We start from the raw sequence: 115,066 nt of genomic DNA, 5'->3' as shown, positions 1-115,066 counted from the left end.
ACAAACTGGCTGCCCCAGGAGCCACAAAATCAAACTGAACCCGCCCCTCTGTCTGTACTCCGAACCAAATAAAGCTCTGAGCCCTACATTCAAAGGGCGATGATGATTGCCGAACGGGAAGCATTGCTCACTGCTCTGTGTAAATAAGTGAAAGTGCTAAATGCCACCTGGTGCCGAGCAGGATCCCACAGACACGGCTTACTTACCTGCTTACAAACGCAGGTGTAACACAGCGCACACGCAAACCCCTGAATTTAAAAATGATCCGTAAGCTAATGCCATTTCATTATTATTCTTAGCAGATTAATTTTTCTCCAGCATCCTTATGTAAGAAGCAGAGTGTATTGGGGAAGTACTCACTTCTATTCTCCGTTTTCACAAAACTGTCCAAAAAGTGAATATTTATCTAGTGATTGGGCTAGTTGAAACAAGGCAGCTGGATCAGAATGAAAATAGTGTTTCGCAGTCTTAATTTAGTAACATGATTTTCCTAAAATACCCCTGGATAATTATAACCGAAGTAACAAATAACATTAAACATTTAATGTAGGAAAGCTTTTTAATGAGGCTAACTGGTGGCACGGTGGTTGGCACCGTCACCTCACCCATCTAGGGCCTGGGTTTGAGTCTCTACCAGGGTTCTAGGTGTCTGGAGTTTGCATTGATGGGCTGAATGGCCTCCTCTCATTTGTAAATTTCTCATGTTCCCCCTCTGTCATTGTGGGCTTTTCTCTGGGTGCTCGGCTTTTGCCCCGCAGTCCAAAAACTTGCTGTGGTTCATTTTGAGTTACCCAGTTGCCCGTAGATGTGAATGGGCTGTGAATGTGCCCTGCAACGGATTGGCACCCCATCCAATGCCTTGCACCTGTAGGGTCCTGACTCCCTGAACAGGAAAAGACATTATAGAAGATAGATGAACGGAAACTTTTAATAGGAGATCCTTAAGCCTTTCTGTTAGAAATTCTGCCGCGAGACACTATATATGTCATTTATATATATATATATATGGCTCATGTTATAACAATGTTCAGCTCTTGGGAAATAAATTCATAGGCACATTGTTTCTTTTTAATTAGATTTAGCAGAAGTTCTTTTTATTTGGCCAAATCAAAAAGTCACAAGTTTGAAATATAAAAACATACAGTAATCTTTTAATGGTCAAACTACAGAGGCAGGCCAGCTGTTGTGTGTGACAGGAGGCCCAGTTGGTGAAAACAGCCTGCAGCCAGGGAGGGTCGAGCAACGGTTTGGCGAAGGTGGGGGGAGACAATGTGATCAGTAGCCCGATTTCTTCAGGTGCTGCACCATATCGAAAGCTTTAGGGTTCAGTTTCCCTCCGTGGGCATCCTTGTTTCCTTTCACGAGGACTAGAGCTGAAAGATGCAACAGAAAAAAACGCACATTAATATTTACAGCAGAATCTCTGCATTCGACGTCAGCGCACAGGCAGACTTTCATATGACACCACAAGTTCTTCCACACTCTCTAGTGCAGGTGTTGCTTTGGGGCCGAAGCGAAGGTGGATAACGGGAGGGACACAGGAGCAGGAGTCAGAGTGAAGATATGACAGAATTTGCAAAGAGTGTTTGAAAATCTTGATGTCTTGGTCCTGCCTTCTCTAGTTGCTTGGACCCACCTCCTCTACAATCTGATTGGTCATCTCTCTGAACCAATCATTTTTCGTTCTGCCCTCAGAACATTTTTGTCCTACATGTACAGTAGGAGTGAAGGAGTGGAATAGAGGACTTGGGAGTGGGGGTGGGTGCAGAGCGGAGGGTGTCACCTTTGACTGATTTGCCTATGGAGATGTTAAAGGTGTCTGGATTTTGATCTGAGGCCTTGGTGCGCACGTCCATGGTGTTCTGCCCGTCAGTATGAAGGGCGTCTCTCAGAACGGTGCATTTGGTGTTTGCGATTGTCACCCCGGTGCTGAACAGGGAGCTGCGGTCAGTGTTGACCAGCTGGCGGATTTCTGCAGCCTGTGGAAACGGGGGAAGGGAAACAATATGCTTCTCTGTGAGTGTTTCACTATGATAGCGAATCTCTAGGGACTTTCACATGGGAGCAATTTACAAACCCAGAAGTCCTTAATTACTTAATAAACACGAGGGACATACAAGCCAGTAATAAAGAACCTTACACTCTTACGAACAACAAAATTTATTAATGCATAACTTTTCTGATATTTTAGCTAGCTCTTTGGGTCAGTGGGTGGGTGATTGGAAAGCGGCTCATTCAAATCGGCTTTACTGTTGGGCCCTTGAGCGAGGCCCTTAACCCCAGTTGCTCCAGGGAATGGCTGACCTTGTGTATGTTTGGATAAAAGCATCCACTAAATAAATGAATGAATGAGTAAATACATTTAAATGTCATTCATTGGTGACCATATCCGATATCCGACTGTGGGCTGTTTGCTTGGGGGTGTACCATCTAACTCACGCTACGGGTCATCTGTCTGTGGTGGCCAGGAGTTAATCATTAAGAAAAGAATAACTGGTTTTGTTTTGGAAGCTTTTCAGCAGCATCTGACTTGACTATCTCATTAGTGCCTCCTACAGGCCCCAAGGACACATTACTATTGATTGTTTTCCAGCATCTCCTCTGTGCACCTTGGAATAGGGGGCGGATGCTATGCTATGAGGTGAGATGCTGAATTAGGAACTATTAAATGGGACGATCCTAGGAAAAAATATCAAGGCTGGACAATGTCTGACTGTTGAACGTAAAGTTTCGCTAATAAACAAGCAGGTGGACGAGGCCTACTTGGTACAGAATAGGCAGCAGGTTCAGGAATGTGCTTAAGCAGCTGCAGACCAGACTGAACATGCACACCAGTGCATCCCACTGCGCAGCATGCATCTTAGGCTGCGTGCAGGTGCCGACATGCAGGGACGGCTTGGAGAGAGTTAGGCATAACCCAAGGCGAAGGGTAAGTATGCCCAAAACAAATTCCTTGGGAAATCCTGTCCTGTCCTGTCTGAGACTTTCTTGGAAGTACGTATAAAGACAGCGCTATCGCCATCTGAATTCCTCACCTGCCATGTTGAATTTCTGCCTTCAGGTTATCAGGTTATAGCGCATGTGAGGGGTGTGGTTTTACATGTGGCACTATTGCCCCAGAATCTGCAAATATTTTTATCCCAGGGAGACGTGAATGCAGTTCCTAAATGAGGCCAATTAGCCCAAAAGGACCCGAGAAATAATAGGCGCTATCTGATCTTTGCATTGGCTGGAACACTGTAGAGGGGCATTCTGTGCAAACTCAACATGCTTCTCTGCAACAACAGCAGAACCCAACAGTGCATCTCTGACAAAATAAATATCTCCTGTCTCCCTCAATAACACCTCCACGTGCCAACGTCCAACAGCATTTCAAAGACTGACTGCAATCAAGTTGCATGTTAGTGGTAGAAGTCTTGTTTTTTTTTTTTGCCTAAACACCTGATTGCACGGAAGTAACGGAAACAGGAAGGGCTGTGCATGTTTGTAGGCCATGACTTCCTCTCCCTCACCGCCATCGTTCAGCTGTTGTCATGCAAAACTGAAAAAATCTTCCTTTTCCCCGTGACCGTTGGTTGTGGGTTTATACACTCAAATGACATTAAGGAGAAAAAAATGATGTCAAAAAGGGCGCAAAATTCAGGCAGGCTAATCCACAGATATAGTGTTTATATAATAAATGAGTATCACAGATGAAAGTTATGGCTGCAAAATCAAACCAATAAAATCAATGCGCAAAAAAGTACAGTGACAATTGCACTGACATCTACAATAAGAAGATAAAATTCCTTTCTGCATGTGGGTGTCGAAATGGACGCTAACTTGGTCAACTGGCCCAACAAAGATAAAATTCTTACCAGGATCAGTTTTATCTAATCAACTGCATGACATGCATAGACTGACACTCGCCACAGCTCCTGACTTATGACAGAGGGAAGAAATCATGATAAATAAATGCAGATCTGTTTTAAAAGTGTAACTGTCTCCATGCAACACTGCACTCTACTGCAGGGGACAAGTGCGGCCTTGAAACTGACAGTGGGTGAAATTACTGGGTGCTGTCAATCACTGACTGACTTAACCTTTCAGGTTAACTGACAGGAAGTGACTTTGACCAATCACAGACTGACAGCGCCTAGTAATTCCACCAATTGTGTTTCTCCCATCTGCCACGTGGAATTCAAACAGCAGATGGTCAGAATGGCTTTAAAATCCCCCACTGTGGATTAAACAATCGTAATCGTAATGCATAAAAGGATCTCAGAACCATTTAATACGTCATGAATGCCGAATACCCTGGCAATGCAGCACAGCTGTACGGATAACGGATAACATGCCCCCCCTCCTACTGTGAGTCCAAGCCCCTCCCTACTACTTCCTGTTGAGTCTGAGGTCACTGGGTGTCACAGTTTTTGAAGGTAAAGGGCACACCCCTGATGGCATTCTCTGACCTCACAACCAACCAACCATCTTAGACTATAAATATGTCTACTCTTGGTCACGTGACACTAGGGATCCTCTGTAGCCTAAATCAAGCACAAAGCCAGGGCTCAGAGTAAATTACCCCCATTAGTCTCGGCTTAGTTGCACGGTACCTGCTCATAATCCCACAAGCATTAAAATGTCCACCTTTGGATGTATAGGAGGCTTAAAGGTACAACAGCAAGTCCAGTTCATTTCCCAATGGACTGCCCTTCCCTGTACCAACAGATCCACAAGCTACAGGTCTATACTTGAATGTGGGAGGTGGGGCTGATCCTGGGTGGTACTGTAGGTGGAACCAAATTTATTAAAGAGATTGAAGGGACTTTTAAAAAGGTCCAGTCAAGATCCTAACAAGGTTCTTCACTGAGCCTATAGGGTAGAATTTGTCAGTATACACCCTGTCAGAAAAAAGGTACAGCCCTGACGAGGTTTGTTACCCATGGTACAAGCACCATTAATATACCCCGGGTGGTACAAAAATGTTCTTCAGAGTCAATTTCTGTACCTTAAAATTTACCTACCGCTAGGACAGGTAGAGATGAATGGATAGGGGGGCTGAGTCTTTACTGGGGGAGCCAATGGCTAAAGCCTCCCTAAAATATGCCTAAGGACAGCCCCGGCGATAGGGTACAACTGGCGGAGCCTTGGGATACAACTCCAGTGATAAGTAATTGTACCCTGAATGTAACTTATCTGAAAAACATATTCAGATTGTAATGAAACCCAGAGTCATACAACTTCAAGGCTAAATACAGTTGTCAAATATATTATTTGGCAGTTTAGGTATATGTTGAATTACTACACTACATTTATCCTGCTAAAATGAGTTTTAATTATAAAATGAAGATTAAAATAGTAATTTATAGTTGTGGATCTGTGGCAGGTTGATAGATATTTGGTAAAGTTGGTCTAAGGAAGTGACTTGCATCGGGGCTCTCTTCACTTCCTACATCTCTTCAGCAGTTTTGCAAACCATATGACCAAATAAGGAATGACTCGGGACGTTCACTGTGATGAACCCAGCGGCTCACAGCACAATTCAGCTGAAATGTAAATAATGCACCGTTATTTCTGTATTGAGTTTAAATCGCCGCACACGTAGGCCCACTGGTCCATTGTCTGAATGCAGCAATCGAGATTTGGATGTTCAAGTAACCGACGGGTGTTTGACAATCTATTTAAACGGTTTTATACATCCATCTCATCGCAAAGTAGGTCTATATGTTCGTATCAAAATGCGGCAATTGAAGTTAATGTACAATGATATTCATTCTAATATTCATTAGAATATCGGTCTAGGGCATAATAATGAACTAATGAATGAATGAATATAATGATGATGATAATAATAATAATAATAATAAAGATTATCAAAGTTACTCAGATTAAAGTAAAAACTGGAGAACATAAAAAGTTTCTCACTGGAATTTTCATAAAATTCCCATAGACATTTACATAACAGTACCATCCAGTGCCTTTGGGGTGGAAATGAGCAAAGCGACTTCCTGATAACGCAAGGCACACATGTTAATGGAACTGGTGAGAACTGTACAGTATTAAAAAAAACTAAAATAAAAATAAGGGAAATAACTGCATATCTGCAGAGAACACATTGTAACAGAAAGCCAGTATGAGAAGCATTATCTCTCGAAGCAATTAGGGAAAAATCCAAGGAAGACAAACTAGACATCCGGTTCCTCTCGAACGCACCCTTTTGATACCCCGGCCTGCAATAAGCATTACTCAACTAACCGATCACACATCTCCTAAAACTAAAACGTCCTTATTGAAAATTGTCTACATATAACCAAATGCATGATGATAAACGTTAAAATTCTGCTCAATTACTTAATTCTGTACCGCGCCAATAACTAGGGCAAAATCGACGGGTAAAAAAAAATGTACAAATAAGTGAAAATTTTTCAGCCTGTATAACTGAAATTAATCAACGAAATCCAAACTGCAATGCTTGGCAGTGCCGTACTAATTGGACTTGAGGAGTTAACTGTCACACTGAGAGGGGCGGGCTGACACGCAGCGGTCCTGAGTGGAGACAAGCAACATTTATATTTTACCTATTTAGATTTATACAGCCATCGTAAAGCATATTTTAGAATGCATATAACATAATGCATTATTAAAATATTTATTACTATCTAATAAAACCGGTATGTAAAATAGTGGCACTTGACACTTTACCGAGATTCTTGCGAAGTCCCCACCCTTGTGCGCCGCCCATACGGACTCTTGGCCCTTTTCGTAGCCGACGATCGCCGCGTCCATCATGAAAGAACCATCCATCAAATTCGTGATATACCCGTCCCAAGACATCTTCAATTTGCTCTCTCGATCGGCCTACTGGAAAGATAAAAAAAAAGGCTGTGAAAGACACAAATTGAAATATTATAGAAATATGCAAATGCACATTAGAAGTAACTACCTGTTGAGCGGTCCTTGTGACTTTAGCAAAGTTGCGAAGTGAAATAGAGGAAGTTTCCTCAAATTTATATGCAGCCTTGACTGAGCGGCCGTCCCACCGGGTACTTCCTCAAAGTGCTTGAAACGGGGCGGGGTGCGAGCTGGACTGCAACCTGCGCGCATCGCTCTTCAGATCAAGGGGGGGTCTAAATTCCTTATTTTAAACTAAGACATTTTTATGTTTTCCATTGGAATATAAATGACAGTCCTGCGTCTGTTAAACGTGACTGCTCAGCTGATTAAAGTTTGAGACCTTGTCCGATGAGCGGCTCATTGATTTTACGATTGATACAATCCTCTGAACAAACCACCTTCTCACTTAATTGGCAGGATGAATGGTGCTTATTATTAATGAAACATGGTATGGCATGTTTCGGCCATATTTAGCCAAGGTCTAATAGAGAGTTTTCCTGTATGTAGGTTTATTTAAGCCAACTAGCTGCAGCGCTGACTTTACAGACGCGTGGTTTAAGCAATCAGACGATCCAAGCTGCAGGAAACGACACGCCGTTTTTCTGTGTCGGGCAAAAAAAAACACAGCGTGTGATGACAAGCCTTTCAGGAGGCGCTCATTCCTAAGCTGTGGAAGAAGCGGGTCCGCCGGCCGGGATGCTGAGGAACATCTCCAGAGATGGACATTGTCACTGTTAGCAGCTCGTCTTTAGTGCTTTCCCTCGGAAGTTACCTATGACAGTTTAACATGAAAGAAGATACCACGTGCGTTTAAGCATTCTTGATTTAGCGATTTATATTTAGTTAATGTCGTGGCTGTATGTTAATGTAGAACGTCAGCGTGGTTCTGTAGCTTCAGTTCGAAGGAGATGGACAGTAAGATAGTGCGCCTCAGAGAGACTTAAGAACAACCACATCCTGTTTGTCTTGCCGGGGACTACATCAGCTCCACGATTCTGCAGAAATACAGTTGCCTTTTTTTTCTTTTCCAACATCAGGTCACTTATGCACCCTGGAATCATAGCAGTGGTTTCAAGCTTTGTGAATGTGATTATCTGGTAAATCTGGTAGAAAATAGCAACTCCAGTAATTAGAGAATTTTATTTCTTTTAGTATAAACCGTACAGGTCTAAACAATAAAAGGATCGTGTGTAAAAATAAAATCCCCCTCCACAACTGGCATCCCAGTCAGGTCGTGCTCCAGCCGTGTGCTTGTGCTGCCTGGATCAAGCTTCACACCCAGGCATGTAGCTCAAGTAAAATAATGGGTTTGAAGCCCCCCCCTTCTGAAGATGTTCTCTCACTGATCAGCCACGTAGCCAGATGAATAACGAGTCTGAACCCCCACCTTGGAATTTGCTTCAACCCACTGCACCGATTGGTGAAATCTACAGGGGGAACCCCCCCTGATTTACGAAATCTACCGAGGGGGGGGGGCAATCTCCCACGCCTCTTGTTGGCAAAATCTACAGAGAGGAATCTGGCAGACCCTCCACAAATTTTTTTTCTGGCTACGATCCCAGCCCCATCCCCCACCTCTGATCACGATAAGCGCTTAGAAAATGGCTGACTGACTGGCTGGTTGGATGGATGGATGGATGGATGGATGGATAGCTCTTTTATTTTGAGAGGGTGTTGGTCTCTGTATTGGTACAGAGGTGATTGGTGTATGATGTGACTCTGTAACACCGAAAATAAAACTTTATCCTGTTTCTTCACATTTTTTGCCACCTAGAGCAGGCGTGTCGCGATTCACGATTGCAAACCAACGGCAGTTGTTTTCAGCCTGCAGAGCTCTGCCCTGAGGTGGAGCGTGCTTTGCTTGTCACTCCTCTATCATAAATATGACCCTCTGCTTTCACCCATCTTGACATACTATCTAAAGCCCTATTCACATCGATATCCTCTAACTTCTGTTAAACCGTGTTCAAGAATGGGTCACAACACAAAACTATCTAAAAATATTGAGCAGACTAGTCGATTACCTTTTCTCTGCTGATATGTTATACATTTTTAAGCTATTTCCTGTATTGTGTGTTCAGAGTCTCTTCTCATTTTCATCATTTCTGATGCGTAATATTTGCTCAACATTCCAGTCAGGCTGTAACTCATTGCTTCACGTTTCGGCAATATCGCAACCTGCTCTTAGCAGACTTTTTGGGATTGTTAGACTGTCGTTCCTGTTTGTTGGGTTCAGATGCATAATAACCACATGAAGAAGCGCAGGATGGCATCTGCAATATGTAACAGAAGAAGCTCCAATGGGGAATGTGGACATTTCGCTCGGATCCTGTGCGCTGCATTGGTGCAGTAGAAGGCCGTGTTATTCGGGTTGTGGACATGCGGGAGCAGGTCACTGTCGTGCGCACATGTGGTTTGATGCATTTATTTCATCTGTTTATTAGCTTCTCAGCATTATATGCGCAGTACATGGTGATGATGATAAAAAGGGAAACACTATTAACAAATATTAAAATGGCACCTAACAGCCTTAAGTGTCAATCTGCCTTAAACAGGATTAAAATCGGCCCGCGTTCTTTTGGTTCCTGTGAGATGTGTTTCACTCGCTGAAGCCATCAGCAAATGTCCACAGAGGCAAGGAGAGGCAGAGAAAGCAGCAGACGGGAGATAAACTGCATTCCTCTTCAGCAGAAGATCTCCCTGCTGGTTTGTGTGTATTGCACAAGCTTGCGGTGTGATGAAAAAAACAACGATTTAAAAGCACGGGGAACCTGAAAGCTGTAATCCCATGAAAAATAATGACAAAACATTAGCTTAAAAGTGTGATGAAAGCATGTGGCCTCATCGGCAGGGCACTGCCCAGAAGGAGATAGGTGTTGGTGTATCTTCCCAGCACAACCATAAGAGATGGACCGTGAAGAACCAGAACCCAGAATGAGAGGATGAGAGCAGCCTCCATCGTTTTTATGGAGCAGGTGTGTTTGTGCTCACAGAGGACAGACAGTGTCTATAAAGCTGGGACGCAGATGCTCCTGGTCGGGCGGCATAGGAGGCTCTCTTGGGTGCTGTCTTCTGAGGAAGTGCCAACCAGACACCAGTGGTGAAGCTTATCTGGAGCCTGGAGCCTCACATGGGATCCAAGCAGCACTGACTTCTGGCTGATACTGTAAGATCTGGAATGCGAGGGGCCAAGGCCAGACTTATACAGGGCCAACCAGCGCTGTGCCCAGGGCCCCGAGTTGTAGGGGCCCCAAAATTATTTTCCGGTTTTTACAGCAGCATTTTATGTTGTAGGTAGGGCCCCAACAATGACTTTAGCCCAGAGAGCCCCCACCCCCTTAAATTTGGCCCTGAGAGGGACCATTGTAACTCTGTGGGCCACACGCTCATTGGCAAGTACGGAGGCCTAGGCGGGGGGTGGGGGGGCGTGTCTGTCGAAGCAGTCCTGCACAGACACGACAGTCAGGCTAATTGGTAAACGCAGCCTGAAGCGATAGATTTTTAACAACCAAGAGAGAAAAATATTAGTGTGAAATCCTCAGCTCCACTGCATTCCTCCCCTGGGGGGGGCAGTTGAGATTGTAACAATGATGTCCAGGCAGCTTGACACATGCCGAGAGGGAAAGGGCAGGTAACGGCGCGTGCATGTGGGGGGGGCGGAAACACTGCAGCTCCCGCTGTTTCAAACAGCTCCTCCAGCCCCCCCCCCAGCCCGTTATGCATGCGGAGCAGAATGTAGAAAAGCTGACGGCTCCCCAGGTGCCCCCCAGACCCACACTGACCCCCCACATACTAGTTATGTAAAGCAGCGCACACACATGCGGGCACGTGTCTCTTCCACGCGCATCCTCCTCCTTCAACTTCCTCTCGTCCACGGAGCTCGTGGTCATCTCAGTTACTCTCGGACACTGACCTCTTTTCATAGGTTTGTTAGCATGCAGCCACGTGTTGCCGATTTTAGCGATAGCCACTGAGGAGGGAGACCATATGTTACTGTATTGAGAGAAATTGTACGGGTCAGTAGGTAGTCTCCTGGCCTGAGCACGCGTGTGCAAACTTTGGCGGTGAAGGTCTCAGACGTGAAGTATGAAGAATGCATGCTCAATGCTGAGGAGGAAAGGAAGGAAGGGAATCAGACAAAGTTTCAAAAAAATCTCGTCGAGTGATTAAGTTTCGATGCACAGTCAGAACAGTACATCTCCTTCGTTCCATTTCTGAGCAACAGGCTCACGTTCTCATGAATGATCTTAGTAACCGTCGAAAATCTGGAACACGTCCGCCATAAGGCAGGGGATCAGTCCTGTGCAGGTAATAACACAAATGCTCATTCATAAGTGAAGCTTCCTGTTGTTAGTTCTCACTACTATCCGACGTATGAGCATCCTGTTGGCGTGATGTGTGCTTCAGCGTGTTTTGTGCACCTCTAAAAAAAATGGTTGAGGTTCTGAACCTTCAATATTATGTAAAAGACCGAGTGCTTCTTAGTTAAAGATCTTCACAAAAGCTTCACATTTGTATCTCTGCTGTAAGAAATAGGACTTCGGGCGCTTAAAACGCACGTTAAATGTAAGTAGTTCTAACCACATGAGTAGGAGGGCAACCAAGTGTTGCCCAAAAGTGTGAATGCTTTTTCTCCGCTCAAAAACGAGCATGGCCTGCAGACGAAGGGGAACGCACCCCAGCAAGCGTGACACATGCCCTGCCCTGGGACCCATGCGCCGCTCACTCTGGTGGGGAGACACGGGAGCTGCAGTCATATCTTACACCATGTTTTATGGCTCCTGCCCCAGCTACATGCATCGTTCCTGGTACCCCCCCCCCCCCCCCCCATTAATTTAGTTATCTATATCTTTCATTACAGAGGAATGACATGAAGTCTTCACAACTTCCCCTCCAAGTAAAACACTGATTAATCCGAAAAGCAAACACGATCACTCGACTGAGCCCTGGGATGCTTGCAGAAATCCTCTTACTCCCTTTATTTTATTTACAAAGGTTTGAGAATGATTACTGGGATAATCATGTGACTTCTTTACAAGACCAGTTCATTTAAAGTTACAAAATGGGATTTATCATTAGCTGGGGTGGTGTGTGGCCTGGGGTGGTGGTTAGAATCAGATCTGTGCTTGCGATCAGAAGGTTGCTGGTTTGAATCCCATGCCTGAAGATTGATACCACCATTGGGCCCTTGTGGAAGGCCCTTAACCCCTAATTGCTCCAGGGCTATTTGGATGCTGGCTAGATCCCTCAAGCTTGCTGTCACCTGTATGTGCATCTCATGGAGAGCAGGATGGGATCGGCATGAAGACGACTGGCCCCACAGGGATGGATACAGTATCACTGTTCTCACTGGAAGCTCTCTTGTCTTTATGAGTTTAGCCTGTCGATATCCAGGCCTCATCACTGGCTCCAACAGCCGGTCTGGGCCTCCGGTGCGTACAAACTGCACCGTTACAGAACATGCCTCAGCATTACCCAGAAGGCCCTTCTACAGACAGCTATAGCTCTGTAATAGGAATTGGCTCAGTGCTGCCTGAATCAGCACACTCTTCTGACACTGTTTTCACATGTTCCTTTCCACAGCAGCTGACATGGCGGCTATTTTAGGCCACTTACTATTGGGTGAACATTTGCATTTATTTGCTTTGCTGACACATGTATTTAAACTGGCTTAATTTGTGTGGATATTTCACTGCAGACCGTCTCCTAGACTCCATCCTGCTCCGTCGGGTGACAAAACGAGCCCCATTATCCACTACGCTCCGCCTTTACGTTTTACTTTGTATTCTTCGAGAGTCCTCAGATGTCCAAATAAGCCTTGCAGAAGCATCTCTGTCGGCTAGCTTCAGTACAGAGAGGCAGGATTAAAAAATTAGGGCCCCATCCCTGAAAAGTCATCTTCTGAAGAGGTTTTGAAGCTCCTGGTTCAACTTATCAGGGGCTGAATGGTGAAGTGTGTGTGTGGGAGGGGGGGTTGTTAATAGGAACATCAGCAACCATAGAGCCTGTGACAATGGGGGGGGGGGGGGGTGAGTAGGACCATTTGAAGGAGGTGGGGCCTAAAGGAACAGGAAGTAGTGTCTCTGCAGCCATCTTATACATAGAGGAACGTTGTCATTTCAAAAACTCTCGCCCACATCCCTCTGCACCTTATCAGCAATGGGATTTCAGGGTCCTGATGGTCAGTGACCGTGCAGTAAAACATACAACTCTGCTCTGTCAATGGATAGAGCCTCAAGTAACTGACAACAAAACAGCTACCCACCAGTAACTGAGCAATGGTTCCTTCACTGCCATTTGACATTAAAAGAGAGTATTTACTAGGAAGAAAGATGTGCTTATAGTTAATAAGGAGAAACACAAGCTTTGTCGTCTGTCATCTAGAAGGGGAAACAACAAGCAATATATCTCATGCCACACTTGATGAGGAACTACAATTTATAGGGGTCATGTGGCTGGAAAAAATAGCAGTACTGAAGATGGGTTTTGAATTTAGATCAGTGGAGTTTGAACGTGTGATGCAGTATTTGTACACGGGTTAATCTGTCCTTGTTTGGACCATCTGGGACAGGCTGGGGGAAAAGAGATAGCATTAATTCATATATAAGCCGCAACATAAGCCATACTGGCACTATTTTCATTAATGATTTAGTTGGTGCTTCCAGCATTTGTGAAAATTTTTTTTAAATACCCAGAATCCCGGGGGGGCAGTCACCTATCTCATGCACACAACAAGTATATAGATGATTTTCTGGACAATAATGCATGATTGTGGTTTTGGGTAAGTGCAAATAGTGTTAAAGATATTTCACTAGACTAAATTGTTTTTGTGAATTTTTAGTATGGTGCAGGGTTCTCTGGACATTACCGCTGCAGGGTACATGTGGGGTACAGGTGTAACCCCAATCTGAAGCAGGCATCACCTTTGTGGTACATACACCTTACAGTATATGTGCATCCATCTCCCCTAACTAAGATTTGAAAGGCTAAATGAAGGTCACTGTGTGATCATTGTGAAATTCCGCATTTGTCACACACACCCATCAAACTCCTTATAGGCAGAGATATGATACCTGACAGGGATGAACGTCACCCAGCCAGTCATTATTGGGGCCACTCACCACAGCAAGCATTTCCTGTTGATGACTTAGAGATCTAGATAATGTCACTTTAAGATATAAAAAAAAATGCCCAATCATAACATTCTGTACCTCCAAAATTCAAGAACAATTAAATTAAGAACAATGGCTCAGAACAAAAGTGATTTTGATTTTGAGGGCGGTGATTACAGAATCTGTAGAATTTTTATGCCTCTGTTAAATTTGCACTCGGTTCCCATAAAGAAGAACTCGAAGCCACTCGTTGAGTTTTTGACTAATTTTGAAAGTTTAAGAGCAGCTAAGTGATAGAGGAAGTGGTCAGACGGCAGGATCCCGCCACCCGAGCCGCTTTTCTCTCCGCTTTTTTTCACGCACTTTTAAGTTTTGGTTTGCAGGATGTTCACTGGCTGATTTCACCAGATGGCGCAGAACAATCCAAGGCGGCCCGTGTCCTTATTCAGTGAAGGAGAGACACACGATGGATGGAGAAAGAGAAAATGGCCAGAGGTGACTGAGCGTGTGAGCAGAGGGAATGAGCAAAGTTCACTCAGCAGCTAATGAGTTGTGTGAGTGGTAAAACAAAGGAAGAGGCGATATATATATATATATATATATATATATTAGTTTCTTCCATCTATATATTTTTGATTGATCCATTTATAAAGCCTCTAAACAAGGTGTAGAGCTACACTATACAGTCCATGTTCACTTTTGCGACACTTCCTGGTACGACAGCTACTCAGAGGGTGGTGAACATACTGTAGCTCCCAGCTGTCCAGCATATTCCCATGAGATGCTACCTTAGAAAGGCTGACAGCATGATTTGGAAACCAGTCACCCAGCATGGCTGCCTCTCTCGCTCCTCCCTGCTGGCAGATGGTACCAGACAACATAAGTTACAAGACTCTAGGGATGCTTTCACACCACAGGAACTTTTTTCAGGAACCAGAACCTTTTTCCAGAACCAGAAACTTTTGTCACATTCACACTGCAGGAACTCAGCCTCATTGTAGTTCATGAGAGGTAATTCCATAACCCTTTTTTAAACACTGCTCCAAACTAGGTGCTTTTTGTTCAAAGAACTACTTTGGAGGTCTTTACAATGATAAACTTGCTGATTGGTTGACCACAAGCATTGCCTCTAACATGGAAGTTAATGTTTCCACATTGAGCCTAGGCTGTGACCTGCATCGTGACCTGCACTTGTGAGCAATTACACTTGTGTACTGGTCTGTCTGTATTACTCAGCAATTACACTGCCAAAACACTAGATGATACATAGCTCGAGATGTTGCATTTATTATCTTCCCAACCTGCAACATATTCAATTGTTGAGTCATGCAGTTGTAACAGAAAAAAATAAACATTTAACAAAGTATCCATTTATCAAGTTCTGGTTACATTTGTTCTGCTCCGAAGTTCCCGTAGGCAAACTTGGGAAAATGTCAAACTGCTACAAAGTCACTGTTTATGCATCCTCTAAAGTTAGTGACTATATTACTTTTTAGTTTCTTTTGTCTTGTAATGTACGAAAAAACTTAATGGAGGTAAGTGAAACTGGGGCTGTCATCCTGAGTGTTTTGTAAATCTGTTGCTACAATGCCTAGGGTTGGTTATTTAATGCTAGATGTAAATACCGCTTCAGTTTCCACCATTGATATAAGTACACATGGGATGTACACTGTCTTCGCTTCCTTTAAAAAAAAAAAAAGATACTATCAAACAAACTGATCTCAGTTATTTCTCCTGCTACAATTAGACTCTCTGACACATTATTGCCAGATCGTACCCATCCCTTTTCTATAACTGTTTATCCTATTTAGGGTCACAGGGGATCCAGAGCCTGTCCTGGAAACTATGGGTGCAAGGCAGGGAACAGCCCAGGATGGGGCACCAACCCATCACAGGACACACTCACACATGTTCCTCCGGAATACCCAGAGGAAATCCCACAACGACATGGGGAGAACATACAAACTCCACACGCGTGGTGAAGATTTGAACCCAGACCGGTGAGGCAACAGTGCTAACCACTGCATCACCACGCCACCCTCAGATTCTACATGCATGGAGTACTTCAATTTAAGCACCAGATTCCTAGTAAGAATAAAAAGACCCACCCAGGTATGAACAGATGTCCTACATATTATAAATTCATGTACTAATATATTACTTGTGGTGCAATCCAAGAGTTAGAGTTTGGAACATCCTTTAAGTAAAAAACTCTGCTTTGGGTGACTGGAACAATGATTGATTTTTGGATTTCTAGAAATGTTTTGGTACGATACAGCCGACCCATAAGTTTATGTAACGTAGTTCTCTCGTTTGTTATTGTTGTATGAGAAAGGATAAAGCTCAGAATTTTGCTCTGAGCTTAATCACGGCATGATCTAAGAAAATATGACTTGATGATCAACGCTTCTGATAATCATGACTTCCCATAATCTTGAATTCCCGTAATAGAGAGCGGATATTGGGAGGTATGCTTCAGAGAGGAAGGAGAAATGGGACTTTTATTTTGTAAAAGGCAAATGAGAAACAGTGTTTCTTCTGCATTTCTCATGCAAGTTCATATGAGAAGTTTGGCAAATGGGGAAAATGTCCTTTTCAGGTTCCTCCTCAACACAATCTTAACGTGGAGCTAAATGCCTAAATGAACTCTTACAAAAAAATCACAGTCTCTGATGATGCCTGTTGAGCACAAATTTCCATCACCATGGAGAGCCATGGCAATTCCCATTTTTGGAATTCAGATGGGATGGCTGAAGCAAATCTATCTACCACTCAGATTCACTGCTAGCAGCCACCTAGTGAATCTGTAGCATAAAGCATATTTATGCAGAAGAGGAAGTAGCTTTGATGGAAAGCAAAAAATGTCAAACTGAGCAGAACGGAATGTATTCCGCTGGCCTGTGTGCAGCCAAGCGAGGCATCACAGGCTGATGCTGAGCCAATGGGAGAGCTCAGGGCGAGCAGCCAGTGCGGGTGCGAGATAGGCAGGGCTTCCGCTGCTCAGGCAGAAGGAGGAAGTGGTTTTTTTATCAGGTGGTGCCTCTTGTCGCTTGCCGGCCCATTGCTGACTTCGATGCCCAGGCTCCTCTGCCACCTTCCTGCACTGAGCGGGTGCTGACATCACAGGAATGTCGCTGATGAAAGTGTGAGGCTGCAGAGACCCACTTCACTGGTCCCCGTTCAAACCCGGAAAGGGAGTTTTTTAAATTCTGAGAACAGGGCTATCTGGAGCTGGTGTGGCATAGTGCTGTTCTGCAACGTCGCTCCCTGACGCCCCATCGCCTGGTGTCCTGAATTTCTAAACCTGCACACCTTCCCCATATCTGGAAGGTCACCTTTGCTCAGCCCATGGCAGCATTTTACAGACTGTATAAGCACACACTCTTACCCAAGACAGCACAACTTCAACTCAACTACCCTACGCAATCAAGGCTGAGAGATAACAAGGTGCCAGTTTTATTTCAATTACTTGCATATTTTGTCATTTGCATTTAAATGATTGGAACAGTTTCATTGATAAAGTATTAAGCCATTAAGGTATATTAATATATTCATCATTGATTTGAAGGCAAATATAATTTCCTTTGACTGCCCAAGACATTTACACTGTACTGTAAGTGTATGGAAATGTGAACATGCGCACATTTGCGATCTTTGGCGAATTCAGAGACACCGATCAGCCCTGACACATGTGTTTGAAATACAGTTGGAAACCGGAACAGCTGGAGGAAGTCTGCATGACACAGGCAGAACATGCAAAATGCACAGGCGAAGCAAGTGTGATCTGAAACTCTGCCAGCCAATGAGCCACATATCACCCTAACATAATATTTAGCTGAACATGCATCACAGCACCAACATAAATATATATATATACACACATATATATACACATATATATACATATATACACATACACACATACATATATTCCACAGGGGTATTGCAGTGAATGTAAAATTAGAGAAGTTGTTGGCTGTATCCTTTCCTTTAAGTCAACCACAAGATACTTACTGAGGCTTAAAATTGTAATATTTTACTCAGCTGCTTTAAGTGGAGATGGAAGGTCTGACTCTGCACTCGCCTCACTTGCATACTGATGGGCTACAGTATCTGCATTGAGAATAAATGTCTCAGTTGAACCTCGCAGAGTACAGCTGCATTCTCACAAAAAGGAAAAGATCAGCATGGGAGATGGAGCATGCCGCATGTGTATCTGCGCAGACGCATGCACACGCGTGGCCCCTGCGCAGGGGGGGCGAATGGGTATGGATACCATGGCAGATTCCACCCCCCCCCCAGTCAGAAAAATCTGCAGAGGATTCCATATTTCCCAAGCAGGGGGCCCAAAGGGACATTTTGTTAGGGGGGGCAGAATATTTTGCTATGGTCAGAACCATGAAACGCAGGCCGTGTGCGCAGGAGGGGTGCAGAAACCTAATGCAAGGCATCACAAACTGGCTAAAGTGTAGCGCCTTGCAGAGACCTGCTCCTATCGCCATGGTAACCCATGAGGCCCTGTACCTGCCCTTTCGTTTCTCATTCTGCTTGCCACCTCACTCTCCAGAGCGGGATTTGGAGCCATTATGTAACACAGAGAGCTCACTCCTCTTCAGTTTTCTCCACTAATCCCGAAGACATCATGGAGGCTCACGCAGTCCTGACGCGAAAGGTCTTAGCAGGCCTCGTCGCCGCAGAGGAGGGCGACCCAGCTGGCAGCAGCTTAGTCTGAACAAGATGGCACATTTTCTGTAGAATCACTGTGAAACCAAGGGAGGAAATCCACAGGAAATACGTGTGCGAAGGGGTTGGTGCCCACAGGTCTGCTGCTCTGTATACCTGGATTCAAATATTTAGGACCAGTCGAAAAACAAAAACATCAGCTGAATAGTGTTGGGGGGTTAGAAATTCTGTGACTCGCTCACGGTCAGTTTGTCTGGGTGAAGTGGGGATCCAAATGTCACAGGCATGAATACTGCCCTCTGGTGGAGATTAGGAAAAACAACAGAAAGTTTGATTATGGGATTAAGGGGATAGACAGAGAGCAACTGAAAGGAAATTATGTGGTCTATCAATCCATACCAAACCATATGAACGGGGATTATTTCTTTATTTATGTATTTTTGTTGCTGCTTATTCAAACTGTCTTCCCTCATTCTCCTGAATACTGTACTGGACACAGCATGCAGTCTAAACCAAATAACACCTGATTAAAACTAATCAAAACAAGATGAGAAGAAAAGGTACCACTGTGGTCTAGCACTTTCAAGCTTGCAATTCTGTAATCTGTAAACACGTGTTTGTGTGGATCGGTCGTCAATGGATCCCGGGGGCTGCCAACACTCACGCTTCCAGAAATCTTATGTCAAACCTGTATTATTCCATTATAAACCTAAAATTTGCTACAACAGAAGCGGTGGGGCAGTTTGTAAACCCTACAGCCGTGTTTCTCAACCCAGTCCTCAGCGAACCCCAGCCAGTCCACGTTTTTGCTCCCTCCCAGCTCCCAGTGCACCTGTACCAGCTATTCGGTGTTCCTGATTGGCTGGGAGCTGGGAGGGAGCAAAAACGTGGACTGGCTGGGGTTCGCTGAGGACTGGGTTGAGAAACACTGCCCTACAGGCTATTTACAAGGTAATAAAACCATTACATACAAATGTGTGTGAGGACTCGTCTCAAACTGAGAATCTCACACCAGCCAGCAGACAAAAGTTGGCAGCCCTGACTCCTATTCCATCCAGGGAGTCCTCCTTGGGTGGTGGGGGGGGTGGAAGATGTGGATGCATCAACAGTGCGGAAACACTGTGAGGCAAAAGGTTCCCTTTGCAGCAGAATGGGAAGTTGTTTAACATGAGCCGAGGTCGCCAGCGACGTCCACTGCGGCCCCGATGATGAAGGCCCCTTCCGCAGTAAAGGGGATGTATTATTATGAAGGCATCAGGGAGAACTTCCATCTAGGTGTTAAGCAGGGCTCCGTACCACAGAGCGTCATAAGCTGGACCACAGAATTCATGCAGGAGAACCAGAATGACGGACAGCCGCTAATGCTAATGTTAATGCTAATGCTAATGCAAGCAGTTTGAAATGAGCCTGAGAAGGAAAGTACAGAGTGACAATGAGATATTCGGATGTGGTTGAGGCTGGAAAGGTGGTACATTTGTAATGGAAAATAGAGGCATGCGATGACCAATGTTTCCACCATTGCAGTTGTGACTGGGCTGCCGCGAAGCTCTTGCCACGTTTCAGATTGAAAATTTGTGGTTGCGCATTTATTTCTTCTCAGCACCATAGTTACTTGGGGTCGTCATTTCTGCTCCACATCCGGTTTGTCACTTTCAGCTCCGCCATGCACCGTTATTACAATAACAACACCACAACTTTGTATTTAAATAAAAATAGTATGATGCAAAAGTTGGGCCGGCATGGTGGTGCAGAGGATAGCACTGTTAACTTACACCTCTGGGATCTGGGTTTGAGTCTCTGCCATGGCTCCATGGGTGGAGTTCATATATTCTTCCCGTGTCATTGTGGGGTTTCCTTGGGGTACTTGGGTTTCCCCCCACAGTCCAAAAACATGCCAATGCTGATTGGAGCTGCCAAATTATGTGTGTGAATGTGCCCTGTGATGGGTTGGTGTCCCGCCCTGGGTTGTTCCCTGCCTTGTGCCTTTAGCCTCTGGGATAGAATAGGGTAAGAAGGTTCAGAAAATGGATGGATGATGTGATAGTTGACCTCACAAAGTCTGATGAGTATATCAGCTTTTGTGAGGCTAAACACATCAGATAGGGGAGTGGCTGTCTTAGGGAAAAGTCTTCAGGTGGCTGAAACTCAACTCAAACCTGGAACAACTGAGGCTCAAGGGCTTTTCTTAAAGGCCCAAGAGCAAAATCACTCTGCCAGCCGTGCAATTTGAACCGGTGACCTTCAGGTGAGAGCAAATTTATAGCCACATGATACTCCTGGAGGACTTAATGACCAGGGCCCATCAGTGGTATGATCACCACAGGATTCAAATCCCTGCTTTCATATGGCTGCCTTAAATTCATAAACTCAATATTTAAGCAGAGCTCTAACAAACTCACACCTCTCACTATAGAACCAATTAAAAGTATGACAATGAAAAACTTAGCTAACATTAATTAGCAGTTTCCTGCAGATTGGATGATATGATATTTTTATCTTTGTAACACAATCAATACATTAGTTTTTCCTGCTTTTCACCACCTAGATAAGTTGCACAAAAAAAAAAGACAATTTCTAGTTAAATGATTGGGTTTAAGAGTGCACGTTAGATCCATTTTAGCCAATAAGCATCAATCAGAATCAGAATCAGAATCAGAATTACTTTATTAATCCCCGTGGGGAAATTCTCTTACATTACAAAAACAAACCCCTGATGAAAATAAAGATTTAGGAAAGTTATGTACAGGTGATGGAAGAGATTTTAGATAGAACTATAGAACAATAAAGTAGTTAAAATAAAATAATAAATAAAAATAATACATAACCAATAAAAATAAAACCTGTAGCAGCAATAATATTAAGTACCTGGGTTTTTACAGCAAATGTATACACCGTATACATGGTTATTTAAGGTGATTGTGCTTATGTTTGTGGTTTGAGTGATCAGATATGTGAGTTAAACAGTTTTATTGCGACCAGCAGGAATGATTTCCTGTGTCTCTCAGTTATTCAGCGTGGAAGTTCTAACCTGTTGCTCATCGAGCTCCTGTCGCTGCTCAGCATATAGTGGAGCGGGTGTGAAGGAAAGTCCAGTATTGGACAATGTTCTCCTCTCCAACACCTTATTGAAAGAGTCCAGTTCCACTCCCACAACTTACCTGACCTTCTTAATGATCTTGTTGAGTCTGTTGGTGTCCATGACCCTCAGGCCGCTGCCCCAGCAGACAGCAGCATACATAATGGCACTGGCCACCACAGACTCGTAGAACATCCGCAGCATCGTCCAGCAGATGTTGAAGGACCTTAGCCGTCTCAGAAAATAGAGACGGCTCTGGCCCTTCCTGTAAACGATGTCCACATGTTTAGACCAGTCCAGTTTTTTGTCCAAGTACACTCCCAGGTATTTGTAATCCTCCACCATGTCCACACTGACGCCCTGTATGTTAACCAAATTAAAAAAAAAAAACAAACAAACTGCACAGTTGAAAGCACAACATAAAATGAAGCCAATCTAATCTGCAATGAAATTTGTCCGAAATCCTTCCTTGGCTAATGAATGGTGACCTGAGGCTCAGTTGATATCCTGGGAGGCCTAAACCAAATTAATGCTGCCCACTGTCACCTACTGTCTCTGTACCAACAAGTACACAGTACAGCAATTCAATACACTGAGCTACCAAATGAAGTCATGAAATTATATATAAATACATCAATAATCAGTAGATGCTTCCATGGTCCAGTCTGAAATTCAGGAGTGAAGTGCAGAATAGATGAGTCCTAACTAACCAGATGGCTTCTGGAGTCCTAAAGCTGAAGTTTGTTCTTCCACATGTGGGCCAAGATGGAGAGTGGATGAGGTCATGAGTCTCTTACCTTCCACACTTTGGTTTGCTTGCAATTTACTGACATGATTATTACCTGAGATAAAGCAAAAACTGTACAACAATGGCTACTGAGTCACCGATTTTATTACCGGCGCAGTGGTGAGCCTGCGATGACCTGATTGACTGAGATAAAATATAGGTATGATTGTTGCATGTATCATACATACATCATACACCTGAAGATTCCCCGAAAAGTCTGCAATAAAGAACCTCATCAGACTCAAATTTAATATATAGCAAATTTAAAAAACCTGTGAGGGTGTCTTCCAAGTAAAGCCCAGACAACAAAATATTTATGAAATGAGCCCAGCTATGTTTAAGGTACAAATACAATATGATTTAGTGCAACATATCAATATATACTGCATATCGACAGTATATCTAAAAGGAGAGATCCATCCCCAACTCTGAATGTGTGAGGCTGAAGTGCTACTGGCAGAGACACTGTGCTGACTGAACACACAAAACCAACACAAGCAAATTATCGTACAGCAAAAACAATTCAAAAAAGCAAAGAAATCAGTATTATAGTTGACAATACTACCATCTACTACAAAAGTGCTACTGTATATTCTCATATATTTGGAATATTACATATATAACATCACGAGCTTAAGTGTCAAACCTGCCCAGCCTGCATACTGTATGATATGACTCATCTACTTCAGCTGCCTAAATGACAGAGTGGAGCTACAGAGTTACAGCTGCTTTCAGCAACTAATTATACAGAGGAGGCTTAAAAGAAAGATTGGCAGATTAATTTACATTACAGTGTAGTAATGTGAAAGTTTGTGTGTGTATGTGTGTGTGAGAGAGAGAGAGAGAGAGAGGGCAAGAGAGAGGGAGATCGAGCGAGAGAGAGTGTGTGCAAGTAAAATAGTTTGTCAGAGATGGTGGCATTATAATCAAACTCAATTTAACATGTATTTGATTTTTGCTTTATCTCAGGTAATAATCACGGCAATAATAATTGGGTATTACATACTTCTTGCCTGTTCATTAGCAATAGTACCCAAAATGACAGTTATAGAGTTATACAACATAACATCATCCTGTCTAAAGTGTCCAAAGCCTCAGGTAACCTTGACCAGGATCAGCATTTAGAACAGACCGGGGCAACCTTATGCAGAAAGGCCTGTTCGGTATGTGGGTTTTCAGTGCAACTCTCTAATTAGATCACTAATTAGAGGACTGACTGGCTGAAGAGTCCTCACACCTGGATTTGAACAGCTGACCAAAAGGTTATCCCAAAAACCTGCATAGACACTGGCCTTTGTGGATAAGACTGCCCACCCCTGATTTAGAACATGGATGAATGGAAGAAATATTTCAAATTTTATTGCCCATCCTATGGCTGGAGTCATCCAGGATGTCCTGTAATTATCATCCTCATGATTTTCCCTTCGCCAATCATCACCGAGAATGGTGGTTGAGGTGCCCGCCCATTATCAAGAACGTAAACACGGAAGTCCAAGCGGTCTGGAGGCATTGATGACGACAGGGGTGACGTAACAGAGAGCACCTTCGCCGATTGGTTAGTTTGCTCGGAGGGGCGGGCAGCAAGCAGCCGGAGCGAAGCCGCGGAGCGCTACCGTGCGGAGTTTGGGCTCCAACGGTAACTTTTAAAGTACGGCGAAAGCGGACGCGGCTTGTCATATCGGACTGTGTTGTCAGTACGCGTTTGGTCGGCTCATCGCAGGCTTATGTTTCAAACGGCATCTTTCGATTCTGACGTGGCGAATGTTCAAAGCACCGCGGCGCAGGATGCCTGTGTAGCGTCTCGTTAGCCGCCTAGCCTGCTGTGTACGTGCGTAACCCGCAGATTTAATCATGCGACGCGCCTGTTATGTTATAACACAAATCACAATATTTATGTTCTTCTGTGCCTCATGTAATAACTTAAAAAAGCGTATTGCGCATCACAGACAGGTTTCCCAAGTGACACACGGAAGCGGAAGCAAACTTTAATAGCTAGCACGGTTATGATTAACAGTTTATCGAGGCAAACGTATTTTAAATAATGTCCCTTAGGTGTATTGCCTAAATTAATTTTTAGATGCACGCTATTGCACTATTCTTATTGCTATTTTTAAATGTTAGAGAATAAACATATAGAAATTTATAAACAGAGTTGCACACTTTTTCTGATTTATAGCAAGGGTTCACGTTTTGATTAAGTTCTGGTTGATTTATATGTAAATGTTTATCTTAAGTCAAATTACATAATTAAACTAGATGAAATAATGAGTGAGACAACGCAGCGTTTTGTCCACTAATATACTACCATACTTGGTCGTGCTGTCATCTGACAGTTGTAGAGCTTAACTTAAAAAAATGTGTGTTAACATACCTTCCACTAGATGGGGTAATTGGAAGCATCACCTTAAAGCCCAGTCAGTTGGCCTGCTGCTGTGAAGATGGGTGTCCTAAGAAGCCCCCAATGAAGAACCAAGACCAGTCCAGCTGGGTCAGAACCCAGGACAAGGGCAGCACAAGGAGCAGGGACCGGGATGCCCCAAAGTCCCCTGCGGCCCTGGTCGGGCCCACTGGACCACGGGACAGCCTCCCAGTTTTTCTGTTTCCCACAGAGCTGCTGTTCTTCTCCCAGCAGAGCAGCTCTCACAGGAGGGTCCTGACCTTCTACAACCCTTACAGCTTCCCTCTGCGCTTCAAGAGTAAGTCCTTAAGGGGGCGCCGCTTGGAACCGGGTGCATAGAGAATAGAGTGAATAGAGAAGAGGCCTTTTAGAGATGGTCATGTGACCAAGATGGTCATGTGACCTATTGCACTCGAATTGCATGGCCAAAACATTTACCTGTAAACTGACATTCCAATATAACTGCACACAAAACTGGCCAGTGTGAGTATTTAAAGATCAAGCAGTCAACTTATAAACTTAAGCAAATTATAAAGACTTTGCACATTCAATTTAATTTATTTTTTATAGCACCTTTCATAACATATTCACCCTACGGCGCTTGATATGGGTGTGCTGTACTATATTACTATATCATTTGGACATAATAATACATAAAACAGGGAAAAGGAAGTTAATATCTAAGCATTTCCTCTGTCCCACACTTTCCTTTGATTTAGTGCTCTGCACAGCACCCTCTCTCTACACCGTGGTGGATGCAGAGGGAAGCGTCCGGGCCAGGTCTTGTGTGGATATGTGAGTCTCCTTCCCATAATGCATTTGTGGTGCACCTATTTATTTAATTAAATTGAATGGGGGTTGTATGGGAGCAGCAAAGAACTAGCCTGTCCCTACTCTCTCCCAGTGTAGTGCGTCACCAGGACGTGAGCTCCAGGAACTGGGGGCGCCGGGATCGTTTCCGCCTGGAGGTGTGGGGGGGTGGACAGGGGGGCAGCCGGGAGATCTGGGCTGAGCTGCGGGGGGGCCAAGAAGGCGACCGGTCCCAGGGGACCCATCAGAGAAGGGCTGCATCCCCCAGGAGGTCTGTGCCCGCTTTGCCGGAGGGGTACTGGAACCATGATGGAGGTGAGATGGAGATGGAGAGGATGAGAAGGAGGGAATAGAGAAGATGTTGGGGGGGGGGGGGGGTATTTGGAAGCTGGGGCTGCAGTTGAGTCAGCAGTGAGGGCCCTAAGGGCCATTTTCACCCCTTTTTGCATGGCATGGATTCTTGTGCTAAAGATAGATACAAACAGCAGTGCTCGAAGGCACAGGGGCCAGTTTGTGTGGAGTGGGAAGTAAAAGTGTTTTACAACAGCACATCATTAACTGACTAACTGTGGTATAATCCGGAATGTTCTTTTTATAGCGGGTCGATTGAATGCTGGAAGGAAATATTCTGTCAGGTCTCTCCAATGCAGAGCTAACTCACACTCCTAATGGCGCGTGTCACCATTCTGCGTTTGATGGAGCTGCCCCTCTTTCAGGTCGAAACGCTTCTCTTTTCGCTCTCTACGTGGTGATCAGCCTGGTGTGCCTCGCATTCCTAATGCTTCCACTGCACAATGAGTCCAGCACTTTGGTTCCCACTGTCATGCACGTCACTGTCATGCAGAAGCTTGTTTGTGCCTACGTACTCGGTAAGATGCTTGTTTTTTGGTCTTTAATGTATGCTTAAGAACGCTGTGTGCCAGTGAAACTCAGTGGTGAATTAGCGTGTTTAAAGAGAGCTGTAATTTTCTCAGGTGCCTAAGGGCAAGTGTCTGACTATCGAAAAACAGCAGAGTCTGCTTTATAAAACTTCTGAGTTGCGTGGCGCTGAGTGGTCCCTCTGAGTGACAGCGGCCGCTCTGTCACCTCACGCTGTAGGTCTGCTTACCATGGTGTTCCTGCGGTGAAGAATGCCTGAGGAGCAGTTGGCAGCACGCAAGCTGTGGTTACAGGCCAACACCGAGCAGCTACATTGTTAAAAGGAGAGACATCGCACCACTTGAATGCTCATGCCTGTGGTGTTCTCTTCTTGGGGGGTGAGGGGTGAGCAAGTGTTTTGCAAGACCTGCTGAAATAATAGCATGTATAATACAGAGTCGAAGCTTATATCTATAACCAGGTGGTGCTCACGTGACTGGTTTGGTTACGGGGATGATCTGGGTCGACCAGTCATTTTGGTTGACTGGAATGGGATCCAAGAGTTGGGTTGGGTTCCTGGTTGTAGTACAGTGCGCTCTGCTGGGAGAATGGACACCTGCAAAACACCTGCCAGTAGTGTAATAATGGCCAATAATGTCAACTCATTGACATCTTGCTAAGAGTAGACTGGAAGTAGCCTCATTTGAAACGTCTCGCAGTGTTGGGTCCACGTCTGCTTGTCGGTGCCAAATGACCAAACCCTTTTTAGTACAGCACCCCCCACTGGTTATTTTTGTAACTGCAGCGGCGCTTTGAAGTAGTTTTAGTGGGCATCAATATTGCTCTCTATAGTCCATAGAAATGCTGCTCTCATTTTATATCATTTATGGTTGCTGGCTCAAGTGTTGTTCAGAAGTATGAGATGGACCAAATCTGATCAGTGTGAGAAGTGCATGTACTCCTGCCAATGTCCACAGTTTGAATGAATAAAGAATAAAGAGTATTTTAATGATGTCTTGTTCACATGCTACAGAGGTCTCTTCAGTTTTAACGCTAATGTGAAACGTAGCTGGCCGTGGTGGACAGCAGAATGTTATGAATGCAAACTCAGGTCATGGCTTTAATTGGTCCTGTGTTGTTGTTCCATGCAAATATTTGACCAATAAATCCACTTATATGAACTTATTGGTGTCTGGTTTATAAACAGTATTTTTCACATTGTGTGCCTATACAAAAATAGCAACTGTGAGTTGCAAAATGTAAAAATACAGAATCTCCACTCGTTCCGGGAGCCATAATTATGAGTTGATGTGTAATAGGCATGGATTTGCTGGGAATGCACATTGTGGAACACAGAGCTGGCAGGCAGGCAGGCAGGCGGGGGGGGGGGGGGGCTCAGCCTCTGCCTCTACAGCCAGATTGTACTGCTGACAGCAGCATTGCTGTTTGCTCCTAAAATGGAAGCCACATCCCCCAAAATGTCTTGTGCACCCAGTTCTAATAGCCCTGAAGGGGACAGACTATGCAGTTCACAGCTGTCTGTAGTACATTCAATTATTGAACAATAAAAACAACCTGGTCATTGTTATTACTGCTACTTTTATCTACGCATCCAGTTTTCATAACTGCTTATTCAATATAGGCTGACTATAAATATTGCTGGTGACACCCCCAGGCTGCTATCTAGCATTGCTTCCAGTGGATTGGCCACATCTCCCAGTTTCCTTGGCACAGGAGTGCTTTTTTTTTTTTACCCAGTACACCATTCTCCGGAGATCCATGAGTAGGGGAAGTTTAATTATGACAGGCGTCTACATTCTTGTAAAACAGGGAAGTTTCAGCAGCAACCATACCATTTTGCAACATATGGGTTTAGTTGCCCTTTCGTACTTGTGGATGAATCGATGATTTTTGAGGCTTAGGATCAGTGACATTTCTCTACTGCAAAATAGCAGTAGTTAGTAATCAACTTAGTTGTTAATTGAAGGCACTACTTATCGATGTGTTTTTCTGCGGAATAAATGGAAGAAGTATTTAGACTTTTAATTTTTTTTATTTCCAGCATAACTGCACTTACAGCTGCACAACACCCATGCTGTATTCTAAGCAATGCTTTATGCGTTGGGACTTGGTGGAACTCTTGAATCTCATTGGTCAATGGGCAGAAATGGCATTGAGTTCATGCCGCCTGCAGAGTGTTTGTATCCTTTTGGAATTACCAACGGGCTCTTGCAGGAGTTCCCAACCAGATCCGTCCCAGCAAACTCACAGGCCACGCGTGATGGTAGCCCATTATTTGGAAAACAAGTAACTGTCAAACATCTTGACAAGTTTTAAAGGCTCACTGGAAAGGGACCTCTATAATTGTGCTGTCATCTTTCTCTGACATACGATTACATTTAGACGCTCAATATGTTTAATCTGAAGCACTTCAATTTTCCCTGCCCATTTTATACAGCTGGATATCTTCTGGCCCAATGCACATGCCCCATCTGAAGGTAATACAGCAAGACCCCTTCTGGAATCAGACACCTTGGGGCTACAAGGCCCATTCCCCAATCACTGCATTGCCACTGGCTCCTGACCACCCAGGGAACGGAGTCGTTTGCAGACTTTGGATGATGGTTACTGTCGATGCCCACAGGGCAAAACAGAGACTGTGCCAGGGAGGAAAATGAGTTCAGGAAGACTTTATTGAATCTTTAGTGTTATTCTATAAGATCCTACCACACAGTGCCCGATTGCGCAGGCCTTGGCGATTTACCTGCCAGTCACGCAGACTGAGATGCACCTGTACACACATCACGCTCACATCTCATGCAAAATGTGTAGCAATCTTCCAAGTCATCTGCGACTTCGCAGCTAGAAAAAGGAAAGAGTATAATATCTATACAATTTAAATAAACTTTAAACTACTTATTAATAAATAGTCTGAAATGTTCTAATGTTGCACAGATCTCTAAATCCTGTTTCTTCGTACCATGACGGGGGTGATGATGGTTTTGACGAGACAGGTGCAGCAGGTGGGTAGGTTAAATGGAACGTAAGTCGGGGGGGGGGGGGGGGACTTTGAGTTGACGTTGACATAACCTGCAGTACAACTGTCACACGCTACCCGTAGCGGAACCTGCTGCCTCAGATTTCAGATGGATGCTCTCTTGGGTCATTAAATTCTTCCTGGACATGTGTGCTTGTGAAATTGAGTAGCTGTGTGTGCTGCGTTTCGCATGAAGGGGCGGGTGGGGGGGTGAATTTGTGGTCCCTGTCTTGGGAGTACGCTGAGCCAAACCGATACCTGTCAGCTCTCTAATAATGGAGCCTAAGGAGAAGGTAGAGCATATTTTGAAGGTGCAAAAAAAAAAAAAATGAATGTAAAGCGACATTCCAGGAGCGGGGGCTGCATTCCACCTCATTTTCACTGCTTTTTCCATTGCAAGTTCGCCTGTCATTATTTCTGCAGCTACCTATATAAAAACTAGGGATTATGTCATTCTATAAAGAGAACATTTTCTTCCTCTTAAAAGGCAAGCAAGGTACATTCATTACAGGATTTTTTTTTTCTTTTGCAAGACAGTATTTTCAGTTTTACAAGCAATATTAATTATGCAGTGCAATACCAGTTTATGTATATACAAAAACCTTTAGAAGGATTCTCATTTCCCCAGATCTCTTCCTGTTGTTTACTCTCAAAGAAATAACTTTGATTAAATAAATATCTCTTAATTTCCTCAAACTCCAAACTCTTCCAAAGAGCAAACTGACAAGCAAGATAGGTGTTGATCATAATGTAGGTGGGCATTGGGTCACAGATTAAAATTAAACATCCACTGTTCTGCTCCCCGTTTCATCTTTGTTTTACTACGGAAAGAATAGTTACCCTTTCATCGGCGCATTTCTATTCTCAGTGAAAAGCTTCACTTAAAAGTGAAGTGACACAATTTTTTTTGTTAACTTATTAAATGTAAATTGCCACATGCCCTTACTTTAAGCAGCCGTTTTTTTGTTTTTTTTTGCAGATAAATGACGGTCGACGTCAGAACTGGTGCAAAACACCACTCTTCCTTGAAGCAAAGCAGCACGATCTAGAACAATTTGTTACACCCAGAGCAGCCACTATTAACAGTATCCTCTCTTTATTCTTAAAAGGAGAGTTCTACCGTCTTGGAGTGTGGCTTGTTCCCATGAATACTGACCTGTGACACGCTACCTCACACATCAGGAGTTCCCATTAAAATGTGAGGAAACCTGAACCTCCAAAAGGTGTCCCTTCATGAAAGTTAGTGACATTGGCTGGCTGCATGATGAGGGTGCATTTACACAGATGGGCAGCAGGGGGAGCCCTGTTCCACCCTCCTCTCAGAATGCACCACCTCTCTTCCACATGCACAGCTCAGATAAGGCATAACTATGGATAACACGGATGGATTGGGGACACCTATAAATGCGGTCAGGATTAGCAGGGTGGGGGCTCCAGAGGCAGGGCGCTGTGGGGAGGCCAGCTGGACCACGGTGCCCGTCAGACCAGTCTGATGGCCATCAGTCTTGAGCTCAAGGTCTGTGACCAGGCAGCCAGCTAACTGGTTATCCTGGGCTCTTCGTCTATCCATCTAACATCGATTCATGTGGCATAATCCTCTGTCACCCCTGCCTCGCAAAGCTTTTAGTTACTAAAGGGACATGCGCTCCTTTAATGAGGGTCAAGCTGTAGACATCAGGGTCGGAAATGGTCTGGTCTCGCATTTACAAGTGGTCTCTGTTGTCCTTATGAAGCACGTTTAGAATCAGAACCAGGCCACTCAGAGTCCTTTAGCAGCATTGATTTCCCTGCGATATCTAAGCTTTGTGTTTCATAACCTTGTGATGTGCTTTTACGTTTCATTTATAGAATGCATTAGCTTATTGGGAATACCTGTTGGGTTTAAATACATATATTTCATACGTTTCTAAGTAAATGTGCAGTAATAATATTGGAAGCGCAGCACTGGATAGACATGCGGTTGGTTATACTGGAGAGCAGGCCCGTCGTCCACGTATCTCCTGCATCTCCTGTGGATTTAGCACCTCCTCTTCTTCCTCCTCCTCACTCCCTCTGGTTCTCCAGACCTGCCCACATCATGCTCGGGACTCCTTCTTGGAGTGTGGCTTGTTCCCAAGCAGGGAGTCGATCTCGCTCACCGTCTGCGGCGTCATCTGGGACAAGACCTGTGACACAGGGTGCGAGCAAGAGAGAGTGACGGGGTTACGCCGTAAGTCCATCAGCTCAATCAATGCACTGGTCATACTACCGGACCCTGACCTGCCAAGGAACCACACGCAGAGCTAAAAACTTGGCTCAGCTTCTTATAGCCTGGGCTTTAATCAACTCCAAATCCAATTTAGATAATGATTTTCCACGCAACTGCAGTAAATGCATTAAATGACTAAGCCAAAAGATCTTTTTATGGTATAAATAGAAATGTAATGTTGGCCACCTATCAGAAATAAAGCTTCTAAGCCCTAGATCGTAGACAATGTACAATCATGGACTATATAAAATATTCAGCTGTATCAAAGGGGAGAAATTGACCCACCTGTAACTGACATATACAGTGAAACCCGCCTGTCGCGGAAGATACGTTCCAGACCCATCAGCGATAGGTGAAAATCCGCGATATAGAAAGACTATATAAATAAACATTTTTTAATATAGTTTAAGCCTTAAAATAGCCCTCCCACACACTTTAAACACATGTGGATGTTGGGGAAAGGATCTGAGTAACACAATAATAATAAAATAATTATATATATATATATATATATATATATATATATATATATATATATATATATATACACACACACACACACATCTCTCTGTATACGTAATGGAATATATAAAAATAAAAACATATATGGCTCATATATTCTTTTCATCCTTCTCGATGTAGCGTACCGTCGAGTCATTCAAGCCATAATGGCGAGTGACGTCGAAGCATATCCAGGGGTTTTACCTTCTAAGCTGGCGCTTAGGCTCACAGCTACCAGAAGGCTTAGAAGATGCGGGACGCTTGGGAGCCGTCGTAGGACTTTAAACAGAAGGAAAACAATCGCACCACAAGCAAGGTAGGCGATACGCAGAGAACTGTGACGCGTCGGGAAAAAATCTGTGATGTAGCGGGGGCACGATAGCTGAACCGCGATATAGTGGGGGATCACTGTACATCTGAAGACCATTTAAAGTTTGAGAAACGAAAAGGCAAGCGAATCAGATTCTGTAATAAACCCCCCCAGAGCTATAAGACTCCCCCAGTCTGCTGCACCCAAAGCTGAATAATTAACTCAGTAACTAGCACTAATAATAACTAAAACCAGATTCAGGCTATCACTGCTCCAATTAAGACTGGTCAAATTATAAAATCAATCTCCTGATTTGTCCTTATGTAGAAATGTGGAACAGAGATGTTTCCTTATTGGTTCCTGCAAAGAGGTAAGGAACCTGATGTATCTGTGCTCTCGGTGCTGCCACCGAGTTCCGATCATTTGGCTCCCAGGAATACAGATAATTGGGCTGTTTCTGGGAGGAAGGACAAGTTGAACAAAACTTCATCAAAAATATACTGCTGGAAAGAATCAGTTCCAAATATAGTAACCTATACACGCTCAGCGTTTCAGAACGGAGGGTCTGAGTTGAACACTGCTGAATAGATGTAGATAACATTCACATTTTTGTTGTCGTTGGTCTATTTGCAACAACTCTTGTTTGGGTGATACAGTGTTAATGCATTTCCTTTTAGGGGGTGGGGGCAAATTTTTGTGCCCTTTGTAAATCAACTTTCCTTTTCAAGACAAAATGGAGATCCAGGCGAGGTTCATGTGTCATAAGCAAACCAGGCTCCTGTCACCTCTCTTCTCAAAAATAACCCAACAATTTAATAATCAGAAACCCGTGGAAGAAGATGCAGCAAAACCCTGGGGAAAAGGCCAGAGAAGTGGATGCTGAGACGGCCCTGGAGATGAAAGCTAAAGTAAAACACCTGAAAACTGGTTAAAAATAACATCAGAAAGGGCACTGAAAACACTATGATGCCAAATGCTAACAGGAAGCTATGTAGCATTAGCATGAGGGAACATACAACAACCGGAGCCAATCTGCTGCCGAAAACTATTTGAATGACAATCCCAGCTAGCCAATCAGGAATCAGCTATCTACATGTAGTACTACATAAGCGTAGTACTATGAGAAACCTGAAGACATTGTTACTATTTAAGCCGAAACTGTGAGCTCAGGAATCCCTAGTTTGGCGGGAGTTCATTGAGAGAGCCGACTGGGGTTTAATCCCCATGTTTCATGCACTGCACTTCATGGTCTGGCATCCAGGTACATGTGAAACCCGATCATCTGACCAAAGAAACAGCAGGCAGACAACGATCCACCATGGAAGGAGGCGGGGATAATTATAGAGGCACCATCACAATAGCACAATGATGGTACCAGAATAAAAGCGACGCTTTCAAATGAAAAGTGCTGGCAGGGCTGAAGGGCCCCACAGTGCCACCAGCAAATCTGGGAGGGGAACAGCATCGCTTTCCGGCTGCCCGTCACTCAGGAGCAGTACGGTAGTGCCAGAGCGGTGGACCTGCGGGACTGGGGGATCCAGGTCAACATGGAGATGCCCCCGGCGTGAGGACGAATGGGATCTCCCACAGAGGGGGGGGCTTGCTAGTACTAAGCCATGATAAGTGGAAGTTAAGTAAACGCCAAGCAGTGTTCAGTGATGATCAGAATAATTTAAAAACTTCAAAAACACAAACACAGTTTGCTCCCACCTCCAGGGCTGACATGCTTACACAGCTTGTACTGTGACATACAACAACCGCACACCCCTCCCCCTTAAAGACTGCCACAGACAGGCACCCCTCCCCCTTATAGACTGCCACAGACAGGCACCCCACCCCCTTAAAGACTGCCACAGACAGGCACCCCTCCCCCTTAAAGACTGCCACAGACAGGCACCCCTCCCCCTTATAGACTGCCACAGACAGGCACCCCTCCCCCTTAAAGACTGCCACAGACAGGCACCCCTCCCCCTTATAGACTGCCACAGACAGGCACCCCTCCCCCTTAAAGACTGCCACAGACAGGCACCCCTCCCCCTTAAAGACTGCCACAGACAGGCACCCCTCCCCCTTATAGACTGCCACAGACAGGCACCCCTCCCCCTTAAAGACTGCCACAGACAGGCACCCTCCTGCCAGCACCGACAGCCCCACCTCCTAGCAAGCGGGCAGCAGACAGCCGCCGAAACTGTCATTATTTCCGACTGAACTGGGAGATGTTTGAATTAAATGATCCATCCCAGGAGGGAAAAAACAGTCAGCACTTTGACACATGCTACGCCCAGATCCCAAACACATCCTCACTCAAACAGACTGAGATCTTAAACACATCCACGTTAACACAGCCCAAGAACCCAAACACACCCCCACTGACACTGGATGAGATCCCAAACACATCTTCACTGAAATGGGCTGAGATCCCGCAAACGAAAAAAGGCATAGATTTGTGAGAGTCAGTGATTTGCCCATTCTGTTCGTCACACTCCACAGCCATCCTGAATGCCGTCCCCTCTCTGCTGCACCATCACATCCTATCACATCCTATAACATCCTATCACATCCTATCGGAGTGATACCTACTCAGTCCACACAGCTCCCGAAGCAGCATCAAACTTTGATGCTGCCTTCATCTTGAAAAGTGAACTTAGTTCATTTACCAAACACTCCAAGGTGACTTAGGTTTTATTTCCATAACAAAATCCACACATTTGAAAGGTGACTAATATCAGCCTTGAGTAAATAAGGAAACAGCCGGAGGAAGGGAACCCTGCTGGGCTACAGTCTTCTGGTCACACGTCCTCGACTTTGTCTAAATACTACATACTCCACTTTGCTCCATGATGATCCACACTAGTCTGGTCCAGTCTGTTGCCCTTTAATGCTATGTACTGCTCCACACAGTCCGCTGTATTTTTTAATGCTCTATACTGCTCTACACAGTCCACGGCCACTTAATGTCCTATACTGCTCCACACAGTCCGCTGCTCCATAATGCTCTACATTGTGCCAGACAGTCCACTGCTCCTTAATGCTCTACACTGCACCAAACTTCTCCACCTTTTTCTACATTATTTTTTATGACCACTGATCCGACCCCATTAGCACATCCCAAGATGACAAGACAAGCCTAAAATACTGAATGTGCAATGAAAACATCTGCACCATGGTACGGAGACTGCACTCCTTGTGGGTTACCTGTATGGAGCCCAAATTCTCCAGGAGCTGCTCAGAGTTGGAGACCCCCAGCAGTACAGAGCTGACTCCTTCACTGCGAAGGCACCAGGCTGATGGACACAAGGACACAGAGGTTAGTCACATGACCTGGGTGCGACTCATGGACACACATACTGGTTGAACAGTGAGGACTGTGGCCAATCTGTAGCTGTGGATATTAAATGTGTGGAAATTGATTCACAAAGAGATTACTATGCAGTGACTGAGGCAGAATGCAGAACAGCCTTACTGCAGGATGCACAGACACAGTGCATACACATGCATGCAGTTCATACCGATGGCCATCTGTGCAGCAGTGCAGCCCAGGCGACTGGCCAGCAGGTGCAGTTCTTTGACTTTGGCCAGCTGCCGGCGGCCTTCCTCGCTGTTCACCCGTTCCTTCAGCCACTGGTAGCCCTGGCAGACCACGATGCAAATCAGTCACGGATCAATGCGTGTCAGGCCATGAGTCATACAGCGGTAACAGTCACAGGGCAGTCGCGGTCATCGATCTGTCATGGGCCGGTCGCGGTCATAAACGCATCACAGGCCAGTCGCACACAGATCACTTACAGATGCTGACTCGGGAGCAAAACCACAACACGTTTCTCCAACGGCCATTTTACGGTTCGTTTTTCTCTCATGCTACTGCCATCCTGAATCTGGCTGATGAGAGAACATCTGTCTACAATGAACATAAAAGCTAAAACAAATGACCTGCTTGAAGGAATACAATAATGTTGGATCAATGGATCTCCCATCGGCAGGGGTGTCGGACAGGCATAGATAATCAGCAGATACGGGGGGTGCCCAGCACTTTATTGGCACCCCCAAATAAGGAAAACAATCATTTATAATCTGTTTGTGGAACCTCTGCTTCGCAAGTTCCGGGGACCCTTCAGATTGTAAGTAACAACCCTATCAGGGGGCCCGCAGTGACATTTTGTCCGGGGGCCCAGGATTTTTAGCTATGCCCCTGCTCATCAGTGCATTGTCTATCCAATGGCTTATCCCGTTCATGGTTACTAGAAGCCTGGAGCCTATCCCAAGCCGCCCAGGGAATAAGACAGGGGGACATTCTGGATAATATACTAGTCCAACAAAGGGCTCACTTACACACACACACACACACACACACACACTCTGGGTAATGCATAGGCACACATCCATCTCAACTGCATGCTTTTAGATTGCAAAAGGAGTCACATACCAACTGGGGAAGAACGTGAACAGAGCCAGAGGTGGGAACTGAACCCACATCCTCATGTGAGCCGCTCACCTTCATGGCAGCGCGGGACGAGTCGGGGACGCCCTCGCTGTACTTCCCCGTGATGAGCCCACAGGCCAGGGGAGACCAGGTCATCGCTCCCACACCTGGCCAACATGGGAGGCATTTTCAGCCGCTGGGAAATGTTTGTTACCAGGTGGATGTCTGACTTCCAGCAGCCACTGACCGATTTTGTGGTAGAGCTCGGGCAGCTGAACTTCCACCTTGTCTCTCTGGAAGTAGTGATACTCTGCCTGCTCACACACTGGGGGGATCAGGTTAAACTGACGTGCCACAGAGTACGCCTCCTGGTGGTGGGAGAGACATAGGACATGTTATGTGCTGGGAAAATGAGGGAAAAGTATAAACTGTATTTTTAAACCATGAACCAAAATTAAACATGGCTCAGAGGAAGAGAAAAGAAATATTCCTAGTTCTTAAATATTAAGGGAAAATGAGGCTTAGTGGTCCATTTTTTTGAGAAGTTTTGCTTACGACTCGATGGCGAATGAGAGGAGTCAACTTTTACTGAGAGGGCATATGTGCTCCTCTGTGGAAAATGGGTTAGGGGCATCTTTGCTGGCACACTAAACCTCTGAGTGAGGAAAGACACATTTTCCAGACAGTATTATCATGCAGACAGTCCCTTTTAACCTCATTGTGTTACACATCAGGGATTTTTATGGCCCTTAACAAATTATGTGACAGAATTAAGGCCCTGGGGAAAGAGGGTGACCTTAGAAAACTCCCAATTTGTGGTCACACTGCCACCAAGTGGTGGGAAACAGGTAAGGTGGGGGCAATATTTTCATTTTGAGGAAGTGCTGTTTGGTACAATGTAGAAACTTAAAGCTTTAGGGCCCAGGGAAGGTTGCAGGATCGAAGGAGGAGGATCATGTCTTCTCCTGACCCCCACCCCCCAACACCCCTCTGCTTGACAGATGTGCCCTCAGGTCATATCAGTGAATCAACATCGAGCAAGCTCACCATGATCTCCATGGCGCTCCAGCGAGACGTGCCCCAGTACATGGCCATCCCCTGGTTGATCACGAAGGTCATGGCACGGACCACCTCTGTCACACACACACACACACACACACACACACGCCTGATTACACACACAGCCCGGCATGACCCTTTAAGGCGATTTCCCCGAAGCATCAAACTAATGTGTCCTGATGCCTGGGCATTTTGATTGGCACCTCCGATCTGCTGCAGCTGAGCATATGACTGATCTTGATAGTCGCTGTCCTGCCTGCTGTGCGTTAAGCTCTTCTTAAATGCAACACTGCTCAGTGTCCAACCGCAAAACACAGTTCTTCTGCATGACAAGCTAACGTTTCAAATTCAGAGGTGTACATCATCCATCCTATATCCATCCTACAATGAATACAGCTCTATTTAGCTATAAACAAAAATAGTAAAAACCGCATTCAAAATAAGAGCCCTTACTTTTGACAAGGCACCTTAAAAAATGTGTTGTAATTTGCATTTTACCAGCATGGTCTTGCTTTTATCCATGATATTTATGCCATTTTAAGCTGCTAAGTTTAACAGTTTGCTTCAAACTGAATGTCGTTGTATATTAATAGGCAGTGACAATAAACAATCCATCTAGTTCATCTTGCTTTGATTTATGTGAAATTTATGCAACGCACCATGCAACTGTATTTACTGTATAATTAGTACAGCCCATAAAAAATAAGTATGTTACTGTGTATCGAATAACAAAAAACAACAACAACAAGGCTCCCGGTGTTTATTTCGTTCAGTAAAACAAACAGATGCAGGCAGGGTGAGGCGATGTGCCGCTGCGAGCCGTAGCGCTTGCAGCTCATAAATCAGACGTGAGCGCTCCCAGCCCGGCCCGAGCGCTGAAAGCCGGCCAAACGGCGACATTCGGGTGCTGGGAAGAAGCCTCCGAAAGGATACGGCCAGCCCTGGCGGCCCAGCGATGGCAGGAAGGAGGCGGAGAGGGACACACGGTGCTGTTCTGCCCACGCTAGCCTGGCACATTCAGGCTGCTTCTGCTCCTTAATAAGACTCCTGCGAGTCCTGAGTCGAATGTGCCCAGTCGCATTTAACATATGCAGTTATTCAGCAGCTGACTGGTAACCTGACGCATGTGCATGCGTGTGGGAGTTCACATAATAATATTTCTCTGAACAATTTAACAGATAAAATGGGTTTGAAAGTTTGTCGGTTTGGATGCTATGGAAAAAAAAGAATAACTCAGTATAATGTGTATATATACACTCCCCAGAGTCACTCCAAAGGTTAATGAGAAGCATTTCTGCACATGGCTTTTATTTTGGCACTTGCGGCTTCCTGTTAGATTTAACGAGGCTGGCCGTTTTCCTATGACCTCTCTCATTAACAAGGCATTTTCAGGCACGGAGTAGCCATTAACCAGATGCTGATTTGTTCACCACATCAGTCCTGCAAACCCTACACACTGAAGTGCATGAAAATTCTGGGGAGGCCGTAAGAACCACTTACGGCAATCATAATCACCCACGGCGTCTTAGCCATTCTGATGCTCAGTCCAACAGTAACTGAACCTCTTGACCCAGTCTGCATGCTCTATGTATTCGGCTGCAGCCACATGATGTGTTGTGTGGAGGACCAGGCTGTTCATGAGGTACACCTGCTCGTAAAGGCAGATTGGCCACTGAGTGCATATTCAAGTTTTAATACTCACATTTTGGTGACATCATTAATGATGTTCTGGGTTTCTTGTTTGCCATTTAAAGCACTTAATGTTTCACAAGCTGTATTTATATTAAAGGAAACTGTCAACTGACCATCGGCATTTAACGAACTCGCACAGCCAGACTGACTGATTGACTGACTCATTCATCCAGCCTGACTGACTGACTCGAGGGACTCATTCTACCTGATTGGCTGGCTGGCTGAGTCATGTTGAGTCACACCGACTCTCTGCTTGAACGGCTCACACCAAATGACTGGCAGTTGTGGAGACAGACAAGGGCCCTGGAGGAAGACTCACCTTCCATGGGGCTGTTGACGTCAGTGCGGTTGGCAAAGACTATGTCCACATATTCCAGCTGCAGTCTAGACAAGGAGCCTTTCAGGCCTGGAACAGAAGTCATGTGATCAGTACTAACAATCCCATCAGGGTCAAGGTCCCTGGTGTCGCCATGTAGAGCCTAACCAGTATCTAAACCTCCCACATCATCCCTGAACATTCCATAACCTTTCCATGGTCAACACATGGGAAGATTCAACTTTAACAACATAAAATACATTTCACTCATTTTTTTGTTTCCCAAAATAGTTCCAGAGGTCACCTGTCATACCTGGAATATGGTCCGTGTGAATTTGAGATGATATCGCAATATAACTTCTACAGTTGGAAATGTAACAGCAGCATTGTATGTAATGAAGTGACCAGATTAAGAGAGCCAAGTACTGCTATATAAATAAGCCCAATACAAGTCAATACAGCTTTATGGATATAACCTAGTGAATCCAGTACTGCCTCATGGGTATAAGGTAGTGAATCCAGTCCTGCTTTATGGATATATCCTAGTGAATCCAGTCCTGCCGTATTGATATATCCTAGTGAATCTAGTCTTGCCTTATGGATATATCCTAGTGAATCCAGTCTTGCCTTATTGATATATCCTAGTGAATCTAGTCTTGCCTTATGGATATATCCTAGTGAATCTAGTCTTGCCTTATGGATATATCCTAGTGAATCCAGTCTTGCCTTATTGATATATCCTAGTGAATCTAGTCTTGCCTTATGGATATATCCTAGTGAATCCAGTCTTGCCTTATTGATATATCCTAGTGAATCCAGTCTTGCCTTATGGATATATCCTAGTGAAGCCAGTACTGGCTTATGGATAAACCCTAGTCAACCCAGTTTTGCTTTATGGACATAAGCTTGTCAATCCAGTATTGGTTTTGGGTTATAACCTCATCAATCCAGTACCGCTTTATCACTGTAACCTTGTGAGCATCAATAAGATCGACATGGAGCAGATGCTTGTATGTGTCACATTTGAAGGACAAACCAGCTCTAACAACCATGCTGTAATTAGAGCAGGATTCTAATACTCTTAACTAATTAGGTCACAGTCCTGGGGGCAGGGCGATGCTTTTGTTCCTGCGTGAACAAACAATGAGCCCTTCCGGACTTTTGCCCTTGGAAGTACAGCCTCTGCAAATCTCACCAAACAAAATACGGTGTTAACTCTATAAATGCTCAGAGTGGGCTTTAGTTCCAATGAGTTATTAGTTCCACAATAACTCAACGCGTTGAAAACAGAGGAACAAGCAAGCAGCTTTTGTAGTGTGATGTAATGTATACTGGACAGGGGAACGATTCATGATGTTGATAGGAATGTCTATTCAAATTCCACCTACTGTAGGAATTACTCCTATGGTTTTAACACTAACTGAACTGGATTTCTTGATCAAAAACAAGTCTCAGTTTAACAGGTAACGGGAAAGAGGTCAATAAATCTCCCAATACAGAGTGAATTATAATGAGAATAACTAGAGCTATAGTATAATTAATCAGGACAGCGCCGTACCTTCAATAATGTGCTTCCTGGAAAGACCCCTCTCTGTCTCCGCCCTAAAGGTCAGAACAGTTATTGCCACAGATTGTGATCGCAATGTCATGCAAATTTAGCAAAGAGATATTTATTCTGGCACCAACTTCTGCCTATTTTAAACTGTTCAGACATCTCAGGAGCACCAGTAACATGACACCGGGGCTGTTTTTGGACTCGTGTTTCATAACTGGCTTCTGTGAGTCTGAGTTTGTAGATGACCATGTCATTTAATTATGGTGCTTCATACATTTATTAGAATCATTAATAATACAAAGTATTTTTTTTTATAAAATATCCTCTGGGCAGGCAAGTCTAAGCTAGTGTCAATCAAGTGAAGTTTACTTAAAAAAGTCACTAAACAATCTAAAATATTTGCATATGAGTATATAAATTCCATATAGTGTCGAAATACAACATTTCTGGCTCTTTGCATATTTATACTGACATCTGTAACCTCAATAAAACTCTGTGATTAGTTTAACTGTGAGCTTCTACATAAGAAGTTCTGCTGATTAGAAATAAAAAAGAGAACACACTTACTGTCCTCCCCAGTAGATTTTGGTGGTCACTACAAAACTGGAGCGTCTGGGAGACAGAGAAGAAGCAGCCACGTGAGACATGATTATCACCATAACCACCATTAGTGTTGTAATTGTCATCACTTTTGTCACTTTCACCATAATCACCGTAACCATCATCACTGACAACACCATTAGTGTTGTAATTGTCATCACTTTCATCACTATCACCATAATGACCGTAACCATCATCATTGCAATCACCATCAGCATTGTAACTGTAATCACTTTTGTGATGATCAGCATCAGTTATTTCTGCCTCTCTGTCATTGCTCAAAGCACTATAATTGTCACCACTGCCACTGTTCTCTGACACAATTACTAACACATAACTCGTGCCATGGAAATGCAAACAATACCTCCATCCTTTCTTCTTAATGATGTTCCCTAGAGTGATTTCAGCTCTGTAGGTACAGAGAGAGACAGAAAAGGGTGAAGCGGCTGAGAGAAAAGCTGAGCGATGTGTCCTGATAGAAACGGGCGAGGCCTTTACCTCCCAGATGCATACACCTCCGCCGTGTCGAACAGGTTGATGCCGTTCTCGTACGCGATGGTCATCAGATTTTCTGCCATCTTTGGAGAGACACAGACTGAGACTCAGAGGCACTGAAGCTTACGGCCCCGTGCGTCTGTGAACGGCTGCAGGGCCTCACCTCATCTGAAATCTGGGAGCCGAAGGTCACCCACGTTCCTGAGAAGACAGGATAAAATGCATTGGGCTGTCAGACCTAAGCGTGCAAGTGAAAAACAGACAGCATCACAGGCTCTCTGTATCTGCCGCACGGATTGGTTCTGACAGCCAGCTCAAAACAGGTCATCTGACCTCCTCCATAAGAGATCTGGCAGTCAGTTTGAGATCCTTCCCTTCAGTCAATCAGCTGCACCACTGCGGTGTGTGGCAGGTTAGCATGTGCACCACTCAATGGCAAACGTGACTGGTGGTTTGATCATGAGTCACTCAGCTAGAGCAGTGGCCCTCCAGCCAGGTCCTGGATGGTCTCTGAATACCAGAGCCAGTTCCAACCCACATTTGATGGCCTTGTTGGGCTTTTCCCAAGTAATGAACAAAGTTCATTTGTGTATCCTTTTATGCATATATTTTTTTTGTTATAAATCAATAATTCAGTGACATAACCAAATTCAGGCTTCAGGCTGTTATCCAAAGATACGACTTTACCCTTTCATCCAATCGGGTGGAAGAATTCAGAATTTAACGACCGAGCTGAATCATGATCAGGATTCAGCGAACGGCAACAACAAACCAAAAGTGGCCGATGGTGTCCCTCCCCCACATCCAACCCCCCCTGAGATCAGGGCTTGACACCCACTAGGCTACATCATTGATCTTAGGAAACAAGCTTTCTGGAAGCCCATTTACAGGCTAATGAAGCATCTAGCCGTCTAAGGTACTCCTGTAAAAAAACACCTTAATAATTGGGTTATGGAACAGGTCACCATGCCAATTAGATTATTTGCTTATCAGACATCATTATAAGATACAAATTATACCGCGTATAATTTTCCATCTGACCCATTTATAAAGCTAGATAATGTGAATCCTGAAGCATTACAGGTCAAGTACCTTCTTGGGGCTACAGATTCCACCCCTCCAAGTAATAATCTAATTCATTAAACCTTTCATCACCATCCGCATACCTATGGCATACAGACGTTAGCGATAGCGTTAACCCAACTCATTGATTGATTTTTTCCATTTCATGGTAGTGTTGATATATAGCCAGTATGTCGAGGTCCTTCTAGGAGACATTTACCGTTGCCCGTTACAGTTAGCATTTCCAGTGCCGTTAGCTCTCGTGTGGTAAACTGTGTGAGCAGGGACCACACTCACCTAAACCCAGACAGGAGACTCTCAGTCCAGACTTTCCCAAGTTCCTGAAGAGAGAAATGAAGACAGCAGACATATGAGATACGGATCTTTCTCTTACTGATGTCCATGCTGTGTCTATAGGGTGTCAGCAAACCACTTATCTGCAGGAAAACGTTCTACAGCCATGACCTAATCAATCAACAATGACGTGCATAGGTTAGTTCATGTGGAAAGATTATTAATAAAGAATTTGTCAGTCACATATGCTTACAGTTAGAAGTAGTTGAATTGAAAAATCAGTGCAGAGCATTGTGTAAAGTGTAACGTGGATGATGCCAGATAAAACTGATTGTTTAAAAATTAATTAGTTCCATCGGATATGCAAATAATCACATTAATATTCATGAGCAGGTTGTACTGCATAATCCAGTTAGTATATCGGTACCAACAGAGAATCACCACTACCTGAATCTTATAAAACACACCTTGGTTATCAATCAAAACACCAACAATGATCTTCGATGGCTAATTTCTTTTAAGCTATTTTAATTATCCAGATTAGCTATATGTGGTTGCCGTTATCCTGATTGTTCCTGATTGCTCTCCTGTGTCTCCTGGAACACGAACACTGATATCAGAGGTGCTGGGAGGTATCTTTCAAAGATACTCAAATGGAGAAAACCAAGGCAATGAACACAGCTGAGCTTCTTCCCCGTCGTGTCCTCAGCGTTGAATAACCACGCTCTGTCAGTGACACGTGCTCCTCTTATACACTGAAAATCAGGAGACTCTCCTGAAATGAGCCATGTTACTATCTGAACTCTTAGCAAAGGGGGTGACTTTGACCTCAACATCTGTGACTGGATAGTGGATTTTAGCCTGAGGTTAGAAGTATGCTTGAGTCACCTAAGGATATTTGTCTACACAGTGAATAATTAGGATGTTGTGGATTATACATCCCACATTTCTGTAGGTAAAAGACTTTAATGGAGTGCAATGAATATCTGAAGCAACTTCTGGCCAACAAACTGTCCACAAAACACTCCGCAATGCAGCCAGCTACATTATTTTCCCATGATCCCCGTGGTTGACAATAAGGATGACAGCAATTAAAACAAGGCAAAATTTATGATATTTATCATACTTGCATGTAATCAGTGATCCAAAAATAGCCTTTGGTAAAGCAAGCAGTAAGCTCATTAGCGGCATTTAAAATGTGTGCTATTCTGGCACTGGCAAGGTGATCATACTTCACTTATAGCTTTTTAAAATATTTTACCATTTAACAGGATGACCCATGCATCCATCCATCCATCCATCCATCCATCACAATGAGCCTAAGCCTGAAGTCTATCCCTAGCCGCACAGGGTACAAAGCAGAGGACACCCTGCACAGGACACCAGTCCATCACATGGTATGCACCCTCACAGTGACAGGCATTCGAACCCATCGATTGTCCAGTCGATTGTTTTGTGGGATTTCTTTTGCATGTTTGCACAGAATGCAAATAGCACAAAATATATAGAGTATAAAATAAAAAGCAAATCTAAAACACACAAATTCAAATTAAGCACTTTCAATGCAGTTTGCCCTACATAGTGCACTGAGTACATTGTATATGCTTGTAAGCAAAGCCCAATATATCCACAGAAGGGTCTCGATACAGGTGCACATACGTGTGCTTATGCACATGTATGCTTGTGTGCACATACCAGCTCGCTGACCCCCACATTGTCTTTCCCACATCTGGAACTTCCCATTGACTGAGGGTCTATTTTTACTCTTGCTCCTTCATTCGAATGCATTCCACAGTATTCAGGACAGTATGATAATAATTAGCATTGAGGATTTAAGTTTCAAATAAAACCACACAGTTCAAAGGAAGCCAAGTTTTAAAGCTCAGATTATCTGTGCGGTTTGCCTGGGCGCGTGGCCTGGATGGGCATGAATTCGGCAGTTTAGTAAATTCATAAGCCTGAGCGTGATGCTACGCTTTAAGAGTCAAAATGTACACAAACTGGGTATTATTTCAGAATCGTGACGTTTTGAGCAGGACAGCTGCTGTGACCAGCACTGCCCACACCTCCACACAAACACGGCTTCACTGACATGCATGGGCGCGTGTCCACGCAGGGGTCCGCAAGAGGTCTCTTATCCACACACACACACACACACACACACACTTAGCTGAGAGGGAAGCAGGTGCTGCTAATACAGCTCCACAGAATCTATTTTGGCCGTCCTCTCTCTGCTCTGGCTTCCCACCCACAGCTGATACTGTACCATCATCTCCACGCACACACACAGGTTTGTAATTATATCTTTGTGGGGACTCTCCATTCATTTCTAAGGGGAAAACTCTAATCCCAACATGATGACCTTAACCCCCCCCCCCAGCCCTAACCATAATAATAGTTAATACTTTCTATTAATCCTCACGGGTATATTGTCTTTACACCCCCCTCAACTTGCTGTTTGTAGAGTAAGTTGTACATGAAGGGCAGCCACCCATAGCAGCACCCAGAGAGCTTGGGGTTAAGGGCCTTGCTCAAGGAGCCACAGACATGCTGAGGCTGGGTTTGAACCAGCGACCTTCTAATTACCAGCACACAGGCTTAGCCCACTGTTAAACTGGCATTTTTACTTTTTTGATTGCATTCACTGATCTTTGTGGGAACCTGAAAAATGGTCCCCACAACGTCAAAATAACTTTTTTATTACATCGTGGGGGACATTTGTAATATAATATAAACCTAATCCACACAGACACACACACACACACACAAGCACCGATGCCGAAGCTCACACACACACACAACCTCTTTATGAATCAGGGTGAAGCACATTTTAGTCATACATCTCTGCATATTGTGATTTATTGACTCATCAGTATGTACTACCTAAACGAGGTGTGTTGTTTTTCCTTGTCAGTTCAATCTACGGCACAATGGATGAATTTTTCATGGGATTTTAGGCTGCCTGACAAATAAACCCCTTTCAAAGGTATAAGCATTTTGTGCAGACAGAACACATTGACTTCTATATGTCTTTTACATCCACCTACCCATCGTCCATCCATTCATCCATCCTTCCACCCAGTATCTCCTGTTAAGTATGTGTCTGATACTTTTGTTCAATTTCTCAAGCACATTCTTCCCGAACAGGACTCACTACTCCAAAATGGGGCGACACAAACCCCGCAACACGTATCGCGTCAGACCGAACGCCAGCACGTTACTCCCTCCTCTTTCCCAGAATGCACGGCGCCAGACAGTGATGGAGGCCCCCCACTCAAAACCACGGCCCTCGATTAGTCGAGCCCTCCCAGCAATATGGAATCATTAGCCCACGGCTGATGGCAATCAGTGTCAGGACTGTGAATTTCCGTGGTGCGCGTGCAAAGCCTCGCCAGCGATGCGTGGTGATGCTGTCAATCGCTGTACGATCGCATGATGGAGGTGGCAGGAGGCGGAGGGTGACAGGGTATGGGGATGTGAGAGGAAAGGCAAACGCACGCAGGAGCCTGTAGAAGGAGACTATTTTGGCTGAGCAGACACGCAGCGCCTTGAAAAAGAAGATCTCCTAATGAAATCCACGCTCCGTTAAGTTGTCCGTCTCCCGACCCTTCAGTGAAGGAGGCTGGCCAGCAGATCCGGCCTTGATGAGAATATCCAGCATAGCTAGGTCACTGTTCGAATTTCACTACCACGCGACATACATCAGCGAGCTCGTCCGACCTTCCCACCCGAGAGATTCATAGCTGTTATGCATTTATCGACTTTTACGATGAAGATCTGGTAGCAGAGGGAGAATAGTTGCAATATCGAATATCAACTATACCAACCCGATCACGTCTGAAAACATACTCAATCGGGCAACTAACTGGATTCTGAAAAGAAAATGTAGACAAAGCAGGTGGGTGGGCACCATTAATCAGAAAGAGTAATAACGGAAAGGACAGAAGATGTTAACCCAGCGTCTCCCGACCTGGTCCTCGGGGACCTCCAGACAGTCCGCGGTTTTGCAAAAATGTGGACTGTCTGCCAGGGAGCTGGAGACACCAATAACATGGACCATCTGCAGCTCCCCGAGGACCGAGTTGGAAAACACTGTGACGACCTATGCATTTAACAGCCTGTCTTTTCTTAGACTATAGAAGCAGTATCTCACACTCTCACACTCTCCCTGTGCTGCATGGGAGTCCTTTGGTTGCTCTGGTTTCTTCCTCCAATCCAAAGACATGCAGTCAGGGTAATTGGTGTCACATCGCATGTGCATGTGTCCTGTGCTGTTCTGGCGTCCTGTCCAAGGTGTGACCCAGCCCCCCCCCCCCGACCAAGGTAAGTGGTCGGAAGATAGATGGATAGCATAAAGTTTCACTTGTACTTTTCCCTATCAAAAGTGTAATGTTGGATAAGCAACCTTCAGTGTGTCTAAAGTAAGAGAGAGACCGGAGAATCCTTGACCACAGAAGTCAAAGAGGTTCACGCATCACAGAACCATCTGCAAGACTTTTATTACATTGCACCTCACACTGAAAACCACAGCTGCTCCCTGAGAAGAAAGAGTGCCGATGCAGCCTGACTTGGTTTGGGATCTCCTCACGCTTCTGTGCGATCACTGGCCGCTTTGCAGATGAGCTGTATACGTACCGCCCCTACTCCCTAGTCCTGAGTCAACCCACAGTGACGTCTTCGGCATGGCTGTGGAAGGCTCGCGACTATCCTGGGTGTCACGTGCTTCCTCTTCACAGAATGCACCCTGTAGGTCTGGAAATGGTTGCGCCGGATCGCAAAGCATGGATCTACACCAGCGTCGCAACAAGGAGCTTCATTAGATATGTTAATGAGAACCTTCAGCCTAATAAATAGGAGCTGGAGAGCTTCTATGCATAACTGAATCATTTATTAAATAGTCTTGATGATATTTTTCTGTCTTTGTACTTATTTTGTACTTTGTATTTATTTTGCTTAGGCCTCCAGTGCATGGTCATAAACATTCACCTGCGTTTCATGTGCGTCACGGTCATTATAGCTAAAAGTTCTCTTTAAATAAAAAAAGTGCACACTTTGCAGATTATGTTGTGTTGGTGGATGCATTTTTTTTGTATATCAAAGCAAAGTGTTGCACTCAGTTGATATAGAATGAGTCAATGTGCAATAAATAAAGCATTGTGAAATAATTCATTAGTACTGTATATACTGAAGAAGTATGTAACAGATTGACATTTATAGAGTAATGGTCATAATTAAGGAACTGCATAATGATTTCTATAAAACATGCACGGTGAATTAACTGAATGGATATATACAGGCATTATGTAATGACTGACAAAACAGTATGACATTAGAAGGTTCGTTTTGCTTTGACAGACTTTGTCAATCCTGCTCCATCTCACCAATGAAACGTGTCGCTTTGGAAAAACGTCTCAGCCTCAGGGACTTACTGGTTTTGAATAAGTAAACTGGGTTTGGAGAAACGTGCTGAAGCGAATGAGGGTAAAAACCTGGCGTAAAACAAAGTAGTTTTCATAGCTGGTTTAAAACCAAATCGACTTGCTAATCCTGCTTAAGATGCTACCCATTTTAGCTTCAGCATCCTGACATAGTCGGCCACTGTGAATTGGATGGATGTTTGCTTTAAGTAGGAAGTGCACCATTTGATTGTATTTGTCAATGGATTATGATTTGATTATAGTTGTGATTAGGTTAGGCTTTTACTTTTTTAGTTTTCCGAAAATGTCCTTTACTTTTCATGGTTTTCCATTTTTATTTGGGGTAGGTACATAGAAAGAGGCCGGACTACCATGAGGATTAATGCAGGTTTAACATCACTGAACCTCACGCAGGCCTGACTACCATGAGGATTAACGCAGGTTTAACATCACTGTACCTCACGCAGGCCTGACTACCATGAGGATTAACATAGGTTTAACATCACTGTACCTCACGCAGGCCTGACTACCATGAGGATTAACACAGGTTTAACATCACTGTACCTCACGCAGGCCTGACTACCATGAGGATTAACGCAGGTTTAACATCACTGTACCTCACGCAGGCCTGACTACCATGAGGATTAACGCAGGTTTAACGTGAGTGCATTTCATACACGCCCGGCTGCCACGGGAAGTAGCACCGGTATTAAAAACATTCGACCTACACAGACCTGTGGCCTAATGCCTAGTCCACACCGCGGAGCCTGTCGCTGCGCGCGGTGTGAGGCGTCTGCTCGTTAGTGGGTCTCTTAAGCAGCTTTTCTCTTCTCCGAGCCAAGGGCAGCTGTGAGGCCTCACAGGCACCAGTTAAGGGTGAAAGATGCGGTCGTTCAGCGAAACAAATAGAGCGAGCGGATCATAGAGACAGGCACAATCCACACAGCGCACTCCGCCGGACCCAAGCGGCGGGGCCGATCCAAGCTATCTGTCCCTGTGCCACCGCCAAATTTCCCACAGTCCTCTACTCCGTAACAACTCCCTTGTTAGCTGAATTCCTCTAATTAGTCTGAGGTAGATTCAGGATCTTTGGCCAGAATAAACGATTCGTGGTGACTGTACGAAAAAGAATGCGGACGCCAGAGGCAACATCTCTCACATGCACACCTCTGATGATTGATTGAGGAAACAATATCTGCAATTATATAAGTAATATACTGATCAGCCATAACATTAAAACCACCCGTCTACAATGCTGCATAGGTGCATGTCCTGATTTTCCTGAATTCAACGCGCCCTGGGGTCAACAAGGGTGGGGCTAACGTTTTACTTCTTTAACCAGTCACAGTCTCGCTTCATACGATGTGGGTCCCACAAGATTATAACAGCTGATTATAATAGCTGAAAAATTCCTATCGCCTAGTAACGTCGTAGAGTCGTTATCACGTCATAGTGTAACGCATTACTCACGTATGGATGGTGACGCTGACGTAAACAAACCTACTGTGCTGTCAGTCCGAGAGTATAGCACAAATAATTATGTACAGTATTGATAATAAACAACTATGTTAATGCTTTACTTGTTTACTATACGGTACTTTTTATCGTTATTTATGCTATACTACGTAGTCTAGGTGTGTAGCAGGCTACACCGTCTAGGCTTGTGTAAGAACATTCTACGATGTTCTCACAATGACGAAAACAGCTGACGAGACATTTCTCTGAACGTATCCCTGTTAAGTGATGCATGACTATTTATTCTGGTAAGTGAAACATCCCTATACACTTATAATTCCTACTTTATATAGGCCATGCAATATCATATCATTCCTGCGTTTACTAGGTGTTAGTGTTATTTTAGGTGTTGTGTGTTACTTGGTATGATTTAGGAGGTCATTTTTCGGTCCGGGAACGCTCAAAAATGTTTCCCATATAAATTAATGGTAATTGCTTCTTCGTTTATGCCATTGTAGCTTATGAAAGGTCTCACAGGGACATTCTACTTTCACAAAGTGGGGGATATAAGTATATAACGGCCCCCTAAACAGGTGTGATGAGATAATCAATGTTATTCACTTCACCTGTCAGCGGTTTAATGTTATGGCTGAACTGTGTATACCCTAACCCTAACCCTAACCCTAACCCTAACCCTAACCCTATCCATGCATCAGTCTTTCTTAATTCCAAGTCCAAATCTTAAGACCAAATTTCCAAAAGTAACTAAATTCACTGGATACATTTCCCAGGAAATGTATGTGGCGCTGTGGAAATTTAACGAAAGTTCTGATTTGAGTGAAGTGAGTTTTGGTTTCCGATACTGTAACACGTGATGAGGAAGCCTGACGAGGTAGAGCGCCCCCTGCCTTCTGCCTCCTGCCTTGCGCCCCCAGGACAGGCCACAGAATCAGTGGTCCCACGTTGGGTAAGTGGTTCCAGGGAAATGACCGGACAATGCAGATTAGTGCGACATGCAGATACAGCAATTACAGATGAAGAGAAAGCAAGGAAAACACTTTGTAGACCAGCTTGTCGGGAGGGAATACTGGGCTACTGATCCTCAATCAGCAGATTAAACAGCTCCATCTCAGGGAGGAAGCAGGTCAGCAAGAATCGGAAAAGGCAAAACGGCTGCAAGACTCTCCGAGATAAATCACGAGGACGTGTAACCTGGGGGATGTGGTGTCAAAGCCAAGGCGGGTCCAGCAGAGCGTCCCAGGTGACCGTGGCAAACCCTCTTAGCGCTGGAGTTCAGGGAGATGCCTCCACGGTGATGTCCTCTTGTAAATGCTATCAAGTTGCCTGTCGGGCCGGTCCAAGGGCAATGCCCTCTCCCCCCCACCTCAGCCCTAACAGACAAAGCCAAAAGGGCACCCATGCACCCATCAGGCCTCTGCCGGGCCGCGACCCGCCATCTGTTTTTGACCAGGATGAGCAGCTCCTGACTCCCCCGGGAGGAGCGATCACCGGCACGCCGCTCCAGCCAGCAGGATACGCAGTGACCCATCCCCAGTACCGCGCATCGGGCAACGTACACAGAGGTGAGCGAAAATGTAAATATTTACCCAAATGTCAGGCCGAATTTGCGGCCAAGTGGAAACCCTTGGTTGCATTTCCAGTAAGCGGCGACGGACGGAGCCTTCGGCCCACTAAAGCATTTCAGCAGAAGCCCTTTTTAGATAATTAAGCGCTCGCTGAAGCTTTAAAATGGATCGCGCGTAATGGTCCGGCAACTAACGAGGAGCAGTACAGGGAACTCGGAATATGGAATTTGTTATTTTAAAGCTTTTCTGAATTTTCTTAGAAGCTCAGCTTCTGTCTGTAATACTGTGAGTGCAGAGCCGGGACACTGTCCTGCATGGACGCCAAACACAGACTTCTACATCAAACAAGTCTGTACGGCGAGAAACTCCAGCTCAAACGGCACCTGAACATTAAGGGGATTTGAGTGAAGCCCCCTCCCACACTGGACCACTAATCAGTATGTGAACACAGCCAACAGTCAGTGCCTGGGTACGCAAATGCTAAATGTTTTTAATGGAGGACAACCTGACAGAGATAACAGAAGTAACCACACTGCTGAGTAAAATGTAAAATGTAAATCGTGTTGTTTTAATGCAGTTTCTTTAACTCAATGGTGAATAAAACCCGAAAGCATCTTGCATCACGGGCAAGTGGTCAACCGCACTCAACGGCGGCCTGTTTCAAAAAGGTTAATGGCTCACAGGAGGATGCTGCCCGACTTGGTTTTCTTTAAAAACGGACCGTTGAGCTCAGACACTTAGTGTGCATTAGCGCAAGTCATTAGGGCTGCCTGCACAGACCCTACCATCCCTCCTTTCTTATTCTCTTCTATGCCGGGGGGCACATCTTCTGCTGTGGCCGGAGCCATGACATCAAAATTACTTGAGCGATGACATCACAGCGACCTGAGAGTGACATCACGATGATGGAGAAACCTGGGGAATGACATGGATTTGCTAGCTGTAACCCCAATGGAGTGATCATGAGAAACACGGACACATTAAAATTACTTTTTTCCCTAATTTTGCTATTTTTTGCATAATTATTAATTTGCCTTATGGCAATAAAGGTCCTTTAAAACTCCTCAAAATTAGACTGCATCACAGTTTTCGTCATTCGAATAAGCACAGACTGGTCAATGACACTGAAGGTGACCGAGGCAGCCCGTACTGATCTTCTGAGGTGAACCGCACTTTTGAGAATCACCCCAGGGCGACCTCCTCGTGACATAAATTGCCCCTCATCTCCACGCCCACCCACACCCCACCCTCCATTACTGAGCCTCTACAAACCTTGCCAAAGGGTCAGTAACCCAGGTGGTGCTGTCCCCTGCTCTCTCTGCACCAGGGGCAGAGCGGGCAGCGAATGGCCCATCGCCCTCTCCCCATCGCCCGTCACGCCCACAGCGATCCGTCCAGCGTGGCCGCCAGGTCTAGGCTCTCATGAAACTTTAAACAGCATATGAACAAGCCAGCGCTTGTCTGCAAACCCAGAACCGTATCGGTTACCTGCCGCCCCCCCCATCTCTTGACTTACCCCCCCAACAAGACAGCTGCTCCAATACCCCCGAGAAAACACCCTTCACTTCGGGGCACTTCACTGCGCAGGTTCACCCAGGCTGAAGCCCAGGGGCCTCAAATAACTTGCTTGTAATATTGTAAACCCCCTCCCCCTGGATGACACCTGCACCATCATAGAGAATACTAGGGGGGGGGGGGGGGGTCTCTGACCATGTTAATGTACCTTTGACCAACGGCGTAAGAACAAGCTGGATACTGCAGGGGGCGGGCATACCGTGCCCCTTGGACCACAGTACGCCCCCCCCCCCCCCCCCATACACACACACTCACCTGTACTTCATGCTGCTGTGCCTCCCAATGGCCTCCTTCATGTGGGCGTGCCCGTGGGGGGCGACACGCGAGCCACCCATCGCCCTCGCCTTGGTCTGCCCCTGCGGCAGGTAGTGGGCGTTGGAGCCCTGGCCCCCGCCCCCCGTGCCGGAGCAGCCGGTCGGGGGCCCGGCGCGTACGCCACACAGCCGGTCCTCGCTGCTGCGGCTCTTCAGGTTGTGCTCCGTGCAGGCGATGGACACCTGCATGTTGGTCCCTCCGTCTGCGCGCCTCTCCCCAGGTAATCGGCCGCCGTGCTCCTTCCGAGCCTGGTTGTGCGGTATGCGAGCTCCCCTCCTGTCTGCAGCCTACAGGTGCTGAGCCCTTAACCAGCAGGTCTCCAGATGTCCCAGCAGGTACGCCTGTCTACAGTGGTACAGCACAGGATCTTCCCCCCTCCCCCCCCACACCTTGACACTCGGCTTTAGAGGGGAAGCAGTGGTCTCACAGATAGTCTACCGGGCCCACAGAGCATTGGCACTTCAGCTCAACTGGGACAGATGTCCATAAACCGCTGGATGTCAGCTTGATAGTAGCGTTCACAGACATGCAGGACACACGCACGTACTTATCTGTGCAAACATCGCGTCCATCTGAACGGCACGCAGGATGGCTCAGTACTCTGAGACTCGGCCGACCGAGTCGCGATCTTCCGATTCCCACTTCACGGACCCGGCTACTGCAGCTCTCCCGCGCCTCCGCTCTCTCCCATCTCGGATCGCCGGGTTTTCCCGGCTGCACAAGACGCAGGTCCGGGACTTGCGCTGGCTGCACAGGCGATACGCGCAAAAAGGCGCCCGCAGCCCCGACTACTCAGTCTCGTCCGCTAGAAACGGCGGCTGCCACAGAGGCTCAAGTCATTTTTTTTATTACTCCCATTAATTAGCGGCATCACCCAGTCAGCAATTCGCAGCACTGAGAGAGTTCAATCCATCGCACTCCCCATAGCTCCCAGACACTAAGCAGGACGAGCAAGCTGACTTAACAACAGTCACAGTAAAACTGAATGAATTAATGATTCATGTTGTTGCTCACGCAACCTTAATTGCCTCGGTGTCCCTATTGATTCCCGTTCGTCTCCCCCTTCGCCCATGGAAAGCCTTTTAGTTTTATTGCGCCAGTGAACAGTTGACGCTCTTCATTCGGCAAAAATAAGCTTAGACGCGATCGCGGAAATTGCATTGTCTACAAGGTGGAAAAACAGCCACCAGCGTTGCTTTCCTGCCCCTACTCACGCTTACTGTCTAACGCCTTAAAATCAACACCGACGCGCTACTGTAACGTAAGTTTAAACACACAAAAAAATCAGAGCACCTAGTATCCAGGATGGAGATCAGTGAGATGCTTCCTTCGCTCTGGATGTGCTGGAGGGGGGGAGCTCGCCGCTGCTCCTCCCTTCCACCAAGCGAGCCTCACACATACGCGCAAGCCGCACCGCTCTCAGCAGCGACTTCTCCTGATTAAATTGACCTTTTGCGAGAATGACAACTGCCATTCAGCCATCAATCCAGCATCCACGAATCCTCCCAGCTCACCTTGTCCGGGGCTCACTTTACCTCACCTCTCTCCACCTACGTACCCCTCCACCTCCCATTTTTCCTCTCTCGTTTCCACCACCAATTCGCCTGCATGGAAACGCAAGTATGCGGTAGAGCTCCGTTTATCCCACCTCAGCTGTGAGGGAATGAGCTTATGGAAGCCATGCTTTGTTTTTTTTTCCCTCTGCCCCTAAAAAAGTAAACGCAACACCAACTTTAACTCTCTAACTGTCCATCCCTAATCCAGCAGAGATGTACGGCGCCAGAATATGTGTAATTCAGAGACCCCTGCCAATGTACGCATATCCAGACCGGACAGCCTGCACCTCGCCTCGCCGTTGACCGTGCAAATGGTCCGAATGGTTCGGGGGAAGGAGGACTTAAAGGAAGTTTTCTAAAAAAAAAAAAAAAAACCTCACCACGGTAAGGTAGATCGCCAAACAATTAATCGCACATATTAGGCTACCTGGTAATAACTATATACAAGTTTTATAAAAGATGTACAGGAAAAACTACGTTTTTAAGCTATCCTTATAAAAATGTACCAATTGATACACTTGTAACCTACTACATCGGTATGTTACTGGATTCCCTTCCAGTACTATGAAATCTACAATTAATCCATCATATTATGTAATTATGTAATGTTTAGTATTCTACAAGCAGCAAGACCAGTGTCACTATAGATGAAGACAGATTAAACACACGAAAAAGTCACAATAGACATAATACTGCATTATTATTGCGTACGTTTATTAGTCTCCAATAACATGTACGCATTACAGAGTAAAGGTGATCTTGTCCTGAGAAACTCGGGGCAAAACGGCTGGTGCCAGAACAACACAATCTCTGGGCAATTTAGAAATGCCAAGTGCAGATACCGCTGGCGGGAAACCAGCAAGACGAACACAGTGTGAATATGCAGACAACGCACACGCACTGACTCGCACATAGTCGGGGTATGAATCAAACTCATAACCCCGGAGGTTCGAGATCTTATATATGCATAGCTATGAAATGCATTTAGATTGCGTGTTTAAACCACTCATTAAATCACTGAACACTGGATATGTGTGTGTATGTATACATACATTCAGTGTATACCATCCATAAATTTGTGGTTCGGTGTCATTCCGTCCGCTGTGTTTTGTAATAAATCGCCAAACACTTTTATCTGTAAAATCTATCAGTAACACATGCATTAAAGCCCATGCCAATGCACAGAATGGGACTATGTGTGAAGCCTGTATCCCAGCAGCTTCAGCAAGAGATAAAGGTACAGAATGCATCCTGACGGAGGGTCTCCAGAGGCACCACTGGCCATTTGCATGCATTTGGGAATGATACTCGACAAAGGAGACAGGCTGATGGAGGTCAGGGGCTTGTGGAGAGGTTCCTCTCTATCTGTGGCTGCAGGATGGACACCATTGGGGCTGTTGAGAGGGAAGCAGGGAAAAGGAACTAAAACATTCATGAACAAGTAGCTGGAAAAGTCATTTCAGCCCAAGGACCCTCCTCATGATGTCAGCCACAGAGAACCCCCCACCTGAAACATAAGGAGAAGACATCCGGGAACCTACTGAGGCTGTGTAAGACAACGCTAAGGGAGTGTGTGTGTGTGTGTGTGTGTGTGTGTGTGTGGTCCAGGTATATATTATATCATGGGGAACAAATGTCCCTACAATGTGATAAAAACCTGTTATTTTGACATTGTGGGGACCATTTTTTTCAATCCCCACAGGGAGAAATTCAATTTTATTCAAATCTATGACTGCAGTCAAAAAGTAAAATGTAAAAACTCTTGTATTTTTGTTTGATTATTTACGGTTAAGGTTAGGGCTGGGTAGGGGTTAAGGTTGTCATGTTGGCATTAGAGTTTTTCCCCATAGAAATGAATGGAGAGTCCCCACAATGATATATGTGTGTGTGTGTGTGTGTGTGTGTGCTGATGTTTTATTAAGGCTAAGGGAGATGACGTCCAGCTCACGTCCCACATGAGGTCACCTGTCAAGTGGCTCACTGTCTCCTCCAGTCAGGATCTGATTCTCCCAGACAGCAAGGCACAGACCTCCTACCCCCCCAAGACACACACAGGTACTTTCCAGGTTACATCTGAGAAGATCAGATCACAAGAATAGAGTCACAGAGGAACATGGGGGATCTTGTGCTGGCATGTCAATAGTTGTATTAAATAGTTGTATTTCTTAGACATGCACAGGTTATACAGTGAAATGCAGAATGGATGCGAGGTTCGGCTGTTGGACCATCATTCTTTGTTTGGGAGAGTATTCAGCCACATGCACTAAGCATTTAAGGGTTGGACATGTTAGCAGTGATGTATTCGATGTTGACATAATAGTTTCTGTACTGAATGCAGTTTGGCTGAATCAGGTTTGCAGGAATGACTTGGACATGCAGGGGATCCTGACCATGATGGCCAGACTGAGTGCTCATGGATGATTCTGGGTGTGTGTGTGCGGGAAATAGGGTGGGGAGGTCATATTGGTGGGGTGTGTGTGTACTGTATGTGTGTGTATTTGACTGGGTTTGTGTGACCCTGTGAACAGTACAGCGGTTTTCCCAGTGATGGCATCAGAGGACCAGCAGCCTTACAACTGAATCAAACCAGTAGCCCCTGCAGGCTTGGGCCTAGCCACTGTGCAGTCTGGATGAAAGCTCCAAGACAAGTGTGGTCTCTCTTTACTCCCTCCCTCCTCCCTCCCCCCCACCTTTCTCTCTCTGAGACTCTGTCCTTCCTCCTGAGCACCAAGGCTGAGTCAACACCAGTCCAATATGCCCCCATTCTCTGTATCTGACACACACACACACACACACACACACACACAGCAGAAACTGAACACACACATTTAGGCTCCCTGCTGTTTAAAAGAAAATATTAATTGCAAAATATATAGTACCTTGTATTTTAAATTTGCTTGCAAAAGACCAGTTAAGAGCTTAAAATAATTGCAATTTCAAATAATTAATTATGAATCATTGAATCGAATGAAAGATTTTTTTTAAATCTGTTCCAGAGCATTTTTGAAAAATTATTATGCGTGCGCAGACTGTCATGCACTGCCCTCTGGAGGGGAAACAGTATTACTGCACATCCTGGTCGCAAGTGGAAACCCAGAACGATGAGCAATTCTGCAAATTGGCGTCGCTGCGCACTTGGCTTGTCGGCGTTTAGTGCTGGAGCGGAGCGGAGACACCTAACAGCTGGAGAGCGCAGGAGTGAGACGGAGCTGGCAGCACAACATTTCCCGGCGTTTAAATCCACTGTCCCTCCCCCCAAGACGCAGCGAGTCCCACCAACCGCAACCTTCTCCGACAGCCCGACCCCGCGTGCTTGACACCCGCGTGTTCACGCGCGCACACACGCGCGCGCCCGCGCGGCTTCGCACCAGCACGCGCGCGCGGTGACAGCGGCACTCCTACACACAGCGAAAAACTCGGTTTGACTGTGAATTTTGGACAGATGGTGAGAGTAATAAGGACAACCTGTTCCTTGCTCACACTCTCTCTTTATTTTTTCTCTCCTTTCCACTCCACTTTTTCCATCCATTCCTCTATATTTAGTCTGTCTCAATCTCGGCTCCTGTTCGGCTCATTGCATGTGGTGCCTACTTCTCATGTCCCTATAGAAGCGTGTGTATCATTAGAAAAAAGAACTCATGTATTTCACACCATTAAAAATGACCCACTACTTGTTTGGCTCTGTTCCTTCTCTGCCACTTAGCAATGCAGAAATTGGACCTTCATGGAAGCAAAACAATATGCACATATATACATATAAAAATGCACTAGCTTGGCCCCCATTCACCTCCCCCGCAACAAACAGCATACATGGTCAGAAGACTGTTGGTTATGGATGTAGACTGTACAGTCCACATTGTACATGAAGACAAACACGTAGCAGTCAAGCCAGGACTGTCTGCATAGCCAAAATATCAGGTTTAAAGCCATACGCCATCCTGCAGATGAACATCAAAGCAGGTATTAGGGCATGTGATAGGATGAAAGTCTTTTAGATTAAAATCTCTCATGGAATGACACGGTGGGTACAGACATTGCTTTTTATAACAATAAAAACTTGTACAAACAGTTTTGTTTGCTTTATGGTGTGTTTGTTGTTTACTAACTACTGGGATTTATTTTTTTTCGGTTAATAGTCACAAAATAGATGAGTGGTTAGTTATCCTCTTTATAGCAAATCTGCGATTTCTCAGCCGGTGGATATATATAGAGCAGTGATTCACACTGACAGAGTCGAGAGGCCCAAAGCCACACCAAGCTGTCGGCAGCCCAGGAGCGCAAACGGAGGAGCAAAAGCAAACAACAAACATTCACCGTGACCTCGCGGAGATCAGACGCGCGGCTGAGCGCTGCCGCGGAAGACAGTCGGACGAGATCGCTTGGCCTCGACGGCAGATGGGAAGGAGAATGAGGAGAACAGAAGATGCGGGAGGGGAGATTAGGGGATACGGTGGGAGGGGGCTTTTTGCTAGGGAGCCGACTGATGCGTCAGCCTTGAAGGAGGTCTGTTACGGAACATGGGGGCGCAAAAACACACACACGTGCGTGCGATCGCTCCCCTTAGCATTTAATCGCCTCGCTGCTCATCCCATAATCCGGGGGGGGGGGGGGGGGGGGGGGGGGTGAACTCTGTGATGTCAGCCATGGAAGCAGGAGTTGTGGCTTACAGGTTAAAGGCGGATTTATATTTCTGTGTAGAATCTACGGTGTAGGTAGCTGTGTAGCCCATGCTGTGCGCACCTCCCCAGAAATGTAACTGCAGGCATCAGGGCTTTGTGTAGGGAAGGTAGCTACAGAGCTACCTATGCTGTAGATTCTACACCGCTGTATATGTGAAGTATATGCACTTAGATGTGTGTGCAGAACAAGTAAAATGGTAGGCGTGATGTTTACTGGGCGGTGTCTTTCGGTCGCGGGTCCGAATTTTCACCATGGAGTTCAACCAAATGAGTCATAATGCTACCTTCCAAGTAGACTAAAACAAAATAATAATAATAATAATTATTATTATTATTATAAAACAACAACAATAAATATATTCACAACATGGTGGTGCAGTGGTTAGCACTGTTGCAACAGACTTCTGAGAGCTGGGTTCAGGTCTCCGTGTGTGGAGTTTGCATGTTCACGTTATGTCATTGTGGGGTTTCCTCCGGGTTCTCTGATTTCTCCCCACAGTTCAAAAACATACTAAGGTGAACTGGAGATGCTAAAATGTCCATAGGTGTGAGTGGCCTGCAATGGGCTGGTGTACTGTTGTGTCCATAGCTTCCGCAATAGGCTCTGGACCCCCGCGTGGGAGAAGTGGGAAGGGGGGCTGGATATTCAGAACTTTGATGGTCATGCAACAGCTCAGTGTGTAGCAGCTTGGCCTCACAGTGTCTGGATTGTGGCTCCAATTCCTTCCCTCTGCTTTGTATGTATGGATTTTGCAAGTTCTCCCTGTGTGGTTTCCTCCTACAGTCAAAAAACATGCATTAGGGCCAGCTGGTGCCTCTGAATTGCCCTGATTGTGCATCCTGTGATTACCTAGCTTCCTGTGACTGTACAGGATAAGTGCTTATGGAAAATGGATGGGTGTTATATTTGGAATGACTATAATATTTACTCATAAGTTTCAGAAGCAATATAATCACAGAGAAATTGAGTTCACCAGCTGGAGCAGGATTTAAAAGGGAATTTACACATTCTGCACTGAGTATTAATCGGGACAGTGATATCAGTAAACAAGGACTGATGTAAAACTAATAAAAAATTGCCTTAATTCTCCAAGCTGCTATATGACAGTTAGTATTTCCTACAGCATTCAAGGCCGCCCTTAATCCCCAAAGATTCTCTGCAGTAATACGTGTGTTCTTAAAATAGACACTGTATTTGAAGTTGTTGAAGGGAACAAGGTCCGCTTTCCTGTTAAAAGCTGCAATAGCAGAATTAAAATTCATGCGACCACTGATGAATGAAAATACATACCATCAGATACAAATAAGAGCATTCTGGGGGAAACAGACAACAGAGATACAGGCTGCACATAGAGTTCATGCCTGATGCTGTATGACGGAGGCAGTTGTATCCGCAAAGGGTCAGTGTTAACGCAGGATTTTGGGATAAGCTTTAGGCTGTTCAAACCCAGGTGTGGGGACTCTTCAGCCAATCAGTCATCTAATTAGTGATCTAATGAGGGCAGTGTTTCCCCAACGTGGTCCTCGGGGACCCACAGACGGTCCACATTTTTGCTGCCTCCCAGCACCCTGTCAGAGTCCACATTTTTGCTGCCTCCCAGCACCCTGTCAGACGGTCCACATTTTTGCTGCCTCCCAGCACCCTGTCAGACGGTCCACATTTTTGCTGCCTCCCAGCACCCTGTCAGACGGTCCACATTTTTGCTGCCTCCCAGCACCCTGTCAGACGGTCCACATTTTTGCTGCCTCCCAGCACCCTGTCAGACGGTCCACATTTTTGCTGCCTCCCAGCACCCTGTCAGAGTCCACATTTTTGCTGCCTCCCAGCACCCTGTCAGACAGTCCACATTTTTGCTGGGAGGGAGCAGAAGCATGGACTGTGTGTAGGTCCCTAGGGACTGGATAGGAAACACCAAATTAGGGAGTTGCAGCGATAAACCCGCATACGCAACGGATGAGATTGGCTACCCCGGCTGTATGACATTAATACGCCTTGGCATGAACAATTAAAAAAATTGAATCAAAGTGTCATGGTGGTAGACACTGCCCATGAACAGGGTTTGGGTGTACAATTACATGCAGAAGGGAGTGAGTTACTCATGGTTACCCAAGCTGGAGGAGAAGGGGGTGACTTCAGACCCAGGAAGGGATGAGTCCATCTCGATGGCAGCTCTCAGGGGACTCGGTTGCTGTTATGAGATTAGCAGCTGTGGACTGAAACCAGGAAATCCACAAACCGTTGGAGTATAACAAACCAGCGAGGGCCATCACTGAAGAAAGGAGTGATGAAGAGGCAAAGTCAGAGACAAAAAGGATGAGAGAAGGGGCAGATGGGGCTTAATGAACGAGCAAAGGAGTAATAGTTTTGCCACAATTACTGTACTCATCCCAAATTCCTGTGTTGGGGCAGAGCGGTGAAGACAGCTGATACCAACAGGCTGAACAAGCTGATTAAAAAGGCTGGTTCTGTCCTGGGTGTCGGACTGGAGAACCTGGCGGAGGTGTCTGAGAGGAGAATGCTGAAAAAGCCTCTCAGTATCATGGACGACCCCCTCTCACCCCATGCACGCCTCCATGATGGGTCATCAGAGCACACACAGCAAAAGACTCATTGCCTGCAAATGCAGAACCGAACGCCACAGGAAATCCTCTCTACCTGTGGCAAAAAGAGTGTATAACTCTTCCTCCTTCTGTAGGTGATCTTTTTCACCTTTTTCAGCATTTATGTCATTAGGTTCTCATTCGGATTGTACAATATTACTCATCTGCTTTTTATTTACTCACCAGTATGGTATTGAATGTTTGTTCCATCCCCTCATCAGAAGCTGCTATCTCATTTTATTCATGACACAGACACTAAGTCACTTTTTATAAGCACTTGCACTAATTATCTCTTATTTTATTATATCTGTTATAGTTAATTGTTACTTTGTTAGATTTCTTTTGTTATTCTGTTTTGCACTATTACTACTGTTCTTTTTAAGCTCTTTACTGTCTCATCTTTATTCTTCTTGTTGCACTGAGCATGTTTAAGACAAAATAATTTCCTTTGGGATAAATAAAGTTCTTCTTATCTTATCTTATGCAAGTGCCACTAATAAATACACTAATTATAATCTGGTCCAAAATATTTCATTAACCTAACTGGACCTGCTCTACGTAAGCAAGTCAGTATGACTCCCAAATCCAGGACAAGAGAAAATCTTACATGCAATTTCATCCTTTAGGATTAAAATTGGAAAGCAAAGCAGAATCAGGGACCTGCTCATTCCACTTTGGAGGTGGGATATCACAGGAGGAATTTCGCAGGAGGGATTTCACAGGAGGGATATCACAGGAGGGATTTCACAGGAGGGATATCACAGGAGGGATATCACAGGAGGGATATCACAGGAGGGATTTCACAGGAGGGATTTCACAGGAGGGATATCACAGGTTGAATGCACCTGTAGCCAGAGCCCTCAGATTCACTGCAATACAAATCCAGGAAAACTAAAGATTTCAGTCCAGAAGCGGCTCTCCAGTCAGCTCACGCAGATAACAAGTAATAATGTAACCGGTCTGGCTGATAAAAGAAACCTCAACTCAGGTTAAAAGAGGACAAAAAAAGTCCCATATGAAGGAGATGCATGGCTTGGCATGCAGCACTGAGGGACAGAACCTCCATAGAACCGGGAAGACGCTAACCGACCTGGCTGAACAGAATCAGAATCTTTTTATTTACCAAGTAAAACAAGAACAGGGGGCTTGTTTTGGTGTATGTGCTATACAATGAAACATACAATCAAGGCAGAAATACAAAAGACAATAAATAGAATAAAAAATGATAATAAAAATCTAAATAGAAATGTGTGAAAAATAAACAGGTAGATATGTAAATAATGGTGAGACGGCCAAATGCAGGGTGCAGGAAGCTTTGGGGTCTGTGCAAAATAGCTTTTGAAATATGAATAAATATGAAACAATCCCATTAGTGCCAGTGTGCTCCGCATGGGACCTTCTTCAGGAGGCCGGTGGCCTGTGGAGAAAAGCTGTCTGGTGGGGATCAGCCCTCGTACTCAGCCTGGATAAGGGAGACTCCGGAAGGAGTAATGAGCGATGTTGGTCGGGTGCAGGGAACTCCTCAGAACCGGCTGGCCCGGCTGAAAGGGGACGACCCGCTTCGTGTTCAGCGTGAGCTGGGGGCGGCTGACACGGCCATTTATAATGTGGTGCAAAAAACACCCACAACAAGGCTGAAACCAGCCATCTTTGTATGCGTCTACGTATCAGAAGTTATAGGGAGGGGTATATTAATAGCAAGGGCAGGACCTAGAAATTCTCAGCCCCCTGACAAAATATCACCCTGACCCCCACCCTCGCCGGGGGATCCATACCCCTCCGACACCCCTAATAACCAGAATATTATTTTAACAGAAATTTATTTAACGTTCAGTTCTCTACTGTATTGCTTTTTAACATTGTAAAACTGAGGCAATGCTATTTTTTGTTATGCCAGTAAAGGAAGCCAATTGAAACAGACAGATGTTCAGAGAAGGACTGAGGTATGGCTAGGGTGGGATAGGGGTGCAGGACATGCAGAAGACACAGAGAACCCAGCAGTCAGCAGGTCCAGAACTAGGGCTCAGGACCATGGAGGCTGTTTTCATGTTTGGTATGAACCTGGGAGGTCATGTCCCTGCACAGGAGCAAGAGTGTCAGTACATTACAGAGACAGATTATGACGCATAAAAGGGAATCAGAAAGCCCTCCGCAAACCCTGTTTACATCACCTTTTATATTTTCCCTGCCCACGCCAATCTCACGAATTGCATCCAGTCATTTATGGTAACATAAGCAAGGCATTCTGGGTAAAAACAAAGCACATTTCTGCAATGTAATGATACTAAGTTTTAAAACATGTGTGATTTATTTTAGCTTATATACATATATGTAGTTTGACTTTCCAGAGGTCCATTATTTTGCTGCATAATGCGTTTTTTATATTTATAAAATTTCAGAAATTCTACTGTGCCGGGTGAATGATGAAGCTATTTCTTTAAAATATGCTGGCTTGTGTTGCTGCATTTGGTGAAGTGCGTGGCAATAGCGGAGCATTAATAATAAACAGGAATGCTGCAGTACGTCAGGCCATTAATACTGTACGGAAAATAGCAGCATGGATTATATTCCAATAAAGGGGGCATGAAGGAAAACTCTGTGTAGGTGCAGCGTTAGACTTTAAGCCTCAGCTGTGGACTCATGGTGGAGCAAGCTAGCTAATTAGCGCTCCAAAAGCACGGCGTAGCACAACAAAGGCCGACTTATCATATCCACTGCGGCCTTTGGCTGGCTGCTCCCTGTTCCTTTGTGTATTTTTAGCTGGACCCATTTGGGTCAATGAGCTCTATCCACTGAGAGCCCATGACAGGGCCAATACCCTCTGTGCACCGCGTTCTCCACGGTGGAAACGGGGAGAGGGCTCAGGCGAGAGGGAGTCACTCGTCGTTATCGCTCGTCGGATAGAGCCGAAGAGCGCCACCCGCTGGAAATAGTCGCTTCCTGGTTCAATTTTTCTATTACAGCTGGAACACCCCCCATCTAGAAAACTACGATATATATACCATAGTTTCCCAACCCAGTCCTCGGGGAACCCTGGACAGTCCACGTTTTTGCTTCCTCTCAGCTCCCAGGGCACCTGATTCTGTGTTCCTGATTGGCTGGGAGCTGGGAGGGAGCAAAAACGTGGACTGCTGGGGTTCCCCGAGGACTGGGTTAGGAAACACTGCCATGGGTTGCCTCTACTGACTTAATGCACCAATATAAGATTCAGGAGCCAGATAAAGCAGTTGGTGCTAAAATGGACTTAAAGGTATAAGGAAGAGTGAGGTGGTGAGTGAATAAGTTGTGGTTTGATCAGGCATCTGCAATCGTGCCTCAGGTCAGGAAGCTTGGCTGCCCTGGACTGACTTAATTCAGCTTATTTCTAATAAGCGATGAAGGCAACCGAGCTGGATTTGGAAGATGCGGCTGATCTCACTGATCACAGTTGGTACGCAAAAACATTTACGGAGGTCCTGTTTTCAGTTAGCTGTGCTCATAATCATGTATGCTATGGTAAAAAAAAAAAAGTGCCTTGTATGATTGAACTCCTCCCTGTCCTTTGGCAGAACCGCCCCCATTACAGTTAGTGGGAGAATTGGTAGGACATTGAGGGAATGCAATCGGACTGTGCCAGGAAGTTTACGTCACCACTCAATATGGAGAATGTCAGTCAGGGAGTAATCCAAACACTTGCAGAACAGTCAAGATGTCCCCAATACCAAAAGCACGGGGGTGATTGTCTTCATATGGATAATCTATGATTATCTATGAGTAATGTACTACCACAGAGCACCAAATCTCTGATCTAAAGCTCAGCTCTGAGCTTAGATACAGTCAAGAGGTTTGACATACATCCGACAAATATCAAAATCTCTACGGTACACTTGCCACGTTCCGCTGTAAACTTAGTGAGCACCTTCACCAGTGATTATAACAATCGAACCATCCCTGTTAAACTTTCCAGAGTGCTGATGAGGGCTAACCCCTTGCTGTTTAACCACAATTTAATCTTCTGCTGTTCTAGGTACGCTATCAAGCCTTACTAAGAACGTGACTCCCAATGAAAATGAATGGGCTAATCTTTGCAATAAAACTCACTGCACTGAGTCGCGGCCCGCCGTCTGCTATGGCAGAGGCGGGACTTTAGTGATTTTACACCCACTGCGAAGATGATGTCAGAGATGCTGTTAGGCCATATTTTTATATGTTCACACACACACACACATAAAGAGCTGTACTGCATACAGATGAACCCTAGTCCAATTCATCACTTAACATAATCTGACAGGCCAGAGCTGGAATAGGGTTTAACTAATGGGTGTCACAGTGATAAGTCGCCCGTTTATTTATCGAAGTGCAGTGCTGCAGTGTTATCACCAGCAGTGCAGGGGGAAGCAAAGGAGGAAGGGGAGGCTGCACAGTGAATTGGGAGCCCAAGAAACCAACAATCACTGCAGCCCACCATGAGAAAAACAGCCAACCATTTGGAATTTTTTCACACAGGTATCTAAAAAAAAGAGAGAGCAAGAATCAGCCTGAGGTGTTAAGAGTGTTAAACACAGCACTGTTCCAAAGGGGAGTGTGTCTTCTCTTACCAAGATCTCCATCGTACAACCATGCTCGTTAAACGGCAGAATAAAATGCGTGGAATTTAAGTGAAATACAGTTTGCAGCACTGAATAGTAATGGCAAGATTGTTAGGCATTTTCCGGTTTTCCTTTAATGTATTACATTGTATTTTGTTTCATTTTAATTTTCAGCTGTATCAATTGTCATACAAACATTTCCAAAATGCAGGGATGCAGAACTTGATCGGCCAGTGACCAAGAATAGCCGATTTCCTGCTGATCTGTCTAAATATGGCCAATTTTATGAGGCGATCAAGTAGTTTGCCAGCTAACATTACTTTTTGTCCCTACTTAGATTGCAGCCACAATTGTGTCCCCCGCCCTTCAACTTTTCTCCCCCAGCTGTTGCGTGATGTGAGGCAATTCACTTACAGACAACATGGCAGTATAAAGAATACCCCAAAAGCCACGAAACTGGATTTTAAGAAACGACAGGTGAATTAAGTAAATTAGGAGATGCAGTGTTTATTGAAAGCCGGTCATTTCACACAAGCTCCCTCAGCTGACTGACAAGCAATGAAATGTAAAAAGAAAATGGGGTTGAATTGTCAATTAACAACACACAGAAGTGGTAATGGGAAAGCCAGGTATGAAATGTCTCATGTATGATGGCTGATGAAAGAAAATCACAGACAGAAAGAGTCTCCATGTTTATTGTCGTTTTGAGGGGCAGGTCACAGCGACGGCTGTTTCGGAAATAAACAGAGGACGTCTACTTCTGTACCACCCCCTCCCCCCTCCCCAGGGCCTTGGCTTGGTGAACATACAGTGCATCTCGGTGCATTTTCACGTTGTCTTACTGTCCACATGTTCTTACAACACAAAACCCACATCTCCACGTCCCCAAAACCCTACTGGACACCAGTCAGCTGTTTTCTGACCCCACGTCAGATGCTGCTCTGGATGAAGAGTGTCTCTCTCTCTCTCTCAGCCACACACACACACACAAATATACATCCCATTTTAACCCTTTCCCTCCCCCAGCAGTACCCCAATCCACCCCGCCTCCCCTCAGCCCGCCCTCGCACTGAAGAATGGCAGCGCCTTGATGAAGGAATCCAGCCTGCTGTTGAAGAGCTCACTCCGCAGGCTCTCACCCAGGGGACAGAGGGGGTTCTTCACTATGTACTCCACATACAGCTGCAGACAGATATTGCCCAGCATCAGCACAGTCGTATATGGTACACCCCCCCCCATACAGTAATACAGTGTTAACCTTCTCCTCACCGTACTGTAGATCTGGTGCAGGATGTCCCTACAGTTGGGAACACCCAGGTCAGTGTTCATCACTACCTTCACCCCCGTGGGCGTCTCATAATAGTGAAGCTTGTAGCGACTGGTCTGGAAGGACAAGAAGCCATCCTTCCTGGGAGGCGTGCAGGAGTTAAGGAGCGACACACAGGGAGAGGCACCCCTCTTCCAGGACACAATCGTTACCCAGGTTAACGTCACCCCTCTTCCTACAGCCATTTTGCTCACACTAAAAAGTGCGCACTTTCAGCAGGATACATATCTAAAGGGGACATTTTGCTGACAAAGGAGCGGATGGAGAACAGCATCCCATACATAAGCTTAAATTCCTAAAAACACAGAAAACAGATTAATACTTGTAAAAAATCACAGAGTTAATCACATGATAGGTAGTCGTGTGGATATTTTAAATGCACGCACTGCGTGTGATGTTCACGGTGCAAGTCTTGCACTTTTAACGCCAAGAAGAAAGGAGTTAAAGACAGGGTCGCCAACTTTGGTCAGCTGGCCTGAGTGAGATTCAATTCAAGACAAGTCTGCACATACACGCACATGCATTTACATGTATGTTTATAATGGAATAATATAGATTTGCCGTGAGATTTCTTGCGAGGGTCTGAGTCTGAAAGCGTGAGTGTCACGCCAGATGCGTGAGAGTTGGCAACCCTGTAAAGATTCGTTTTGCTAAGTGTTAAAATGTGGAGAAACGGCAAGCTGCTCGCCTCCTCCTTGGAAATGCCGGCCTGCTTCTTTCGGTTCCACTCGCTGTAGTGCAGGCACGCGCCATTGCGGTCGAATATGTACAGGTTGTGGACCGTCATCTGCTCGGCTCAGAGCTGAAAGGTAAAGCACACCGGCTACCAGCTGTACCGCAGAGGGTTTACCTTTACCGGGAACACGACGCCATGCAACATCGAGTACATATGGATGCCGGTCTAAGCACAACAAAAGAGCTAACTATCGGCGTGACATTATTCAGTCGAAGTTTTACGTTCAAGCAGGTGCACGAATAAGTTTTTTTTTGTGAATTCGCAATACAGCAAAACTAAGCATTCTACGAAAGTAGTAAATATTTAATAAAACACTCCACGTTAGCTACATTTAGCCCGTTAGTGCAATTTCGGCATTTAAAGGAACTAGCTGCTATGAGCTGGATAAAATGTACAAAATGTACCATAATTCAGAAAGTAAACCGTTTCTAAATGTGATATTGGGAGATTAAAATTAAACTTTACACGGAATAAACATACTACTACCAGTTTTATTTAGCTTACCTCAAACAGACAACCGAAACATCAGCCACCAACAAAACTTCCGGTTTAGCCGATGAGTCACGTTTCAAAATAAAAGGCCTAGTTCATATTTTTAAAGTAGTATATGTCATTGCGAGCCAATAGGCAGATAAACTATGAATCATTTTAATCGTCATCAAATGTCAATATTTATTCCGCACAGTTATGTTTTTTTTCCATTGTATGTCGTAAAATACCAGAATAGAATGTTTTAGAGTAAGTAAAATTTATCTATATATTAAAGTATTGGTTCATTATCAGTAATAATTTAACCTGTAATACTTACCATTACTAATCGAAGGGCATGTTTTAAACATGTTTAAGTCACTCAGAGTTTGGGCAGGTACAAAAGCTACGTTTAACTAGTTACTAGTTAACTAGTTTAAGTAGCTAATATGATGAGTTATTATGTTCTCCACTTGGCCAGAGTTGTCTGGATTTGTTAGTGTCTTGAGCAGTTTCTCCCCAAAAAAAATGGAGCTTATATATTCTTAAATTCAGCTCCAGTTAACCTCAAGAATTTTTGGAGGAACTCGTACTGCCAGTTAATAAGTTATTAATAATATTTTATTGAATGATTACATGATAGAACAGTCATAATATATGAATAAAGTCTTAAGCATGTGTATTAGACAGCAATATATATGGAAAGACTGACAATTATTGTAAATTTGCGTTTTTAATAGACTTGATGAAATGAAACAGAGAAATAGCAAATAACAATTAGTCATGTTTATTTACTGTATGTATAATGCTGTTACCTAAAAGACTCTGGTTGATGTATATAATGCAAAGAGCAGTCAAATAAACAAGTAGTGAAATATAAAATACTTCATGTTTGGCAGTTATGAACATGAAAGAAAATTATTAGCTAATAATCCAGTAATAGAGCAGGAGCTTCTTTAATAGGCCTTTCTTGGAATTGGGTGATTAGGGAGCAGCCAGTCTTTGTTTAGACAGATGTTTCTGATGTATCATGGCTGTCGACAGCAGATGTGTCTATGTTTCCTGGTAGAAAGTCCACTCCTGTGGCCATCAGTGGCATCAGCGCCATTGGATCCCCTACATTCATGGACCGTCCCGCTGGTCCACTTTCTCCTGGCTTCCATTCCCACTCCCCCACCACCCACTCATTTCCTGCTGTCACTCCACTCCTCGAGCTCCTCTCCTTACTACCCACTCTGCTCTCCTCCTGCTTCCCATCCACTTGCTCTTCTCTCAGGATCAAGCTGTACCGTGTCATCAGCTCTCTGGACTCTTGCTTCATCTCAGGGTCTCTGTCACTAAGCTCATAGCTTTGCATGTGCCTCCATACTGATGGCTCCCCATCGCGATTCACGACCCTGTACAATGACTTCCTGATAACGTCCTGGTTCTCCCGTCTTTTAATAGACACAGGTCCTGTTTCTCCCTCTTCTCCAGCTGTTGCATCCTCCTGGCCCATCTCCACAGATGTCAGTGCTGCATTTTCTCCCTCAGATTCACCCTCATCACTAACAGATACAAATAGCATTGAGCGGAAAACAGCCTGCACCCCTCCTGTCCCTTCCAATGGCAGCGAGATGTCCTCTGCTCTGTCGGCCGTCTTAATCTTTCTGTTCTCCGCAGACCCTTCCACGCTCTTTAACTCGTGCCTTAGATGCTCTGTTTTTGCCCTCTTCCAACGGGAAAGCGGCAGGTAAACTCGAATGTAAATTCGGAGGATCCAGAAGCAACCAACACAGAGCCACAGGCCTAGCAGGATACAGAGGCATAAGTATCCCACAAACAGCCACCAGCAGTACACCACCACTGGTCCATTCTGCTTGCTCCTCTGCCCCTGTTCCCCAAACATCCTGACTGAAGGACTGAACCCAGTTGGAAGCATGGTCGTGGTCAAAAATGTAGGCTCTACTGTTATTTCTGTACCAGTTCTTGGAAGGAATGTGTTTACTTTCGTTTGTCTTGAGTATGTGGTTGATGTAGGCTGTACGGTTGTGTCTGTACGAATTGTTGGAGGTAATGTGTTTACTTTCGTTTGTCTTGAATATGTGGTTGATATACGCTGTACTATTGCTTCTGTAGCAATTGTTGGAGGTAATGTTCTTGCTTTCGAATGTGTTGAGTGTGTGGTTGATATAGACTGTACGATTGCTTCTATAGCAGTTGTTGGAGGTAAGGTTCTTGATTTTGAATGTGTTGAGTGTGTGGTTAATATAGGCTCTACCATTGTTTGTATATCAGTCATTTGAATTAATGTGTTTGTTGTTTGGGCTAGTGTATGTTCTTCTGAGAGTACCGTTTCTGTGTCATGTATTGCAGTAACTGGCGTAATATCAGTTTGAATTTCAGGTTCAGAACAATATCCGTTTTCCAGATTGATTATAGATCTGTTTTTCAGATGGCTTGGACTGTCACACACTACACTTTCTGGGTCGTTCAAAATGGAATCTGGACCAGTATGGATGTATACATTGAAGCTTTCATCATCCAACCAGCTTTGCAGATACTCCATTTCACAGTTACATACCCATGGGTTCTGGGATAGGTAGACATAAGGAATATTAGGCTTTGAACTGAAGAACTTGTTTGGCAAGCTAGTAAGATAATTGTTCTCTATGTCAAAGGTCTTGAGGACAGTGGATGGGATTACGTATAGCAGGTCCTTAGGCACAGCCCTGATTCGGTTTTGGGAGAGATCCAAAATCTCCAGATATGTCAATCCCCTGAAGGCAGCACTGTTCAGAGTTTGGAGCTGGTTCCCATCCAAGTAGATCTCAACAAGTCTGGCTGCGGCAGCGAAGGCATCTGCTGGTAGCTCCTGGAGCCTGTTGCTGGAGAGCCATAAGATCTTCAGTGTAGGGAGGACCAACTCAGATGTCCTTAGTAGTGCAGACACTTGGTTCTGGGAGAGATCCAACTCATGGAGCTTGGAAAAGTTTGTGTAGGCAGTCCAGGACAAGGACGCAAAACTGTTATTTTTGAAGATTAATACTTCTGTGGTCCATTCTACTGTAGAAGGTATGTCTCTCAGGCCCATATCTATGCAGCTCACCAATGGCTTGTGGTCCGTGTTTGTTCCACTTACACAATTGCTGCTGGCCTGCTGGCAGCACTGGTATAGGAGGAGGAGGAACTGCAGGAAGAAGAGGTTCATTCTGGCCCACGCGACAATCGCAGCCCTTGCAAGAAAAATGAAGCCAATTTAAATACTTGATTAGAAACCTTTTGCTGTAATAACATGGAGGCTAGTACTTTACCAGCACTGACTTTTACAGCATTCACCAATTTGTACTACAAACTCCATATAATCTATCCATGATAGCCTTTAACCTAAGTACATCATCAGATTATAGTGTAGTGTTCAGTAAACATCTTCCAATACTTAACACAATTGAGCATGTCTAGGTTTCGTTCAGGTTTATGTTTTATTAATTAAATCAAGATTAAATCAAGTTATGAATTAAAAACTGACAAATTATGAATACGAAGAAAGTATTTCAAGAAATGAATACCAAAACTCTTCTAAGTTTTTTACAATTAAAATTCGGGTACTGCTAATTAATAAAAAAATTAATTAAAGAAATACATTTTTAAGTACATTGAGTTGAAATAAAGACGAAGGAGATTTTACCTTATTTCTCTTCGGTGTTACTGTTAATAGTGAAGTGCGTTAAATCTTGAGTCATTTAGCCTGTATTGACTTTGACTGAGTCCATGTGTATCCCGTACTGCCTCATAAGATATGTCTGTGGATGTCAGGCACATTATAGACGACAGATCATCCCACAAACATGCTGCCACGTCTCATCTGGAGCGTGACCTGCGCATCCTGAGAAACCCTATCTCGCTTCCTTCTGTCAGTTCGCGTCACTCAGCCCAAACCCCAAAACCTGGGCACCATTTGCAGAAAGCTGACCCTGCGTTTCTGCTTTGCACCAAATCCTATTGTTTGACCATCCGTTTGCTCCACAGCCTCTCTATCAGCGTTGACCACGTTGGCAGGGCCTGAAAACAGGAACCAACTGTTGTACTTTGTGGTCAGGACAACCATATCACTGGTCACAAGCATTAGAACTGGAGGAAGGATGAATACAAAGGCATAGATTAATTAAGCATCCATAATTTTATTCTGGACTAAGAATAGTATCTGTTTCGCCACCTACAACCCGCAAGTTCTGACAGTGGCATAAATATTGGTTCCATCCATTTTCTATACTTGCTTGTCCTATGGAATCTCATGGGGTTTTGGAGCCTATCCTGGAAACTACGGGCACAAGGCGAGGAATAACCCAGGATGGGAAACCAGGGAATCTGGAACTTGTGCAAATTCCACGCATGGAGCCATGGCGGAGATGTGAGGCAACAGCGCTAACCATTGCGCCACCATGCCGACTCAAGAACTTTTAATTTGAAAGTCTATTTATGTCTAAGTTCCTTGTGGTTTAACAGTACAAATAATTAAATACATTGTACAAATTGCCCTTTCAACACAAAATGCAGAAATGTAACTTCTTTGTTTTGAAATGATAGTTTGTACCACACCATTATAAGGACTCATACTCACACGTTTAACCTAATATGGTTCATTATTTATGGTTGGATTTTGTTTCAGAGTTTATCTTTCCTCACCTTTTGGTCCAACAATTAGAAGAATATATTTAGCGAAAGGCAAGGCACCTTTCAAGGTGAGACAACAGAAGTATGCCTGGGAGATGGAGTGAAGGGTGTGGATGTTCCAGGAAAGGGACAAGGTCCTCACGCCTCCAAGCTGTCCTTCACTTTGTGGAGCGCAGTGACAGGGACAGGAAGTGACACGCCAGCTCGGGTGGTCTTCCTGTCGGCTGTTCTCCGCGGAATGGCTGAGTTGGGTGTTCGCTCTGCTTTCCCCGGCTTCTCGTATCCTGAGGATGCTAATGCTAATCCTAGCTCTCCTGCCTCAATGGGGATCTGCTTGCCATCCCGACAGGCACACATACCATAATAACATCATAACATCCTTATTGGATAACTTTTCACTTTACTTTTGTACTTATATTTATTTCCTGTCCAGCCATCCGTTTATTTATTTATTTATTGGCGCTCGACAGACACAGCCATGAGAATTTATTTTCCGATAACCATGTGACTTTTAGGTTTTCCGAGGGTTGCCAGGTGGGGGAGCCCAACCAGTCACTCATTCAGATCAGTGCTGTGCAGAGCCTTTTTCGGAGAGCAGGTGCTCAACTGGCGGGGAAGCATCTCCTCAGTAAATTTTGCAGGGGTGGCATTCAGCATCTCTAATGGCACCTTCAATATTTTGGCAAATGGGGCCGGTACTCAGTGCATGCCCCCCCATGTGACTAGTCTTGTTGAAAACACACAAGCCTAGTAAGCAGGTGTTCACCTAACCATGGCTTTTGGCCTGCATACCTTTTCCCACTCTTCTGCTCTTCCCCCTGATAATCTACAACCTCCTCTACCCTGCTTATCTGGTGCTCTCTTTGTTCAGTATTACAAGCGGGACTGCTTTACAAATACAGAAGTAGACTTTAGTTGCAATGTTAAACTAATGCCTTTCAAAAAATGCATTTATCTTTCAGCAGGAATGCAAGTCACTGGGCTGCAATTACAAATGCTCACCACTAGGGGGTGTGGAAGCACTAAACGCCAGAAAGACCTCAGAACTCCCAAAACCTAGCAACCAAAATAAAACGAATCCATAAATGAGGGTTATGAGGTATATTGTACGATGATGATTCTGTGTGATTCACTAGTTGTACAGTTAACATCCAAGTATCCTTAGGCCCATACTGGGCAGATATAGTTGCTCAATGCAAAACACGAGTGACTTTGACTTTTTAGTCACTTTGAGCAAAAAGGGTAATTGTTTCAGCGAGAATTCCATCGGCTGATGTGGAACAATGACTGTGGTGGTGTTGGCAGGGATATTCTGAAGGAAAGACAGGCAGCTGTAGGGGGACGTGCACACGCCTTGATTGTGATGTGTGTGCACTGGTTCGAGATACAAGGATGCAAGAAGAGCGACTCTGCATCCGCTGACTGCGAACACGACCTCAGGCATCAGCGAGCAGTTCCAGTAAGAACCATCTGTTGAGAATTTTGCGGGGGAGTCGCAGTGGTCAAGTTGCAGTGGGTAAAACCTTTTATTACTAGTAAGAATGCACTTTTGTGCATAAAGTGGTGAAAAGACCAAAGACAGCGGTCTAATGAAAAATGGAAAAACACCCAAACGCTTACAACACGCAGATGAGTACATACTTGCTGCACGCCAGGGGACCCTCCAAATTCAAACCCTTGTTTCTGACTGTGAATGGGCTCTGGCAGCTCGGTTGTGCTCTGGGGTATATTTTCCTGGCATGGTTTAGCTCTATTCAAACCATTTGAAGAAAAAAAAATGATGTAAACAAGCACAAAGTCATTCTACTGTAAGTTCATGTTTATCATATGGGATCTTCCACACTCAAAATGCCCCCATACACTGTGCACATGGGGCAAATGAATAGCTATGGATGGAACCCCATTCTCCATGACTGTGATATCCACAGCCCGTGCATGGCCACTACACTGTCTGAAGAGCATGAAAACGTTGTAAACAATATGCCCTAACCTTCCCACTCACCAGGGGCCTGTTTCACGAAGCAGGATTTTTTGCTTAACCGGATAACTTGTCAGATTTAAGGTAGTCTGGGCTAAATAGACTTTATTTTCATCCACTTACATTTGGCCCAGGCTACCTTAAATCCTACATGTTATCCAGCTAAGCAAGAAATCCTGCTTTGTGAAACAGGCCCCAGATCCCAAACCAACCAAAAGAAAAATTCTTAACAAAACACAAAAAATGTTCCAGACTCTCCGCCATGGTGCACTGAAGCTGTGTTGGCATCGCCTAGTAGTTCACTGACCTATTTCTACAGAAACACTTCTAGAGAGATGTAATGTTAGTCTTGTATCTTTGTGCCAGTTCACTTTGCAGTGAACAGCTGGTAAACTCCAGTGTTATCAGAAAGCTGGATAACGCAAGTCTGAGTAGAATAGTCCATTACAGCTGGGATGGAGGGTAGAATAGTCTCAGAGTAGAATAGTCCATTACAGCTGGAATGGGGGCAACTTTGTCTTCCTTGAAAACTGTCACCAAAAATGCAAACAACATACATTTTGCTATCATTTAAATGACCACATTATGTTATATTCCTAAATATAACTTCTGGAAGTTCTTCCTTCATGGAGCCCCTAGTTTTCGAGGGACCCAGGAGACTGTCTACCCCTGCCTTTTGGTTAGTCCGTCCCTGCTTGTCAGTCAAGCACTGATTATAAGCCATAGGACCAACCTTGGTTATGGAGATCCCTTAATTGCATGTTCCATGACTTCTAAATATGACTGGTGTGCGTCTGCATGAGCATTGGTTTGTACTGATGCATGTTCTTGCATCTTGACACACGCGCTTGCGTCCTATTAATGAATACACAGGACGCCGAGTGTTCAATGACATTCATCTGATATTCTCCACTCCTTCATAGGGCCCACAGGAAAGCAAAAACCCCTGATATACTGTCACACGTATCAATCAGGGTTAGGTGGAAAGGATTCATTTCACATTTACGTTTTTTTTCACCCTTTAATGACTAAAGATATATGATGAAGTGGATAAAGCATGATTTTATTTTATTTTTTGTCGTAACAGCTGGACAGTACAGAAAAGGGAGAGGGTTTCATAGCAAAGGACACATTTGTCCAACTGCCAAACTTTGGAGCTGATATGTCATGAGGTATCTGATCCTAGTTGATCCTTAAAACCCTTGTGAATGTTTATGTGATAAAGTGGCTCTGAAAAATATAATGCAATAAACGGGTGAAACATTCTTTGTATGACTATAATCTTGGTTGTCACTAGAGCTGTTATTCGAAGTAAAACGTATACCAGTATGAACGGAAATTTCTTACTAAACTCGCTTACATCGTTCAGGTATTTCTTACTGCTGACGTTGGAGGTCAAAATTAAAAGTATCATGTCAATACGTAAGTAATTAAAGAAAACATATTTATTTAAAAATACAAGTTACACTTTGGCTAAACTAGAGACTCCTTTTTCAGTTGTATTTTTCCTATCCTCTGTGTTTTAAAGGTTGGTGACTTCTCGTCCCATCTCTCAATTCTCATTTAATTCACTGTCATTTAGTTTATATATTGCCATTTTGTGACATTTAACTGACAGCCCGCAAAGCTGTGGGGTGTCAGTCTTGCTTTCCAGCGGCCGCTTTCCTCCTCCCCCCCACCACAGTCCAGTGACGCCGGGTCGGGGAAGAAGATGGCGGCGTCCGAGCAGGCGGAAGGTGAGGGAGGGTTCCGGGCTGCTCTGCCTTGCGGGCTTGCTTGCCTTTCCTTTCGCTGTCAGACCCATTAAAAGCGAGGCTCCGGTGGTTTTGCCTTTGTGTTACCGGCTATGCAATTTCACCGTCGATTCGCGACACTTTCCGGAGGATCGCTGCCTGTGCACCGTGGTTATATAGCCAGTTTAATATTGAAATATGATCGATATAATTCGGGTGCAATATCGATCCTTTTACGCAGCGCTGACAGCCGGCCGGCAGGGTCCGGTGCCGTATGCTTTGGTGCCTGATCCGATCGCTCGCAGTCTTGCTGGATATTCAGTTAATATAGTCTGTGGTTTGTGTCATTGCGTCCTCGGACGGGGTTGGTAGGTTGATCGAGTAACCAGCGGCGGCGGGGCCCTGGCTGAGGGCATGGGGTACGTAGCCCGGAGCCGGCGAACCACCGCGCTGCAGCCTGTTAACAATCAGCAGATGGACAGTGTCCCAGCGAAGAAATACCAACTACCACTGGCCCGCTGAAATATTTAACAAGTTGTTTTAATAGATAAGTCCTTTCTGCTGTGTAACCCTGTTTTCCACCTAATACCAAACTTATTTCTGTTATTCCCCCTGACCAGCACAGTCTCACAGCTGCGTTTCTAATTATAATTGAAGTAAATGAGACACTTACTTGATAATTTAAATTTAATATATATTTTAAATGTTTCTAAGTTTATTTCTTTTTTTACAGTTTGTTTTCGACAGACATTAAAGCAGTCCCTGCTGACTTTTCTATAAACAATCGCGTCCTGCTTAAAAATAGTGAATAATAAATTGATGATGTAAAACGTTTGCTCGGGGTCTGTCTTGCTTAATTAATGTAGCCTATTGTTTGCACTAATCTGCAAGGTGCTTTGGAGAAAATTAGTTTTCAATTCTCATAAATGGAAACGTCTTAACTATTAAAACATCATTTATATACATATAGGCCTACATAAACTATATGTATATTAACTGTTTGCCTTTTTGCAAGATTTCAGATATTGTCGCGGCAGAATGTCAGCAGGTGGTTATCTGAAAGTAGAGTTATACTGACCAAGAAACTATGAATGTATAAATTTAAAAACCATCATCTTTCAGTGTCCATGACTAAACAGCTTTCTGCATATAGCTGTATGCCCACACCACTTCTGGTGCCAGTTTTTATTACCATGCTTGTTTGATGCGCGTTTTGAAATTTCACAGTAGCATGTTTAGTTACGTTTTAAGAAAGCCGCTCCGCAGAGCTGGTGCACCAATGGTGTTAATGCGTATCGTGCACGTGTCACTTGTGATCAGGACTGTTGGATTTGCTTGTGTTTTTCCTACAGTATAGATAAAGCGGTAGTATCGATTGGGGAGTCTGTCTTGCTTTCTCAGGTTCTGTCCAGAGAATTGGCTTCCTAGGAAGGATAATCTAATTGATTGTGTGTCTGTGGCATATTGCTATGTCGGATAACAGACAGCTGGGCACAGACGGGACTGTCACCGTGCTGTAAGACGAACCAGGCGGTGTGACAGTAGGAGTCTGGGTCCGCTTTGGTTCCTTTTTGACGTCACCGCTGAAACTCTCCCAGCCTATCCATGTGTTCATTATCGTTCATTTCCAGCACACCTGATGTAACTAATTATGAACCTGGAGATTACTTCATTAGTTTAATTACCTGGTGGTGGAACAGAGCAAATATATGGAACAGGTGTGGGTCCTGAGGGGGGGATAGGGGGGCACTGGTGAATATGTTTGACGGTTATGTTGTAATATCCAAGTGTGAAATTTCCGCTTTGACATCTTTCTCTTGATTGGCTGTCTTTTTGTGCACAGGGACTTGCATGATGAGCCACCTGGCGTGTGACACACAGTGTGGCTGTGGTTTAGGCGGATTTCCCAACCCAGTTCATAGCTACCTGTCAATACACTGTCCTGTTTCTCCACTTGAGATCTGAGAGCAGGTCGGATCAGCCTGAGAGATACATTGCATTACCGCACTCTTCCAGTGAGATGCCCTGGGACCTGTGTGCTCCCCGCTGCACAAATTTGAGTCCCTTGCGCAGAACAGCCCTGAATGATTTGGGAGGTGAATGTTGTCTTAGACCACTTGGGACTCGAAGTGATTGTTTTGGCTGTATTTTGAAAGGCTTTTACGAAAACAAGACTTGTCATATGTGGTAGGGGATCGATCCGTGCATAAATGCCAGCAGATGTTATTAAATTTGTTCTGCTGAAATATACTACAACAATGACAAGAAAATCCCACATGCAAGTTATGCCTGACTGGGATTTCATGTTGTGATGTTTGGTCTGCCTCTTCAGATGTGTTTTTGCAGACACAGAACGATTTTCAAAGGCTGAGCTGCAAATCCCAAACAGGCATGGCGTTAATGAATGAGCCTCCAAATGACTGTCACCGTTGATGCAATCTATCCTTCATGAAGTGATCCGTTCCTCTTCTTTAATACACTAAATGCAAAGAAGTCAGTAAGACATTCTCCGCGTCCCCTGTTACTTTAATAGTGGATAAGCTGTAGCAGAGATGATGTTTACATCCGTAGTTAATGTTGGAAACCTGTAAGCTTGACCTTCCAGCACCAGGCTCTGCAGAAGGTCTGCTCTCACCTCTGTGTTCCACCAAAATCCTGGCCAACTATTTATGTTTTTCTTACTTAAAAATAAAAATTCACCCTAAAACTTATTTTGTTAGTGCCCTGTACCCAAACCCTGACAGGTCCTAAATATTACAGGATGCCTATAGGATAGTAGGAGACCAAACTCCTTCATTCATAAGCAGTGGGCATGTCGGACCAAGCATAGGATGGTGTTTTTGCATATGGGGTTAGCATTTATTAGTTCTTACGGCGCCCCCTTCAGGCCGTGTCTAGAACAGAGACATAAGCCAGTTCCCAAAGCCCAAGTACCGGTCCTCCCAATCTACAAACTGGAAGGACTCTAAAAGTTGATTGAAAGTTCTTCACATCTCTGAGAAATACTTCCCAATCTTCAGCTGATAAAGGGTTCTGTGCATGATGACTTTTCCATGTTTTCTTGGCCTGAAGACCACAGTCTCATTAGGATTTTCGCTTCCCACAAAGGAACAATGCGTTGGATGTCATCAGACGGCCGATACATTGTAACACGCCAGAACCTCCTTGGAGACAGAGCTGGTCTGGGGTAGATCCAGCTCTTAAAAACATGATGTGGTTGTGTACCCACATAAAAGACACACTGTTCTGAAGCAGTTTATTAATTAAAGTCTAGGGAGAAACAAAAACAGATTAGGCTCTGTTATGGCAGGCATCACCGTTTGCATGTGGTTTGGCTTAAAGCCCTTATTACCGACCCCCCCTGGGCACTTTATGGATTTCTCAATATGAGCAATAAAATGTACTTTTAATATGTGACTTGACTCAATTCCTTAGCCATGATGTCGTTTTTAAAACGGTTTTTATGTGCAGTTTTGCATCCTCATTGAAATCCACTGGGTACTGTTTGAAGATGGGCTTTTGTCAAGATCGTTTAGCTCGCGCGGGGGGGATGGGTTTGAAAATGCAAGCAGCTAATCGGCTTGAGAAGGTGAATTATTTACACAGTGGAATGTATCTTTGGGGTCTAGTCCTGATCTTTAACGAGAGAATGTGGGATTTTGTGGTTGTCCGTGCGCCTGTACAGTACCTGTCTGCCCACTTACGGAAAGGGTATTTCTTGCCTTACGTGTTTTACCTGTAGGTGCACTGCTAGAAATTTTGGGTTCCCTGACCCAGACCAATCCAGTTATGTTCTAAATTTGTAGGGCCCCTGTCACTCAGAGGCCCTTAGAATCGTCCTAACATGATGGCCCCCCTGCTAACAGGTTTCAGGTCTAGATGCTTGACCGTGTCTGTATAGATGGTGCACTCTGGTCCACCTACTGTAGGCCCCCTTCCCCTTTTCCATCTCCTGCTCCTCCCAGGGTGAGTCATCTTATCTCCTTCGTTGCTTTTTCAAATGCATTTACTTTCCAAATGTGTGTGTTTCTTTCATTCTGGCAGCAGAGCCCCAGGGCCTTTGATGGCTGTTAAGAGCGTAAATGTTCCCTTCGCTTTTAGGGACAGTGAAAGCATCACCCAGTGTTGGTTTGCACACATTATACCAGATGTAGTTCCGCTCTGCCTCATATGAGTGGGAGACCACCTTCTGCTGGGGGTTGACTGTGCTCTTGTTCACAGTTTGACTTGCAAATGGACTTTGTGAGAATGCATGCACATGAGCTTATTTCACATATGGGTTTACATGTGTATACTAGTGTGGAATTCGGATGATATCAGAATAGATTTACTTAAATATTATATGCATATATGTGTGTGTGTGTCTGTGTGTGTGTGTGTGTGTGTGTGTGTGTGTGTTTAGGGCCCCCATCATGAATGTGGAAAAACATTGGATTTGTTTGGGTTGAGTGCCCAATATGATGTTTTCTGTTTATATGTGAAGACTATCAGATAATTCAGATCTGAATAAGTAGTTGAGTTATTTTTTTCTGGAATGTTCCATGCGGTTATTGAGTCTGGCATGTCTCAAGGGTATTAGATTGTGAATCCTGATGGTATTTGTCACCTTCTGTGTCATTCAGTGTCAGCTTGTGGTCTGTTCTGGAGTGTGTGACTGCCCCCTGCTGACCGGAGGAGCTGTGTCCTGCTGGAAGCTCCACCATGAACAATAAGGAGAGTCCACCGGAGCGTGATGAGAGAGCCAGTCGCCGTCCTGGTGAGAGAGCAGCTGTTGGTGGAGCTCTGTTTACAAAATATGACTGTGTGTAACAATGCCGGGTGCTTTGTAACATTTTGCAACAATGTAACAATATCAAACACATTGTAATAATTTGTAACAGTATATAACAGCATGAACTGTTAATTGTCCCTGTCTTATTATAACAAAGTCAACAATGCAATATTGCCCCACCCATCCATCCATTTTCCAACCCGCTTATCCTACTGGGTCGCGGGGGGTCCGGAGCCAACCGATCGCAGGGCACACTCACATACCATTCACTCACACATGCACACCTATGGGCAATTTAGTAACTCCAATTAGCCTCAGCATGTTTTTGGACTGTGGGGGGAAACCCCACGACGACACGGGAAGAACATGCAAACTTCACACACATGTAACCCAGGCGGAGACTTGAACCCAGGTCCCAGAAGTGTGAGGCAGCAGTGCTAACCACTGCTCCACCATGTCGCCCTATTGCCCCACCCTTTGTGATAAATTGTAACAGTATGTAACAGCCTATGCAATGTAACAATGCCTAATACTTTGTAATAATTTCTAACAGTTTGTAACTGTATGAACAATGTAACAATGTCCAGAATGTTTAAATAAATTACAACAATTTGTAACAACATGGCAATTTGCAGTATGTAACCTTTTTAATATCATGTCAGAGTTTAGTACGTAACAGTACATAACAAGTTTTTGATAATGTGTAACAGTTCTTAATGCCGTGTGACAGAGTGCAGAACCATTTCAGACAACCCTCCCGACTCGCTGTCTTCCTCTTTGTGCAGATAGTAAGAGCCAGGTGAAGGTGTTTCTGCCCAAGAAGCTTCTGGAATGCCTTCCCTGCGGCTCTGCGCTGCCCAAAGAGAGACTGCAATGGAACACGAATGAGGTGGGGAGGGAAGGGTGATGGAGGGAGGAAGATGAGGGAGATGAAGTACGTGCTGGGAGGGAGAATGCGGGGGGGCGGGATCATAAGAGCTTGTTTGAGTAATGACATAAATCCAGAATGACTCTGGTCAATTTTTAGATGTGATTATTAGGCATTTTACTTTAATAAGAGGTTTATCCAGAGATGCGCCAGTACTGATGACAGAATGATGGAGGAGATGGATCCTGGTCTCTCTGGGTTTCATTTTTTTCCTCTTCTTTTAAAGGGAACTTTAAATTAGAAGCTAATTTAAAACCTGGAATCCCAGAGTGTCCAGCTATTTGTCAGCAGAGACCAACATTTTATTGAAATGAAAGGAAAATTGTAACGTCTCCTCTCCTGTTGGAGGAATAAGCCCTATAGTACCATCAGAGAGAGGCAGCGGTACAGTAGAGAGCGGGAGGCCGGCAGAGCAGAGATGGGAGGTGGGAGGTGGGATGGTCACAGAGTCCCGGGCGGACTGAAGGATGTCCTCAACTCTGAAACCACTTGCTTGCAGGAAATCGCGTCCTACCTGATCTCCTTCGACAGGCATGAGGAATGGCTCTCCTGCACGCTCAAGACCAGGTGAATTCCTCATATTCCCAAAATCCATAACATGTCAGTAGGTGTCTTAGAACTGACCTCTCGTGTCGCACGTTATTTGCACGTGTGGTCATCATGTTCTGGTTGCACGTCACTGTATAGGATGCATGTGGAATAACCCGTAGTCCTGATTACAGATGGCCCACCAATGCAGAGATAGAATCTGATGCATTATGGGATTCATGTTTGTCTTGTGTAAACCCCTACCATTATCCCAACCCCCCCCCCCCCCCACCATCCCTGCCAGGCCCATCAATGGATCCATGATACTTTACAACAGGAAGAAAGTGAAGTACCGGAAGGATGGGTATTGCTGGAAGAAGAGGAAAGATGGGAAGACGACAAGAGAAGATCACATGAAACTGAAGGTGCATGGCATTGAGGTGAGTGCCCCCTGCTGGACAATAAGTTATATTTTCAAGACCAGTCTCATTTGGATATATTTATTGAAATACTTTGGGTTTGTAACAGCTCAGCTGTGCGATAACAGTACTACAGCTCCCCAGAACATTGTTTACATATCAATAGCTGTGTTTCCATTAAAGTTTTACGCAAATTCGAAATGAATTTTCAATAAGTGGACAAAGTGAAATTGCGAATTACTAGATGTTGTGTGAAAGATACTTGCCATTTATCATCCCGGCGAGGTCTCGTGCTTCGCCATGGAACAGGCTGTCCACAAGCTTGGTAGCTCTAGAAGAAATAATTGTCATGTCCTCCATATCTGCTCATTTGCAAATTCTGTTTCCATTGCAGTTTTGCAAATTGCTTTCTTCCTTAACTCGCCAAAAAAAAGTCCCTCAAGCAAACGCGCACATTTTTTTTGTAATTATTTGAGGGATTTTTCCACACTTGAATGTTTACATTAGCAGAGCTTCAGTTTAAATCTTCAAAATGTGCAAAAAATAGATAAACGGAACTGCCACTGAAGACTGTGGGAAATATCAGCTGCTTATGTGCCGTGGGTCTGACTGGACGCACCAGCCCCACCTGTCTCTCTCGTCTCCCCCTGCAGTGTCTGTACGGCTGCTACGTCCATTCCTCCGTAGTCCCCACATTCCACAGGAGGAGCTACTGGCTGCTTCAGGTGGGGACTGGAGTCCTGTTTTTCCTGGCAGGTCTGAGTCCTTCCCTGGGGCTCTTCTCTCCGTAGCCTCTGCGGGCCCCTGAGCGGGGGGGCTTAGCCCCCAGCTCCAGGGGTGCTACGTGCTGGGTGACCTGCGCTGACTCCAAGATGCTCTCGCCTGTCTGTGTGTCTCATAGAGAGCAAGATGGGGGAGGTGAAAAGAGAATCAAGCAAATACAGTGTGCTTTTGTTAGCTGTCCTCACATGTGCTGGTAGACCTGCCACCTTCTTTGTAGAATGGTGCCGGTTATACAGTCGGACTGAAATTTAATTCATTGAGCAGATGATTTAACAATCGGCTGCCAAATTTACTATTGGGAAATAAATGTAATAAATAAATGTAATAAATCACATAAACAGAATCTTGTGGCTGAGCTATCGATAAGGACATGGTCATGTGACTCCGCGTCTGTGTGAATTCACACATCCCTCCCTCACCACTGCCCTCCAGAACCCGGACATGGTGCTGGTGCACTACCTGAATGTGCTCTTCCTGGAGGATTGTGGGACAGCTTTGCCCTGCACGCCTGCGGACTGGCGGGACAGTCCTCGCTGGACCCAGCAAGAGCTCCTCTCCCAGCTCAAACCCATGTGTGAGCTTTATTCTTATCATTTATTTAATCATTCGCCCCCCCCCCCCCCACACACACACAACACACGTCCTCACCTACCACCCTCCAGTTCTGCTCATTGCCCCCCCTCCCTGTTTCTCCGCTTCAGTCCACGGTGTCAGGTGGTCCTGCAGTAACAGAGGTAGGCAGAACGAGGTCTCCGTCGAGCGGCTGGCACAGAGCATCCTGGACAGTCAGCAGACCAAACCCAAACCCCGCACTCATGCCTGCCTCTGCAGCCCCGCGACGGGTGAGGGGTCCTGGGGTCCCGGGGTCCTGGGGTCCGGGGTCCCGGGGTGGCGCCAACGCGCAGGGTGCACAGTGGGGAGGGAGGAAGAGAAGCCAAAAACCTTTGCACCACCATGTAATAGTCATACACCCGCTGTGAGACGCACACAGTGTGATCTAGGGGGTTCAAAGGGAATCAAAACCATACAAATGTAACAGAAATATTAAAGGACCCATCTTGGTGGGCGGAAAAAACTGGCGTCAGCAGTGAAATGAGACACATCTGCGAGCTCTTGGGTCTGGCATGTAGATTCAGGGTGGAAACAAACCGATCGCAGCAGCTGTAATTCACGCCTGTTGCAGTCATTCTCCTCCTCTCTCCCTCTCTTTTCCCCACAGCGGGGGCCAACATTCCTCACTGCTGCAACGGCACCAAGCACCGCATCATCTCCCCAAAGCTTCCGGCCCGACCCGCCACCCACCCGGGCCCGACGGGCATCCGAAACCTGGCGTCGGCCGCAGGGGGCGGCCCAGGGAGCAGGGGCAAGGCGGGGGCAAGTGGTGGCATAGAGGGAGGTATAAAGCGCTCAACGCCTGCTGCCCAGGTGGGGGGTGCCCGGAATCTGCCAGCGAAGGTGGGGCTCAGCGCCAACCCCCCCCTGCGCCAGACTGACGCCTCCATAAACATCAGGGGGAGTCACAGCTGCGGTGTTCCTAGCGACCATCGTGATTTAGCCACCGTGGGCGTGCCTCAGAGTGCGGTGATCGTCATGACAACTATCAGTGGCGGGGACGAGCCCAAGGATCCCCGCGGTGTCCCCTCCCACCTGTCACTCACCTCCTCTGCTCACCTGCTGCTCCCCCCTAACTCCCCTCCCCGGGAAGTCGCCTCCCCATCTCTCACCTCCTCCAAACCCTCTGCAGCGTCCTCTGTAAACCGCATCCCCCTGCCAGTGGGAGGCGCTGGTGCGCCTGGATGGCCCCCTCCCTCAGAGGCCATTTCCCCCACGCTCCGCCTGACGCTGCTCCCCAGCCCTGTAATCAGGGGCCTCATCTTGACTAACAGGCTGATATCAGGGTCTGACTCCCCTGGCTCCGCCCTGCCTCCTCCAACCTCCTCACCATCCCGCTCATGTCCTCCCCAGAAGTCCCCTCCTCCCCCTGCAGCTCCTCTTCCTCCTCTTCCACCTCCCACACCTCTCCTTTTCGATCCCGACTCCTTTCTCAACAGCCCCCGGCGAGGGCAGACATACGGGGGCCCCTCCCAGGCTACCTCCTGCTCCTCCGACTCCTTCTCCCCCTCCTCCTCTGTGTCCTCCCTGTCCCCCTCTTCTGCCCTGTCCTCCCTCTCATCGGAAATGGAAAGCAGGAGAAACTCGCCGCCTGAGCCTTGTCCCCGGGCCACCCCCTCCGGTTCCTCTCCTCTCTCTCCTTCCCTGTCTCTCCCTCTGTCTCCTTCCACACCCTCTCTCCTGCCACTGTGCCTGGACTCTGCCCTGGGACTGGATACCTTGGATGTGCTGGCATCCAGTGATGTAGAGAGAGATGACCACCAGCAGGGGGCCCTGCCGGCCGCACCGCCCCCTCCCAGCTCGAAGGGCATGTGTCCCCCATGCCTCCGGCCTCCTCCTGGACTCATCTCAAGCCCTGTGATTGGCCAGCTGCCCCCACCTGATCCGGACTCCGCGGTTCCGCGGCCGGCACTGACCTGGCATGCAGAGGGAACCTCGCAGCATCTCTGGCTGCGGTGCATCTTGCCTGGAAACTCGGTACAAGACGGTCAACACTCACCATGGCAACCGCAGTTGAGTTATGCCCCGGAGCTGAGCCTCACGCACTCGTCCCCATCACCAGGATCACTCCAGTCGGAGTGCCACGTGCTAGAGAACAGCCGCAAGGGTAGGCCTTCCCCAAACCCTTGTGCCCCAGTGAAAGGGGAGCACTCCCGCTGTTCCTCCTCTTCCTCCCCCAGCCTTGATCGCCACAAGGCAGAGGAGACCCCGATGGATACCAACAGCTGTGGGGAGAGTAGCCACACCCATGCATTAGAGGGCCAGGACGTTTTGGCCGCACTCACCGTTCTGGAAGGTTCCAACACTGAGCTTCCCTTCGACAGCCACTTCCCAGACCTGATTTCTCCACTGGTGGGTGAAGACAGATTGCATGACGGGGAGCCAGACAGGGCGGGCCCCATGAACTCGTGCCCTCCACCTCCCTGTCCGACTGGGCTGCACTCTGCGGCGCCCCCGCTGGCTGCCTCCCTTTCGCCCTTGCATTCCCGGGTGTCCCTGGGGGCAGAAGCGGGACGCCTCAGCACCATTACAGACTTCTCCCCTGAGTGGTCCTACCCGGAGGTGAGCACGGCCGCCCCAGGGCGGTTTGCATGGTGTGTCGCTCATCTTCACCACCTTGTCTTTTTCAAGCCTTGCTGGTTTTCCCTCCTTTTTAACACGGCGATATTATCCCCTCCGTTCAAGCAACCCCAGTAACCGAAGAGCGATTTTCCAAAACTCACCCAGTCCGCAGGACACGTTTTCGAGAAAATTTCTGTGGACTGTTAACGAAATTTAACAGAAGTTCTTCATTGGATTACATGAGGACTGAACAAGGGTTGGGTTCTGATACTATAACCTACTGCAAGCCTGACTTTAGGTCAGAAATGGACTGAGTGAGTTTTGAATATTAAAGACCGATTTCTGATCTTCGCTTGTTCTGCGTTTCCTACGCATGGTGTTTTATTCCAGACCCTGGACTCTCTGGGTGGAAAAGAAACTCTTCAGTCTGAATTTTGTATGTGCCGTAGTATAAAGAAAACACATAGAATTCTTCAGCGGTCGAAGTCCCACCTTATAGACAAAGTCAACATCAGCATGAACTTCTTTATAATCATACTTCCCATTGACTAGGTCATCCATTTGGTCATGGAATATTTAATGCAAACCATTACAGTACCTCTCAAACAAATTTAAAACGACACAGTTTTTATTAGTTTAATTCAATTAAAATTTTATTCGTAAAGCCACCATGGGGAAAATAATCACTCCTGCCTTAAAAAAAGTGTTTCGTTGTAGTAATTTTTAGTTATATTTTTAGCATGTTGAAAATGTTGATGTAATTTTATAATTAATGTAATATTTCTGTTGCACAGTTTGCACACTTTTTATACACTTTTATACATTTTATAATTGATTTTTATACTGCTGCTTCTGAATACTAATCTGCTCTTGTCCCCTGCAGGGCCCCGCTTGATAGACCGTTATCCATACTGTACCTCTCACAGCTCTAAGTAAAACATTTCCTCCGCTGGGTCCTTATAACATTAGTAAAATTGCCTGCAGGTTTAGTGATTTACCTTTAAATTTAATGTACCTGTGGAGTTTCTGGTCTCAGAAGTAGATTCTATAACACTGTAAGTTATACTGTATATGCTCATGTCTGTTTTAGTTGTAGTAACTGGAGAATATGAAATGCATTCATGCATGAAAAGTCGCCTATTACCCTCCCAAAACTTGTATTAGATACGTATGTAAGTGCATTTAAATAATATCACTAGATCACAGTCCTTTGATCGGTGTTCATTTCATTTCCATATTTCCCTGTGTACATGTGTACACTAAATTTATTATTTATTAAAAAGTCACTGAATGCAAATAAATATGTAATGTCAAGATTTAATTGCACCGTATTGTTTGTAAAAGTGTGTGTATGTTTTTGTGATGTCATAAACATGGGCCTTTAATGTATGCAGCCGTCTCTGTGTGATGTCATTAACAATTGTTTGGGAGTTAATGTGTGCGGCTATGTGTGATGTCATAAAGGCTTGAGTGGAGTATAATCCATGCAGCAGTGATGTCATCCAGGTTTGGCTAAGTGTGTCTGACCACATGTTTTTCAGGGTGGAGTTAAGGTGTTGATAACGGGGCCGTGGACGGAAATGACAGGACGGTATTCCTGCGTGTTTGACCAGAGTGCTGTCTCTGCATCTCTCATCCAGCCAGGAGTGCTGCGCTGCTACTGTCCAAGTGCGAGCATGTATACACGAGTGTGCACACATGCAGCACACGAGCAAACAGAGAGTTGATTTCTTCACAATCTGCTAAGGATGAACACAGCAAGTCTATATATTTGATAATAGCCTGAATTGTAATTTTTTATATATATATACATTTGCAGACGATATCATGTGCAACCCAGGAAAATTGCACACAGATTTTTCACCTTTCCGTGTCTTGAAGAGAAATTTGTGTGCTCGTTATTGTTGAAAATGTCGCAGAGGGTTAGGGTTAGGGTTATGGTTATGTTTCTAAGCTTAAAATCGATCCTGAGTAAATCACTGTTTCCCAACCCGGTCCTCCGGGCCCCCCAGGCAGATCCTGCTTTTGTTCCCTCCCAGCTCCCAGGGGGGGCAAAAATGTGGACTGTCTGGCAGAAAGCTGGGTGGGAGCAAAATCGTGAATCATCTGGGGGTCCCCAAAGACTGGGATGGGAAACACTGATGTAAATGACAGTGAAACTCTCACTTGGAATTGTATGAAAATGCCAGACAGCTAGAAAAGAAACATGAAAACACTCATTCTGTCACATATAGAAGTGCTGTTTGGTGTGTTACTGCTACATCAAGCATGAGGTCTCAATACACTTTTTTTTGGGAAATCAGCAGCTTAGATGATTCAATATTTAAAGTATTATATTTTAATATCTCGCACATGGTTGCAATTATTGGAAAATATAACCCAGAATCTATTCAGAGAGCCGTAAAACCAGCAGCAAAAATTATGAGTTCTGCTTTTAAAGAAAAACAGCAGTAGGGTATTTTGCATTTTGTCCACAAGGGGTGCTGTTGCATAGTTTTGAAATACATCCCTACAGAGATAAGCTATTACAAAAAAAGAAAACATGAGGCATCATGATCTAATGGATTTCATGGTTAATGATATCACGGTGTGAATGCTAACACTCATAGCCAGCGATGGGGAACTGAATCCATCTCTATCCTCCAATCCCAGCTCACGAGGCCGGGCTGGTCACGCTGCACGTCCTGCAGGACACGGATGTGCTCTCATCCTCTGTGCTGTTTGAGTATCGCGCCCGCAGCACCTCCTCTCAGCCCAGCTCGCAGCCGGACTGGCTTTCCCTGGATGGTGAGTGACCACACCCACTTACCAAGGTCACACAAGTCCTCACCCCCTCAGTGGCAAGTAATCAAGCAGAGAAAAGACTTTTTTGTTTTTCATTTTTGTTTTCATGCTGAGGACAGAAAACATTTGACTTGTGGGGTAGAACAGAGTTATTCAGAAATTTATCATGACATAATATGACCTTGCAATGGTTTTTTGGTGCTTTGAAGTGATACTTTTATACTTTTATGAACAGAATTATTCCTTTTTATACAAAAATGTCATGATGTGGTTAGTTATTAGAGCAGTCAGACTGTGCGTTTGGACCACAATGAGCAGAGAGCTTTTACCTCTCATAACAGACCTCAGATCAGTTTTGGGATGTTCCAGTCCTGTTTCCTGTAACCTACAGCATCAGTTACTGTGTCTAGCAAACAGGTATTCCAGACTGTTCTGCAGTGGAACAGTAGGTGTATTCAGTGCCTTTCTTTGTTTTACTTTTAATTATATGATAAATAATTATCTATTTTCCGTTGCTCATGGGATTTTTACTTACACAAAAGTGTTTTGAGGGCAGAATGAAAAATGATTGGTTCAGAGAGATAACCAATCAGACTATAGAGGAGGCGGGCTCAATCAGATGTTGGTCCCACCCCCTCTAGTTGCAGAACATTTTCTTGCTTTCTGAACCGGCTCACCATAACTACCATACCTATTACACATTTCCATAGAATCTAGACTTTCCAAGTAATACAAATGGTTCGCTTTTCATTTTGAAAATTCTATATTGACCCAGTATTCATGTCATCTGTATTGAAGACAGTAGAGTTATTGCTAAAGAATCCCGTTAGCTTCAGTGCCTGCTTGAATAATATGAAGATCTGTTTCTCCAATGGAGATTGTGTATTTGCAATGACTGAATGCAGAGTGCTGATTGGTCTGTGGGGTCAGGGGGGCGGGCTGTGGGCTGATGGGAAAGCCGGGGAGGTATGAACCTGTCTGCGTCAAATTCTTCAGCCCTGCAGGTGCAGTTTGGAGATTCTTTGGTCCAGGGAGGGCAGTAGAGATAGTGTTGGTATGTGTGTGTATCTGCTTCAGTTTAATAAAGTTTACTTTGCTTATGAAGTGTAGTGTGTGAATGCTAGGTGGTCTGACTATGCCAGTGCCCACATTAACAGTATTATGTTCACTCCTTGCCCTCCTTGCCCTTATTAACGAGGCAGAATCAGTGCACATTATCGCACAGCTGCAGTTTATCTGACTCCTGTGGCCTGCTAAGGAAGGATTATATACTCACACGGGGGGGGGGGGGGGGTTGGAACGTGGTGAAAGTGGATAAAAGGAATTCCCACGGGCAACTAAGGTCAGGGTGTCTTCCTGCACTGCGACTCCCAGCTTTATAAAACAGTATGTGTTAGTGGTGAGACTCATGCCCTCTAATGGAAAAGATGCACATTAGCGGTGTGACTTCTGTATGCTAATAGAAACTATGCACATTGACAGTGAAACTCATGGCTGCCTATGGAAATGACTTGTATGACCATTGAGACTCATGGCCGCTAACTGAAACGATGCATGTTAGCATTGACATTCATGACTGCTAATTGAAATTATGCACATTAGCATTGAGACTGATGGCCACTAATTGAAAAGATGGGCATTAGCATTTAGATTCATGGCCACTTATTGAAACGATGCACGTTAGCATTGAGACTCATGGCCGCTTATTGAAATGATGCGCGTTAGCATTGAGACTCATGGCCGCTTATTGAAACGATGCACGTTAGCATGGAGACTCATGACCGCTTATTGAAACGATGCACATTAGCTTTGAGACTCATGGCCGCTTATTGAAACGATGCACGTTAGCATTGTGACTCATGCCCGCTTATTGAAACGATGCACGTTACAATTGAGACTCATGGCCGCTTATTGAAACGATGCACGTTAGCATTGAGACTCATGGCCGCTTATTGAAACGATGCACGTTAGCATTGAGACTCATGGCCGTTTATTGAAACGATGCACGTTAGCATTGAGACTCATGGCCACTTATTGAAACGATGCACATTAGCATTGTGACTCATGGCCGCTTATTGAAACGATGCACGTTACAATTGAGACTCATGGCCGCTTATTGAAACGATGCGCGTTAGCATTGAGACTCATGGCCGCTTATTGAAACGATGCACGTTAGCATTGAGACTCATGGCCGCTTATTGAAACGATGCACGTTAGCATTGAGACTCATGGCCGCTTATTGAAACGATGCACGTTAGCATTGAGACTCATGGCCGCTTATTGAAACGATGCGTGTTAACATTGAGACACATATGCTAAGGTAAACGACGCATGTCAGCTGTGTGATTTATGGGTGCTAACGGAAATGACACGTATTAGTGGTGTGACTTGTGTCTGCTAATTTAAATTATGCAATTATGCGGCTAACAGTGAGACTCATGGCCGCCTATCGAAATGATTCATATCAGCAATGAGACTCATGGCCAGTAAGGGCCGTGGTACGTGTTAGCAGTGAGCCTTGCGGCTGCACATGGTTGTTTTGGTCCTTTAGAAAGTAAAACAAACATAAACAAAGTGGTTTTCCTCATTATTATTCATGCTTTAGAAGACTTTAATTAGGAATTAGCTCTGTGCGAGAGAGATACAAGTTCTAATGTTGCAAAGAGAATATTTAACAGCAGATACATACTTGAACTCTGAACACAAGGTGGCAGTAGCAGTGCTTATGCCAGAGACACCCAGATGGACGGGCCTGACCATGCTGGTAGGTGGCTGACCCCCAGGACGCTGGTTTGATTAAGCCGCCCTGGCCCCCGTCCTCACGGCCGCCCTGGCCCCCGTCCTCACGGCCGCCCCGGCCCCCGTCCTATCCAGCATTTGGCAGCCGTGGTGACACGGCCATGATGCACTGGGCCACCTTTGAGCGAGTGCCTCCGTTCAGGTGCCCCAAGCCCCTTGCCAAATAAAGGCTCCGACTCAGTCCACAACCGGAGATGGAGGGAGCAGATTCACAGGCCCTGGGAATGTCGATGAGGTAGGGGGGGATTATATTTTCCGAAGGGTGGGACTCTCCTGCTGCTGCTTAGTGATTGATGGGATGGAGATGTTTTCCGCTGTCAACACTTACCTCCCCCCCAGCCCGAACATACGCAAACACAGACTAGCCACCCCATACACTTTCTGCTCACGTTGTGATAGCTGAATCACACACACGCATATCAGACCAACCCTCCGTAGCTTTGCTGAAATTTTACCATTACAGAACATTTAAGGTGTCTGAAACGTCTTCTTTCATTTAGACTTAGCTTCCATTTCATCATATTTAAATAGATGGATGTTATGAGTGCATTTTAATGTGTTAATTATCACCATGAGGAACTGTTTACTGACTGAGCCCTGTTTGATACTATGTTTATGTGTGTCTGTGTGTATGTGTGTGTTTTTGTGTGTGTGTCTGTGTGTCTGTGTCTGTGTGTATGTGAGTGTGTCTTTGTGTGTGTGTCTGTGTGTGTGTCTGTGTCTGTGTGTGTGTGAGTATGTGAGTGATGTTGAAGTGTACAGCTCAGCCTGTTGCTATTTCTGACCCCCCAGCTAGACCTATTTAAACCCCTGAATGGGGGGGCTGTGTGTGCCCGTGTGTGCGTGTGTGTGTGTGTGTGTGTGTGTGTGGGAGGGGGGGGGGGGGATCAGTACCGCTCCCTTTGAACCCCCCCCAGGCCCCGCACCTCTGGCTTGGACACCTGTCTCTCCTCCACTCCTCCATCTTTATCATTGTCAGCCCCCGCAGCCACGCCCCTGTACGACACTCACCCTCCATGACCCCCTGCCCCTTTCTCCACTTACCCCCCCCACCCGACCCCGTCTGTCATCCCATTCTGCCTGTTACCCATGCCGTTCCTTGGCTGCGGGGGGGTGGGGCCAGCGCGTGCCAGGAGGCAGTAATGTGAGTTACACTCAAACGGCCGCCTCAGTCCCGCTCTGGGACTTTCCCCCTGGGGTCTTGGCAACTCTCTCCCCGAATGTCGCCGGTCTTCTCCGCTCCTGCAGACAGCCTGTCGTCTCGCCCTGGACTCCTTTTGTGTTTTTTTTTTCCCCTTCTTTCTGAGCCACTCCCCCTCCCCGTCTGCCGTCCCGACCTCCTCCCTCCTCTCCTGTCCCGCTCGTTGGCTTTCTTTCCGGAACTTTCTCCGCATCGCTGCAATGGTTCCTGTCAGCCCTCCTGCGTTCAGTTAAGCTGTGTGCTGCATGCTGTGAGTTTGTGCGTGTGCGTGTGCGTGTGGGTCTGCACGTGTGTGCTAGGGGTCCTGCTCCGGGTCGCTCCCCCGTGCTCATGCATTGGCACTGTGCTTCCCTTCCCGCTCCTCCGGTTGTTCGTTAACACTCATGCCTGCACGCTCTGGGACCCTGAGCTCATAAAACTGCTTTTTTTTCCTCCTCCTCACCCCTAGGCCTTTACATCCTCTCATACGTGTTTCTTTTATGGCACTTTCTGCTTCCATCCTTTCCTCCTGCCGCCTCGCCACCCTCTCCTCTTTCATTCACTTAATCCTTATTTCATCCCCCGTCCGTGCCATCCTCCCCCGATCCCTCCATCTTCAGTCCCACTAACCTCCACTTGTGTGGACATCGTCCCACCACGGCTTCTGACCGATGAAGGACCTTCATCCTTCTGGCTCCGTCGGCCGTCAGACTGTCCCTCCGCTGTAACGCGGCTCCCTTCTGAAGGAGTGCTCCATTTCGAGTAGCCCGCGGACCCCTCACATGTTGCGGCGCTGTAAAGTCAAACGCGCCGGCCGTAAGGGGAGGGTTAGAGAAGAATCGCGATAGGAGGAAAGAGACATGAAGGGGTAAAGCACTTTTTTTGGGATTGTCTCGGGCCCCACCGAAGCCTCACTGGCCCCTGGTGGTCCCGCCCTTGTGCCCCCCTGACACCCCCCCACCCCGAGGCGGCTGAGCACGCGGCCCAGAGCAGCGGTGAGCTGACAGACAGATTGTCTTTCAGCGGAGATGGAGAAGGACAAAGATGACATAGGTAGGACCTGGAGGGCGTTAGTATGGAGTTGGAACACAGGTGTGTGCATGCGTGTGTGTGTGTGTGTGTGTGTGTGCGTGTGTGTGTGTGTGTGTGTATTCGCATGTTCCTGGGGCCATGTAGAACTGCACAAAGTTCAGCATGTTGGAAGCAGACTGACCTCATAGATGAGAGTGTGTGTGTGTATGTGTGTATGTGTGTATGCATGCGTGTGTGTGTGTGTGTGTATGCGTGTGTGTGCGGTTGTGCTGATGGGGTCAAAGGGGCACCTCCTGGCATGGTCTGCGCTCTATATCACACAAGCCTTACGCGTTATTGCCTGTCTAATGTACAAACTGTTATATCCTGGGTTTACATCGGAGAGGGACGCCACATGTCTGCGTATTTATGGGAGGAAAAAGTGTTAATTTATATTAGAAATGAACAAGAAACTATTTCACTCAGTTTTATATCTGACCAACCACAGTTTTAGTTTATATCTGAGAGACAAATCACTGTGTAAATTTATAACAGAAAGAAACTGGTTTATATACAACTTTTATATCTGAGAGACAAATCACTGCTTAAATTTATATTAGAGAGAAACTGGTTTATATACAAGTTTATACCAGCGGGACAAATCACTGTTTAAAATTATAACAGAGAGAACCTGGTATATATATATAAAAGTTTATGTCTTAGAGACAAATTACTGTTTAAATTTATAACAGAGAAACTGGTGTACATACAAGTTTATTTCTGAGAGAGAAAGTGCTCTGCTTAAGTTCATGTCTGTGCTCACTGTAAACACAGATTGGGCATATTAACACCCCGCATATGGGCACTGGGGGGGTTCACACACACACACACACACACACACACACACACACACACATACAGAGGTTTGTTATTATGTCTTTGTGGGGACTCTCCATTCACATCAATGGGGATAACTCTAATCCCAACAGCCCTAACCTTAACCATAAGTAACCAAACGAAATATGAGACTTTTGGCATTTTTACTTTTTTGATTGCATTCACAACTCTTTGTGGGGACCCGAAAAATGGTCCCCACGACATCAGAATAACAAGTTCTTATTACCTTGTGGGGAACATTTGGACCCTGATAAATGTGATAATTAAAGCCTCGATGGACAGTTTGGCCCTAAATAAGTGGGAAGAAGAAGAGGAGTGAAAAACCAAGTGAAAAGTTATGGTTGTCCAGTTAAGTGTATGTTATTCAATGCCATTCAGTTTGTAATTTATGTAGTGCTTCTAACGAGAAGCATTGTCACCGAGCACCGGACCCAGGGTCCCCAGAGAGCCACCCTAGGAGGCTGTAGCTGGGAAAACCTCCCAGGAGACCCTAGACTTATCTAGACTTATCTTCCTCCTGCTATGTTTCATGGCTTTTAAGGCAGGGCAGTGTGTGGTTCAGTGGATTAGGATGCTATGGTTGTGATTGGAAGGTCACCGGTTCAAATCTTGATTTTGCTATTGAGTTCTTAAGTAAGAGCTGTCGCACCAGGGACTGTTTGATCATGCTTTTTCAAGTTTATCAGTTCAAACTAAATTTCCTTTGGGATGAATAAAGTATCTATCTAACCCTGAGTTTAATTTCCAAATAAGGTGATCTGATGGGTTTTAGAGCTTGTCGTGGTCTCAGAGTTTGTTACAGATCCTCCCTGTATCGCGGGTTCTGTACTCGCATTTCCCGTCCCATCGCTCGTCGCCCTGCTAGGCCGGTGGCTTGGTGGGCATGGAGCGCGTGGCGGGGGAGGGGGAAGGTGAGGGCATACATGCTCCGTGCTTCCAGGCTGACGCCGGTCTCACCGGTCTCCGCTCCGCCCGTCCGCAGATAACCAGTTCCGCATGTCCATCCTGGAGCGCCTGGAGCAGATGGAGAAGAGGATGGCGGAGATGACGACCGCTGGCTGCCGGCAACAGACCCCAGGGGGCCCTCAGGGGGGCTCACGACGGATCCCAATGCCGCCAGACCCCGGGGAAAGGACTGGGGTGGCCACTGGGGTAGGGGAGCAGACCCGGTCACAGGTAGGCACATGTGGGAATGTGTGTCTCTACACTGAGATGCACGCACACACACACACACACACACACACACACACACACACTGTGGCCTCCTTTTCTTCCCCCAGATCTGTGTGTGGGGTAAGCAGCTGGGAGAGTGCATGGGGGAGGGGGGTGAGGGGCATGCTTTAACCTGTATCCCAGCATCATACTGTCAGTGCACAGCTAATTTAAACTCCCAAATCCCTTATAACCCTGTAAGCCCCCCCCCGCCGGCCCCCGCCCTCCCCATCCCCGTTAATGTTCCGTTCCTTCCATCGCCGGCACTTGCCCCCCCACCCCCCCTCAGCTGTTCCTTCACCCTCTTTCTCAGTAATACCGCCTTGCTCCCTGTCACACATTCTTAGTGGCCCCCGTCTTGCGTCAAGGATAAGGTGGGCGAGTGGGGGGGGGGGGGGGCTACGGAATAAGAACACGGAAGAGGTTTCTATTCTAGAGGGGGGAAAAAAGAGAGGGAGGGGGGGGGGGGAGAGAGCGACAGGCACGGATTTAATGTTTCCTATCAGGTGACCCTCAATGGAAAAGCGAGCGGGACTCCGAGCGCAGGAGTGAAAGCGGAGAACGACAGGAGGGCGGAAAAAGGGAGGATAGAGATAAGGGGTCTAGAGAAAGTGCCGCGCGGACAGGGATCGGCCTTAAAATAGCGCTTAATTGTCCCGTCATGAGCTTACAGGCAGACACTGGCAGCGACTGGAGTTAAAGACTGTCACAGCGTCTGCATGAACTTTAACGTTAAGGCCGCTTCATATTGTCAGATCTGTGAATGACATTATGATGTGATTTATTCCGGTGCCCTTCGGTGAAATCGTTTAGCCTGGTTTATAAGAGCGGGTAACAGGTCTAGGGTGATGTCATGGATATTCACAGCCCAGAACAGCTGTTGAGAGAGACTTAGGGGTGGTTTACACTTTTGTTTTTTTCCTTTATGCCGTTTTCCGCCTGTAGTAGACGGACTCCCGTTACGTACTGCCCAAACGGGCCTCTCTTATGCATCATGCCAGGTTCAGAGTAGAGTTGTCTGGCTCAGCAGGTGTGAAACTCCGTTACGTCCGTGAAATCTGACATTACAAACAAGCCAGAAAAACGCAGTACAAAAATACACATGTGAGATACCACATAAGCTAGATAAGAATATTTGCATCCATCAATCATCCACAACCGCTTGCCTGGTGCAGGGTCATAGTGAGCTTGGACCCTGTCCCAGGAAGCAGAGGGCCGGGGGCCAGGGGACACCCTGGACAGGATGCCAGCACATCACAGGGGACACAAACCAGGGGCAATTTACAGACACTAGGCCTTGTTTTTGGAGTGCAAACGTAAAACAGTACAAGTGCTTTTTCACTGAGACGTAACATGATCCATTAAATATACAGCAATATTGGGGCTTTGCAGTTTCCCTGCAGTCAGAAGGATGTTCCATAAGCATTGTATAATAACGTTGTTTCATGCCACGTCGGGTTACTTATTTGATGGCTGCATGATATGTTTAGGAAGTATCCACCACCTCCTGACTATAATAAATGCATGGAAAGAGTTGATTTGTCCTTATCCAACACAATAACTTCAATACACTTGTAATGAAAAGTCAATAAAACAATATTTTATTGTCTCATATGTCTTTAAATGACTTAGATGCAAAAATAGTCACCCTCCTGGGTCAATAGCGCGTACACTCACTGGCCACTTTATTAGCAAATATCTAATCAGCCAATCATATTAAAGCAGCATTGTGTATAAAATAATGCAGATGCAGGTCAGGAGCTTCAGTTAATGTTCACATCAAGCACCAGAATGGGGAAGAAAAGTGGTTTAAGTGACTTTGAACGCGGCGTGGCTCTTGGTGCCAGACGGACTGGTATTTCAAAAACTGCTGATCTGAGATTTTCACATACAGCGATCCATAGGGTCTACAGGAAATGGGTAGAAAAGAGAAAACATACAGTGAGCAGCGGTCCATGCCTTGTTGATGGCAGAGATCAGACAATGGACAGAGTGGTTCAAGCTGATGGAAAGGCAACAGTAACTCAAATAAGCTCCCGTTACATCCAAGGCGTGCAGAGCATCTCTGAACGCACAACACGTCAAATCTTGAAGCAGATGGGCTACAGCAGCAGAAGACCACACCCGGTGCCACAGCTGTGTCAACTAAGAATGGGAAACTGAGGCTACAGTGAGCACAGAGTCACCAAAATCGGACAATGGAAGAATGGAAAAATGTCGGCTGGTCAGAAGAGTCTCAATTTCTGCTGCGACATTCAGATGTAGGGTCAGAATTTGGCATAAACAACCTGGAAACATGGATCCAATGCAGGCTGGTGGTGGGGATGTAATGGTGTGGGGGATGTTTTCTTGGCACACTTTGGGCCCCTTAGTTCCAAATGAGCTTTGTGTAAATGCCACGGCCTACCTGAGTACTGCAGTTGATCATGTCCATCCTGTTATGGCCACAGTTTCTAATGGCTACTTCCAGCAGGATAACACGTCATGTCACAAAGCTCATATCATCTCAGACTGGTTTCCTGAACATGACAATGTTCTCACTGTACTCAAATGGCCTCCACAGTCATCAGATCTCAACCCAAGAGCACCTTGGGATGTGGTGCTGCAGCAGACTTAGACCATGGAGGTGCAGCCACTGTGTGATGCTGTCATGTCAACATGGTCTGAGGAATGTTTCAAGCACCTTGTTGAATCTATACCATGAAGAATTAAAGCAGTTCTTTTTGTGGATTTTCCTGATGAACTTTTGAAAATTTTATATTTCGGATTTTTTTTCCCAATTCCTCCATACAGAAAAGCTCAGACTGTTCCAGCATAGATGGAGAGTGTCAGTAGACCAGCCATACCACAGATTTAATAGCCTTTTCCAGAATACCAGCCTCCTTCTTTTTAAGCTCTCCTTCATAGTGTTTCAGGTCATCATCCTTAGAGTCGGCCCTTTTCCACATTGGCTACTTTCCCAAAGGGGCCAGATCTGTGAGGCTCTGAAGCAACTGAGGTTCTGCTTCTCCATCAGTTTGGTAGCTGGCCTCTCACTCACGTCACCGTCGCCTTTCTCGTCCGCTTTGGTAGGACGGCCCCATCTTGTTTTTTTTACATGTAATCTTCTCCAGCTTTTCTCCCTTCCTGACTTTGTTCCAGAGTTCCTTGGGCAGTTCTGTGATCCTCATGACAGCATGAAGGATGTTTCGGCTTCAGCTGTGAGACCTAACAAAGTCAGGCTGGCCGAATAAAGAGAATTCCAAATAAAGTCCATACAGTGTGTGCTAATGAAAATGAAAAACACCTGGCTAAATTTAGATTGTTAATACAAAAGGGGTGATTACTTATTACATGTGATTTTCTGGCTTTTATTTTACATAAGACCACTTCCATTTTCAACTTTTCGGGTTGCTTTAAATAAAAAGAAAATTCCACATATATATTTTTAAATAAAACGCAGCAAAACGAGGCATGATCAATGGAGGTGGATACTTTCTGAGGGCAATGAAGGCATGCTTCTCTTCTCAGACTTTTTTTTGCATAATTTTATTATATTTAAATATGTCTGCTTTAATGGCTAAACATCCTGAATTCCCCCTATCAGTCAGGGTCCTGTTTTGAGCAGAGGATTGTGGGAGTATGTGAGAGGATGATGGCAGGGGGCCGCTGGGGTGGGGGCAGCGAGAAGCTGCTTCATTCAGTGCGACACCGTGGGATGACCCTGCTTCACCTCGCTGCTGCCCAAGGATATACCCAGCTCATTCACACCCTCATACACTGGAGGTAAAAAAAACACCCATCTCATTCACATGCTCATACACTGGAGTTATATAAACACCCAGCTCATTCACACCCTCATACACTGGAAGTAAAAAAACACCCATCTCATTCACATGCTCATACACTGGAGTTATATAAACACCCATCTCATTCACATGCTCATACACTGGAGTTATATAAACACCCAGCTCATTCACACCCTCATACACTGGAGGTAAAAAAAACACCCATCTCATTCACATGCTCATACACTGGAGTTATATAAACACCCAGCTCATTCACACCCTCATACACTGGAAGTAAACAGACACCCAGCTCATTCGTACCTTCATACACTGGCGGGAAACAAACACCCAGCTCATTCACACCCTCATATGCTGGAGGTAAATAAACACCCAGCTCATTCCCACTCTCAAACACTGGAGGTATACAGACACTCAGCTCATTCACACCCTTATACACTGGAGGTAAATACATCTGACATATGGTCATGTACATATGGTTATATTCAGACACAGAACCCCATAGCTGAGATGCTCGTGCTTAAACAAAACACACTGTATGGCATGGTACTTACGTTTGTCTCCTCTTCCTTCAGGAGTGTGAACTCAGACAGTCTGGACCTGGAGCAGGAGGTGGATCCCCTCAATGTAGACCACTTCTCCTGCACACCCCTGGTGAGGCTGCTGCTTTGGCGTGTTTGCTAATGCTCTGTTTTTCAGCATAACAGTATTTAGGGCTATACTCTGCTTTCATTGCAATACTGGCAAGTTTATCCCAATACATATTATGTGTTGTGAAATAATTTCCTCATTTTGGTTTTAAAAAGATGTCAAACTACAATAACATGTTGTTGCTTTAGATAATCGAATTTCTCTGCAGCTTAGTGGTTTCCATACGTTTTTCCCCCATGACCCTGACTAAGATGGATGGATGGACATACCTCTTTCCTTTTCTGATTGTTTATCTGTATATAATCAATATTCCTTTTGTACCTCAGATGTGGGCTTGCGCTCTTGGCCACCAGGGGGCAGCAGTCCTCCTGTATCGCTGGAACAGTGTGGCGCTGGGCATCCCGGACTCCTTGGGGAGGCTGCCCCTGGCTGTGGCACGCTCGAGGGGCCACACCCGCCTTGCCTGCTTCCTGGAGGAGCTTCACTCGCATGTCAGGGAGACCACAGACCCTGCCCAGGACCCAGGGCCCAACTTGAGCCACAGCAGCACCCAGGCCCAGCTGCCCCTGCCAGCGCTCCCCCCCTCCCCCCTGTCAACCAGCCCTGACACCGGTGAGTGATCAGCCTGGACGCACACCCATATGTATCTGAATTGCACTTTGATGTTTTTGTCATTTCCAAAACATTATGTACATATAGAAGAATTTTATGTATGTGCCCTGGTTCTTGTTCTTCTCTGTTCTCCAGGTCTCATAGGTTCTTGTTCTCCTATGTTTTCCAGGCCTCACAGGGTCTTGTTCTACTCAGGTTCTAATGGCCTCACAGGGTCTTGTTTTCCTCTGTTCTCCAGGTCTCACAGGTTCTTGTTCTCCTATGTTTTCCAGGCCTCACAGGGTCTTGTTCTACTCAGTTCTAATGGCCTCACAGGGTCTTGTTTTCCTCTGTTCTCCAGGTCTCAGAGGGTGTCGTTCTACTCAGTTCTCCAGGTTTCACAGGTTGTTGTTCTCCTTGGTTCTCCTGGCCTCACAGGGTCTTGTTCTCCTCTGTTCTCCAGGGCTCAGAGGGTCTTGTTCTCCTCAGTTTTCCAGGTTTCATAGGTTCTTGTTCTCCACTGTTCACCAGGTTTCACAGGTTCTTGTTCTCCTTAGTTCTCCAGGTCTCAAAGGTTCTTGTTCTCCTCGGTTCTCCAGGTCTCACAGGTTCTTATTTTTCTCTATCCTTCAGGTCTCAGCTCCTCCAGCAGCCTTGCATCCCCCAGCGACCCCCCCTCCCTGTCCCCAAGCTCCGCCTACTCCAGCGGCTCCGTGCCCCAGGGCTCTCCCCTCTACAACTCGCCTAACCCCATAGATACCTTGGACGCCTCTCAGCCCACCCCCTCGTCCCCTGCCACACCCCTAGCCCTGCCCATGTGGGGGGACGCTTACGAAGCCAGTCGGGCTAAAGAGAGTGCCCCCCCAATGGAGTACGAGCTGGCCCGCAGCCCCTCCCCACCGGCAAGCCCCCAGAACAGCCGACACTCTCGCTTTGAGGCGGAGCTGCTCAGCTACAGCGAGAACGCAGAGAATGAGGAATACGTGGAGGACCTGCAGGTGAGGCACACACTGGCCGTCACAGTGACCTCACAAACACCCGTCTGGCAAATGCAGTGAGACATTAATGAGTTACCGTCCTCCCACAGGTTGACATGGCGATGCTGGCGGAGCAGATAATCGAGGCCACGCCGGAGCGAATCAAGCAGGAAGAGGTTCCTTGGGGGGCGGAGTCTCCGCTGAGGGAAAGGAGGGACAACCCCGCCATCCATGACACCCTGCCCTGGCTGGCCACCTACCTGGACACAGTGGACAACATGCCAGTCCCTCCCCGGTACGCAGGGAAAGAGCCTCAGTACCCACCTCCCTTGGGCTCCATGTCGGTGTTTCCCTGGTGGTCTGGATTTTCCTGCTGAGGGGGGTGTCTTCGCAGTGCAGTTATTTCAGTCATAAGTTGACCTTTTGTAGGTCCAGGGCGTCGAGTATTATCAGACGCTCAGCACCCCATGCCATAAACTGCTCCAGCGACTGCACTCGGGCCGGAACCTTCCGGCCGGGACTGAGAGCCTGAGGAGAAGCTTCTGCCCCCTGGACACTGGCACAATTAACACCAGCAATTAAAAACAAACAAAAGCTATAACTGCAACCTGCAGCTTATTCTCTTATAGTCTTACAATCATCTTTACTTTTTATATTTCTATCTTTATTGTACTTATTTTGTTGACTTACGTTACTTCATTTACAACACTTTATTTGACGGGGCACAAATATTATAGTATTATGCTATTGCTTATATATTAATTAACCACAATCTAAGTCTGTTTCATAATGATCTCATGTAGATTCATCATTAATGAATCGTGATGCATGTTTTATCTCAAGCAGTTACTATATATGTTACTATATCTGTTAATACTGTAAACCATTGTGAACTACTGAAGGAACAAGTGATGAACAACACAAGTGAAATACTGATCTCATGATTGTTCATCATTGATGAATCGTGATGCATGTTTTCTCAAATAGACTATATTTGTTCATGATTTGTTCATGATTTGTACTTCAGTAGTAACTGATTTATTACTAAGTATTTGTGCCTTGTCAAGTAAAGTGTTACCTAATTTGTTTATCCTCCTACCTTGTTTACAGTCTGGAGTAGCGGTGATTTCCTTTCACTAATGCTGTACCACGACATTCATGCACGTGACAAATACAAATCTTGACTCTTGATCTTTTGGGATTTCCTTGATGTATGGAGACTGATGGGTTGTAGCTCCCAATGCCGTAACCAGGGTGACGCTTTCCCCCCACCTAGGTGTGTGTGCTGCAAGGCCCCTGTCTCGCGGCCCCCACAGCCCCCGTCGCCCCTGGGCTCCCTGGCCCTCCAGCACCTGCGCCCCCCCGGCAGTGCCACCTGGGCGGAGTTCCTGAACGCCTCAAGCAGCGGCCGTGTGGAGCAGGAGTTCGCGCTGCTGACGCTGAGCGACGGCGAGCAGAGGGAGCTGTACGAGGCGGCGCGCGTCATCCAGACCGCCTTCCACAGATACAAGGTGCCCCCCACGCTTCGTTTGCCCAGCCCTGCTGATGGCCGAACAGTCGCAGAGATGCGTCCGACAGAGATTAATAAACTTCCTCTCTTCCCTCTTCCTCCTCCCCTCAGGGCCGGCGTTTGAAGGAGCAGCAGGACAGGGCTGCGGCCGTCATCCAGAGATGTTACCGGAAGTACAAGCAGGTACGCAGCCTGAGTGATCCTGTGTTCGCATGACCCCTGTTACGTAACACTGCCAGGTCACATGACCCAGCTATATGACACTGCCTGCTATCACGATCCAGTCATGTGACACTGTCAGGTCACATGACCCTGTCAAACGACACTGCCTGATTAGCCAACCCATTCACATGATACTGCCAGGTCACGTGACCTGTGACAAAATTTCACCTTGGATCCCTTCCACTTGTTTTGGCACTTTCAGTCTGATGAAATACAAGTCCCATGTATGTAAAATTTGCCCTCCACGGTAGGGTTAGGGGCTCCTATAAAGTGCCAGACCCCTGAATCTGCCAGGGTTTCCATGCCGTCTGACGGCCATGACTGTGAGGACACATTGCATTCTCATATATCGCGGACCAGCACTCTTGTCCTGTCACACTTTGTTATATATTTCTTGTGTTGTGTTGCACGGTCTATGGAGAGCGTCTGTGTGCCTGGTGTGTGGTTTTAATTTTTCCTTTTCTTGCCCATGACTCTCTGCAGTTAACCCAACGCTAATTATCCATGTATGTGTCTCTCCCTCCCTCCATCCCTCCCTCCATCCCTCCCTCCCTGCTCCGGCTAGCTAACATGGATAGCGCTGAAGGTAACGTCTAACCTCGTAATACCCCCTCCCAGCTGTCTGTCACATTGGGCGTGGGAGGCTTATGGGACACCTGGCATGAAAAAAGCCTCACAATACTGACCTACGCATTTATGCACGCAGGACACACACATACACACACACACAGGCAAAGTCACAACCACCCAACGGAAACGCAATTACTTACAGTCATAAAATGAGTCATGTTGCTACAGCCCCATAGAAGCAGGACATCTTACAGTGATCTAAGCAGCATTCACAGTCGGCATTTCTGAAAGGAATATAACTCTGATTGCTGTTGTCTGAAGGCTTTCATGCAGCACTATGACCATAACTAGATTCTCGCTAAATCCCCAAGATGCACACGCATATACACCAGTGACACCAGCAGGATTTTCCAGCACCATCACGCAGTGCTTCCAGTTTGCCCTTTGCCAAACCTTCCAAGTGCCACTTCCTGTCCTTCTGGATGCATGGCGGGAAGTACTACTCCGCAGCTACTAACACTGGTACTGATTACTGTGAGCGTCGCCATGTCGCCCGGGAGCGTGCTGCGCTTTAGCAACCCGGTAATCGGTTTCCCTCCTACCCGGTCGGACCCAGTACGCCCTGTACAAGAAGATGACGCAGGCGGCCATCTTGATCCAGAGCAAGTTCCGCAGCTACTACGAGCAGAAGAAGTTCCAGCAGTCGCGGCGGGCGGCCGTGCTCATCCAGCAGTGCTACCGCAGCTACAAGGGCTACGAGCGGCTCAAGCAGGGATCCCGAGGACCGAGCGCCCTCAACCCCAAGATCAAGTGAGGGTCCGGGAGAGGGGGGCGCCTTCTACTCACAGGCCGTCCGTAAACTGGACGACGTCTCCAGTGCACACGCCACTTCACACACTGTACACCATCCCATACTATCACTGTACATTCACACTTTATTTTAAATATTTTGTTATTAATATTTCATTATTTTTTATTATTATCTTATTTCTTCTTATCTTTTTATATCAGTGTTGTATTACACATTGCAGGAAGCAGGGGGAAAGGCATTTCACTGCACAGCTGTACAGTGTATGCACTGCTGGGAAGGTTAACTACTTTGGGTACTTCATCATAGTAATAACTTACTACATTTGATTATTTTTTGCTTACTTTTATAATAAATGTTTTAAAGTGGGTAATAAAACTGAAAAGTTCCAGTCGCTTTGCTGAGCTGCGCCGTCTGGAAGGATGGCAAAAGCAGGCGCTTCTGCACGACGAAAAGATGCAGAGTAATAAAATGAATGTTCCAGAGCACAAATCCAGAACATACTTTGAGTACAGACCAGACCTGGTACCAGTGCTGTTTCAGCCTCTGATCCTGCCTTCTCTCTGCCCATCCCTCTCCCCCCCCCCCCCCTCCCAGGGGATCATTCCTGACCAAGAAGCAGGATCAGGCAGCTCGCAAGATCATGAGATTCCTCCGACGCTGTCGCCACCGGTAACGTCCCTCCCGGTTCCTGAAAATTTCACTCCCACGTATTCTGACCCGCCCCCTCCTGGCCCATTTCCATATCGCCCTCCTCTTCCGCCTGGCCGTCACGGCGTCCGCAGTCGCGTTCACTAAAGATGTTTGTCTGTGTGTGTGTCTGTAGGATCAAGGAGCTGAAGCAGAGCAAGGAGTTGGAGAGAATGCAGAAGAGAGGCCTTACTACTTAGTAACACACCCACACACACACACCCACACACACACACACACACGTGCAGAGGCCTTAATATTTTATCACACACATTCATAGAGGCCTTACTACTTAGGATAGCGTACAACTATACATCGGGGCCTTAGCAATTACTGATCTGACATACGTACGCATTCACTCACACACACATACATACAGTCTACATCCGGGCTCTCAAAGTACTGGCCCACAGAGCGGAATGTAGTAGGCCCACAGAGCGGAGATGGTATTAGGCCTATATGGTCCGAGACATGTGATTCATTCTTTATTAAATCCGGCCAGCAGATCAATCGATCATTTTCCACAGAGTATATAAAACGATATAGTGACACTCTGCAAATCACCACTGCTGTCAGCGAGCCCCCCCCCCCCCCCCCCGTCAGGACGGGTTTCACCGCCCACACCCACTCTCCACCAGGGCTGTGCCGAGTCTGTCCTAGTTTCTGCTTACCATCTGTAATGGTGACTACAAACACTCCACAACTGGAGTAACTCAACGTGTTGAATTTGGTCATTAGTCCTCAGAAATGCTAATCAGCATTCAGGAATGTTGTGTAAAATGTTAGAACAATAATTGTATTCCTTAATTTCAAAATCTAATCTAATGACTTAAAATATTTTTAAATGTTTTACCAAACATGGAGCAAATTGCATAATTTCCATTGTTCCTTACTTTGCCTTTCTATTTTTAACGGTTCTTCTGTACAGTCTAGTGCGTTTTAATTGCGCACTAGCTAAATTTTAAGGGTGGTCTGCAGTCCCCGAATGCCCCTGAGCTAAGAGCCAAATCACAATCACTGCCGTGCCGTAAAGACCCGGAATGCGTGTAATCGAGGCTGATGAAACTCCAGCGGAATTATTATTCGGAGCACTCAAGATCCAGCAGGATTTATGGACCAACCAGAGCCAAACTTATTTCGAGACCCATTTTTCATCCGTTTTATCAGCCGATAAGCGCGTGAGATGCCAGTTCTTGAGGTGGACTGGAGACACCTAGCGATTCCCGTCCGCCTAAGGCGGAGAGATAACGCCCTTTTGGGCGACTCGCGAAAACACGTTAACGGTGTGGCTGCCGTCAAATACTTACAATGGAAAATTATATCACAGTTTCACTATAACAGTGCCGTAGTGAAGAATTGTTTTTAGAGAATCTGCTTTTAATGGATTAGATGCTCCTTCCATTTTAATACTTTCGCCAGCTTACATTTAACACCTAGAGTTTAAAAAGGAGTTAATTTGTTCTTTTCCAGTTTGTTTTTGTGATTTTTGTGAATATAGCCTATAACAGTACTTAAAAATAACCAGTAATTAAATTATGGTATTTCAGAGATTCGATGCTAATTCTCTAGGGTGTTTTTTTAATTGTACTGAAAATGACAGAGATTTGGTCTAAAATGGCATATTCAGTTGTTTACCTTTTTTTAAATCATGACAGAGCTGTAACGTTACTAAAATATAAACTGGAATGGTAATTTAAAAAAGCGTAGCCCCGGCATTTCCGCTAGTTTACTAATTACCAATTTAGAATTTCCCCGTGGTGTGAATTCAGGTTAGTTTTACAATCAATAAATGTATTATAATCTGGTTTATAATCCGTGCATATGAGAATCTTGGAAATATTCAGTCAAAAAAGAGAAATAGTGTTGTATTGTAGATAGTAGTTGGACATAATGATTGTATCAGAACTGAAATATAACCAACGTGCATTAAATGTAAATAGGCCTACCGTTTTAAAAACCGATGGTATATTTAATATACTAAACGTGGTCGCACGGCTTGGTTTCATAGCACTGATTATACCGGTGATTCGATCGTGGTTTTTCCGAACGAGATTCCGCTTTTACGTGGCTTTTCGTTTGGTTTGTACAGCCGGCAAATATCTATATATTTTACTGCTACTATATGAATATTTATGACGCATAGTTAATTTTTTCTTTGTTTAGTTATTTTCCCCAATACTACCGATTTGTTTATTGACTTTTTCGTAGACGTCTAAGTTGTTTAAAAATTATAATAAATACTTACTGAATATTATCTTCCTTTTTGTCACGTGTCAGCTTTCAAAGTGAATGGCATGCTGCCCATTTTTGGTTCTCCGTTACCGAATACCATTACGATGTTTCATTTATTTGGTTTCCTGTGATCTGTGAAACTTTTTTTTCATTCTTAAACAGAAGAGGGTCGACAGTGACGGTGACATATGAAAAACCTAATAAACATGCTGTCATTTCTGGGATGCAGTGAGTGAATTTAATAAGAGTCCCCCGCTCATCCCAGAGGACTGATCGCGTTATATGGCCAGGCCGCGTTATCCTGGGATTCCCCCCGGTCATGCTCCAATATCCAACCGGCAAACAAGAAGCAGACACTTCCGACAGTATGTGCTGTCACTCTCACGTTTTTTTCCCCAACGAATGCTGCTTGTAAATAAAGTATTGCCATGCCACGAGTTCCCCTTCTGTGATGTCTGTTTGTGAGGCGTAATCTCACAAATTGCTATGCAGTTCATTTTAATTACTCTACACGCTTCCATACATATGCATGCGCATAAGGAGATTTTCACGACGTCCTGCTCACCAAGTTACTAACATATATACACTAACAACACAAATACGCTGCAATCACTTACGGCGCTAAACTCCAGCGAAGTCACGCAATATCATCGCGCAACGTCTGTTCTTGGTAAAGCCCTGGTTTGTCTTTGCCAGAAGTTGCATGTGCTTAGCGTCGCCCCAGGACATGCAAGCAAGTTATTATTCAACTTTTATAAAGGAAAGTCTTCCCCTCGTCTCCACTTAACATTTTTGTTATTAACTGCGGTTTCCAAGTCCGCTTACAAATGCATCGTTTTCACCAGGCAATTCGCAGCACTTTCCAGTCAGATCATGCACGCAATAATTAGTTATAATGAGCATTCAGCTTTACAAATTCAAAACACTACGATACACCTACTATTATGCATACGAGATTTACTCATATAATGCGTAGGCCTATTTGGATCGATATTGTCTCCGATGTGTGAAAATAATGATAAAATAAGGACGACCATTATGTATTATTTGTTTTTATGCCTATTAATTTTTCTCCTAAGTTTTTCATGGCGGCAGACTTTTACTTAATTCGCACTACTAAGGCAGGGTGATTTCCCAAGTTCACGCGTGATATTTCCTTCGTAGTGATGGAAGCCCCGTGGCTTCAACGACATCAGTGGGCGTGATTATCCTTTTGTCTCATCACTGAATTGTTTTTAATATTCTTTTTGCCGATTCCTTATTCCATGCGGCTCGTCATGCGAACGCCTCCTTTGGGCAGGCCGATATTCCCGATGTGGCGCGGATCTTACTTGCGCAGCCTGGCAACCTTTATGTTTATCCGTGACCTTAAGCGCGGTATGATTTGCTGGGTGAAAGTTTTGTTTCGGATAGACTGTTATTTCATCGCCCCCTTCCCTTGGCTCCATTCCTATTTTAATATTAAATGACAAACTCTCTCTTAAATATGCTTTTTTTCCATGTGCAATTCAAGTCTAGTTCTTATAAAAACACAAAAAGGACCCATTAGGGTGCAGCGATATCCTTTTACCTTTAATGTATTTGACCCCGTTTATGACCTCAGATTTTTTTTTTTTCGTTCAGAAGAACCACCTGGTTCTCCATGGTGATCCTTCCACCTCCTGCCTACCAAAATCTCAAGTTATCAAAAGAATCACTATTTAAACAAGTCCCGTCAGGAGCTCGGAGCTGGATTTTGGGATTTACAGGAGTGCCGTTTCAGGCAGTGGCACCCCAGCAGGAGGGAGGTATAGGTACGACTGGGGAGTGACAGACGGTGGGGGTCGCGTTTGGCCCCCTGGTTGCTGTGTGTTCCTTCAATTATTGTTTTTATTGCAGAGGTCAGGCCCAAGGGCCGCGTGTGATGTAACGACGCAGGAAATTGGCAGCAGGGAATGAAAGTGGCCTCTTCCCCAGGTTCACAGGCCATCGCTCGGAATCAGCTGACCCCTATTGTTTGGCGGGTCATGGCAGTAATCAGGGCAGAGCCTGCAGGGAGAGGGGTTTCTTGGCCTTGAATGCAGGGGGTTTCCATGAGCTCTGCTCTATGCAACATTTGCTATGTTTCCCTCCAGATTGTTTTTGCCCTTTTGTTTATGCGCAAGAACAGGTCCAGCTGGGTCATCCTGTCTCACCTCTGTGTGTGTGTGTGTGTGTGTGTGTGTGTGTGTGGTCCAGGTAACATTGTGGGGACCAAATGTTCCATAAAAACCAGTTACTTTAACGGTCCCTGCAAGAGGAAATTCAATTTTGTAATGATGTGTGGCTGAAAAAAAACTACAAAAAAAAATAAAAATGCCAAAAGACTTGTTTTTGTTTGGTCACTTATGTTTATTCTTAGGGCTGGGTGGGTTTAAGGTCGCCATTGTTGGAAGTAGGATTTTGGCCAAAGAAATGAATGGATGGTCCCCACAAAGATATGAGTACAGGTCTCTGTGTGTATGTCTGTGTGTGCGTGCATGCATGCGTCTGCTTATATGCAACAGAGGACATGGAAAATCCCAGAGCAAGGGGATAAATGGATCATGGGAAGAAGAGAGGAAGTGTGGGAGAGAGGCAGGGGGTAACGGGGGGGAAGGGTGGGACGGATGTCGGAGCACCAGGAGGTGATAGGGACACGGCACGAGATAGGAGAGTGTCTGTGGCACAGTAATAGGACTCCCCGACACGGAGGATGGATCCCGGAGATCTCGCAGGACGACTGGCATGAACTCTTCCAGGAGAAGGTAACCGTAGAAACCAGAGGAACGCGACCAAACAATTGGGCCCGCACCCGTCTGCCGGTCGCAGTGTCGGGATGGTTCACAGCGACTCAGCAGAACTGGACACAATAGGCCAAGGGCGGGAGGTCAAAACACACACACACACACACACACACACACACACACACAGAGCTTCTCTTTTAAGTCCTAAGGAACAGGAAGGTACTGAGAAGGACAGAGTTCACCAGAGGGCCGCCGGCCACGCACTCTGCCCAAAAGGCACCTGGGACGTTCTGCTCGAACGCAGCAGGGAGAGTTTCTTTGCTGCCCGGGGGCTATGTGGAGAGGGAGGGAATGCAGCCCCCCCCCCACCTCCGGTCCGGCAGTGTCCAGCCTGACCAGCCTGTGCCTTATGCCTCTCCACAGACACTGGCTCTACTGGAAGCAGAAGTTGTCACCCATAAGCAATAGTAATATAATACTAAAACCACAAGCAGCAGTTCAGGAATACTAAGGCAGAAAAAAGACAAAATGTTAGGAACCCATGGTGAAATCTGGAAATCATTTTAAAAATCCAGAGGTGTGAAATTTCTACAGTTTGTGTGACTGTAGTTTATTTATGCTGATCGTTTTACTCCTCGTTACTTATATGGCAAAAATACAATTCTGCTGGTAGGAGGAAATGGAAAGTCCACTTGCACGGGAAATCAAATACCGCTCATTAAAATGCGCTTCCAGAAAGTGCTGCAATTCACATATCAAACAGCAGAGGGAGCGCTATATCCAGTCCTGACGGTCTCCCGCCCTCCCGTCACTCCTGTCTGTCCGTTCTTACTTTTCGCTCTTGCCTGCTTCATAATTTCGAAGTTTTAGAAAAACTTCAACTACCTCTGTAGTTAGACAGTAGCCCACTGTTCTTGCCCTGAAGTTCTTCTGTGTGAAGTGCAGCTAATTGGGAGGCCCTATA

The 115,066-nt window shown here is 45.6% G+C and overlaps 5 protein-coding genes and 1 long non-coding RNA gene across 16 annotated transcripts; 2 read left to right on the top strand and 4 right to left on the bottom strand.

Annotated features, from left to right (window-relative positions):
* Nucleotides 1–1,058: 1,058 nt before the first annotated feature.
* pfn1 (profilin 1) lies at nucleotides 1,059–7,080 on the bottom strand. Of its 2 annotated transcripts, none has more exons than XM_023797688.2 (4): nucleotides 6,926–7,080; nucleotides 6,685–6,843; nucleotides 1,784–1,979; nucleotides 1,059–1,373 (listed from the first exon to the last, which is right to left on the bottom strand). In XM_023797688.2, exons 2-4 carry the CDS (start codon nucleotides 6,814–6,816, stop codon nucleotides 1,276–1,278), a joined length of 426 nt encoding a protein of 141 aa, XP_023653456.1. In that variant the 5' UTR covers nucleotides 6,817–6,843; nucleotides 6,926–7,080; the 3' UTR covers nucleotides 1,059–1,275. The 2 variants fall into 2 exon arrangements, with proteins under 2 accessions (XP_023653456.1, XP_023653457.1); XM_023797689.2 differs by having other exon boundaries at nucleotides 6,685–6,840; nucleotides 6,926–7,057.
* A 16,986-nt stretch (nucleotides 7,081–24,066) lies between these two features.
* LOC111836415 (motile sperm domain-containing protein 1-like) lies at nucleotides 24,067–30,755 on the top strand. Of its 6 annotated transcripts, none has more exons than XM_023797671.2 (6): nucleotides 24,067–24,170; nucleotides 24,916–25,230; nucleotides 25,652–25,727; nucleotides 25,837–26,057; nucleotides 26,459–26,611; nucleotides 26,841–27,785. In XM_023797671.2, the coding sequence occupies exons 2-6, from the start codon at nucleotides 24,996–24,998 to the stop codon at nucleotides 26,867–26,869; spliced, it is 714 nt and encodes a 237-aa protein (XP_023653439.2). In that variant the 5' UTR covers nucleotides 24,067–24,170; nucleotides 24,916–24,995; the 3' UTR covers nucleotides 26,870–27,785. The 6 variants fall into 6 exon arrangements, with proteins under 6 accessions (XP_023653439.2, XP_023653438.2, XP_072573732.1 ...); XM_023797670.2 differs by having other exon boundaries at nucleotides 24,075–24,182; XM_023797672.2 differs by lacking the exon at nucleotides 24,067–24,170 and adding an exon at nucleotides 24,192–24,358.
* Nucleotides 29,276–56,391, bottom strand: LOC111836414 (voltage-gated potassium channel subunit beta-3). Of its 2 annotated transcripts, XM_023797669.2 has the most exons (15): nucleotides 55,831–56,391; nucleotides 54,478–55,284; nucleotides 44,193–44,236; nucleotides 42,997–43,034; nucleotides 42,837–42,916; nucleotides 42,703–42,747; nucleotides 42,306–42,350; nucleotides 41,742–41,785; nucleotides 40,187–40,273; nucleotides 38,164–38,249; nucleotides 37,364–37,484; nucleotides 37,189–37,283; nucleotides 36,206–36,326; nucleotides 35,892–35,980; nucleotides 29,276–31,802 (listed from the first exon to the last, which is right to left on the bottom strand). In XM_023797669.2, the coding sequence occupies exons 2-15, from the start codon at nucleotides 54,723–54,725 to the stop codon at nucleotides 31,713–31,715; spliced, it is 1,233 nt and encodes a 410-aa protein (XP_023653437.2). In that variant the 5' UTR covers nucleotides 54,726–55,284; nucleotides 55,831–56,391; the 3' UTR covers nucleotides 29,276–31,712. The 2 variants fall into 2 exon arrangements, with proteins under 2 accessions (XP_023653437.2, XP_023653435.2); XM_023797667.2 differs by having other exon boundaries at nucleotides 54,478–56,391.
* A 12,037-nt stretch (nucleotides 56,392–68,428) lies between these two features.
* Nucleotides 68,429–70,614, bottom strand: trappc1 (trafficking protein particle complex subunit 1). The gene is made up of 5 exons (XM_023797472.2): nucleotides 70,509–70,614; nucleotides 69,957–70,070; nucleotides 69,493–69,563; nucleotides 69,211–69,349; nucleotides 68,429–69,123 (listed from the first exon to the last, which is right to left on the bottom strand). The coding sequence occupies exons 2-5, from the start codon at nucleotides 70,053–70,055 to the stop codon at nucleotides 68,995–68,997; spliced, it is 438 nt and encodes a 145-aa protein (XP_023653240.1). The 5' UTR covers nucleotides 70,056–70,070; nucleotides 70,509–70,614; the 3' UTR covers nucleotides 68,429–68,994.
* A 572-nt stretch (nucleotides 70,615–71,186) lies between these two features.
* LOC111836339 (uncharacterized) lies at nucleotides 71,187–74,536 on the bottom strand. Its single transcript, XR_011993628.1, has 2 exons — nucleotides 74,140–74,536; nucleotides 71,187–73,687 (listed from the first exon to the last, which is right to left on the bottom strand). It is a non-coding gene; the product is annotated as an uncharacterized lncRNA (long non-coding RNA).
* A 4,162-nt stretch (nucleotides 74,537–78,698) lies between these two features.
* LOC111836358 (calmodulin-binding transcription activator 2-like) lies at nucleotides 78,699–111,380 on the top strand. 4 transcript variants are annotated; one of them, XM_023797507.2, is made up of 23 exons: nucleotides 78,699–78,839; nucleotides 83,459–83,592; nucleotides 84,393–84,496; nucleotides 85,035–85,102; nucleotides 85,368–85,503; nucleotides 86,136–86,207; nucleotides 86,698–86,839; nucleotides 86,967–87,107; nucleotides 87,485–89,439; nucleotides 90,981–91,107; nucleotides 92,092–92,226; nucleotides 99,093–99,286; nucleotides 102,909–103,087; nucleotides 103,683–103,761; nucleotides 104,085–104,370; nucleotides 104,983–105,347; nucleotides 105,437–105,621; nucleotides 106,603–106,837; nucleotides 106,948–107,019; nucleotides 107,624–107,644; nucleotides 108,245–108,438; nucleotides 109,034–109,108; nucleotides 109,263–111,380. In XM_023797507.2, the coding sequence occupies exons 2-23, from the start codon at nucleotides 83,538–83,540 to the stop codon at nucleotides 109,324–109,326; spliced, it is 4,884 nt and encodes a 1,627-aa protein (XP_023653275.2). In that variant the 5' UTR covers nucleotides 78,699–78,839; nucleotides 83,459–83,537; the 3' UTR covers nucleotides 109,327–111,380. The 4 variants fall into 4 exon arrangements, with proteins under 4 accessions (XP_023653275.2, XP_023653277.2, XP_023653276.2 ...); XM_023797508.2 differs by lacking the exon at nucleotides 78,699–78,839 and adding an exon at nucleotides 79,558–82,802; XM_023797509.2 differs by lacking the exon at nucleotides 107,624–107,644 and having other exon boundaries at nucleotides 78,704–78,839.
* The last annotated feature ends 3,686 nt before the right edge of the window (nucleotides 111,381–115,066 follow it).

The sequence above is a fragment of the Paramormyrops kingsleyae genome, chromosome 10 (assembly GCF_048594095.1).
Source record: "Paramormyrops kingsleyae isolate MSU_618 chromosome 10, PKINGS_0.4, whole genome shotgun sequence".
In the NCBI taxonomy this organism is placed as follows: Eukaryota; Metazoa; Chordata; class Actinopteri; order Osteoglossiformes; family Mormyridae; genus Paramormyrops; species Paramormyrops kingsleyae.
Note: the sequence above shows the minus strand (reverse complement) of the source record. Positions and strands in the feature narration are given on the sequence as shown.

Bases quoted from the DNA above. Each gene is read 5' to 3' on its own strand.
- pfn1 (XM_023797688.2), bottom strand. From the start codon at position 6,816: ATGTCTTGGGACGGGTATATCACGAATTTGATGGATGGTTCTTTCATG. The intron at 1,980-6,684 runs GTAAAGTGTCAA...CCGTTTCCACAG, and splicing joins GGGACTTCGCAAGAATCTCG to GCTGCAGAAATCCGCCAGCT. The intron at 1,374-1,783 runs GTGACACCCTCC...TGCATCTTTCAG, and splicing joins CATAGGCAAATCAGTCAAAG to CTCTAGTCCTCGTGAAAGGA.
- LOC111836415 (XM_023797671.2), top strand. From the start codon at position 24,996: ATGAAGAACCAAGACCAGTCCAGCTGGGTCAGAACCCAGGACAAGGGC. The intron at 26,058-26,458 runs GTGAGATGGAGA...CCCCTCTTTCAG, and splicing joins GTACTGGAACCATGATGGAG to GTCGAAACGCTTCTCTTTTC. The intron at 26,612-26,840 runs GTAAGATGCTTG...CTCACGCTGTAG, and splicing joins TGTTTGTGCCTACGTACTCG to GTCTGCTTACCATGGTGTTC.
- LOC111836414 (XM_023797667.2), bottom strand. From the start codon at position 54,725: ATGCAGGTGTCCATCGCCTGCACGGAGCACAACCTGAAGAGCCGCAGC. The intron at 41,786-42,305 runs GTAAGTGTGTTC...TCTGACCTTTAG, and splicing joins AAAATCTACTGGGGAGGACA to GGCGGAGACAGAGAGGGGTC. The intron at 36,327-37,188 runs GTGAGCGGCTCA...GTGGTCTGCCAG, and splicing joins CGTCCCGCGCTGCCATGAAG to GGCTACCAGTGGCTGAAGGA.
- trappc1 (XM_023797472.2), bottom strand. From the start codon at position 70,055: ATGACGGTCCACAACCTGTACATATTCGACCGCAATGGCGCGTGCCTG. The intron at 69,350-69,492 runs GTATCCTGCTGA...CACGCCTCCCAG, and splicing joins AAAATGTCCCCTTTAGATAT to GAAGGATGGCTTCTTGTCCT. The intron at 69,124-69,210 runs GTGAGGAGAAGG...ATCTGTCTGCAG, and splicing joins TGCACCAGATCTACAGTACG to CTGTATGTGGAGTACATAGT.
- LOC111836358 (XM_023797507.2), top strand. From the start codon at position 83,538: ATGAACAATAAGGAGAGTCCACCGGAGCGTGATGAGAGAGCCAGTCGC. The intron at 107,020-107,623 runs GTACGCAGCCTG...TGCTCCGGCTAG, and splicing joins GTTACCGGAAGTACAAGCAG to CTAACATGGATAGCGCTGAA. The intron at 109,109-109,262 runs GTAACGTCCCTC...GTGTGTCTGTAG, and splicing joins CTCCGACGCTGTCGCCACCG to GATCAAGGAGCTGAAGCAGA.